This window comes from Leopardus geoffroyi, chromosome A2 (genome assembly GCF_018350155.1).
Source record: "Leopardus geoffroyi isolate Oge1 chromosome A2, O.geoffroyi_Oge1_pat1.0, whole genome shotgun sequence".
NCBI lineage: Eukaryota > Metazoa > Chordata > Mammalia > Carnivora > Felidae > Leopardus > Leopardus geoffroyi.
This window is the reverse complement of record NC_059331.1, coordinates 4,842,177-4,983,384: the sequence shown is the minus strand read 5'-3', so window position 1 is coordinate 4,983,384 and position 141,208 is coordinate 4,842,177. Positions and strand designations below refer to the sequence as shown.

The 141,208-nt window shown below is 47.9% G+C and overlaps 4 protein-coding genes and 2 long non-coding RNA genes across 8 annotated transcripts in view; 4 read left to right on the top strand and 2 right to left on the bottom strand.

The window, feature by feature from the left end:
• Positions 1-29,378, top strand: part of LOC123605204 (complement C3-like) — a 59,193-nt gene extending 29,815 nt beyond the window's left edge. Inside the window, exons 5-27 of the mRNA XM_045491754.1 lie at positions 5,615-5,700; positions 10,963-11,105; positions 11,210-11,422; positions 13,762-13,828; positions 13,939-14,025; positions 14,782-14,985; positions 15,421-15,496; positions 15,783-15,942; positions 16,855-16,953; positions 19,660-19,816; positions 21,479-21,651; positions 23,426-23,584; positions 23,728-23,787; positions 23,903-23,993; positions 24,111-24,162; positions 25,468-25,555; positions 25,636-25,713; positions 27,632-27,737; positions 27,935-28,018; positions 28,148-28,231; positions 28,789-28,872; positions 28,964-29,099; positions 29,196-29,378. Of these exons, the coding sequence (XP_045347710.1) occupies positions 5,615-5,700; positions 10,963-11,105; positions 11,210-11,422; positions 13,762-13,828; positions 13,939-14,025; positions 14,782-14,985; positions 15,421-15,496; positions 15,783-15,942; positions 16,855-16,953; positions 19,660-19,816; positions 21,479-21,651; positions 23,426-23,584; positions 23,728-23,787; positions 23,903-23,993; positions 24,111-24,162; positions 25,468-25,555; positions 25,636-25,713; positions 27,632-27,737; positions 27,935-28,018; positions 28,148-28,231; positions 28,789-28,872; positions 28,964-29,099; positions 29,196-29,337 (2,629 nt within the window). The 3' untranslated portion in view covers positions 29,338-29,378. The remainder of the gene's footprint in view (positions 1-5,614; positions 5,701-10,962; positions 11,106-11,209; positions 11,423-13,761; positions 13,829-13,938; positions 14,026-14,781; positions 14,986-15,420; positions 15,497-15,782; positions 15,943-16,854; positions 16,954-19,659; positions 19,817-21,478; positions 21,652-23,425; positions 23,585-23,727; positions 23,788-23,902; positions 23,994-24,110; positions 24,163-25,467; positions 25,556-25,635; positions 25,714-27,631; positions 27,738-27,934; positions 28,019-28,147; positions 28,232-28,788; positions 28,873-28,963; positions 29,100-29,195) is intronic.
• Positions 29,379-30,061: 683 nt separating this feature from the next.
• On the bottom strand, positions 30,062-42,977 carry LOC123605208. The gene is made up of 3 exons (XR_006715648.1): positions 42,521-42,977; positions 32,829-32,948; positions 30,062-30,168 (listed from the first exon to the last, which is right to left on the bottom strand). It is a non-coding gene; the product is annotated as an uncharacterized LOC123605208 (long non-coding RNA).
• Positions 42,978-59,351: 16,374 nt separating this feature from the next.
• LOC123605203 (complement C3-like) lies at positions 59,352-99,504 on the top strand. Of its 2 annotated transcripts, XM_045491751.1 has the most exons (41): positions 59,352-59,505; positions 59,906-60,098; positions 60,494-60,656; positions 60,753-60,823; positions 62,577-62,671; positions 62,752-62,834; positions 62,917-63,007; positions 63,289-63,391; positions 63,483-63,609; positions 64,922-65,037; positions 65,143-65,289; positions 65,670-65,879; positions 65,996-66,202; positions 66,532-66,690; positions 66,973-67,102; positions 67,379-67,450; positions 67,613-67,810; positions 76,059-76,167; positions 76,449-76,534; positions 81,195-81,337; positions 81,444-81,656; positions 83,758-83,824; positions 83,934-84,020; positions 84,777-84,980; positions 85,416-85,491; positions 85,779-85,938; positions 86,855-86,953; positions 89,116-89,272; positions 91,166-91,329; positions 92,413-92,571; positions 92,716-92,775; positions 92,891-92,981; positions 93,099-93,150; positions 94,698-94,785; positions 94,867-94,956; positions 97,708-97,813; positions 98,011-98,100; positions 98,276-98,359; positions 98,917-99,000; positions 99,091-99,226; positions 99,322-99,504. In XM_045491751.1, exons 1-41 carry the CDS (start codon positions 59,426-59,428, stop codon positions 99,461-99,463), a joined length of 4,992 nt encoding a protein of 1,663 aa, XP_045347707.1. In that variant the 5' UTR covers positions 59,352-59,425; the 3' UTR covers positions 99,464-99,504. The 2 variants fall into 2 exon arrangements, with proteins under 2 accessions (XP_045347707.1, XP_045347708.1); XM_045491752.1 differs by lacking the exons at positions 59,352-59,505; positions 59,906-60,098; positions 60,494-60,656; ... (2 more) ...; positions 62,752-62,834; positions 62,917-63,007 and adding an exon at positions 63,125-63,149 and having other exon boundaries at positions 63,207-63,391.
• Positions 99,505-106,488: 6,984 nt separating this feature from the next.
• Positions 106,489-110,763, top strand: TNFSF14 (TNF superfamily member 14). Its single transcript, XM_045491756.1, has 4 exons — positions 106,489-106,862; positions 108,153-108,189; positions 108,454-108,495; positions 109,083-110,763. The coding sequence occupies exons 1-4, from the start codon at positions 106,641-106,643 to the stop codon at positions 109,508-109,510; spliced, it is 729 nt and encodes a 242-aa protein (XP_045347712.1). The 5' UTR covers positions 106,489-106,640; the 3' UTR covers positions 109,511-110,763.
• LOC123605207 lies at positions 108,741-115,156 on the bottom strand. The gene is made up of 4 exons (XR_006715647.1): positions 114,921-115,156; positions 109,958-110,239; positions 109,412-109,497; positions 108,741-108,897 (listed from the first exon to the last, which is right to left on the bottom strand). It is a non-coding gene; the product is annotated as an uncharacterized LOC123605207 (long non-coding RNA).
• Positions 115,157-134,323: 19,167 nt separating this feature from the next.
• On the top strand, positions 134,324-138,424 carry CD70 (CD70 molecule). Of its 2 annotated transcripts, none has more exons than XM_045491747.1 (3): positions 134,324-135,709; positions 136,572-136,605; positions 137,470-138,424. In XM_045491747.1, the coding sequence occupies exons 1-3, from the start codon at positions 135,542-135,544 to the stop codon at positions 137,859-137,861; spliced, it is 594 nt and encodes a 197-aa protein (XP_045347703.1). In that variant the 5' UTR covers positions 134,324-135,541; the 3' UTR covers positions 137,862-138,424. The 2 variants fall into 2 exon arrangements, with proteins under 2 accessions (XP_045347703.1, XP_045347704.1); XM_045491748.1 differs by lacking the exon at positions 134,324-135,709 and adding an exon at positions 135,784-136,002.
• The last annotated feature ends 2,784 nt before the right edge of the window (positions 138,425-141,208 follow it).

Here is a 141,208-nt window from a genome sequence, read left to right as displayed (position 1 = left end):
TCAAATTTTCTATTTCTTCCCTCTTGAATTTTGGTAGTGTGTGGGTGTCTAGGAATTTGTCCAATTCTTCCAGGTTGTCCAGTTTGTTTGCACATAATTTTTCATCATATTCTCAAAAAATTATATGTATTTCTGTGGTGTTTGTTTTGATCTCTCCTCTTTCATTTGTGATTTTATCTATTTTGGTCCTCTCTCTATTTTCTTTTTGAGAAGTCTGGTTAGGGGTTATCAACATTATTTATTCTTTCCAAAAACCATCTCTTAGATTCTTCTGGGTTTTTAAAATTCTTTATTGTTTATTTCTGCTCTAATCTTTATTATTTCTATTCTGCTGCTGACCTTGGGCTTTCTTTGCTGCTGCCCTTCTAGTTCCTTTAGATGTGAGGTTAGGTTATGTATTGGGGACCTTTCTTGCTTCTTGAGACAGGCCTGAATTGCAATGTATTGTCCTTTTAGAACTGCCTTTGCTGAATCCCAAAGGCTTTGGACTGCTGTGTGTTCATTTTCATTTGCTTCCATACATGTTTTGATTTCTTCTTTAATTTCATGGTTGACCCATTCATGCTTTAGTAGGATGTTCTTTAATATGCATGTATTAAGGGGATTTCCAAATTTTTTCTTGTGGTTGACACCAAGTTTCATAGTGTTGTGATCTGAAAATAGGCATGGTATGATCTCAATCCTTTTATACTTGCTGAGGGCTGTTTTGTGACCCAGTATGTGATCTATTTTCAAGAATGTTCCATATGCCCTCGAGAAGAATGTGTATTCTGCTGTCTTGGATGAAAACTTCTGGATATACGTTAAGTCCATCTGGTCCAATGTGTCATTCAGAGCCATTGTGTCCTTATTGATTTTCTGACTAGATGGTCTGTCCATTGCAGCAAGTGGAGTATTAAAGTCCCCTACAATCACGGTATTATTATCTATACATTTATTTATATTTGTGATTAATTGATTTACATATTTGGGTGCTCTCATGTTGGGGGCATAAATATTTACAATTGTTAGCTCTTCTTGATGATGGACCCCTCAGTTATGATATAATGGCCTTCTTCATCTCTTGTTACAGTCTTTGTGTTAAAATCTAGTTCGTCTGGTATAAATATGGCTACTCCAGCTATCTTTTGATGTCCAATAGCATGATAGATGGTTCTCCATCCCCTCACTCTCAATCTGCAGGTGTTCTCAGATCTAAAATGAGTTTCTTGTAGGCAACATATAGATGCATCTTATTTTTTTTTTATCCATTCTGATACCCTGTGTCTTTTGATTGGGGCATTTAGTCCATTTATATTGAGAGTGATTATTGAAAGGTATGGATTTACTGCCATTGTGTTATCTGCAGGTTTTGTGCTTATGGTGATGTCTCTGGTCCCTTGTAGTCATTGCTGCTTTCCACTCACAGAGTCCCCCTTACGCTCTCCTGCAGGGCTGATTTAGTGGTCACAAACTCCTTCAGTTTTTGTTTGTCTGGGAAAGCCTTTATCTCTCCTTCTATTCTGAATGGCAGCCTTCCTGGATGAAGGATTCTTGGCTGCCTAGTTTTGCTATTCAGCACATTGAATGTTTCCTGCCACTCACTTCTGGCCTGCCAAGTTTCAGTGGACAGGTCTGCTACTACCCTTATGTGTCTACCCTTGTAGGTTAAGGCCCGTTTTTCCCTAGCTGCTTTCTTTTTTTTTTTTTTTTATTAATTTTTTTTTTCAACGTTTATTTATTTTGGGGACAGAGAGAGACAGAGCATGAACGGGGGAGGGGCAGAGAGAGAGGGAGACACAGAATCGGAAACAGGCTCCAGGCTCTGAGCCATCAGCCCAGAGCCTGACGCGGGGCTCGAACTCCCGGACCGCGAGATCGTGACCTGGCTGAAGTCGGACGCTTAACCGACTGCGCCACCCAGGCGCCCCCCTAGCTGCTTTCATAATTCTCTCTTTATCTTTGTATTTTGCAGTTTCACTATGATTATGTCATTTTTTGTTGATTTTGAAGGGAGTTCTCTGTGCCTCTAGCACTTGGATGCTTGTTTCCTTCCCCAGATGAGGGAAGTTCTCAGCTATAATTTGTTCACATAAACCTTCTGCCCCTTTCCTTCTCTCTTCTTCTTCCAGAACTCCTATGATACGGTTATTATTTCATTTCACAGAATCACTTAGGTCTCTAAATCTCCCCTCATGGTCTAGTAGTTTCCTTGCCCTCCTTTTTTTCAGCTTCATCATTTTCTATAATTTTGTCTTCTATTTCACTTATTCTCTCTTTGACTTCTTCCATCCTTGCTGTCACTGCAGCTGGGTTATTTTGTATCTCATTTACAACATTTCTTTTTTTTTTTTCAACGTTTTATTTATTTTTTTGGGGACAGAGAGAGACAGAGCATGAACGGGGGAGGGGCAGAGAGAGAGGGAGACACAGAATCGGAAACAGGCTCCAGGCTCTGAGCCATCAGCCCAGAGCCTGAAGCGGGGCTCGAACTCACGGACCGCGAGATCGTGACCTGGCTGAAGTCGGACGCTTAACCGACTGTGCCACCCAGGCGCCCCATCATTTACAGCATTTCTTAATTCTTCTTGATTATTTCATAGGTCTTTGATCTCTGCAACAATAGATTCCCTGGTGTCTCCTATGCTTTTTCTCAAGCCCAGCTCTCAGTCTCATGACTGTTATTCTAAATTCTTGTTCAGATATATTGTTTATATCTTTTTTGAGCAGTTATCTGCCTGTCATTTATTCCTGGAATTTCTCATGAGGAGAGGTCTTCCATTTCATCATTTTGTCTAGGTTTCTGGTTTTTACACGTTTTAATAGCTTGTTATGTGTCCTGCACCTGCAAGTCCTACCATATTAAGAATAGGTCCTGGGACTTCAGGAAGTGTTTGTGGAGTGTGATCATGTTACATATTTGGCTGTTCTGTCACACTGCTCATAGTGGTGATGGTTTGGACCTTCCACCAGGTGTGTTTTCATTTGTTCACTGAAGGAGCCCTGGAAAAAGGAAAGGTGAGGGAAGCCTGATTCCCATACAAATAAAAAATGAAAGGGTCAGAAAAAAAAAAAAAAAAGACCAGGCAGAGAATCAAAGAAACTATAAGGCTTAACCCAGAGAGAGAGGGGGGAAATTAATAAGGAGATACAGAAAAGGTGTAAAAACAATAGAGAAAAATGCCTGACTAAACAAGCAAACAAACAAACAGAATGGAGAATGAAACCAGGTGGGGTGTATATATATATATATATATATATATAGAGAGAGAGAGAGAGAGAGAGAGAGACTTGACCAAAAGTCAAATCAGAAACTGTGATCGTGATTCCAAAGGAAATAAAAAGAAGGTAAAAAGAAGGGAAAAGAGAAAAAATGAAAGAAAAGAAAAGAGAAAAAGAAAAACAAAACAAAACAAAATGGACTAACATAGAAAACTGCAGGACAGCTGCCTGTTGGTGCTCAGGACCGCTGGCTGTGCTGGTCTGGAGGAGAGGCTGTCTGGCCTGGTCAGGGTCAGTCCTGCTCCAGTATTTAAGCTGTTACCAGGCATGGAGGGGCGGGGTTTGTTGTAAACCGGTCCTGCCTCCACTGGGGGCTGCTGTCCTGTTCCCTGAAGCCCCACCATGTTGGTGATGGGAAGAAAAGTGTCTCAAACCATGCTGTTCAGACTGTCCTCATAGAGGAGTGCAGGGAGGGTGGGGCCAGCTTGTCCTGTTCCACAGTCTCCTGCACCTCCTAGATGCTCAGATGGGATTCAAAACAAGATGCCTTAAAGAATCCCACACCTCACAGATTTGGTTCTGGGGTAGCACCATTCTGCCCAGCCTACACGGCTGATGCCTGCAGGGTCTTTTTTCCTTGGGATGGCACTAAACCCTCTTCCCACAGTACTCCAGGGTGGGGACTGCTCTCTCCCAGTCACCCCTGAGATCGCTACTGGGCCCCGGGGCTGGCTCCCTCTCCACGAGGCATGTGCACACTGCAAGCTGCAAGAGAAAGTCTTGCACCCCTGAAAACTCTAATCTTCAACTCCTGAGACTTTGCAAAGTACAAACTGGCACTCTCCGTATTTCTCGTTCCCCCTCCATGGTCCAGAGATGTTTTTCTCTCATCTGAACACAATGCCATACTCCTACAGCCTCTTTCTCTCCCTTTTGTGTCTCCACAGAAGGGGTCCCCTCCCCTCCATGCCTATGCTGACCGTTTTATCTCTCCCAATCCACATACGTGCACCTCAGTCCCGCCAAGCTGTCTCCTTCCACCTGTGGAGATGTTTCTATCACTCCCCAGACCTATTTCCTGGGTGTTCCAAGTGTTCTGATCTCAATACAGCTGTGTTTGAGGGACCAGGAAAATCCTTGTCCCACTACTTCTCTGCTATCTTGACTCCAGTCTTTTCTGTTTTAATGTGTATTTTCGAGAGAGAGAGAGAGAGTGTGTGTGCACGCAAGCAGGGAAGGGGCAGAGAGAGGGGGACAAAGGATCCCAAGCATGCTCATAGTGACAGCAGCAAGCCTGGTGAAAGTCTCAAACTCACCAACCATGAGATCATGACCAGAGCAGAAGTCGGACACTCAAGTGACTGAGGCACCCAGGTGCCCCAAATTGTGTAATTTCTTTAGCCAATTGGGGGTGAGACAGAGAGTTGCTTGCATGTTTGTATCTGACAAGCACTTTGTTGGATTATTCCAGAATATGGGTGGATTTAGGCATCAGTCGATTTCACCTACTTTGTTATTAGGCAGACCCAAAGCCACGTTACAACCTGCCCCTCATGTTTTGAGCAAAGCCCAAACAGGGTTGAACCACATTCTGGCCCCATTTGGTCTACTTGCTGATGGGGTCAGGCTTGCTCAAAAGGCCACCCCATGGCCCGGGGTCACCAACAGGTCTGGGGAGTCTCTCGAGCCACCTGTTTGCCTGGGAGCCACTATGCTTAGATGCTCACACAAATGCTTCGTTTCTATGAAAATCAGAGCAGGGGGAAATAGTCCTAGCCTGGACTATTTCTGTCCCTATACCGACACAGTTGTAAAATGTCATTTTTAATGGTATTTTTGGGGAGAAAGGAGCAATAAAGACAAACATGACTACCCCCCCTCCCCAGGCCATCATGGAACTATGGGTGTGTTTTCTGGTAGGAACCTCTTCAGCCATTTAGAGATAAGTATCTCTGGGGACAGTGAAGAAATGGGTCTGTTCTCAACCCAGATTTGTCTCCTCCTCACCCGTGCCTCCCAGGTGACTTGGATGAAGATATAATCCCGGAAGAGGAAATCATTTCCCGAAGCCAGTTCCCTGAGAGCTGGCTATGGCGCATAGACGAACTCAGTGAACCTGAGAAAGATGGGTAAGGCTGAGACACCCCCCCCACCTTAGCCCACCCCCCAGGCCAGCTCCTATAGCGGCCCCATCTGGACCACTTTGTTTGCATGCACCCCATGCCTCTCTTTTCTGGAATCACTGGGCAACCCCACAACCCAGCCTAGAAAAAAAATCAAGAGTCAGGCTCCCTCCGTGTGCCCAGCCCCCACTCCTCCCTCCAACCTGCCCCTTGGGGCCCCTCCACACCAGCTCTCCCCCCAGACCCCTGACACTGCCTCTTTTTAATACCCCCACTTCTCTTCCATCCAGAATCTCCACAAAGACCATGAATATATTTTTGAAAGACTCCATCACCACCTGGGAGATTCTGGTGGTGAGCTTGTCGAACAAGAAAGGTGAGAGAAGGTGGTGGCCCCATGCTCACGAGTCAGGGATCCCAAGGCCATTGGGCATTTTCTCATCCCATCCAGAGAGATCCCCTGTTTCTTGGTGGCTGACACACTGCTCCCAGGTGACAAGTGGGGGTGTCAGATCCTGCTCTGTGGGTGACGAGTCAGCGCCTTTTGTAAATAGATTTTCTTTCGAGAGCAGTTTTAGGTTGACAGCAAAATTGAGGGGAAGGTACAGAGAGTTCCCACATACATCCAGTCTACCCACCCCCGATGCACACAGTCTGCCCCGCGCAGACATGCACTATCAGCATCCCTCACCAGCCTAGTGTATTCGTGACACTGACACGCCTATCGTCACCCCAAGTTCATCATTGACATGAGTGTTCACTCTCAGTGTTGTACGATCTACAGGTTTGGACACAGATATAAGGACATATGTCTACCATTGTACTATCATACAGAATAATTTGCAACAACAAACACCCTTAAGGGGTGGTGTTGACAGGGTGATGGGTAAATCCATTAAGAAAATATGAAGGAGGTAGCAGGATGAAATGTATGATTGGCACATTGGCGGCCAGATTGTGAAACTTGGCAAAAAAAAAAAAAAAAAGGTAACCAGGGGGTAGGGGGCCCACCACAGGGAGCTGGGGAGCCCTGGTCTAATGGGGGTGGTCTCAGGCAGGCCTCAGAGCAGGGTGAGGAGAGGGAGGCACTAATTTTAAGGCAGATGTGTGATACTTTCATGTGATCATTTTGAAAAAATCAACGTGAATGCAAAAAAAAAAAAAAAAAAAAACCATGATAAACAAAATATCTCCATTGTAAATAGAAGCCAGCACTGAGCTGAGCCATCACAGAGTTTGAGGCAAGAGTGAAAATGAGTGCGCCCCACCGCCCCCCCCCATGCCTGATTTAGGTACATTTTAAAGGTTAATTTTTTCGCCGAGCATTAAAGTAGGTGAAAAAATATTGAAACATTAAAAGGGAGGTATGTTAGGGGGCTGGGGTTGCTCTGTCTGTTAAGCGTCTGAACTAGGCTCCAATCACGATCTCACGGTTCATGAGTTTGAGCCTCATGTTGGACGCTGTGTTTTACCAGGTACAATTTTTTTAAAGTTTATTTATTTATTTTGAGAGAGAGAAAGAGAGAGATACAGCATGAATAGGGAAGGGGCAGAGAGACGGGGAGAGAGAGAGAATCCCAAGTAGGCTCTGAGCTACCGGCCAATGCAGGGCTCGAACTCACGAGACCCCGAGATCATGACCTGAGCCGAAACTAAGAGTCAGATGCTTATTGACTGAGCCACCCAGACGCCCTTTACCTGGTACCATTTTTAACTCCCAACACATTATCTCATTCAGTGCTCACAAGAACCCTCTGAGGTTGGTACATTTATTCTCCGACAAATGAGGATACTGAAGCTAGGGAAGGCAGGTCACTTGCCCAAGATCACCAGGGGATGAACCTTTCAGGAACGCCATCTTAGAGGTTCAGAATTTATATTTTAGGATGGTTACCAGTGGAACTTGGAAATTTTAGACTCCTGAGATACCATGAATGCAAAGAGTCAGCCGAGTTACAAGCAGGGAGCTTCTCAAGCTTAAATGCCTGGATTCAAATCCCAGGTCGTCCACTAGGCAGCTGTGTGGCCTGAGTCAAGTTACTCACCCTCTCTGTGTGCATCCATAAAACAGGTATAATGCAAATAGTAGCCACTCAAAGTGTTGTGCGGAGAGTTTTTTGAGTTAATACGTGTGGAGCCCTTAAAATGGTGCCTGGCACATTACAGATGTTCGATGAGTGTGAGTCATTATTGAAGCCAAACATATTTTATTTTTGTAAATTTTTTTTTTGAGAGAGAGAGATCTCGAGCAGGTGAGGGGCAGAGAGAGGGAAACACAGAACTTGAAGCAGGCTCCAGGCTCTGAGCTGTCAGCACAGAGCCAGATGTGGGGCTCGAACTCACAAAACATAAGATCAGACATGAGCTGAAGTTGGATGCTTAACCGACTGAACCACCCAGGTGCCCTGGTTGATTTTTTTTTTTAATTAATGGGTTTTCTTAAAAAAAATTTTAATGTTTATTTATTTTTGAGGGAGACAGAGACAGAGCATGAGCGGGGAGAGGCAGGGAGAGGGAGACACAGAATCTGAAGCAGGCTCCAGGCTCCAAGCTGTCAGCACAGAGCTTGACGCGGGACTCAAACTCATGAACTGTGAGATCATGACCTGAGCCAAAGTTGGACGCCCAACCGACTGAGCCACCCAGCGGCCCCTAATTAATGGGTTTTCTTAAACAATTTAGGTTTACAGAAACAACTGAGAATTACCACTCACTCCTCAATTCCCCCCAATTCCCATCTCTAACCCTTTTTTGCATTAGGTGGTACCTTTGCCAAAATCTCTGGGACAACACTGATACATTATCATCAACTTCAGTCAAAAGCTAGGGTTCCCTTTCAGTGATGTACCTTCCATGGGTTTGGACCAACATGCGGTGACATGTAGCTGTCCTTCCAGGGTCACGGAGGGTAGGCGTTTCTCTGCCTCAAACATAACACGGATGGTGTGTCAGAGGTCACTCTGTGTGTGGTTCTCTCTCGCTCCTTCCAGCTTGTTCAAGGGAAAAGCTAAGTCTGGTGCAAGGATGTCCTCCTCTCCTCTGTAGGTCTTGACTGAGTTGGATTAGCAAGGAGAGAGCAGGTCTGCTTTCTGCAGGCACAACGTGAGCTGGCCAGTATTTAACAAAACAAAACTGTTTTGTTTCCCTGGAGGTAGTCTCCTGTTTGTGGTGCAAAAGCTGATTTTTCACCCACCAGAGTAAATTAAATCTGGCTTTAAGAATGTGAAAATAGGGGCGCCTGGGTGGCGCAGTCGGTTAAGCGTCCGACTTCAGCCAGGTCACGATCTCGCGGTCCGTGAGTTCGAGCCCCATGTCGGGCTCTGTGCTGACAGCTCGGACCCTGGATTCACTTCAGATTCTGTGTCTCCCTCTCTCTCTGCCCCTCCCCCATTCATGCTCTGTTTCTCTCTGTCTCAAAAATAAATAAACATTAAATATATATATAGGATGTGAAAACAGGGAGCGGAGGGCGTCTGGGTGGCTCAGTTGGTTAAGTGTCTGACTTTGGCTGAGGTCATGATCTCATGGTCCATGGATTCGAGCCCTGCGTCGGGCTCTGTGCTGACAGCTTAGACCCTGGAGCCTGCTTCAGATTCTGTGTCTCCCTCTCTCTGCCCCTCCCCCATTCCAGCTCCGCCTCTCAAAAATAAATAAACATTTGGGGCGCCTGGGTGGCGCAGTCGGTTAAGCGTCCGACTTCAGCCAGGTCACGATCTCGCGGTCCGTGAGTTCGAGCCCCGCGTCGGGCTCTGGGCTGATGGCTCAGAGCCTGGAGCCTGTTTCCGATTCTGTGTCTCCCTCTCTCTCTGCCCCTCCCCCGTTCATGCTCTGTCTCTCTCTGTCCCCAAAATAAATAAACGTTGAAAAAAAAAGGAAAAAAAATAAATAAATAAACATTAAAAAAATGTAAAAATGAATAGTAGATAAGAAATGATAACTACCTCCCGTGACTATAACAGACCCCCCGAGAATGATGAATAATGACTGTAGGTTAGCAAATAAGGATTTTGTTCAAGTCTCTATTTTTTTCAACACTGAAGAATACAGACACACAAAAATTATTAAATTATAATATATTTCTTTTTCAACTGCATTTTAAAAATATTTACTTATTTTTGAGAGACTGAGAGAGAGTGGTGGGGAGGGGGCAGAGAGAGAGGGAGAAAGAGAATCCAAAGCAGTCTCCATACCATCAGCTCAGAGCCTGAGGCCAGGCTCCAACTCAGGAACCTGGAGATCATGACCTGAGCTGAAATCAGGAGTCAGACGCTTAACCACCTGAGCCAACCAGGTGCTCCAAATTTTAATACACTTCTTGGTGCAACACTATTTTTATTTATTTTTTTAGTGTAGCATTTTTTTTAACGTTTATTTATGTTTGAGACAGAGAGAGACAGAGCATGAACGGGGGAGGGGCAGAGAGAGAGGGAGACGCAGAATCTGAAATGGGCTCCAGGCTCTGAGCTGTCAGCACAGAGCCCGACGCGGGGCTCGAACTCACGGACCGCGAGATCGTGACCTGAGCTGAAGTCGGACGCTTAACCGACTGAGCCACCCAGGTGCCCCAAATTTTAATACACCTTTGGTGCAACATTATTTTTATTTATTTTTTTAGTGTAACATTTCAATATGATAAAGCTTTTGCACATTTTGCTTATATCAACCCAGTGCTTGAATATAGCCTAGTAGCTGTTGAATCACAAATTAACCATCGCTTTTGCAGTCATTTTCACTCCTGTAGATCAGCACTGTCCACCAGAAATATGATGCATGTCATTTTAAATCTTCTGGTAGCCCCATAAAAAAAGAGGAGGTGACATCAATTTTATTGTACATTTTTTTAACCAGATGTCTCCAAAACATTATTCTTTCAACATGTGGTAAATATGTTAAAAAATATGTTGAAAAATATGTTGAAAAAAGCATCATCAGACTCATAATAATGTTATAACCATCTGTTCATATTTGAGAATAACCTATTAATACCTCAAAATTATGAAAGATACATTTACTTGATCATACTAAGCCTTTGATGTACCATATATTTATACTTGCAGAACGTTTCAATGAGGGTGCTACCATTTTTCTTTTTTAAGATTTTAATTTTATTTGTAAGTCATCTCCACACCCCACGTGAGCTTGAACTCATGGCCCCAGATCAAGAATCACACCACCACTGACTGAGCCAGTCAGTGGAAAGGCGCCCCTAGCCTTTCACTGGAAATACTTTGATCTGTATTGTAGGATTTGCAAAATGTACAGCTGAAAAGGTAGGTTGGCATATGCAAATTGTTCCAAACATGTGTTAAAAAGTTTTCTGAGCTAGCCACATTCCAGGTGCCCAGGGACCAGAGAGAGCTCAGGCTACCATTTTGGAGAGCCCAGGTATGGACCCTTCGGGTGTGCTCGAGCCCTTCCCCCTGCACACCTACCTGTGAGTAAAACTACAAGAAGAAAATGGAAACCGTACATGACAGTGACTCTCAGCTGCCACCACTATCGGTAATGTGTCACCTGTACAATTGTTTAGCCCCTGGCCTTGCACAAACACAGGCTGAGCTTGACACAGCTCCCACAGTCAGGGGTAAGCACTGAGAGCCTGTCCACCTCCTTCCCTTGACACTCCACTCCTGGGCAGGGATCTGCGTGGCTGACCCCTATGAGGTCACGGTGATGCAAGACTTCTTCATCGACCTGCGGCTACCCTACTCTGTCGTGCGCAATGAGCAAGTGGAGATCCAGGCCGTTCTCTACAATTACCAGGATGTTGGGGAGCTCAGGGTGGGTTCCCGCGGGGGCAGAGGTATGGTGGAGAGCTTGGAAGATGGCAGGTGTGGGGGGGAACCATGGCACATGCCCCTTGACTGATACTCTTTCCCTGGCAGGCGAGGGTGACCCTGATCTACAACCCAGCCTTCTGCAGCCTGGCCACCGCCAAGAAACCCTATCAGCAGATTCTGGAAATCCCAGCCAAGTCCTCAATAGCCGTGCCTTTTCTCCTCGTGCCTCTGAAGGTCGGTCTACATGAGGTGGAGGTCAAGGCTGCTGTCGACAATCGTTTACTCATGGATGGTGTCAAGAAACTCTTGAAGGTCGTGGTGAGTCCTTGGGGCACCTGCAGTCCCTTGTCCTTTGGGAGAGGCTCCTGTCTCCCCATGCTGTCAACCCAGGTTGGAGACACTGACTCTGAGACACCAAGAGTGTCCAGTGTCCAGCTTAGGATGCTTGGGAGTCCTGCAAGATTGGAAGCAAGGCCAGGATTAGGGTGAGTAAGTGAGGAACAGTTACATTTCTACACTTTCTTAGTGATGAACATTCTCAAAAATAATACTAGATCAAGTCATAAATAAAAATAAAGCCTGCGGGTGACTGGGGTGCCTGGGTGGCTCAGTCAGTTAAGCATCTGACTTTAGGTGATGGTCTCACAGCTCATGAGTTTGAGCCCTGTGTTGGGCTCTGCACTGAGTGGGGAGCGCAGAGCCTGCTTTGGGTTCTGTGTCTCCCTCCCTCTGTGCCCCTCCCCTGCCCCCACTCACACTCTGTCTCTTTCTCTCTCAAAAATAAACATCAAAGGGGCGCCTGGGTGGCGCAGTCGGTTAAGCGTCCGACTTCAGCCAGGTCACGATCTCTCGGTCCGTGAGTTCGAGCCCCGCGTCGGGCTCTGGGCTGATGGCTCAGAGCCTGGAGCTTGTTTCCGATTCTGTGTCTCCCTCTCTCTCTGCCCCTCCCCCGTTCATGCTCTGTCTCTCTCTGTCCCAAAAATGAATAAACGTTGAAAAAAAAATTAAAAAAATATATTAAAAAAATAAATAAATAAATAAAAAATAAACATCAAAAAAAATTTTTTTAAATAAAAAATAAAAGGCTCCTATCATCTTTATTAATATTTTCAAGCAAAGGTGAGGTCATGAGGGCAACAATCTTTTAACGCAATATTGTAAGGAATCAAAATTAATGCTAAAAAACCTGTGATGAACAAAAGATCAAATTTTAAATAGAGACAGTGCCAAGTCAAACCATAACTGGAGCCTGAAGCTAATGGAAAAATGAAGGCTCCCATCCACGTGTCTGTTTTTAATAGTTGAAATTGTTTGGTGGTTAATTTTCCCCCAAAAAGTTAAAGTAATTGAAAAAATATTGAAACGTTGAAAAGCAAATGCTTTAAAACTCACAGTGTTATGTTACAGTGAGATGTCTTATTTATACTCAAACCAGAATTTACCATAATATTTCTTTCCTGACTTTACTAGAACCAAACTCGAATTTTTTAAAAAGGTTTTATTTATTTTTTATTTTTTTAACGATTATTCATCTTTGAGAGACAGAGAGAGACACAGAGCATGAGTGGGGAAGGGGCAGAGAGAGAGGGAGACACAGAATCCAAAGCAGGCTCTAGGCTTTGAGCTGTCAGCACAGAACCTGATGCGGGGCTTGAACCCACGAACTGCAAGATCATGACCTGAACCAAAGTCGGATGCTCAACCGACTGAGCCACACAGGCACCCCTATTTTTTTCTGTTTTAAAAAAATATTTATATATTTTGAAAGAGACAACAGAGTGCAAGCAGGGAAGGGGCTAAGAGAGAAGGAGACAGAGAATCTGAAGCAGGCTCCAGGCTCTAAGCTCTGAGCTGTCATCACAGAGCCCGACATGAGGCTCACTCATGAACTGTGAGCTCATAACCTGAGCTGAAATCAGACGCTTAACTAAGGCACCCAGGCGACCCAAGATTTTATTTTTAAGTAATCCGGTGTGGCACTTGAACTTACAACCCCAAGATCAAGAGTCCCATGCTTTTCCACCAAGCCGCACAGGCACCCCCAGGAGCACAATCTTAATTATCCCTTTAACAGGGGTCCCAGTGTGGCACCAATGGGAAGAAACCCAAGAGGGCGCTGGAGCCTGCACAAGGCTCCCCAGAGCCAGTGTGTCCACAACTCCCAATTCTGCACCCTCTGATGCTGGTAGCTTGAAATCTACCGTGGCAGGGATGTTCGCAGGATGGAAACTGCCAGTGCCACAAATCAGGATCTTTTCTTCCTGGAGAGATGGCTATCAAATGTTTACCAGCATGCCATGGAGGAGACTGGGTCTCCAAAGGAAAATGTGTGCATTAGTACCAGCTTCAAGGAGAATGTGTGATGGAAGGGCACAAACAGCAGCAGTCCAGCATGGAAGGAGAGCTTCACTTGGGACATTGATAATAAGATAGCCCCTAGTTTAACTGAGCGCTTACTAAGTGCCAGGCATTGTACTCAGCACTTTATGCACATTCTTTTATTTTAAGGACGTTTGAGAGGCAGTGGGGGTAAACTGACTCCCAGTCACAGAACTAGGATGGGTGATGCCATCGTGCCTATGCCCTGCTGATCAGCTGTGTCTGTTCTTTTATTCACCTGACTTCCCCCTCCCCCATCCCATCCCAACACTGTTCAGCCTGAAGGGATCAGAGTCGACAAAACTGTGGCCGTTCACACACTGGATCCAGAAAACCGGGGCAGAAGTGAGTCAGCCACAGCAGAAGGGTTGAAAGCTGGAGGGTCGGGGGTAGGGGGAGAGGCAGGGCCTTGTGGGAGAGGGTGACGCCACGGGTCCCTCCCATTCCACTGGCAGACGGAGTGCAGCGAGCAGAGATCCACGCCACAAACCTCCGTGACCAGGTACCAGACACAGATTCAGAGACCAGGATCCTCCTGCAAGGTGAGCTGCCACTGACCCTCGCCCAGGAAGGCACAGCTCTGGAGAAGGGGACCTAATTTCTCCGAATTCTGGGTGTATATACTACCGTGCGTCCCCTGCCTCCACTACAGCTAGAACAGCAGGCCACCTCCCTGATCTGTTTTATAGAGGGTTCCAGGCAGTATTTAGTTCAGCAAATAGCCTTTGCTGACAGAGAAGCTTAAATGAGCAACAGTATAGTTCAAGAGCAGGAAATTCTGGAACTAATTGCCTGAGTTGGACGACTGGAGCCAGAAGGGAAAAGAAGTTCCTGGAAAACCACCTTGTAACCTGTAAGCTGTAAGGTTTTGGGGAGAGACCCTTGGTTTTCTCATCTGTGATGGGGTGAATAATAGTACCTATATCAAAGGCTTGTTGAGAGGATTAAATGAGATACTGTATGATGTTTCTCTAGAACAGCGCCTGGCAACAGCATGAAGCATGATCTAAGTATTGGTGACGATTGTTCTGGAATTAATTTGCCACTTGTGACAAGAGGCTCAGGGAGCAGATTTCTGTGAAGCATAAGACCCCCTTCCCTACAAATGTTGACACCCTCCCCACTCCCCTACCCCGCCTCGTACCTCCTACCATCACGTCCCCTCAGCCCCCAACTACCCATGACCTCTTTGGCACTGGCTGCCTGGAGCCTGGGATCGCTGGGGACAGCCCTGCCCCTTCTCACGCCACCCCATGGTGGGTGAGTTGCTTGAGCCCTGTCCTCCTGCTGGGTTGCAGGGACCCCGGTGGCTCAGTTGACTGAGGATGCCATTGACTCGGAGCGACTGAAAAACCTCATCGTGACCCCCTCGGGCTCCGGGGAGCAGAACATGAAAAGCATGTCGCGCACGGTCATTGCCGTCCATTACCTGGACCAAACGGACCAGTGGGACAAGTTGGGACCCACAAAGCGAAAGGAAGCCTTGCAGCTCATCAAAAAGGGTGGGTCTGCCTGGGAGACCCTCTCTGCTCCAGCTACCTCCAGAGCAGGGTCCTCCCTGAGACCCAGGCCCCTTTCCAGGCCACGCCCTTCCTCTAAGCTCCTCCCCTTTCAGGATCCCTTCTTTTCAAAGACCTCCCTTGACCTTTGCCCTCTCTGAGACCCTGAGCCCCTCTGAGCCCTCTAGAACTCCCTCTCTCACTGAGGCCCCCTTGCCCTGAACCCCCTTGAGGTCTTTCGCCTCTCTGAACCCCTCTCCTCTGAGAACTCCTTCCCTTTTTAGAAGCCCCTTCCGCTCTTCTAGCAGACTTCCCTGCTCAGCCCTGAGCCCCCTCATTCCTCCCTGAACCCCTGTCTCCCCCCTCAGAGAATCCTTGTCCCCTGAGCCCCTCCACTGAGCCCCTGCTCCTCTGGAGACACTTCTGGCTTCCCTGCAGGGTACTCCCAGCAGCTGGCCTTCAGACAAGACAACTCGGCTTTTGCGGCCTTCCAGAATCGGAAAGCCAGCACCTGGTGAGTGGTCTGGCACCCCACTGAGCAAAGCAGCCTTGGGTGGTCCGCCAGGTCTCGCCCGAAGGGCCCTATGCTATGGACCCTCAGCCCACACAGATGAACCGCCCACCTTGAGCTGCCACGTGGCCTGTGGACATCAAGCGCCCCCTGTGGCTAGGCTGGCGCCTGACTTGGGTGGGGAAGCTGGGCCAGCCTGTAGGCCCCGCCCCTCTCTGCTCATTGGTTTCCTGGAATGGCAGTCTCTGGATCCCGGAGGCGATTGGGTGACGCTTTGTGCCGCCCACAGGCTGACAGCCTACGTGGTCAAGGTCTTCTCTCTGGCAGCCAATCTCATTGTCATTCAGGCCGATGTCATCTGTGGAGCTGTCAGATGGCTGATCCTGCAGAGGCAGAAACCCGACGGGGTCTTCCAGGAAGATTCGCCCGTAATTGACCAAGAAATGACTGTAAGAGGCAAGGGTTTAGGGCAGGCTGGGGGGAAGGGTGGCTGTAGTCACAGGATAGACAGGAGAAAGGCTAGCCCTTTGGCTGAGAGTGTCACTATTCCATGTGAAAGACTAGAGGCCTTCAGAATCTAGTGCAAAACAGAAGTCCCTCCCCCTTCATTCAGAAAATATAGAACAACTCACAGCTGTGGTTCTCTAAATGTGGTCTCCAGGGCAGCAGTATCAGCATCACCTTCAAATTAGTTAGAAATGTATTTTCTCAAAGCTGGACTCGAGATTCAGAAATCAGACACTTCAGGAGGAGGGCCTAGGAATCAGTTGCTACAAGCCCCCCACCCCCCACCATATGATGCTGATGCATGCATAAGGTGGGGAATCACTGCCTTAGCCTGACTTTTCAGACTTCCAATCTCACACCATCCCCCTACCCCCATCCACATGCCATCTGTACTGAAAGGAGCCTTGCTCTATCCAGCCACAGGGCCTTTCACATGCTATTCTCCCTGTCTGGCATGCCAACCCTGGTCATCCTGCAGGGAAATCTTTCCTGATCTCCCCAACTGAGTCACACTCCCACTTTCCAACCTCACTGCCACATCCACTTCTCCTCCTGCACCGCACTCACCTATTTGTAACGATATGTCTACTGGTGAGCTAATTGGTTCATGTCTGTCTCCCCTACTAGATGGGGAGCACTGTGGGGGTGGGACTGGTGTTGGGTTCTTACCCACCATCTTTTCCACAGCATGAGCAACAATTGCTGAATGAGTGAATATTGAAGAGTGTGGCCCACCTAGGGAGACACTGAGGAGAGACTCACCTGTGCCTTGACCTGCTGACCCTACAAGAGGTTTGGTCAGCATGTGGGGACATAGTGGTGATACTATCCTTATTTCCCGCTTCCCATTCTAGGGTGGCTACCAGGAGAATAAGGAGAAGGATGTGTCCCTCACAGCCTTTGTTCTCATTGCATTGGAAGCGGCTAAAGATATTTGCAATGATCGGTTCAACGTAAGTGTCCACCCACCCTCTCCTTCTCGCCTCCCTACCCACGGCACATCACTTTGGTGGGTGAGGTGTTACATTAGGTGATTCCCAGTCCTCCCAGTGTAATAGCAGCCACCACAGCAGCCATAATGCCCATAAAACCATAATAATTCCCAGCATTTTTTGAGCAGTTAACTAAGATGCTCATCTAAGTGCTGCACATGCTAAGTCCGACAATCCTTCTAAGAGTCCGAGACGTAGGCTACTCTTCTTATCCCCAGGTTACAGAGGAGAAAACTAAGACAGAAAGAGATCAAAGAATGGGTCCTTTCTGCCTGCTTTACCCTGTCCAGAGAGTGTCAGCCAATTTCAACAAAAGCCCCCCCAGCCTGCTTTCCCCATCACTGCTACATGATCAGTGCAGCATACCTTGCTGCGTCCCTGAAGAAAAGGCACAACTCAGACCCAAGAACACATCAAGGCTACTCTCTTAGTTCAGGAGATCTTTTAGGAAATTTTCCAAGGGGCCCATGACCCAAAAAGGAAATGATTACAAATATTGGCTCACGGCTGTCTCTTTTTCCTCTGGTTTTGGTTCTGAAGCAGAGAAGCTTAGAAAGGTGGACTCCCCAGAGTCTCTGCAATTACTCCCTCTGCTTTGTCCTGGGGTTTGAGAGTGGTTTGTTTGACCTTAACTTGCCAAGGTGGAGAGCCCAGGATTTTACCTCAGGCAGCTGCCCCTCCCTTCATCGGACTCAAGATAGAGGGGACAGGGCTGTTGACTTTAGGGCCTCAGAGGGACCCAGGCCGTTCTGGGCCCAATAATTCCTCTCTCCCTGCCACCCAGCCTGCCCAGCAGAACTTGGCTGCCTTCCTTGGGGAAATAGCCAGACCAAACCTAGAGCTTTCAGATACCCATAGGGGAAATTCTGATTGGCCCACCCGGGGTCAGGTGGTCATACCTGGTCCAATCAGCTGAGGCCAGGAAGTAGGTCTTACTGAGCAAATATGGCTGCTTCCACTGTGGCCGAGTGAATGAAAGACCGAAGTTTCTGCAAAAGTCAAGAGTAGATGGAGAACAGGCAGCTGGGCAGGGAAGCTGGGCAGCTGGGAAAGGATTAGTTTCTGCTGCAAGGCACCAACATTTTCTTCTACAAAATGGCAACACTGTAGCAGGATTCTTGCAGAGAGAGTCGTGACATAGAGGCTTATTTTCCAGGAAGCAACTTTATTCGTGCCAGCAGGCTCAGTTGGGTTTATACCCTAAGAACTGAGCCCCTAACTCCAGGTGGCATAGTGTTTTACATATCTTTTACTCCTTTGTCTCCCATATATGGTAACACACAAACATGCAGTCTGATCAAGGGATCATGTTACAGGGTCATGAGGGATGTCAAGTACTCTTACAGCCAGGTTGCCTGAGGTTTTGTTTTTGTTTTGCTTTTTTTCCTTAGGGAGGGGCCCTACCACAACAGTAAAACTGAGCATAGCATAGGCTACAGAAGCAGATTGCTGGGGTGCAGATCAGGAGTGTGCTGGAACTAGGGTGCCTGGGTGGCTTGGTCGGTTGAGCCTCTGATGTCAGCTCAGGTCATGATCTCCCTGTTAGGGAGTTCCAGCCTGGTATTGGGCTCTGCGCTGACATCTTGCAGCTTGGAGCCTGGAGCCTGCTTCTATTCTGTCTCTATCTGCTGCTGTCCTCTCTCTCTCTCTCAAATACCAATAAACATTAAAAAAAAAAAAGTGTGCTGGGATCAGTCCGTGAAAGCCAACCGTTAAACTTCCAGGACTTTCACAAGCTAGTTGTTAAACACAATCATTCTTTTCAAGCAAATTATGTAAACTGACTTTAGACTAAACACTAAGCATTAAAAGCAAAGGTAAGAAACACTCAAAACTCATCACTTCCTGGTTGTTTTATTACTCTCCCTCATTATCTATGACAAATCTATCCATCTCGAGGTTATGTACCTATAAGGTGGAAATGCTATCTTCTTCTGTGCTACTGCCCCCCTCCCCCCAACTCTGCATTCACTGACTCCACATGGTTTGAAATTGGCCACGGTAATATTTACACCAAGAAAGTTCACGAACGCTGCACATCATGTCTTCCTCCTTCCATCATCTCTCTGGGTCTCAATCTTGTCATTCGTGCAGTAGAGATGATGATGAAAATAATGCCAACCCCATAGGATCCTGAAGTTCAGCGATTGCCTGTGTGACTGCCATATAGTAAGTGTTAGCTGTGAAGCTGATGATTAGAGAAGAGGTTTCCCAGTGGGGTGCTGAAGCTGGGTCATGCTAGGTCATGAGTGTCTATCTGTGACACATATTCTCCCCTTTATGTTCAGGGCCATTACGTTGGTAGCTTGAAATTGCCCACAGTGGGAGATTTACACCACAGTAATTGGCAGGCGATAAAACAGACCCCTGGCCCCCATACACACTCTGGAGAGCTGGTGCTTAACTGTTACCAAAACACTGCTGGGTATATAAACTGTCCCAGGCACATCAGAGTTACTCAGAAACAAGGCAGTTCATGCATACTAAAATGTCTGGAAACCTGCCCCCCCCCAAAAAAAAAAAAAGAAAAAAAAAACATCCTAAACAAATATGTACCAGGGACAGAAACCATCTTTGCACCCAGAAATTGACATTAGTGTGATCCTTACCAGCTCTTTGTGGCAGCAATATCCACCTTACCAGGGAAACCAATCCTGTTTCTTATAGAGCCTGGAGCGCAGCATGGATAAAGCAGGAGATTATCTTGAAGCCCACTACAGGAACCTACGGAGGCCGTATTCTGTGGCCATTGCAGGCTATGCCTTGGCCCAATTGGGAAGACTGGAGAAAGACCTCCTCAAAAAATTTCTGAGCACAGCCAAAGGTGAGTGGCAGCCTGGTGAAGAACAGAGGAATGCATGGCCATGGTTTGGTGGTGGTCATCTTGAGCTGGCATGTGTGGCTCTAAGCTATGCTACGATGGGCAGCTTCAGGTTGAGCTGGAGTGGATGGTGCTAAGCCCTGCTGGCTGAATGGCTCTGAGGTGTCAGAATCCTCACTGTAAGCTACACAAGAAGGTAGCATCATTCATTCAACAGCTATGTTTCGAGCACTTGCTATGACACAGGAACAAGGACGTGGGCTCTGACATCAGACAGACCCAAATTCAAATCCCCCTCTGCCACATTCTCACTGTGCGACTTTGTAAAAGTCACTGACCCTCCCTGGACCTCATCTGAAGAAGATACTTACATCATAGGTGGTTGACAAGATTGAAGGAGTAATGTAGGTAGAAGGTCTAGCATACAGTGAGAGCTCTATTCCGATGTGTTGTCGTCATTATCTCAAGGGTAATCAGGATTAGATAAGATAATGCCATAGGGAATTTAGCACAGTGCCCAGCACACAGTGAGCACTTAATCACTGGCTCAGGTAATATACTGCATCAGGTTTGCACTCACTGATGTAGCATATGTCAGTACATATACTGAGGTGGTTTAGCACAATGGAAGCTTGTTGTTGGTGGACAGCTCTCTTCCAGACAGTCATGTGGAGATCTGGGCCTCTATCTTTTCATGACTTTGCCACCATGGGGTGCTTGGGATCCACTGCATCTAAGCATAAGGGGAAACGGTCAGGTGGATCATTCAAGGGAGGTAGACCAGGCATGGAAGGGGCCCCTAACATTGCCAGTGTCCATTCCATCATCCAGAGTTCAGTCATGTGGCTGCACCTGCCTGCAAAGACATATGGGAGATGCATTGCAACTGTGTGCCCAGGAGGAGGGAGCAGTGTTTTTTTTTTTTTTTTTTAATGTTCATTTATTTTGAAAGAGAGGGCATGAGCAGGGGAGAGGCAGAGACAGTGGGAGACAGAGAGTGCAAAGCTGGCTCTGTGCTGACAGCAGACATCCTGATGTGGGGCTTGAACTCCTGAACCGTGAGATCATGACCTGAACCAAAGTTGGAAGCTCCACCGACTGAGCCACCCAGGTGTCCCTGAGGAGGGAATGCTTTTTAATGATGATCTCTGCCACAAGTGCTTTCGTGGGCACTTGGGACATCGCAGTGAATACAGCACAGCCCCTGCCAACATGGTTCACACTCCAGTTGAGGAAACAAATGAGTAAATAGATTGCTATAGAGCATCACAGTGCTAGGACAGGACAGCACATGATGTTTTAAGAGACAGAGGGAGGGCCTCACAAACTCTTGGGGTGCCATTGAAGCTGAATTGTGCAGGATGGGATTAACCAGGAATACACAGAGGGTACAGAATGTGAAAAGGCCCAGCAAGTAAGAATGACCATGGAAAGTTTAGGGAATCTCCTGTAGATCAGTGGGGCTGCAGTTGAGAATTGAAATGGAAGAGTGAAGGTTAATGAAAGAAGAAGTGAGGCAGGAGCCAGCAGATTGAGGGCCTTGGATGTCAGTCAAGACACCTGAACACCAAGGAGTCTATTGTGAGTCTTTTTCTGAGTTTTCTTTGAGCCATCCCAAGACTGGACAGCGCAGTGAGCATGGGGGACTGGGGGGTTTCTCTGCAGACAAGACACAGTGGGAGGAGCCTGACAAGAAGCTCTACAGCATGGAGGCCACATCCTATGCCCTCTTGGCCCTGCTGGTGCTCAAAGAATTTGACTCTGTGCTTCCCGTCGCAAACTGGCTCAAAGAGCAGAGAGAATACGGAGGTATTCTCCACAGATATGGCTCCACCCAGGCAAGTGACCTCATATCCCCCATGCACCTGAATGCCTACTTCCTCTGGCTTCCCACTGCCCTCTCAGAGAAGATGTTAAGACCAAGAGGGGCCGTCCTTCTGTCCTGCAACCATAGTGGCTGGAATGGATTTGAGAGATCAGGCTTTTTTCGTTGTGATCCCACTGGCATATTCTAGACTACACTCTAAATGCCCACACTGTGATCTGAGGCTCCTCATATCCTGACCATGTTCTCAGTTTCACCAGGCTCCCAGTGTTACCTCCTAACTTCCTGTGTGTTCTAGACTATGTTCTCAGTTCGACAAGGCTCCAAGTGTTAGCCCATATCTTCCTGTGTGTTCTAGACCAGTTTCTTAGTCCTACCAGGCTCTCAGTGTTAGTGCATATCTTCCTGTGGGTTGTAGACCATGTTCTCAGTTGCATCTGGCTACCAGTGTTAGCTCAATCTTCCTGTGAGTTATAGACCAGCTTCTCCAGTCTACCAGTCTCCCAGTGTTAGCTCATGGGTTCTAGACCATAATCTCAGTTCCAACTGGCTCCCAGTGTTAGCTCATATCTTCCTATGTGTTCAAGATCATGTTGTCAGATCCAGGATGCTCCCAGTGTTAGCCCGTACCTTCCTGTGGCTTCTAGACAAGGATCTCAGTTGTACCTGGCTCCCAGTGTTAGCTCATATCTTCCTGTGTGTTCTAGACTATGTTCTCAGTTCGACAAGGCTCCAAGTGTTAGCCCATATCTTCCTGTGTGTTCTAGACCAGTTTCTCAGACCTACCAGGCTCTCAGTGTTAGTGCACATCTTCCTGTGGGTTGTAGACCATGTTCTCAGTTGCATCTGGCTCCCAGTGTTAGCTCAATCTTCCTGTGAGTTATAGACCAGCTTCTCCAGTCTACCAGTCTCCCAGTATTAGCTCATGGGTTGTAGACCATATTCTCAGTTCCAACTGGCTCCAAGTGTTAGCTCATATCTTCCTATGTGTTCAAGATCATGTTGTCAGATCCAGGATGTTCCCAGTGTTAGCCCATATCTTCTTCTGGGTTCTAGACCAGGTTCTCAGTTCCAACAGGCTCCTAGGGTTAGCCCATATCTTCCTGTGGCTTCTAGAAAAGGATCTCAGTTGTACCTGGCTCCCAGTGTTAGCTTATATCTTCCTTGGGCTCTAGACCATTTTTTCAGTTCCACCAGGATCCTAGTGTTAATTCGTCTTACTCTGGATTCTAGCCCATGTTCTTGGCTATTCTAGGACATCATCCAATCTCTCCATCTGGAAGGCGGGTTCTAGGACATGGGCTTCCGGCTCCAGTTTGAACCCCTTTCTTTCTGGAGGGCTATCAGTCACATTCTCAGTATCCCTTTTGGATTCTAGATCATATGTTCAGTGTTCCCAGGCTCCAACTTGATTCTTCTGTCACAAACAGATTCTATATACATTCTCAGTGACTCCAAACCCTTGTCTTGAGACTCTCCTCTGGATGGGCCTGGACACACTCTCTCTCAGTTTCAACTTCAGTCTTATGCCTGCAATTTATGGTGGATTCTAGACTTGTTCTCAGTGTTTCCAGGTTCTTGTCTAAACCCCTGTCCCTTGGAGAATCAAGAACATGTCCTCAGTGTCTAACAACCCCTAATCTTATCCTCACCTTCTCTGGGGCAGGGGTCCTAAGCTATAGTCCCAGTAGCCCCCTCCCTCTGATCTGAGTCTCTTTCTTCCCCAGTGGGTTCTAACCACTTTCTCAGTCTCCTGGCTCACCCTCTTTCTTTCTCATGGGTTCTAGGCCACCTTCATGGTGTTCCAGGCGTTGGCCCAATTCCAGAAGGATGTCCCTGACCACAAGGATCTGAATCTGGATGTGTCCATCGAACTGCCCAGCCACAGCTCTGTCATCAAGTACAGAATCTTGTGGGAATCTGCTAGCCTCCTGCGGTCAGCAGAGGTACAACTGCCTAGCCAAATGCTTGCCATCCCCCTCCACAACAACCAGTGTTTGCCACAGGCAAGAAATAGGGCATATGACTGTAGCAACCAGGGGAAGGCTTGGATCCCAAATCCTCTCTCTTCTCTCCCTGCTCCCTGCAGACCAAGAAAAATGAGGATTTCGTAGTAACAGCTAAAGGGAAAGGACAAGGCACCTTGTCGGTAAGGAACAAAACACACACCAGCTTGGCCCGCCTTCTCTCAGCCCCTCTGGCCCCAAGGGACCCTCTTCTCAACTGAAGTGGGCTAACACTGCATTGACCTGTGATCTCACCAGGTGGTGACAACGTACCATGCCAAGCTCAAAAGCAACCACACCTGCAAGAAGTTTGACCTCAAGATTAATGTACGACGAGCTCCTGAAGATGGTAAAAGAGTTAAGACCCTACCTGTTACCCTTCCCCCGCCCTCATTCGAATGTCTGCCTCCTTCCTGAGTTGGGACCCAGGGACACCTCCCTCCCATTTTTCTGTCTGTGTTTCTAGTCAAGAGGCCTCAGGAAGCCCTGGACACCATGATCCTTGACATCTGTACCAGGTAAGTGATGGGTCACTGGGGGTCATCTTGGCCATTCCTCTGTCTATAGCAAGACTTCTCCTTTCCATGACCTAATCCTTTCTAAGAGCGTATTGTGCATCTGGTATTGTCTGAAGTACCTGCCAGGAGGTGGGTACCCCAGGCAGTCCTCACTTTGCATTGGCAGTCCAACACGAGCGATGGCCCCATAACCTGAAATTATTCAAGCAGTGTCAACAAATCAGTGGGGGAAGTTGCCATTGTTGCATGACCTTTAAAGCGTTTTATCACAGCTTCAGAACTCTCAAACTGCCAGTTAGGAAGGTACAGAGAAATGGAAATTACAGTAACATGAGAATTTGTTTAGCATGCTGTAAACTACAACATTAGAACATGGAGATAACAAGCAATTCTTGTTCTCCTTTGTAAAACACTTACCAAAAGTGCTGTGGGTCTTCCTTCTGTTGTGTCACTTGGGGTAGGGATTGAGCAGGCATCTTTCCTATGACATAGTGAATTGTCACGCTCCCTGCTAAGTTAGGTCAGCTTCCAACTCTAATCTTTTGAGCGGCCGATGTCACAAGACAGCCGGTCGGTCCCTCCAATGGCAGCAAGGGTGACATTCGCACAGTCCGCTGTCCCTTCTCTAACTCCGTTTCTGTGCTTTCAAATTTTCCGTCCAGTGTCTTCATTTCTCTGCTGCCTTTCATCTTGGCTGGCAGATCCCTCTGCCAGTTGACCAGTTTTGTGAAACGTCATGCGGCTTATCCCTGGGAGATAAGGAAGTACCACAACCACAGGCCTTGCTGTCTGTGCATGAACTGCTCAGTGACCCATCACAGACAGACTTTGAAAGGAATGACGTGATTGGTCACTGACCGTGATGCGTGTCTGTGATTTGCACAATGATTGGTGGACTCAAGATCCAGAGACAAGATTTGTACTCGTACTTTATGCAATTACGACTGCTGTACCCTGGTGCTGGGGGCCTGGCGTTATTGAGCTAGACCATGGTAACATTTTCTCGTCTGCATTTTCTGGACGAATTGAGGCATGGAGAGGTCAAGTGACTCATCAAGTGTCATATGGAGCTGGGATTTGAACCCGTGCAAAGGGGCTCCAGAGCCTGAGCTTTTAGTCACCTTGACCATGACACTGCCTTTCCTTTATTCCATTTGGGGAATGTTTCCCACAATCTAATATCCTTCTGTGCTGCTGTGTGGGAACCAGTAACCCCAGTCTCTGACCAGACCCCCTTGTACAGACACTGTGCGCCAGGGCTGACCCTACCCTGGGACTCAAGTGCCCTCTCCCTGCCCTATTCAGGTACCTGGGAGACCAGGATGCTACCATGTCGATCCTGGATATATCCATGATGACTGGCTTTTCTCCTGACACTGGTGATCTCCACCAGGTGTGAAGGGCTTGGGCTTGGGGGCTGGCATCAGTGGGCAGGGGTTTGAGGACGATTTCACAAATCTTACCTTTCCCCAGTTGAGCAACGTCATTGGAAGATACCTCTCTTTGTGTGACATGAACAATAAGAACACCGTCACCATCTACCTGGACAAGGTAAGGCTTCCAATGGGGATCTGACGTCTACCAGGCAGGCCTCCTTCTGGGCCACACCAGGCCCAGTCTAGGAAGTGAGGGGTCTGTGCTGCTGGGTGATGGAGGGAAGGGGCATAAAAAGAAGGTGGACAACCCAGGTCGTCTCATCTTTTCTAAGCAGCTTACCTTCTGACCAGTCTCATTCCAACCTCATTTTACACTTGCTTCCTCCAACTTCTCATCGTAGTCCTAAACAACTTTTGAAAGGAGCCACTTGGGTTTAAAAAATAAAGTGCTCAGTGCTGAAAAGCATTCCCCTTGCTCCGCTCCCCCTGGGTTTTCTCTCTCCGTGTTTACTCTCCATCGGACTTTCTGTCACTGCCTTCCTCTCTAACATTGACTTGAGCTTCCTCCTCTCCCCTACTTACATCTTTCCGTTTCCCTATCTTCACATGCCCCCTGCTAACTTCCAAAATTCCCAAAGTCCCCTCACCGCATATTAGTCAGCATAAGTAACACTAGCTGCTGTAATAAGCCTCTCAAGAGTATGAGGGTCCCAACACAAGAGTCTTGTGCCTCCCACTCAGGTAAAGTCCAGTTGTGAGGCTAAGGGAAGGGTTTTCTGCTCCACACACTAAGTCAGGGATCTGCTCACATTCCTTCTTGGGGCTCTGCAATCCCTAGGATCTTAGAGTCCTCTGCTGGACCCCTCCTCCCTGGAAGAAAAGAGGATTGTGCATGAGCTAGTGGTTGACGTTTTCTTGTACTGGAGTTTTTGTGCACTTAAATTTTTATAGGATTCCAACCTTACAGGGAAGTTGCAGAGCAGTAAAACACAGTTCCATATACTCTCTACCCAACTTCATTAAGTGCTAGCCTGTTTCTCCAAGTACACCTGTCTATGTATATCTATTTCTGTTTCTCTCTCTCTCCCTTTCTTTGTCTTTATTTTTTCAGCTTGAATGGGGTATCATTGACATATAAAATTGTGTAAGTTTAAGGTGCATAATATAATGATTTGATGTATGTGTATATTGGGAAATGATCACCACCATAAGTTTACTTAACACATTTATTACTTCACATAGTTTTAATGCATGCACATGTGTGTGTGTGTGTGTGTGTGTGTGTGTGTGTGATGAGAACTTTTAAGATCTACCCTCTCAATAAGTTTTTCTTTTCAGTTTTCTAATGTTTATTTATTTTGAGAGAGACAGAGAGAGAACACAAGCAGGGGAGGGGCAGAGAGAAGTAAAGACAGAATCCCAAGAAGGCTCTGTGCTGTCAGAGCAGAGCCCAATGTGGGGCTCAGAGTCACAAACCCATGAGATCATGACCTGATCTGAGATAAAGAGTCAGATATTTAACCGACTATGCCCTCCTGGTGCCACCTCAACAACTACTTTTAAATATCGCATTCAGTACCATTAACCGTGGGTGTTTTTATGGGCAGAGACAGCAGTCTGGTGGCCAGAACTCAATCACATGGCCACACTGGACTAGGAAAGGAAGCTGACAGGGATAATGTAGCTTCAAGCCTTGGCGAAGTGGAAAATGGCTGTGTTGAAGTGCTCATCAGTCTTTTGGTGGAGACTCCTGCTCCCTCACTTTCTCCACCACTGTCTCAACCCCCAGGACCCTATGCTGGGCTCCATTCCGTGTCGCCCCACTGACCAGCCTCCTCCTTCCCCCCAGATCTCACACGACCTGTCGCCCCACTGACCAGCCTCCTACTTCCCCCCAGATCTCACACGACCTGTCGCCCCACTGACCAGCCTCCCCCTTCTCCCCAGATCTCACACGACCTGACGCCCCATTGACCAGCCTCCTCCTTCCCCCCAGATCTCACACGACCTGTCGCCCCACTGACCAGCCTCCTCCCCCCCCCATATCTTACACGACCTGTCGCCCCACTGACCAGCCTCCTCCTTCCACCCAGATCTCACATGACCAGGAGGACTGTCTGACCTTCAAGGTGCACCAGTACTTCAACGTGGGCCTTATCCAGCCCGGGTCGGTCAAGGTGTACTCCTATTACAACCTGAGTGAGCAGCCCACCTAGGGTCTGGGGGGCCTGGGGGCCTGAGGGTCCAAGGGATCCGTGCGAGGCGGGGCCTGAGGGTCCCAGGGTTGGGGACCTGGCCTCTCCAGGTCTGAGGGACTGGAGTTGGGAATCCAAGCCCCTGGGTCTCTGGACTGGAGGCCCTAGCCCTCTGACACCTCCCTGCCACTCTGCCCACAGATGAGAATTGCATCCAGTTCTACCACCCAGACAAAGAAGACGGGTTGCGGAGCAAGCTCTGTCACACAGACGTGTGCCGATGTGGTGAGGGTGGACACAAAATTGTCAGGAAGTGTTGGCCCCACACCCATGGACATCCACATGGACCCAGGGGTGGGGGGCCCTGGACAACACATGTGATGTAACCATGTCCCCCACTCATCCACCACACAGAGAACTGCTTCATGCACCCGATGGATGAAAAGACCACCCTGGACGAGCGTCTGGACAAGGCCTGTGAACCAGGAGTAGACTACGGTGAGTGGGCACGTGCACGTGGGTGCCTGGGTGAGTGACACTGTGTGGCCATGGCTGTGTGTGAGACTGGCTGTGAGTGCCCCTGGCTGCATATGGCTATACGTCAGGCTGTGGTTGCAGGCGATGTGTGTGTGGGTGTCAATGTGTTATGAGGGGCCATGAGTTCATGGGGAGCCACGCTAATGAGTCGGCCAGGTGTGCAGCCAGTGTGAGAGCGGATATGGTCATCTGCCCGTTGTGTGTGTGACATTGTAGTCGTGCCAAGCCATGGAGATAAGAGACAGTGCTTGTGGGGGATAGTGGATGGGAGGTTATGCATAGGACTCCGCTGTGGTGAGTGTAATTGTGCACATGGCCGTGTGTGGCTGTGTGACGTGGTGGTTGTGGGAACACATGTGGCAGGTGTGTTACTGGGGGGCAGGGACTGTTGCACGTGTGGCTGTGACCCTGCATGTGTCTCCTTGGGGACGCCATACGCCCAGGTGCGCCTGCAGGTGAGGGTCCCCACAGCCCCCCTTGCCCGTGACCCCACCGTCCTTCCCCTCCTCCCCCATCAGTGTACAAGACCAGGCTTCTCAAGAAGGAGCTGTCAGAAGACTTTGATGATTACGTAATGGTCATCGAGCAGATCATCAAATCAGGTCAGCCCTGCAGTCTGTGTTCCGTCTTTCCACTTCCTTCTTGCTGGTTCCCTGCCCTCCCCCACTCAGCGTCCCTGTCCGTCCCTTCCAGGCTCTGATAAGGTGCAGGTTGGACAGGAGCGCAGGTTCATCAGCCACATCAAGTGCAGAGAAGCCCTGAAGCTGCAGGAGGGGAAACACTACCTCATGTGGGGCATGTCCGCCGACCTGTGGGGAGAGAAACACAAGTGAGTGTCAGCCCTGTGCATGCCCCACCCCCCGCAGTGGGTCGCCCCTTCCCATGCTTTCCCTGCCCTGATCCTGACCTGCCGTCCTCCCCGCAGCATCAGCTACATCATCAGGAAGGACACCTGGGTGGAGCTGTGGCCAGAATCTGATGAATGCCAGGATGAGGAGAATGAGAAGCTGTGTCAAGACCTGGCCAACTTCGCTGAGAACATGGTTGTCTTTGGCTGTCCCAACTGACCCCTGCCCACAGTCCCCACAATAAAGCTTCACTGAGAGTTCATGTGTCTCCCAAAGTCGGAAGGTCTTGGAGAGGGAGGAAGAGGCAGCTGTGATCCCCTGCTTCCTCCCCTGCAACTCCTTCCAACTCCTTCCTCCCTGTGGATCACCTGCACGTTTGCTTCCTCCCCCAGGGAGCCCGTGCCCACATGCACCTGCACTGCACCTGCACGTAGTCTGAAGTGAGCCTGCATTTGCGCCCAGTGCTCACCTACTTGCTTTCTTTCCGCCTGCATCGTGACCTGTGTGTCCTCTGCCTCCTCCTCTGGGTCCTCACCAGTATCTTCACCTACATCCTTCTCTCATCCACTGTGTGGGTACCAGTATCCTCACCTGCTTTACCCCAGCCCTCACGAGCATCTTATGCACGAGGGCTCCACAGTCCTCTGCCTCCTCACCTTCCTCCCACCTGGATCCTCCCCCTCCTCGCCTTCCTCCCACCTGGATACTCCGCCTCCTCTCCTTCCTCCCACCTGGACCCTCTGCCTCCTCACCTTCCTCCCACCTGGATCTTCCCCCTGCTCAACTTCTTCCCAATCGTCCTCCACCTCCTCACCTTCATCCCCACCTGGATCCTGTCTCCTCACCTGCCTCCCCACCTGGACCCTCCGCCTCCTCACCTTCCTCCCACCTGGATCCTCTGCCTCCTCACCTTTCTCCCCACCTGTTCTCACCTTCTCCCCACTTGCCCCTCATCTGCAGCTCGCTTACAACTCCATTCACTACTTTGTGTGCATTCCACATGGCTTTGCCCAGGAGGTGATGATACAAGGCAGAACAGGCGAGTTTCCACTGTGGATCAGTGAGCCAGGGAGGGGAAGGCATGAGTCAGCATTCAAGGGCTGAAGCAGGGGGGGGGGGGCGTTCAGGGGGTATTGTGGTCGCAGCATCACCTGAGCTGCATGGGGGGCAGCAGCCACAGGCAAATGGTTTCACTGTCTGCTGATCGGAACTGGGCCCCTGGATGCCTCTTCTGATTAATAACACCACTAGTAAGTCTTGGTCTATGGATGGTGGGATCCAGTTCCTGGCTGTAGATGAGGTCATCATGGGAAAATCCCTGAGCCTGGCAGTCACCCCTTCTCAGCCCATTTCCCCTAAGACCCCAGGTCCTGCGATCCCCACCTCCCCATTCCCTGAATATAGGGGAAATAGATTCACAGCACCCCTGCTCCTTCCAGCATGTCAGGCACCTCTGTCAATGGGAGACTCAAAAATTCTCACCACTCACTAGGTGTCCCAGCCTCACTAGGTGACCTCTGACCAGACGCCCGCCCACCCGCCTTTATGTCCTTCTTGTGATGTTTTTCATGCCAATTTCTCCCTTTCTTCTGCCCTGGGATTGATTTCCTTCCTTTTGTTTTTAATACATTGATATTTTTTTGTTTGAGCACCTGTGGTTCCAGACTGTGACAACACAGACATGATCTTTGAAACTCACATTCTAAAGATAGCGTGGAGTTGATGTGTCCCATCAATATTGGACTTGCTGAACCTGATAGTCACATGAGCCAATTCCTCAAAATAAATTGTGTGTGTGTGTGTGTGTGTGTATGCACGTGTGCACACAGATCATTGATAGATACATACATACATACATACATAGATAATACATATAAATAGTTAAATGATAGAGATAGAGATAGAGATAGATAGATGATAGATAGTAGGCAATAGATGAATGGATGTATGGTTGGTTGGTGAAGGGATGAATGAATATATAAATGGATGAATAGATGGATGGGTGGATGGATGGATGGACAAATGGATGGTTGGATGAATGGATGTAAGGATGAACAGATGGATGGATTTATGGTTGGGCAGGTAGATGGATGGATGCATGGATGATCAGACAAATGGATGGATGGATGAATGGATGGATGGATGGGTGGGTGGATTGCAAAATTGGTGGTTGGATGGATGGATGGATAAATGGACGGATGGACAGATGAATGGATGGATGGATGGGTGGATTTATGGATGGATGGTCAGATGGATGGATGGATGGATGGATGAATGGATGAATGGATGGGTGGATGGATGGATGGATGGACAGATAGAGATATTACTGGTTCTTTCTCTGGAGAGCCCTGACTAATGCAGATGGTCAGGGAATACAGGGATAGCTTCTGTCAGGAGAGAATTCTTGAGCCAACACACAGATGACAAGGAGGAGCCAGCCATGGAGAATCTGGAAAAGAACATTCCAGATGAAGGAAACAGTATATACAAAGTCCTCAAGATGCCTGAGGCCAAGTGAGCACAGGGTATGGACTTCAAGATAGTGAAGATCACTTTGTGTCTACTCTAAGCTCAGGGGAAGGCCAAGCTTTTTCTATAAAGGGCCAGATAGTAAATATCTTAAGGTTTGAGGGCCAAGATAAAATCAAGGAGATCATGAAGGTTCTTCTGAAACAAGAGAGGAAACTTGTGTCCCGCCATGCCTTCTTCACATGGGATGGGCCATCCTGGGTGGGGGGCATCCTCTATGCCCAGCAGCCAGAGCTGTTCTCTCCATGATAAGGGATTCACCCAAAGGGGAGCAGTTTGGAGATCCAGAAAGGTGGAAGCAGTAGGAGGTGACCTCAAGGTCCGTTTCTCTCTGATCCAGTGATACCCAGATCCCAGCCAACCTTTCCATCCCAAGGTCTACTTTCTCTTCTGGATGAGCTTGTCAAAGGCAAGGCAACTCGCTGAGCCACCAACCCCCAGGATGAGATTCATTCACTCAGTGCTCTGTAGTTACCAACACAGGATTCTCCAACATGTAGGTGGTGGCCAGTATGACCAGCACAGGGCGTGGACGTGGTGAGATGCTGGCTGTGAGTCAGGGAGGTGGGCACTGGGAGCAGAGTGGGGAACAGGCAGAGAGGGAAGCCCCTGGTGGGTATCTGCAGCTCACTAAAGTGAGCCACTCCCGTACACACAGAGGGGGATGGCTGGATTTGGGCCACGAGGCATAATGTGCTAGCCCCTGAGGCCTCCGTGGGAAGCCACTGCAATATTTTAAGCAGGGAAGACATGAAGGCTGACTTATGTGTTTGGAAAGCTGATGGTAGCAATTCCAATCCTAGCTATCTCCCCAAAGACCTGGAAGCTGGTACCCAGACAAATATACGTGCGAGCATGCTCATAGCAGCACTTTGCCCAGTAGCCCAAAGGTGGAAACGACTGAAGCATCCCTCAGTGCATGAATGGGCAAGCAAACTGGGATGTGTCCATACACTAGAACATTCCTCAGCCCTAACAAGCAAGGACCTGGCTGAGACTTGAAAACATTATACTCAGTGAAGGAAACCAGACACAAAAGACCACAGGTTGTGTATTTCCACTTTTTTGAAATACCTGAACTATTCAGGACAGGTAACTCCATAGAGCAGGAAAGCTGACTAGTGGTTGGCAGGGGCTGGGAGGCCTGGGGGATGGGGACTCCTTTATGGGTATGGGCTTACCTTTCGAGGCATTGAAAACGTCTGGGGACCAGACAGAGTTGTCTGACTGTGGAAATGCCCTAAATACCGCTGAACAGCTCACTTTAAAATGGTTGCTTTTACGTTATGTGAATTTCACCTCTAAAATAAAAGAAAATAGTAAATTAAATTAAACCACATAAATTAAAGGAAACAAATAAACAAGTTCACACTTGTAGAGGGCAGAGAATGAATTATGAGGTGGCAAGAGGCAAAGAAAACGTCCAGCTGGAAACGACTGCAAGAATCAGGCCAGAAATGACGGATGCCCTAGTGTGTTAGTGCAGTCTGGCGGCTGTAACAAGATGCCCTACACCGGGCGCCTCAAACGGCAGACATGCATTTTTCAGGGTTCTGGAGGCTGGAAGTCTGAGACACAGGTGCCAGCTTGGTCGGGCTCTGGTGAGGGCTCTGTTCCTGGCTTGTAGACAGTGGCCCTGTCACTGGGTCCTCAAACGTCTTCAAATGGCAGAGACAGAGAGGGAGGGAGAGAGTCTCCCGTCAGGGGCACTCATCCCAATCAGGAAGACTCCACCCTCCTGACCTAACCGCCTCCCCAGGGCCCCACCTACAGAGGCCATCAGGTAGGTGATCAGGACATCACCAAATGAACAGGGGAGGGGCACAGACACTCAGCCCACAGCACTTAGCAAAGGCAATAGCAGTGGGTCTGGAAACAGGCGGCTGGGTTCAGATCAGACGTTGAGACTGAATGGCCAGGGCTTGCGAAAAGGGGGGATGTGGGGGAGAAGAGAAAGAGGGCTACTCAGGCCAGTTCGAGGTGCCCCCGGGACGACTCCCAGGCCTTGGATTCAGCCTAGTTAATCCAGTGGCTGGTGGTTACAAGACCTGTCTGTGAGTTCCAATTTGAATTTGCATCCATGCATGCAACCACTCTTGTATTTTGCACTTCCTTAACCACCATCTCAAACACTATACAGTATTTTCTTCTTTACCAGGCTCATTGTCTCTCACCCCAAGAATGGGAGCTCCTTAACACCAGGGACTTTTGTCTCTCTTTTTCATGTTGTGCCCTCAAACTTCGAACAATGCCTGGCACACAGGAGATGCTCTATAAATATTTGGTCACGAGGGAATGAAGCAGCCACAGGGAAAAGCTGTGGCCTCTCTCCTCCATCCCTACCTGAGTCACATCTTTAGATGCCCCTGGAATGTGTGAGAGTCTGTATGACTGAGATTGAGATAGAGCCAGCCTGGGGGTGAGAGGATAGGAAGAAGAGGAGGGCCAGTGGGGAAAGGAGAGGGGCGAACCCCGGGACCCATGGGTGCCTGTCTGCAGCATGTGAAGTCCAGGACTATTGGGCAATTGTGATTTCCTCCCTGCCCTCAGGGACCCAAGTGTGCAACCCAGCCCTGAAGTGTCTCAGGACCTTGTCTGCTCAGGCCTGGAGGAGATGGTTTGCGGTCCTCTGTGTTCATGGAGGATGGACAGACATCCCATTCACGAGGCTGGGGCACAGCCACAGGTGAAGACAGCCCTGCAGTGCGTGCCAGCTGGCCTGGGCCTCCTGCTGCTGCTGCTGCTGCTGCTGGCTGCTGGGGGAGATGGCCACACCCCTGCTGGTGAGTAGGGGCTCAGGGCTTGTGGCAGGTGGGTCTCCTGTGTCACTGTGCATGTCTCTGTGCACGTGTGTGCAGGACAGGGGACAGATTAAGTGTAGCCCAGTGCAAGTCAATTCACTTCTCTGAACCTCAGTTTCCTCATCTGTAAAATGGGTGTGATAATAAGCGTCCCCACTTCACAGGGAATGAAATACGATATTGTGTGTGTACATGGGCTGGAAGAAGTGATTCTGCAGCAGGGAGGCCACAGACCACAGGGGTTCAGACAACAGACAGACAGACTGGGATGGTGAGTGCACAGGAGAAGTAGAAAATGGGGGACCCTGGATTTGAGGCCTAGTGGGACAGTCACCAAAACAAGGTAAGGAAGAGGAGGAGTAGGTGTTGGAAACAATAAACATACAGTCCATGTGCAGTGAGGCCTCACCACGTGCAGGACACCAGCCTGAGCCTTCTGCCTGCCCCAGGCCACTGGCTTGTCACCCAATGCTCAGAGGGACATTCATGGCTGTGAATGTCCAGTCTGCCCCTGCATCCTCCAGGGTGGGAGTCCCTGATGCTCAGGCCTCTCCTGAGCTTGAGTCAGGGGTGCAGGGGAGTGGGGGAAGGAGCCATGGGGCAGATCAGACCCAACAGGGCCAAGTTTTCCTTCCAGTTAATGAGTAATGAGTAGTGGGAGAAGGGGAGGCCTGGGCTGCATGGTGGGGGAGATGCCCTGGCCGTGGGTCCTGGAGGGAAAATCTCAGAAAGCAGTGTAGCAAGGACCCCATCCTGGAAGTGGGGGGCCAGGAGGGGAGGGGCAGTCCCTGCTGTTCTCAGGCCTGACACTGACTCTGAAGGGTGAGGGTGGGGGGTGCAGCAGGGAAATCACTGCAGTCAGTGTGAGAACTAAGCCCACTGAGCCAATCAAAGGAGGCACACAGAGACTCAGAGCACAGTGAGGCAAGGTTTTAACCAATATTCTTGCAAGAGCAGGTGTGCAGCAGACAATTTATCTCCCAACGTGCTGGTCCCTCCCCTGATTCCTCATTGGCTGAATACCGCAGAGGTTACAGCCTTACCCAGAAGTCACCTGTGTCCACGTAAGGCAAAAAGTAGTCTGTTGGAACAAACGTACATTTCCTGTGGTGACGCAGAAATTTCCAGTCCCCTCCTTTGTTCTTTGGCACATGCTCTTTGCAAAGACTGTGAAAATAAGCCCGCAAAACGGAGGGGAAGATCCAGGAAGTGAAGTGTTTAATGGTTTGGGACTCCACTGGGGAGGGGGAGAGGTGCGTACATATTTCTAATAGGTTGCAAACCTGTTGTTAGCACAGCTTTTATTAGTATTTCTAAACATGAATCATCTCCCTTACTTCTCACAATCCCTTCTCTTCTAAGCTGATTCCATTTTCATTTATATGTCCTTAATTTTTGAGGTCTCGCAAACATATTCAGCAAATGTTGGCCCTCATCTTCACAGTCAGATTTATCTTTCAATAATAATAGGTTATTTTTGGCCTAAGACACAGACATTTGTTTCTTAAGAGGAACCTTACACCCTAGGAGGTTTGCTGTGGTCAGACACTCCCAGCATTGTTCCAAACTACGTGTGGGATTTTTTTCCACCCAGGGAGCTCAGGTCCTAACCTTTCCCTCTCTGCCTACTGAATCCTGTCTTTTCCTATCACACTCCCCTCTTTGAACACGTGACTCCTGCCATTTGGAATTGGAATAATGACTGATCTTAACTGCTTCCTGCTGAAACGGGCCATGACGGGGTATGGCAGTCAGGGCAGTTCAGAGGTCGATCCAGAGGTCTGAAACAATGGGAGAGTATTTGGAACATCTGGGCTAGCAAATTTTTCTTGGATGTCTTATTTTTCTGGCATATGTGGCAGCTTCTACAAATGACCTATAGAAAGAATATTAGACAAACAGGCATTCACATTCCAAATGCAATGCTTCCTAGGAAGGAGGTCACACCATGGGAAGTAAAGAGGCATTGTAGCCATCCAAAATCCCTGACATGTCTACTCATTTTTTAAAATTTATAGTTTTTCCTCCTTCTTCCAAATTTATTTCGATCTTGTGTTATTGTCAGTTAGAAGAATTAAGCATTTGAACTAGCTTGTGGTTCTCAATCCTCAAATCTTCCTTTGGCCATCCAGTTTCCTTAGGAACAACTCCATGAGGTGTTCTTAATTTTACCTCAAGGAAAAACTGATCTTGGATATCCAGATTACTATAAATTTAAGTCATTGTTAATCTGTCCTGGAGCTCGTAGCACTATAATACCTAATTCAGTCATAATGTCTCCTTCTCGCAAGGGAGTGGGGCTCTCTGGCATCATCAGAAAAGAACGTGAAAATAATTTCCCCATATGCACCCCATTGGCTCAGAGAAAAATTTCATCCTAAGTTTTCTGGAGACGCCTGTAATTGTCACGCTGCATTTGGATGGTTGGCCGGGAGTGGGAAGAGGGCAGAAAAGGTGGCTCCAGTGTCAAGAAGGAACTCAACCCATTTTCCTTCTGTTTCCAGTTACCTGAGGCTCTGGGTTTCCAATTTTCAGTTGGTTCAGGGGAGACAACATGAAGAGCCAAGGTCCCATTCATGCCTTTCAGGGACACTAGTCTTTGAGGTCCCCGAGAGCATTCAGACTTTCCAGTGACTGTCTCCACACAAGGGGCATGGCTTATGGGGTTTTGACTTCTGTTGTCCCCTCTGAGGACATTCTCATCTTCTTGCCCTGAATGGCCGCATAAATGGCACTTGGTGCCAGGACATGCAGAAGTCTGTTATGACATTGAAAGGCTGTGACTAAGGCCTTAGATTTTTTTTTTTAAAGACTCCTTTCCTGTTCCCTACTTTCCTCTTGATCTCAGTCATAATATACCCAACTGGCAGCCCCTAAGAGCTCCTCCAGGGTCCCTCCAGGCTAACAGCCAATCTTTGCAGCTTCCTTTGAATATCTGGGGCCAATTGAGTGACAAGCTTGTCCTTTAGAATCGCCTTAGGTTCAGGGAGTATCTGGGGAGATAGCCGTGTATTTAACCTTAACCTTTCCAGGAAGGCCACCAGGCTCTCATCCTGTGTCTGTCAAATAGTGACTAATTTAGCATAACTTAAGGGCTTAACCTTATACCTCCTTCATTTCTCCAAAACACAAGCTTGAAAGTGACAGTGACACCATTCCCCAATGGGATTATCATAGTCCAAACTAGGATCTTGGGGCGGAACTGCCAAAATCCCAGTAGAGAACTGGGAGATCCTTATAGGACTTCCAGTCCCATGATAATTAAGGAGTTGTTCATTCCCCTATCTTTCAGCCACTGCCAGAACACCAGGCTTCTGTCTCATTAAGAGTCTGATTCAACAAAAGCATCGTATCAAAAACATACCTAAAATTCTGAAAAGCCTCTAAATTTTCTGATGATCCAGATAATTTACCTATGCTTTTACCTGTCTTAAATTTACCTAATTCTTTTACCTGTCTTAAATCTTGCAATGAAAAGGGTACTTGAAGTCTTATCATGGTGGTTCCTCCCTGCGTTTCTCTTTCCAGCACTCTAGCTTCTTGTAGGGGAAACACGCCTGCTGCATTACGGGGAGGGTCTGGATAAGGTGGGCAGCAGGGAGCAGAACTGCACGTTTTTAAGTCTGGATATTTAGATCCAGGACCCAAGGAGGAGGCTGTTGAGGTTAAAGACCCCTTCCTCCTTCTCTAGGTCTGCTTTGGGTACAGCAAGGGGCTCTTAGTTCCCTCCCTTCATCATTGTGAACACTTGGAAAGGGTTGCCAATAGGCCAGGATCAACCTTACACATATCTCGATTTTCTCTTAAGGCCCCAAAACAGTGAATACAGGGGATTTCTCCCCGTTTCCCCTCACGTTTACAAAACAAGTCAAACTGTAGGATAGCATTATAATTGGTATTTCCCTCTGGCGGTCAGGTTTCCTCCTCCAATTCCTATTGGGGCCAGGCCTTGGTGCAAAAGAAAATAAGTCGCTTTTTCTTTATGGTTTGTGGATCAGGATCATCCCAGTTTTTCAGAATGCATCCCAAAGGAATATTAGCCTTGCGTGGGGAATTGCCCATCTATAGGAAAAAGGAGGGAAAGGCATCCTTCTTCTCAATTTCCTATAGCTGGCCAGGAGAAACCTTACCTCTGGACGCTGATTGTTGGCCAGCAGAAGCCACATCTCTTGGCCCCGTGTTTTGGCTGGCTATGAGACCAGCAGCCAAAAGCCCTGTCAGTCTTGCGAGGTGCTGGGTGTAGTTGCTCTCACCCAGGCTGAGAGCTGAGCCGTCTTCCCCGGTTTCTCCTACCCCTCCGTTTCCTGCCTGCTGGACTTTGGAGTTATTGACTGTCACCAACCAAGACTGCTTTTTTTTTTTGTTTGTTTTTTTTGTTTTTTTTTGTCAACGGATGCATTAATTTTATGTTGGCCCAACAGTAATTTATGTATTGAATATAATAAAACTGTTCCTCTTTACAAATATATTTTATCATTTTTTAAATGTTTATTTATTTTGAGAGAGGGAGAAAGGGAAAGAAAGAGGGGAAGGGGCAGAAAGGAGGGGGCGAGAGAATCCCAAGCCCAATGTGGGGCTCGAGCTCACAGACCATGAGATCGTGACCTGAACCAAAACCAAGAGCCGGAGGCTGAACGAACTGAGCCACCCAGGTGCCCCTACAAATAAACCTTAAAAGGCCAGTGAAAACCATTTCCCACCCCCACCAAGGATAAAATCAGCCTTTAAGGGGGTAAAAGGGTCAAAGCTGAGGTCTATTCCCCTGCCTTTTTTTTTTTTTTCCAGCAATGCAAACACAAATATGTTCCAGCCATGTGGGGTGTCCATTTTAAGGTCACTAGATTGGTACAAGTCAGCATCCACTGGGCTAAGTGTAGCAAAATGACTCACCAGTGTACTTTTAAAATCCATTCATTTTAACCTTAGTCTGTCCTGACCACACATAAAATTCCTTTCCAAAGATTTCCCTTCACAAACGTTCTAAAACATTCCTTTGCATTTAGACTTTGTCCCAAGCCATTCCTCTCCAAACTACCAGTCTCATTTAGGACAAATTATTTTCTTTTACCTCCAAAAAAAATGTATTTGAATTTTTTAATTTTAATTTTTATTTATTTATAAAAGTTTATTTATTATTTATTTTCAGAGAGTGAGAACACACAAAGGAGGGAGGAGGCAGAGGGGTGGGGAGAGAGAATCTCAAGAAGGCTCCACACTGTCAGTGCATTGCCCAATGTGGGGCTCGAACTCACGAACAGTGAGATCATTACCTGAGCCCAAATCAAGAGTCAAACTCTCAACCAACTGAGCCACCCAGGCACTCCCATTTCCATTTTTTTAAATACTTTTTACACATCTACTTTTACATACAGAGTTGTTTTCCTTATTTCCATCAATCTTAATGACATTCAGCAGAATTTTAACTCTTAGAAGAATTTTATCTCTTAGAAACCTTTGTCTTCAGTGAAAACTAAGTAGTTACCAGTTGTGAACTGTTACATTAGAATTCTTTAGATGGCAAATTTATGAGTTTATTAAGTACAAAGCATGTTACCAACAAACCCAAGTAGCCTTCGTTTCTCTACAATAAGAAATTAAAAACAAACCTATGTTTAGTAATCAATGCTTTAGCATTTTATCTCATTAGATATCCAATGAATTTAATCCCATTTATTGTGCAAGCAAAACTTTAAGGTTTCAGGCTATCAAAGACTTTGAATGCTGTCTTAACAATTATCTACCCACGAAACTTTTGAGACAGAATTAGCCATCATTTTAAGTGTTATTTTTGCTAACCAATTGCAACAGAGATAACACAAGCTTATTTGACCTTCAGTAAACCTACGTAATAAAACAAAAACATTAAGGCATTAAGGCAGCCATGAGTTGGAGGAACGTCATGTCCTGCATGTTTCAGGTGTCTGTCAGTGGGCTGAAAGCTGTAAGGAGATTTATTTAAGCTATATTCCTCTTGCCTTTGATTCCTCATCATTTCCATCCCAGGGGTCCTCTGTTTCCCCCTTTCCTTTCAAACATCTTCTCCACAGTAGTTACCATAATCTTTGCTTTCTGTTTTTGTCTCTCTTCATTCCTCTTTACAGATAAATATCTTTTGTGCCTCCCTGTGCAGTTCTTCTATCTACTTCTCATTCCCTCCATCCACCTTCTGTAAATTTCTGGCAATACCAGGCCAACTGCTAGTGAAAAATTAACCTTCAGGAGACCCTGCCACATTGGGTCTTCTGGATCTAGGCCTGAATATTTCCTCATTTGATCCCTAAAGTCTCTTAAGAAAGCACTTGGGGTTTTCCTCCTTCTCTTCTTGCATCCCAAAAGTCTTCCTGGCATTCTGATACCTTGGAGCTGATTCCCTGATTGCTTTGATCATTAGCTCTCTTAAATCCTGCATCTTAACCCTGTTACCAGGATCATTATTGTCCTAATCAGGGTCTACATTGGGAAAATTTTGTTCAACTGGCTGAACACCCTGGCCAGAAGAATAACTTTCATATTTAATGCTGATAAGTCTAAATACATACTTATCTTAATTAAAACAACAAACTTAAATCAGTTTAAACATTGAATGTGTTCCACCTGTGTCCACTTAAAAGTGAATCACTTGTTCCCCATTGTCAGTTTTCACCTGGGACACCAGTGGGGGAATCTGAAGTGGGCGTCCAAGTGGGTGCTCTTTGCTTCTTGACATCAAAGGTGGTGGGGAGGAGCCAATGGTGCTGGAGGCACTGAGGAGGGTATGGAATCAGTCATGCAGGCCACACCCTACGTGGTGCAGAAACAGGAGGGAGAGGAGAAGGCAGAAGAGGTAAGGTGCTCGCAGAAGGCAGAGAAAGAAGATTCATGGTTCTAAACCTTGTCAGCCCAGAGAGAGGAGCAGACGCCATGATTTTGATCTTTGTTCCCTCCCACCACCACCAAAGTGGAAATATGAAGTCTGTGTCAGTCCAGAGAACACAGGGAATTTCCCTGAAACAAAAGAAAGACATTTCGGCAGCTGCTTGGGAATATTCCTTAAAGTCTCCCTCCTGAGGTTGACTAACCACAGACAATTGGCGCCAATTATCATAGTTATTAATCCAGGAAATGAATGATGGAGAAACCCCCACATACAGCTTTTCCAGAAACCTGGGTTTATCTTGAAGAGGCCTGTTTACATATCCAATATATCAAAGGGGGGTTACTAGCCAAAATTCAGTTGGGCAAACACATTCTGCAAGGGACCTTCAGTTCTGGAGCCTGGTTTAGGCCCATGAAAGCCTGGAAAAGCCCGGACACAGGGTACCTCAGTCCATTTGCCCTGTTTCTTACAGAAGAGTTCTGTATTAAACTTTAGTGTCCCATTAATGAGCCATTTTCCTCATCTCCTAAGGAGTATTGAGACCAGTATTACAAAACAGATCAGGTTTTGTTTTGTTTTTAGATCTTGCAATCTGACTTGATTCCAGTGGTTAAAAGGCATCCCAAGGGGGAGTCCTTGGCGACTGAAGAAGATCTCATGTTTCCTCAGTCTTAAAGAGTATAATCCCTTTCCTCCAGTGCACTAGAACTTTTGTCATCCACATAAAAAATTAGGGCCTGATAGACCCAGTCTTCCTCTTAGACAGAAAACAGATGGCCTTCTAATTGAGTCTTTAATACAAACAAAACAACAGAATTTGATAATTTTATGTTTGTCCTTATTCCTTGTACAAGAAGCATCCTCCCAATACCCTAACATTTGCCCCAACGGACTATCTGGGGGAATCTGTAGAGACCCCACCTCTTTCTAGGTGTCTCTTCCCTTACCCCTAGGGCTAGAATTTTTGTTTCCCATCCTTGACCAGGCTACTTTCTGCTCCTGAGTTTCCCTGGGGCGCTCAACCTCCCTTAATGGAGGTTTCTTGCACTCTCCAGAACCCACTTCATCTGTCTCCAGCTATTTCCTTGCAGGAGAACAGGACAACGGATCAAGTCTCCCCATTCGCTTCATGTCTAGGATACGTCTTAGTCACACATACTCAGGTTCTGAGGATTTCCCAATCCCCAAGGCAGTACTTAGAGTCCAATTTTCCTACCTTGGTCCTTGCACAAAGTTATCAGGTCTCCGTGGTGCCTCTCTTTCACTCTTTCCCCAGCGTCACTTCTTCTGTCTCCAAAGGAAAAAGTCTGGAACTCCACAGATCCCGCAGGGGCCCTCCCATGGAAAGGCCACACAAACTGGAGTGGGCTGTGTCTCCCATCTCACAGGACCTGGACCCCACAGGTCAAGATCAATCCCGGACGAGCCCCCAAATGTGAACAATAAGTTCACTGATCCAATCAAAGGAGGGATGCAGAGACTTGGAGCACAGTGAAGCGAGGTTTTAATCAACGTTCTAGCAAAAGCAGGTGTCTGATAGACAGGCACACTCGGGGCAGTTACAGCAGGCAATTTATCTCCTAGAGTGCAAGTCCCTCCCCTGGTTCCTCATTGGCTAAGTACTACAGATGTTACAGTCTTATCCAGATGTCGCCTATGCCCATGTAAGGCAAAAAGTAGTCTGACTGGAACAAATAAACATTCTTTGAGGTGCCACAGAAACATCAGTTCTTTGGTGCATGCTCATTGCAACGCCCACCAAAATAAGCCCACAAAATGGAGAGGGAGAGAAGAACCAGGAAGTGAAGCGTCTAAGGGTTTGGGACTCCATTGTGTGTGTGGTGGGGGGAGGGGGGTTCGAACATATTTCCAATATGTTGTAAAGCTATTGTTAACTACACAGCACAGCTTTTATTTGGTACTTTTGAAAATGAATCATCTCTGGCACAAAAACAGACACATAGACCAATGGAATAGAATAGAAACCCCAGAACTAGACCCACAAACGTATGGCCAACTCATCTTTGACAAAGCAGGAAAGAACATCCAATGGAAAAAAGACAGCCTCTTTAACAAATGGTGCTGGGAGAACTGGACAGCAACATGCAGAAGGTTGAAACTAGACCACTTCCTCACACCATTCACAAAAATAAACTCGAAATGGATAAAGGACCTGAATGTGAGACAGGAAACCATCAAAACCTTAGAGGAGAAAGCAGGAAAAGACCTCTCTGACCTCAGCCGTAGCAATCTCTTACTCGACACATCCCCAAAGACAAGGGAATTAAAAGCAAAAGTGAATTACTGGGACCTTATGAAGATAAAAAGCTTCTGCACAGCAAAGGAAACAACCAACAAAACTAAAAGGCAACCAACGGAATGGGAAAAGATATTTGCAAATGACATATCGGACAAAGGGCTAGTATCCAGAATCTATAAAGAGCTCACCAAACTCCACACCCGAAAAACAAATAACCCAGTGAAGAAATGGGCAGAAAACATGAATAGACACTTCTCTAAAGAAGACATCCGGATGGCCAACAGGCACATGAAAAGATGTTCAGCGTCGCTCCTTATCAGGGAAATACAAATCAAAACCACACTCAGGTATCACCTCACGCCAGTCAGAGTGGCCAAAATGAACAAATCAGGAGACTATAGATGCTGGAGAGGATGTGGAGAAACGGGAACCCTCTTGCACTGTTGGTGGGAATGCAAATTGGTGCAGCCGCTCTGGAAAGCAGTGTGGAGGTTCCTCAGAAAATTAAAAATAGACCTACCCTATGACCCAGCAATAGCACTGCTAGGAATTTATCCAAGGGATACAGGAGTACTGATGCATAGGGGCACTTGTACCCCAATGTTCATAGCAGCACTCTCAACAATAGCCAAATGATGGAAAGAGCCTAAATGTCCATCAACTGATGAATGGATAAAGAAATTGTGGTTTATATACACAATGGAATACTACGTGGCAATGAGAAAAAATGAAATATGGCCTTTTGTAGCAACGTGGATGGAACTGGAGAGTGTGATGCTAAGTGAAATAAGCCGTACAGAGAAAGACAGATACCATATGGTTTCACTCTTATGTGGATCCTGAGAAACTTGGCAGGAACCCATGGGGGAGGGGGAGGAAAAAAGAAAAAAAAGAGGTTAGAGTGGGAGAGAGCCAAAGCTTAAGAGACTGTTAAAAACTGAGAACAAACTGAGGGTTGATGGGGGGTGGGAGGGAGGAGAGGGTGGGTGATGGGTATTGAGGAGGGCACCTTTTGGGATGAGCACTGGGTGTTGTATGGAAACCAATTTGACAATAAATTTCATATATAAAAAAAAAAAAAAAAAGAAAATGAATCATCTCCCTTACTTCTCACACTTGAGAGGGTGTGTGGTGGGAGAGGGGGTGCCTCGACTCCCCCCACCCAGAAATCATCCCCACTTCCTTCCCTTTCTCATCTTTCCCTCCAGCCAGGGTAACCAGACAAAACACCGGACACTCAGTTCAATTTGAAGTGCAGATAAATGGCAAATACTTTGTTAGTGTTAAGTGCGGGAGGTCTGGAGGTAGGGTGGGCAGGACCAGGGCTCTGGGGCAGGGTCAGGCAGTTCTAGGGATGTATTTGATGGGCACCAGGGGGGCCGGAGCCTAGTCCCCCTCAACTCCTGAGTCAGCTCCTTGTTATCTGCCTCTAGAATGACCAATTCTGGGTTCCCAAAAGGCCTGTCCAAAATCAACAAAACAGACAGTGGGTGGGAACTATTGTGATCATCCCAGCATCGGGGATGTCTTCCATTCCCGCCTGCTCCCACCCCCTCCACACACACATTCGTCACTCTGGCAGGCTCCCAAAGCGCCAGTAGGGGGAGGAGGAGGGTGCCTGGGGCACGTGCCACACCCAGCTCCCTGAGCCTTGAGCCCCCCACTTCCCCCCAAGTATTGGGCAATCCTGTCCCCGCCCTGGAGCCATCTGCCACTTACAGCTGCACAATAATGACCGATCTGTTTTGCTAGCCAGGTTTCTTGCCTTTCTGGGTGTTGAGATCTAACACAGAGGTTGTGCTTACAGTTGAGAAACCTGTATTCATGGGGGGTGGGGGAAGTTTCAGTATCCGTTGCCCCCCACATTCAGTAAATGTCATTCGAGCAACTGCTACGTGTCAGGCCCTGAACCCGGTGCTGAGGACAGAGCAGTGACCAAGAACTACCCAGGTTCAACCCTCAAAGGGATCAGTTGGGTGTGGAGGGCAGGCAGGGACAAGGATGAGTCACAAGACACTTCCATCACAGGGCCCGGACCCAGCCTGGGAAGCTGGGGGAAGGTGATCAGAGAAGTAGGGGAAGGACGGCAGACCCAGGGGAGGGACAGCGTGTACAGAGGCTGGAGGTGAGGAAAACTTGCTGGTTGGTAGGCCCACAAGTAGTGGGCACTGAAGTGTCTAACTGTGGCTAACGCTGAATGCCACACCCTCTTCGAAGGCTTCCATTGACCCTGACTCCTATTAAGAAGCCTGTGAGACACAGAGAGGCTAAGTAACTTGCCCAATGTTACACAGCTGATGGGAGACTCAGGACTCAAAATGCCAGGAGTCTGGCTTCAGAGCTGCACTTTACCACTGAGTTTGATGATGTTGTGGATTGGTGGTGGGGGTTTGGAACTGATGGCCAAGAAAGTATTCTTGAAGACGTCTTTGGTACAAAAGAGATGATTATATTAAAGCATGGAGTCAGAAACCATGGGCAGAAAGGGCTGCACTGAGGTTGTGAAGAGTGACTGATTATATACCTTCAGGTTGGAAAGGGGTTAGGGACAGTGTAAGTCTCTAAAGAATTTTGGATGCAAGGTTTCCAGGACCTTGAAGGGCTAGCTGCTGTTAGGAAACGTCATTTATTACCGTTTCGTCAAACCTCAGTCATGAGACCCTTCAGATGTATGTCAAGGGCCATATGTTTGGAGTATAATTTCCAGCATATACTTCAGAGTTAAAGATAAAGAAGGTTTGCAAAGGAATGTTTAGGTGTTTAAGGAGACTCACAGGATCCTGGGGTGCAGGTGGGGGGTCAAGATAAGGTTAAGCCAAGATTCTCTTTTGCCCCTAGCAAAGTATCATAACGGAGACAGCTGAGCTCTTAGAGGGAGGTCACTCTGCCTGTTTCAAGGACTTGTCAATGTAAGCAATAAGGAAATTTCATTTTTCATTTCCCTTTGTTTCTCACATCACCATGACAAACACCTAAATGCCTTTACATCTTGAAGAGGGTGATATTAGAGCTCTAGGAAAACGGAGTCTGTAGTCTTCTGGCGATGAGGCTATGGATAAGATTGCCTTTTCCTTGCAGTTTACTAAGTCATCCATAAACTGAAGGGGACTCTTGTCCTGCATGACTATGAGGTCTACCAATCAACCATTTGATTTTTTCCTTTCCTTTGTTCTTGGGCAGCCAGGAGTGTCCGAGGAATATCACACATATCCCACCTGGGGGGAGGGAGTGGAGTTAGCCTGTCCTTTGCCCTCAGCTTGCTTTATGCTCCCTCATCATATGCCCTTGGACAATTTTTTTAATGTTTTTATTTTTATTTTTGAGAGAGAGAAAGAGACAGTGTGAGCAGGGAAGGGGCAGAGAGAGAGGGAGACACAGAATCCGAAGCAGGCTCCAGGCTCTGAGCTGTCAGCACAGAACCCGACGTGGGGCTCGAAGTCACGAACCACAAGATCATGACCTGAGCAGAAGTCAGAGGCCCAACCGACTGAGCCAACCAGCCGCCGCCCCCCCCCCCCCCCCGCCGAACAATTTTGACCCTTAAACCTTTAAGGTTGTTGAAAGTGGATGGTCTCATCTTCTATAGCTTCTTCCTGCTGAGTAGGGCGTAGAGACTTCCCTACCTATAGGTCAATATTGGTTAGTTAGGGAACATATAAGAGAGTTAAAGTGGAGGCAGCTGAATCTAAGGTGGACAACGTATATGAACCTTCTTGAGTAGAAAGGATCATCTGTTGGCATGAAGTAATTGTAGTAATGGAGTCTTGGCACCAGGCAGAGACAGGGGAGAAAATGGCAAAACATAATTAGAATAATAAGAAAGCAAAGTCCAAATGAATGTCTTTGGTAACTGACAAAAATCCTCCAGTCTAGATATTCAACCAACCATTAAGGAAAGACAGAGATTATTTAAGGCACCAATTAGAGTATTCATGTCAGCTAGAAACCCAGAAATGTTTTGGGGGTAATCTGGAATCTATACTCCGGATTTTATTTTTATGAGAGTCATTTAAGGCCGTAACTGGGTAACACGTGGTGTTTAGCCATCATATAGACTCTTTTATTTAGTAAACAGATAATTAATAAGAGATACTTTTTAAAACTTAAAAAAAATTTTTTATATTTATTTATTTTTGAGAGAGACAGGGTGCGAGCACGGGAGGGGCAGAGAGAGAGACACACAGAATCTGAAGCAGGCTCCAGGCTCTGAGCTGTCAGCACAGAGCCTGATATGGGGCTCGAACTCACAAACAGTGAGATCACTTCCTGAGCTAAAGTCCGACGCTTAACCGACTGAGCCACCCAGGTGACCCTTAAAAAGGTTTTTAATGTTTATTTTTTGAGAGAGAGACAGAGACAGAGTGTGAGTGGGGGAGGGGCAAAAAGAGAGACACACACTGAATCCAAAGCAGGCTCCAGGCTCTGAGCTGTCAGCACAGAGCCCAACGCAGGGATGGAACCCATCAAACACGAGATCATGACCTGAACCAAAGTCAAACACCTAACTGGCTGAGCCACTCCAGTGCCCCAAGAGGTACTCTTATAGAAACAAGAAAAATATAGGTTAATGGTTACAGCAAATTATAAACCCAGTGTCTACCGTTGAGAAGATTATTAGATGTCAGTCTTGAGCCATCCTCCAATAGAGTAGGAACAGGCAGGAATCACACGGATTTTTCTGGTTTATAATTCAAATGTCTGTGGTTATCTTTTTGAATGCCCCATTATAAGAAGAAATTGTTAGTATAAATTGGAAAAAGGAGAATGAAAAAGAAAGACACCACTATTATTTTCATTTGAAGAGAAGTTTGAGGTCTTCTACAGGTTTATAGGAATAAGAAGGTACATTAGTTTGCTCATTGGTTTCCTGTGAACAATGAAAGGGATTGACTCTAGATATAAGCCCATGAAGAGTGCCCCTCTAATTTTACTGCAGGGTAGTATGTCATACGACACGATATGGACCCCTTCCATTTTAGAGTTAAATCCCCTGTTGTTTTGGACTTTTCATCCTTTAAATAAACCAGGTCACCTGGATTTATATGGGGTGGGTTTCTAGTAACTGTCAGATCAGGTTTAGGAAGGATATGGTTTGCATATTTAGAGATTTATGAATTAACCTGGACTCAAGGGAATAATTTAATAAAGTACTATAGTCTTTATCTATTGATAGGTCTAGAGTGAGAAAAGGCTTTTTTATATACCATTGTTGGGGGAATCTATCCCATTTTCCAACTGTTTAAATAATCATATGCCATGGGGTCTTATTATTATTCCCAACAGAATAAGAAGCAAAAAGATTGTTCATACCTGTGCTATTGTGACAATTTTTCTGACGTTTACCTCAAGTTGTCTACTTTAGCTAAACAACATTTAACAACAATCAGAACTAGAATTTAACATCCATAAAGGTGCATTATTGAAACATAGTTTTTCTCTCTAAAAACCCTTATTTTCAGAGATAGCCAAATGAAGACTAGCTCCCTTGTGAAACAAGTCTAATTTTAATAAACCTGGACTATTTACATAAGTTCAGCAAGAACAGCGATTGGTTATATATATCTTTTAAATTTGCTTTGCTGGAACTTTTTATGAGGAATCTCTAGATTGAACTTTTAGTAGCTTCTCCAGGCCAGAAGTCAAGCCAAATACTTGCCATCAGACATACCTGCAATGCCTGTAGAATTGGGTGAATTCCTATTCACAAGGTCCCCAAGATATCCAGAGGTTCCTGTACCTGCCAAGAAGTGACAGTCTTTACTTGCCTGGTAAGGCTGCTGGGAACTTAGTAAGCAAGGTATCGGGCCAACATTTCTAGGGGGCTTTATGACTCCAAGTTTCATAAGGTCAATTTAATTCCTTAAAGCTGTATATAGTCATATCAGAGTCTATGTATGTCAGTCTCAAATATGACATTCTAGTCAAAGCCTTGGTAAAATGACCAGTATTTCCAATGGTGTCCTGTCACAGAGAGAGCAGATTCTTATTGAGCTTATGCAAATAACTGAAATTGCCATGAAAGAAAGAATACTCACTGAGAGTTTTTAATTTCAGAGGGTATCAGTAAATAGAAAAGTTAAATGCCCCAGTTTGTTTACAAATGAATACTTTATCACATTTCTGTATGTCATAGATATCTTAAAAGAAAGTTCCCTCACAGCCACTCTGGAAAACAGTGTGGAGGTTCCTCAGAAAGTTAAAAATAGAACTACCCCACGACCCAGCAATAGCACTGCTAGGAATTTACCCAAGGGATACTGGAGTGTAATGCATAGGGGCACATGTACCCCAATGTTTATAGCAGCGCTTTCAACAATAGCCAAATGATGGAAAGAGCCTAATGTCCATTGACTGATGAATGGATAAAGATGTGGTTTATATATACAATGAAATATTACTTGGCAATAAAAAAGAATGAAATAATGCCATTTGCAGCAATGTGGACGGAACTGGAAGGTATTATGCTGAGTGAAATAAGTCAGTCAGAGAAGGACAGATATCATGTTTTCACTCATATGTGGATCTTGAGAAACTTAACAGAAGTCCATGAGGGAGGGGGAGGGGAAAAATAGTTACAAACAGAGAGGAAGGGAGGGAAACCATGATAGATTCTTAAATACAGAGAACAAATTGAGGGTTGGGGGGGCGGGGGAGAGGGGAAAATGGGTGATAGGCATTGAGTAGGGCACTTGGGATGAGCACTGGGTGTTGTATGGAAACCAATTTGACAATAAATAATATTTTTTAAAAAAGAAAGTTCCCTTAATCTGGAAAAGCCAACATTACAAAACCAGCAATACTTCAAAACAACAGTTACAAACCTATAACCATCTTCTTCAGTTCATTTAATCCCATATTACTAATTCTTGGTCAGTTTGAATTAGCTTTTTAGTTCTGGAAATTCTTACCTATTTTAGTATTAACCTTAAAGATGTCAAATACCTGTATTTTCCCTAAAACTCCTTTTTATAGCTCTCATTGAAGAAGAAAGACATTTTATAAAAGCATCAGAACAATAACTATAAATGACAAAATCTCAGAAATGGACATTGTTAAAGATTTGTTGAGAGTTCATTACGATGCACTTGACAAAGAAATTGTGTTATTTCTGTCACACATAACACTTCAACAATCAGAATATTAAGTCATGACCGTATTACCAAAACATATTAAAACTTTAGGAATTATATATGTATTTGACCAGTTGTAGGATTTACCCAATACAACCTAAGGTTTACCATTATTTGACAGTTCTTTCCAAGTAACTTAGTATACCAAATGAAAAGGCCTAAATGGTCAAAAAGACTTCATTTACAATTTAAATCTTGGAAAGTTTGTAAAAACCTTAGAAAGTTGTAAAGCACGTCCTAAATAGGATTACAGGTCATTATAAATCTTAAAACTTTAAATTATTTATTTAACCAAGGTGGCAATAAGAGATTCCAAAGGCACTTATGTAGCGTTCTCTAGTTGTTAGCAAAACTTAGCTCCTTTAACATGGAGAAGGTTTAACTTTATGTCATCAAAGATTTGATATGGACAAATCGTAACCTTTGGTTTTCCTGGTAGACGAAAGAGAAAATAACCTTTGTTTACATTTTCTTATCAAGAGCAGACCAACAATCCAAGAAAACTTTGCCTTTTGAACAGAGAGAAAAGCAGAATTTTAATCTTATACTAGTATACTTTTAAAATCCATTCATTTCAACCCTAGTCCACCCTGAACACACATAAAATTCTTTTCCAAAGGTTTCCCTTCACAAACCTTCTACATCTTTCCTTTTCATTCAGATTGTGTCCCAAGCCATCTCTCTCCAAACAACCAGTCTCATTTAGGACAAAATTACTTTCTTTTACCTCCAACAAAAATGTATTTCCATTCCCTATATCTTTCTCACATATCTCCTACTTTTCTGCTTACAAAACTGCTTTCCTTATTTCCAACAGTTTTAACTACACTTACAGATTTTTAACTCTTAGAAACCAGTGAAAACTAAGTAGTAACCAACTGTGAACTGTCTGTTACATCAGAATTCCTTAGATGGCAAACTTACGAATCAGTTAAGCACAAAACATGTTTTCTAACAGACCCAAATATCCTTAGTTTTTCTGCAGTAAATCAAAAGCACGAACCTATGTTTAGAAACTAATGCTTCAACATTGCAACCTATTTGGAAAAGGCCTAAATGTCCCATAAATTTAATCCAGCTTATCATCCAAGCAAAACCTTAAAGCTGTATGTTACCCTTAAAGCTACCTTAACAAATACCCATGAAAACTTTGAGCCAGACAAAATGAACTATCGCTTCAACTCACCTTTTTGCTGAAAAATTGCAACAGAGCTAACATGAGCTTATTTGACCTTTAGTAAACCTAAGTAGAAAAAATTTTATATTTAATGCTAACTCTAAAGACATGTCTATCTTAATTAAACCAAAAAACTTAAATTAGTTTAAGCAAATATGTTCCACTTGGGTCCACTTAAAAGACAATCTGTTCCCCATTTTCAGTTTTTACCTGGGACACCAGTGGGGAAATCTGAAGTGGGGGGGGGGGGCGCAAGTGGGTGCTCTTCACTCCTTATTGTTCAGGGTGACAGGAGGAGCCAACAGTGCCCGGGAGCACCCAAGACGGGGTAGACACCAGTTAGGTAGGTCTCACTCAAGGTGGTGCAGAAACAGGGGGGGAAAAGGGGAAGGCAGAAGAGGTGAGGTGCCAGAAGGCAGAGAAGGAACCTGAACCTTGTCAGTTTGGACAGAGGATGAGACGCCATGTGTATTTGTTTGTTTGTTTTCCACCAAAGTGGAAATATGGAGTCTATGTCAGGCCAGAGAAGACATGGAATTTCCATGAAACAAAGGGAGTATCAGCTGCTGCTTGGGAATACTCCTTAAAGTCTCTGTCCTGAGGTAGACTAACCACAGTTGGTTTCAACTATCATAGCCAATAACCTGAAAAATAAATGAGGGAGAAGCCTTCACATCTATTAGGAGGAGGAACAGAGAGAAAGAGTCGTCGTCCCCTTTGTCAGGGATGGCTTGGGTTTCCTCCAGTGTCCTGGATTTATTTAGAGGAGGCCTATTTAGGCATCTAGTATGTAAGGAGGGAGTTTATTGGGGAAAACACATTTGGGCAAACACGTTCTGAAAGAGGTCTTTTGGTCCAGGTCCTGATTTAGAGCCATGAAGGCCTGGACCTAGGATACCGCTGTCCAATTGTCCTGTTTACCAAGGCCATGCAGTGTCACAGCAGATCAGTCCTTTTCTAAATTTTGCAATCCAAATTGTTTCCAGTGGGTTAAAAAGGCATCCCAAGGGAGGGTCCTTGGAGACTGAAGAGAAGCTCCCAGGTTCCTCCTAGAGAGAGATACAAGGTCCATTACCACGAAAATCCCCACCAATTCCAGCTTGGCATCCCACGCCCAAGATATGTCAGAGGTTCCAGAGGTGTCAAAGTGACCTGAGGTGTCCCTCCAATGAAATTGTTATGGGCAAGCTGCTAAGAGCCCCTGTAGGAGGGATGCTAGAGTCCCCCCAATTCCCCATTATATCCTAGTCTACAAATGGGTGCTGGCATATGGACCAAGTTTGCCTTGCTGAGAAGGCTGCAAAGAAACCACCATTTTTAGCCCATGGAAAATACTGGAAAATTTTTACAAGGGGGCATTACCCAATTTTGTAATTTAGTTTGTAGAGGACATTGACTGAAAACAGTAAATTCTTCATGACCTAAGGGACATTCCAACATTTATAGTCTTTACAGCCAATTTCCTAGGACCCATCCCCAACTGGCTTTTAATTCCATCGTAGTGGTTTCAGCCAGCTCCCAGTGGAGGTCTCATGGCTAGAAGGGGCTAGACCAGATATGTGGAGTGGATCACATTAGACCAATGAGGAGGAAACCTCACATGTGAGTCTTAAGTTTGGCACCCATCCTGGGGACTTAGGTGGCTGTCCTGTGCCCAGATAGACAACTTTGTATAAGGACAGGAATAAAGAGAGGACATCAAGTTTCTGCGTCTTATTAGCCAGAAGGAGGTTTCTCCTCTCCGTAGAGTAGCCACAGGCTAGAGGATTGCAACCTGATCAATCGACTTCAAATTGTTCCAGTAAGACCATACTTCTCGAAAAGCCCCTGAAATGAGAGAAAAGAAGAAGAGAGAAAGTACTCACCAGCTCAAAGTCCAGATGAAAAGACTCGAAGCCCCACAATGGGCACCAAATGATGGTACGTTGGAGTTGTGGTGGGGATTTGGAGCCAATAGCCAAGAAAGAATTCTTAAAGATGTCTTTGGTGCAAAAAGAAAATGTGATTTTACTAAAACACAGGGACAGGAACCGTAGACAGAAAGAGCTGCACTGGGATTGTGAAGAGTGACAGAATTATATACCTTCAGATTGGGAGGGGGTTAGGGACAGCATAAGTCTCTAAGGAATTTTGGAAGCCAAAATTGAGGGGCTAGCTGCTGTTAGGAAAATTCATTTATTACCATTTAGTGAAACATCAGTCAAGAGACCCTTCAGATGTACATTGAGGGCCAAATGCTTGGAGTAAAATTACCTATATATATACTTGGGGGTTCAAGAGAAAGGAGGTTTGCAAATTAATTTTTATGTGTTTAAGAAGACTTACAGGATACTGGGGGTTCAGGATAAGGTTAAGCCAAGATACCCTTTTGCCCTTAGCAAAGTGTCACCATCAAGGCAGCTGAGCTCCTAGAGGGAGGTCACTCTGCCGGTTTCAAGGACTTACCAATGGACTGTAGGCAGTAAGGGAATTTAATTTTTCATTTCTCTTTGTTTCCCACATCACCATGGCAAGCACTTAAATGCCCTTACATCTTGATGAGGGTGATTTTCGGGCTCCAGGAAATGGAGTCTATAGGTTTCTAGAGATTAGGCTATGGATAAGATTGCCTTTTTCTTGCAGCTTACTAAATTATCTGTAAACTGAAGAAGACTCCTTTACTGCATGACTGTGATCTCTATCAGTCAACCTTTAGTTTTCATTCCTTTGTTCTTGGGCAGCCAGGAGTGTCCGAGGAATGTCACACATATCCCACCTGGGATGGTTGTAGGTGTTCTAGCTTGTACTTTGCCCTCCACTAGCCTTATGCTCCCTCATCATGTCCACTACCCCTCTGCACCTGGGCTCCCTGTGACCAACTTCCAACTTCCCCCCACTCCAGATGTTGGGTATGCAGTTTCACCTCTGTATCCTAACATGTCAAATGAGGTTCCCATGAGGCCACTGAGTATCACACATGTGATAATGGTGTGAGTGGCTCAGCACAGCCTAACCTTTCGTGGGCTGCCCTGAACCTTGAAGAGGGCACTGCACCTGTACACCCACGTGGGCAGCTCCAGAGATGTCATTGTCTCCCCTGTCCCAAACCCCCTTTCAGCCAGAGTGCCCACAGCCCCTTTTGGAGCTTAGCAGACAGTTCTCAGTGGGGGCCACACCCCACCCCACAGGCATGGGATGACAGGTAGAGAATCGGGCAGGGGTCAAGGCTTCCTGCAAACAGAAACAAGTATAACGGGGCCCAGACGAATAAATGGCCCAGCCAGACAAGGAAGTGAGGAGGCATTGGAGACTGAGCAAGTTATGTGAGCAAGGGGAGAAGCCCAGAATAGCCTGCCAGTCCCCCTGCAGGGCTGGCTGAGGCCGAGAGGGGGGCAGGGAGGGTGGGGGAGCAGCTGGCAGAAGCCTCAAGACAACAGTTGGACTTCGTGCTAATGCCTGTGGGAGCCAAGAAGGTTACAGCAGGGAAGGACGCAACCATCGAAGTCGGTGCTTTACTCCATGTGCGTGCAGGGGTGCGCAGAATCCAGGCTCACAAAGAAGTCCCCGTCCTGATCCCCAGAACCTGCGAGGATGTCACATGACGCGGCAAAGGGCACTTTGCAGATGTGATTGAGCTAAAGGCCCTGAGATGGGAGGTGATCCTGGATGACCCAATGTCATCACCAGGGTCCTTATGAGAGGGAGGCATCAGGGTCCCAGTCAGACAAGGAGAGCCACAAGGAAACACGTATAAGGGATGTGCTGTGAGGTGTCGCTGGCCCCCTGAGCCAAGGGGTGCAATGGGCTCTAGAAGCCCAAAAGGGCAGGAAGTGGATTCCCAGTTCCCCCCGTTGGAGCCTCCCTAAGGAACACAGCCCTGCCCACACCTTGATTTCAGACTTCAGCCCTCCAGCCCTGTAAGATAATACATAGGTATTATTTTAAGCCACCAAGTGTGTGGTCATTTGTTACAACAGCAGTCAGAGACCCCTACAGCTTAGGAGCCTGAGGTCTGGACCCCGGCTGCCTGGGTTCACATCCCAGCTCCTCCCGCCTAGAGGATCTTGGGCAAGTGTTCAAAGCCCTCAGTCTCTTGGTCTGCAAACCAGGGATGCAGAAGAAACAAGTTTCATGAAATAAAGTGCTGCGTCTGAGTCTCATGGAGACCAACTCACTAGCGTGCATTCACGTATTCTACACCATAATTTTGCAGGGTCACAAAGCTGTGTTTTTACACAAAGTCCCCAGTTGCTGGAGAGTAGATGAGTTGAAAGGAGTGATTCTGCAGCAGGGAGGCCACAGACCACAGGGGTGCAGGCAACAGACAGATGGACTGGGGCAGTGAGTGCAGGGGAGAGGGAGGACGGTGGGGGACGGCTTGGAGGACAGGCAGGGCTGTCAGCGAAACAAGGTGAGGAAGAGAAGCAGGTGTTGGAAACACTAAACACACAGTCCATGTGCGGTGGGGCCTCACCACGTGCAGGGCACCAGGATGAGCCTCTGCCTGCCCCATGCCACTGGCTTGTCACCCAATGCTCAGAGGGACATTCATGGCTGTGAATGTCCAGCCTGCCCCTGCACCCTCCAGGGTGGGGGTCCCTGATGCTCAGGCCTCTCCTGAGCTTAAGTCAGGGGTGCAGGGGAGCGGGGGAAGCAGCCATGGGGCAGATCAGATCCAGCCGGGCCAAGTTTACCTTCCAGTTAATGAGTAATGAGTAGGGGGAGAAGGGGAGGCCTGGGCTGCATGGTGGGGGAGGTGCCCAGGCCATGGGTCCTGGAGGGAAAATCTCAGAAAGCAGTGTCGCAAGGACCCCATCCTGGAAGTGAGGGGCCAGGGGGGAGGGGCAGTCCCTGCTGTTCCCAGGCCTGGCACCGACTCAAGGGTGAGGGTGGGGGTGCAGCAGGGAAATCACTGCACTCAAGGGGGTGGGGGGGAGAGGGGTGCCTGGGCTCCCCCACCCAGAAAGCCTCCCCCTTCCTTCCCCTTCTTCTCCTTCCTCCAGCTGGGGTGCCAGACGAAACTCAGGACACCAGTTCAACTGGAATCGGGGACACATAGCCAATACTGTGTTAGGGTCAAGTGCCTTCCAGAGACCCCACTTCGCCTCAACTCAGGCAGCCTGGCCCTCCGGCTGTCCATAGCTGGAATGTTGGGCAGGGCACGCCAGCTAACGGGAATCCCATCCTCCAGGCCTCCTCCTCTCTCTCCCCTGCTGGCTTATCTTGCCTGCCATCCCTCTCCCACACTTCCAGGCACAAATGCACATTCCCCAGGAGGAAGCTTCCAAGAATCCCTTCCTTCTCCCAGGCCCACCTCTGCTTCTGCCTTCACCCCTCTGGTCGCTTCCTGGAGGTCGGGGCCAGGACCCTCCGCAGACCTCCCCCACCATAGGCGTGAACCTTCCCTCCAAGCCCAGCGCTCTGAAGCATCTCGGCACCTTTGTCAAAACAGCAGGAACTATCATCAATCCCATTGTTCGGATGGATTAACTGAGGCTCTGAGAAAGCCAGAACCAAGCCTTGCTGGGAGGCACAGGCCAGCAGGAATACCTTCCCAAGACAGTCAAAGCAGAAACCCTGAACGTTTAGGGCTATAATGCAACCAGGAAATGGGGTGGGGGAGGAAAATGGGAGTAATTGAGGTTTGGGGGATCCTAGGAGGTACCCCAACCCCTGTTTCAGAAGTTGAATCTCCGTTCTGGATAGTAAGCAGGTGCTTGCACCCTCCCTCTCGCAAAGAAGGGGTGATGCAATCAAAGCAGACAGGGTCCAGGTTTGTTCTGTGTCTGCACACCTCCCCCAACTCCAGGCATGCAGCCTAGGCCAGGAAAGGCCCATGGATTACAGGAAATCAGAGCTGGGTTCCCCATTAACCCCTTCCTTGGGACTTTGGAAAGCAAGCCTTCGGAGATCAGGACCCCCCACCCACATACCCGTTGCCTCCTGTGCCCTGGACTTCACACACCCCTTCCCCCAGATGCACAACCTGCTGGGAACCCAACAGGCACACATCAAATGACACCGAGGCAAAAACGCAAAGCTTTGCCAACATGCTGTCGTGGTGAGACAGTGGGGAAATCCAGCAATTTCCTGCAAGGCCAGCAAGTATGTAAATCAATACAATCATGGAGGGAAATACAGCCATATCTTGCAGGATTATTAATGCAAGTAGCTCTTGGTCCAGGGTCATGTCCTTTCATGGCAATGACAACTGTGACGTGAGTGCTATTACAACCTCATCTGACGGGGGAAACTGAGGCTCAGCGTGGCTATTAATCAAGCGCCAAAGGATACCTCTAAGTGTCAGAGCTGGAAAGTGATGCAGGTCAAGACCACTCACTGTATCCAGGGAAGTCTGTCCACGCGGAAGAGGCTGGTCGCTTTCACACAATGTAAAAGGAGGCAGTTGCCTCTAACAACAAGGCAGCTCTCTGGGCACTGATATTACACGATCTCTGAGGGATACTCTTTACGAAAAAGGCAAGGCGTAACCCAGGGAGACCAGGAAGAATAGCAAGCAGAGAAGACTGGTAATTTGTTTTTAAAACTTGCGAGCATTCAAAATGCATATCTCTGGAAGGAAACAAGGGATTTGGTTTCACTGTGGCATCTGAGACCTGAATGGTTGGGAACGGGAACAGGAGGCAAACTGCCTTTTCCCTGTACATCTACGTGGACCCTTTAGGTGTTGAACCATATGAAGATATTAGCTATTCATAAAAAATTAAATACAGATGGAATAATAGTAGTTAAGAATATTAATGATACTATTGTAACGTTAAGACAGAATAAAAAAAGCTAGCAATGGGAAATTGCCTCACTGATGAGGAAAGTTTTTCTTTTTAACCATTATAGTCTCTCAGGCATCCTGACAAGGGTACATGAAGGGAGCTCCAGGTTCCACTTATATTAAAATACATGCTCACTGAGAGAGTGAACTTCTACACATACAGCAAAGCCCAGCTGAAATGTCCCCTCCTCTGAGAATTTTTACCTGACCCTCTACAAAGCAGGGTTCTTCTCCACTGGGAAGACACACCGTGGGGCCGGGAGTGTCTGTGCTGGACCTCATCCCTCAGTCTGACCCCAGCATAGAAGAGGGACTCCAGCCACCAGCATAGAGATAGACCCATAGGAAGGCATTGGTTAACAAACGCATGGCCGAAAGAAGACTGGGCGCCAGGCCCAAATATCTGGGGTGGGGAGCTCTCTGGCCCTCAGCGTTCCTCCACCGCTAAGTAGGTGCAACAGGGAAAGGTCCCTGTTTACCAACTGACCTTGACCCTGAGGGAGACCTTGGCAGGGGGAAGGTGTGTCCATGTTGCTGGAGGACATGCCCTTGGGTTAGTTACCCCAGGACACACTGGCCCCAGGGATTGAAAAACTTAGGAAATGGTATTGAGAAATCTGGGGCAGCTCCAGGAAGGGAGAAGCCACGGGAGCTGGGAGCTGCGGGCTGGGCTGAGGTTGCAGGGGGGAGGCGGGAGGCAGATAAAAGGCAGCCTCCAGCAGCCTCTGCTCATTCCCTCCCAGTCCGCTTCCTCCGTCCCTCTGTCCCTCCACCGTCCCTGCACCATGGGGCCTGCCTCAGGCCCCAGCCTGCTGCTGCTGATGCTGCTGCTTACCATCCTGCCCCTGGCACCGGGGGACCCCATGTGAGTGGTCATGACCCTTCTCCAAACCGGGCTACTTGTGAGGTGGGAGTGGGCACTCACGGGTTCAGGTCCTAGTAGAATCCAGGGCGCACGTGGGTGTCTGTGGAGGCAGGGGTCAGCGGGTTGGGATGTGAATGGACTTGGGCTGCCTGTGAGCTCATGATTTCATGAGCTGGGGGTTCATGGCACTCGGGTTACAATGGGAGGCGGATGTTTCTAGAACAGGGGTCTGCAATTTGGGTGCCTGTGGTATATGTTCAGTGATTCCGTGGCTGCGGAATCACTTGGAGGCCTCGAGATCTGACTTCACAGGATTTGGGGGCTTCGTGATATGCGGGTGAGGACTGGAACCCTGGTCCCTAGAACGGCAGCTCCATCCCGATTTCCACCCGACCTGCAGGTTCTCCATGATCACCCCCAACATCCTGCGGCTGGGAAACGAGGAGAAGGTGCTGCTTGAGGCCCATGACTATGGAGAGAACCTTGCAGTCACAGTCAACGTCTACGATTTCCCTGCCAAGAAGCAAAGGATGTTCAGCGAGACCATTGCTCTGATCAGGGAGACCGGCCACATGGGCACAGTCAACATCAATGTGTGTCCACCTGCTGGAGCCCCTACCACCTGAGTCTCCTCCCTGTTTTGAGCAGTTTCCACTTTGGAGCCCCTCCCCTCTCTGAGACTCCTCCTTCAATTAGCTTCTTGTATCCTGAGCCCCTAGCTTTGAGCCCCTCTCCTAAGTGACGTCCTCTGAGCCCCTTATCTAATTCTCCCTATTCATCCCCCTTTCTGATCCCTACCCATCTTAGACCCTTGCTCCCTCCCCGACTACCCCTCCGCTCCCAACCTGGGCACACCAGGGAGACCCGGAGTGGTAGACAGGGGCTATTGGCAGGAAGGGCAGACAGGTGTGGACCCCACTGAAAGCCTGGGGCTGAATGCGGGCAAGGGGCCAGAGCAACATCTCAATGATTCTCTGGCTATGCCTAGATCCCAGCCAACCAGGAATTAACATCAAGGAAGGGGAAAAAATTCGTGACTATCCAGGCGGACTTCGGGGGCACTGTGGTGGAGAACATAGTGCTGGTCAGCTTTCAGAGAGGGTACATCTTCATCCAGACGGACAAGCCCATCTACACCCCAGGCTCCACGGGTAAGGGGCTGGGCAGCAGCTGAGGACCCAGGGGCCAGATTGTGGGGAGGGGCGTGGCCTCACTCACCACCTCCTTTCTTTCCCACCATCTTCCAGTCCTCTATCGGATCTTCACGGTCAACAATGACCTACTGCCTGTGGGCCGGGCTGTTGTCATCAGCATCCAGGTACCAGCCAGCTGGGGACCCAGACACACCCCAGGCAAGACTCAGGGAGAGACAAAGAGATTCAGACAGAGAAAGAGACGCAGGAAAGGGCAAGACTGCAGAGGCCGAAAGGCAAAGAGACCTGTAGAGCCTAGAACACAGAAAGAGCCCTGGACACAGGGCCGAGATCCAGGGATACCGGGCACAGTGATGCTTCTGCCCGTGGATTCCGGCTCCAGACAAACCTCTGGGGACCGTGTCACTCTGGACAGGTCACTTCACCCTCCTGGGCCTTGGTTTTCTCAGCTGAAGATTGAGATGACAGATAAAAACTCTCTGTAGCCCAATCCGCCTCCTGCTGCCAGGGGGCAGCCTCGAGCACCCAACTCCTGTCCCACCCTCCTCCACCCAGAGCCCTCCAGGAGCTCCCACCTCCTTGGGGTAAAAGCCTAAGTCCTCCCTGCACTCCCCAAGGCCCTGCAAGACTTGCCCAGTCCCCTACCTGTCCTCCTCTCCTCCTCTCCTCCCCCTCTTCCCCTCACTCACTCTGCTCCAGCCACATGGGCCTTATTGCTGTCCCTCCAACTGCCATAAAGAGCCAGCCCTAGGACCTTTGCACAGGCTGTTCCCCCACTACTCACAAAACGCTCTTCCTCCAAATACCCACATAGCTTGCCCCATCACGTCATTCAAGTCTCTGCTCAAATGTCACCGATGGCACAATTTTACAGAGAAGCCTCTCTGAGGACCTGTAAAATTGCAGACACCCTCTCCCAACTCACACACACACACACACACACACACACACACACACTCCACTGGTCTCCCTTCCTGTCATCTCCTTTAGACATCCTATAAATTGAATGTATTCATTGCTAATTGCCCGCTCCCTAGACCTCCACAGAACCTAAATTCCAGACAGGATGGGTGCTTGGCATACAGTAATTTCATTACCATTTACGGGGCTAGGGCAGGAAAGGGGTGGGGGGGGAGGGGGAATGGAAGGAGGAAGTGAAGGACAGAGGGAAGAGGTAGGTGGTTCTCAGAGGATCGTCATGAGTATTTCTTGCAATCACGCAAAGGTAACAGGGACCAGGTCCTGACAGCCACAAGCTGACTGTGGGGATCGGTGGGATTTGTGGGGAACGGAGAACACACACCTCTAACGGTAGAGCCTCTGCCCAGTTCCAGTCAAATGTCGCTATGTGCCAACAGGAACCCGTATGCACGGTTATCCCAATTTCCAAGAGGAGCCAGAAAGCCAGATTTTTACATGATGTCTCCTGGTGTTTAGTTATTTGCAACGAATGACATACTGTGTGTTAGGTTGAACCACAGGACTTTGTATTCTTGTAGGTCAGAGAGTCGAAGGTAGGCAATGCTGTGTGACTTAGCGCCCATAGGATGCTTACCACAGGGTCCCGCACAAAGTAGGTGATAAATGCTAGTTACTATCGGTATTCAGACAGCCGCCGACGAGAGTGAGCTCCAGCTTACATGAATCATGTGCCAAGCCAGTGAGGGAGGGGCTATGTTCCTCTCCTTCTTCTAGCTGGGCACATTGAGCACAGAGACATCAAGCAATTTGCCCAAGGTGACACAGCGCGTAAATGGGAGAGTGGGCATTTGAACCCAGGCTGACTGACTCAAGTCCATGTTCATAACCACTGCCCCAGTAGTCATGACACAGAGAGTGTCCAGACACAGAGAGGAGGAAGAGAGCCTAGGGGCTAAGACAGGTCTCTGAAGAGACACGCCCTCCCTGTCTCTACAGACCCCTGACAATATTCTCATCAAGAAGGACTCCCTATCTTCTCAGAACCAGGTTGGCATCTTGTCCCTGTCTTGGAACATCCCGGAGCTGGTCAAGTATGTCAGGCCCTCCTAGAGGGGGTTCCCTATGCCAAGGGAGGGCGTCTGGCTGGCTCACTCACCTGCCTTCCCCACAGTACAGGGCAGTGGAAGATAGAAGCCCACTATGAAGATGCCCCACAGCAGGTATTCTCTGCTGAGTTCGAGGTGAAGGAGTACGGTAAGAGGAGGAAGGAGTCAGGGTGGGGGCCCCAAGTGCCAGGCCCAGTGCTGACAGCCTACTGGTGCCGTCTCGCCCCCAGTGCTGCCCAGTTTTGAGGTCCAAGTGGAGCCTACAGAGAAATTCTACTACATTGATGACCCACAGGGCCTGGAGGTCACCATCACGGCCAGGTGAGGGGCTAGGAATGGGACCAGGTGGGAGGGGAGGGGAGGGGAGGGGGGCCAGGTGAGAGCTAGATGACGGGCCAGGTTGGCAGGTAGGGGTGGAGCCAGGTAGGGGCTGGGTAAAGGAACCCGGGTGCGGTGTGGCCAGGTGTGGGACCAGGTGGGCGCTGAGTGAAGAACCAGATACTGGCCAGGTAAGCACCAGGCGAGGGACCAGGGGTCCGTGGAAGTTTGCAGCCAGCCTCGCCCTTCAGGAGAGGAGCATCTGAGACCCTCTTGCCTCTCAGGTTCTTGTATGGGAAGAATGTGGATGGAATAGCCTTCGTCATCTTTGGGGTCCAGGATGGTGACCAGAGGATTTCGCTGCCCCAGTCCCTCACCCGTGTTCAGGTGCTCTGCCCCTCTGAGCCTCCTCCACTTTGGACTTCCCCCTCCCTCACCTGCGCCCCTCCCCCTCTCTGAGCCTTCCTTCCTCCCCCAGATCAATGATGGCAGTGGGGAGGCCAGGCTGGAACGAAAGGTCCTGCTGAGCGGGGTGGAACCCTCCAGAGCAGATGCCCTGGTGGGGAAGTCGTTGTACGTGTCTGTCACCGTTATCCTGCACTCAGGTGAGGCCTGGTCTGAGGAAAGGGACCCAAATGAGGGGGGAGGCCCAGTGTGAGGGCAGAGGCCCAGAATGGATGTGGAATGCAGTGTGACAGGGGAGAACCAGTCTGAGGGTAGAGGCCAAGTGTAAGAGATGATATCCAGAGGAAAGTGATACCCAGTGAGACAAAGGAGGCCCATTCTGAGGGTGGGGGGAGCCCCAGAATGAAAGTGGGATCCAGTCTGATAGAGGAGGGCTAATCTGAGGGGGGAGGGAGCCCCAGAATGAATGTAGGATCCAGTCTGATAGAGGTGGCCCATTCTGAGTGGGGGAGGTCCAGAATGAAAGTGAGATCCAGTCTGTAGAGGAGGCCCAGTCTGAGGGGGGAGGCCCAGTATGAATGTGGGATCCAGTCTGATAGCGGAGCCCCAATCTGATGGGGGGAAGCCAGAATGAAGGTGGGATCCAGTATGATAGAGAAGCCCAGTCTGATGGGGTAGGCCAGTATTAAGGTGGGATCCAGTTTGACAGAGGAGGCCCAGTGAGGGGGGAGCCCAGAATGAAAGTGGATTCCAGTCTGATACAGGAGGCCCAGTCTGAGGGGGGAGGCCCAGTATGAAGGTGGGATCCAGTCTGATAGAGGAGGCCCAATCTCATGGGGGGATGCCAGAATGAAGGTGGGATCCAGTCTGACATAAGAGAGAATATCCAGAGTAAAGTGATACCCAGTTAGACAAAGGAGGCCCATTCTGAGGGTGGAGGGAGACCCAGATGAAAGTGGGATCCAGTCTGATAGAGGAGGCCCAGTCTGAGAGGGGAGGCCCAGTATGAAGGTGGGAGCCAGTCTGATACAGGAGGCCCAGTGAGGGGGCAGGCCAGAATGAAGGTGGGATCCAGTCTGACAGGGGAGCCCCAGTCTTAGGTGGGAGGCCCAATATGAATGTGGGATCCAGTCTGATAGAGGATGCCCAGTCTGAGGGGGGAGGGGGCCCCAGAATGAAAGTGGGATCCAGTCTGTAGACAAGGCCCAGTCTGAGGGGGGAGGCCCACTATGAAGGTGGGATCCAGTCTGTAGACAAGGCCCAGTCTGATGGGGGAGGCCCAGTATGAAAGTGGGATCCAATCTGATAGAGGAGGCCCAGTCTGACAGGGGAGGCCCAGTATGCAGGTGGGAAGCTGTCTGACAGAGGAGACCCAGTCTGATGGGGGAGTAACAGAATGAAGGTTCCAGCCAGTCTGATGGAGGAGGCCCAGTCTGAGGGAGGCCCAATGTAAGGTGTGGTCCAACCTGGAGGGGTGGCCCAGGAACCTGCCCTCATGGCTGGCCCCCTCAGGCAGCGACATGGTGGAGGCGGAGCGCAGCGGGATCCCCATCGTGACCTCCCCCTACCAGATCCACTTCACCAAGACGTCCAAGTTCTTCAAACCAGGCATGCCCTTTGACCTCATGGTGAGACCAGGGGTGGGGCTGCCTCCCCCACCCTTCCCCTGAGCATCAGCCACGCCTCTGGGTCGACCTGAACACCCTCCACCTTCCCCTGCACTGCACCCGCAGGTGTTTGTGACGAACCCTGATGGCTCCCCAGCACGCAACGTCCCCGTGGTGACCCAGTACTCCAAATCACGCTTCTTCACCCAGGAAGACGGCGTGGCCAAGCTGATCATCAACACACACAAAACCTTTAGGTCCCTGCCCATCACCGTGAGTTCTCGCCCACCTCTAGCCCCACTTCAGGGAGATAGGGGACTGTATTTGCATGGAGGGAATCTGTCCTCTGCCACAGTCATCCTGCCACGTGAGGAGTGGCGTCCTTTTATTGTATCAGGGCATCCTGCCATTCACATAGAGGGTTTTCATCTGCATAGACGGGTCCAGCCATCTGCGTAGCTACTGTCTAAGGGTCCTGTGATTACATTTGACCCACCTGGATAATCCAAAACAGACTCCCCATCCTCAGACCCTTAACTTAATCCCATTTGCACAGTCCCACTGGCCAGGGAAGGTACCATATTCCCAGGTCCCAGGGATTAGGATGTGGACATCTTTGGGGGGCCAGAATTCATCCCCCTTTCCTCACCCAGGTAAGCACTAAGAAGGATGGTATCCCAGAGTCACGACAGACCAACAGGACTATGAACGCCCAACCCTACAGCACCATGAGTAATAACTACCTGCACATCTCTGTGCCTCGCGTGGAGCTCAAGCCAGGGGAAGATCTCAACGTCAACTTCCACCTGCGAATTGACCCCACCACCACCCGGGAGAACAATATCCGCTACTTCACCTACCTGGTCCGTGCCCTCCTAGGATCCCCAGACCCCTCCTCCTTACTTCTGCAGCACCCCCAGTCCAGGGCCACCCCCCTCCACCTTGCTGATTCTTCCTTACGCCAACCTGTCTCCCCCAGATCATGAACAAAGGGAAGCTGTTGAAGGTGGAGCGTCAGACGCGGGAGCCCGGCCAGGACATGTACGCGCTGCCCCTGACCATCACTGAAGACTTCATTCCTTCCTTCCGCCTGGTGGCTTATTACACCTTCATTAACAACAATGGCCAGAGGGAGGTGGTGGCCGATTCCGTGTGGGTGGATGTCAAGGACTCCTGTGTGGGCAAGGTAAGCTTCCGGAGCCTTCCTCCGCACCCATCTTGGCACCCCCGCCTGGCCAGTGCTCGCTCCGTCTCTGCCTCTCTCCAGCCTTCTGGGTGGGCTCCCCAGCCGAGGCCCATCTTCTCCTTTTCCAGCTCCTTCTCTCCCCACCTCTGTTTCAGCCTCAGTATCTCCCTCCCTGCTGGCCTTTCTGCCTTCAGTCTGTCTGTCTCCACCGTTGCCCCTTCCTGACCAGCACAGCACGGACACTGCCCTGGGCTGACTGCTGATGGAGACCCAGCCTGGCAGGGCTGACCCCTCATTCCCACCTCTGTGCACACCCCCTCCCCCAACAGCTGGTGGTGAAAGGTGGCAGGAAGGAAGAGAGGGTGTACATACCTGGCCAGCAGATGACCCTCAAGATCGAGGGTGACAGAGGAGCCCGAGTAGGGCTTGTGGCGGTGGACAAGGGCGTGTTCGTGCTGAACAAGAAGAATAAGTTAACTCAAAGCAAGGTGCGCCCCGTACCGCTGGGGTGTGGCGGAAGCAAAGGGGTGGCACTCAGAAGGGAACCGGAAGTGGGGTTAGGCGTGGGCTGGATGGAGGCTGGGAGGGACACAGACGTGGCGGGGAAGTGAAGGCTGCGGGTGGGAGCGTAGATGGAGGAGTCTGCGCTGGGGGTGCTTGGCGGGGGCTGTGCACACAGCTCTGAGAGGAGTCTGGGACCAGAACGCAGGGGTGGTCGGACATGTCAGCCTGGTGGTGGAGGCCTGCCCGCGACCCCTGCCCTCCCGCAGATCTGGAACGTGGTGGAGAAGGCTGACATCGGCTGTACTCCAGGCAGCGGGAAGGACTATGCCGGCGTCTTCACGGACGCCGGGCTGGCCTTCCTGACCAACACAAACCTGCAGACCCCTGATAGGACAGGTGAGGGCCCGGGAGGTGTGGGGCCTGCACCCCAGATGTTGAGAGCAGGTGGAGGGCACTGTTCTGAGGTCCTCAGATGCTGAGAGCAGGTGGGGGCCCTGGGTTCAAGTCCTGCCCCAGCCCCCACCTAGTGAATCACTGCCTACTGAGCCTCAGTTTCCTCATCTGTCAAATGGGAACAACAACTCATGGCTCCCTCACGGCTACTGAGAGGAGTACATCGGGGACCCTCAGTTGACGCTTAACCCATCTCGTTCGCGTGTGCCCTCCCCTCAGATCCCGAGTGCCCCAAACCAGCTACCCGGCGCCGCCGCTCGGTGATGCTCACAGAGAAGAGGATGGACAAAGGTGGGGCCCCCCACCCTCCCCCCAAACCCTGCCCATCCGGGATCCAGCCCAGGAGGGAGGAGGGCAGGGCCGGGCCCTGGGGACGACCTACCCGTGGTCCGCCCGAGCTCCTCCTGCTTTCAGGTCCCGGCTGAGGCCCTGACCGGTGTCGTGTCCACACAGCGGGTCAGTACCCGAAGGAGCTGCGCAAGTGCTGTGAACATGGCATGCGGGAGAACCCCATGAAGTTCTCGTGCGAGCGCAGGGCCCGGTTCATCCAGCACGAGGCCTCGTGCGTGAAGGCCTTCCTGGACTGTTGCAACTACATCACCCAGCTGAGGCTCAACCACACCCGTAGTGCCCACCTGGGATTGGCCCGGAGTGAGTCCACTTGCCTGTGGCTGGCCAGAGCGGGAGGGCCTGGACTGAAGGGAGTAGGCTCGGTCAGAGGGGGGCAGGCTTGGTTTGGAAGGAAGAGGCCAGCCAGAGTGGGGAAGCTCTGTGAGAGTGGGGATGGCCTGGTCTGAGGGAAGAGGCCCAGGCCAGAGTGGGAAAGCTTGATCAGAGGGGGTAGGGCCTGATCTGAGGGAGGAGGGCAGCCAGAGTGGGGAGACTGGGTGAGAGCAGCCAGGACCTGTCTGAGGGAGAAGAACCTATCTGAATGGGGGAAGGTGCCTGTTTGGGTGGAAGGATGCCTGTGTCTGAGGGGGGAGAAGGGCCTGTCTGAAGGGGGAGGATGCTTCTGTCTGAGATGCGTTTTTAGCCTGCCTTTACCAAAGAAAACTCATTTATGTTGCTTTCCAAAGAGGTGCCTAACTCAATGCCTAACAACCTCTGTTGATTTGTTTTCATTCATTCATTCCCTCCCTCCCTCATTCATTCATTCACTCATTCATTCATTCACTCATTCATTCATTCATTCAGTTCTGGATAAGACAAAGCATGTGCACACTTGAAACTTTACATCTCAGGCCAAATAAATGTCAAGCCAAGAGAAATTTCTCTTCCAAGAAGCCCATTGAAAGCAGAACCAGAGTGGTCCCCACCACAAGGCGGCCCTGACAGAACTGGTGGGAATCCTACCTGCCATTTGCTCAGAGCCTTTGAGCCCAGTGAGGCCTGATGTCTGCTTTTTAAAAATGCTTTTTGATGTGTCTTATGTAGAGAAAGGCCTTTCTGCTAGGATGGGTACAGAGGAAACCAAGCCCACAGAGAGCCCCCCCGCACCATAGGCAGCATGGCCCCTGTCGTGAGGGTCCCCCTGGCAGATTCCCTCTCGGCCCGCCCTGTCCAGAGTGCTCTTCTTAACCCCTGTGGGCAGAGTGGTGCTTGCTGCACTGACCCTTCTCACTGGCCCTTTGAACACTTCTTTTGCACATGCCATCGTTTTCATGGGGGACCAGAAACTGTGTCGTCCAAATTGGGCTCTGAGAACAAGGGCCAGTGTGAGCGGCTCTTGAAACCGAGGGAAGGGGCGCCTGGGTGGCGCAGTCGGTTAAGCGTCCGACTTCAGCCAGGTCACGATCTCGCGGTCCGTGAGTTCGAGCCCCGCATCAGGCTCTGGGCTGATGGCTCAGAGCCTGGAGCCTGTTTCTGATTCTGTGTCTCCCTCTCTCTCTGCCCTCCCCCGTTCATGCTCTGTTTCTCTCTGTCCCAAAAATAAATAAAAACGTTGAAAAAAAAGAAGAAAAAAAAAAAAAAAAGAAACCGAGGGAAGTTACCTTATCGACCACAGGATGAAAAGTCACGAAACAGAACCCCTTTGCTTAAAAACTAAGGAAGATGGGGAAACGCCATAAGCGGCAGGCTGCCCGATCCAAGCAAACATAATCATTTTTTTTTTAAATCTTTAGACTCTCAAGCAGAAAAAGGAAAATGCGCATAAAAACCTTTTATCTCTCTGAATCATTTGAGGCCGCACCATTGAGGCCCCTAATTGGCTCCGTGTGGAATTTCTAGAAGCAAAGATATTCTGCCACAAAACCACAGCACAGGCATCAGAATTAGGACGTTAATGTTGACTTGTTACCACCACCAAAACCTCCAACCCCGTTCAGGCTGGCCAGTGGTTTCCCTTTGGCTTGGTCTGGATCCTTTATAGGAAAAGGATCTGTGCAGGAACAGACGTCGTATTTCCTGGTGGGGTCTCCTTAGTGTCCTTGGATCTGCTCAACCCCTGGCAGCACAGCCGTCTTGAGTGACTTTCACGTCCGGCTACTTGGGGGGCTGTCCCACGGTTTGGGTTGGCTCCATGCTTCCTCGTAATGACATCCAGGTTTTGCATTTGGGGGCAGCACTGTCACAGGAGAGACACTATGGATTCTCAGTGCATCATGTCGGGAGCCCAAAGACATTGATTTGTCCCATTGTTGGTGCTGTGAGTCTTGATCACGTGATTAAGGCGCTGTCTGCTGGGTCTCTCCACTGTAAAGTTCCTCCTTATTCCTGGATAGTCCATTTCTAAACCTCTTTCTGCTATCAGATCAGGGCAAAATTTAAGCCAAGGGAAAATTTCCTCCAAATCAATTTTTATGTAGCCTGTATGACAGCAGGTATGGATCCTTATATGGTAACACATACCTTTCGTGCACACCTATATTTTTATTTTTTAGTTTTTTACCTTTTGGCTTAGAAATATGCAGTCACCTCTTAAAGGCAGACATTGCCAAAGGGGACACATATTTTTGTATTATTTTAGCTGGAAGGCTAGCACTCCCTCCACCACCAGCCCCCCCAAAAAAACAAAAAGATTCCCTACACACATGAGCAAAGAGCTGTATCTTCAGTCTGTGCAAATTATTCTAATCTAGGCTTGCTGCCTTCTGCTCCAGTGATCTACAGACTTTCTTTCTCAAAGAGGAAAACTAGACAAAAGTATCCAATGGGATATGGCTTACACATGCTCAGATGTTTTCTCCCCCAGCCTTATGTAATTTCTTTTTTTTTTTTTTCTATTGTCAAGTTAGCTAATATACAGTGTAATCTTGGCTTCAGGAATAGATTCCCATGATTCATCACTTACATACAACCCCTCGTTGTCATCCCCAAAGTGCCTTCCTCAATGCCCATCACCCATTTCTTCACCCCTCCTAGTCCTGCCCCCATAAATCCCCAGTCTGTTTTCTGTATTTAAGAGTCTATTATGGTTTGCCTCCCTCTCTGTTTCTATCTTAATTTCCTTCCTTTCCCCTTTGGTCTTGTGTTAAGTTTCTCAAATTCCACATATGAATGAAGTCATATGATATATGTCTTTCTCTGACTGACTTATTTCGCTTAGCATAATACCTTCCAGTTCCATCCACATTGTTGCAAATGGCAAGATTTCATTCTTTTTCATTGATGAGTAGTATTCGATTGTATGTATGTGTGTGTGTGTTTGGGCTCTTTCCATAATTTGGCTATTGTTGAAAGCGCTGCTATAAACATTGGGGTACAAGTGCCCCTATGAATCAGCACTCTTTATCCTTTAGATAAATTCCTAGTAGTGCTATTACTGGGTCGTAGTGTAATTCTATTTCTAATTTTTTGAGGAATCTCCACACTGTTTTCCAGAGTTTTCATCCCCACCAACACTGCAAGAGGGTTCCCCTTTCTTCACATCCTCTACAACATCCGTTGTTTCCTAAGTTGTTAATGTTAACCACTCTGACCCATGTGAGGTGGTATCTCAATGTGGTTTTGATTTGTATTTCCCTGATGATGAGCGATGTTGAGCACCTTTCCATGTGTCTGTTTGCCATCTGTATGTCTTCTTTGGAAAAGTGTCTATTTATGTCTTCTGCCCATTTCTTCACTGGATTACTTGTTTTTTGGGTGCTGAGTTTGGTAAGTTCTTTATAGATTTCAGATACTAACCCATTATCTGATATGTCATTTGCAAATATCTTCTCCCAGTCCATCAGTTGCCTTTTAGTTTTGTCGATTGTTTCCTATGCTATGCAGGAGCTTTTTATCCTGATGAGGTCCCAAACAGTTCATTTTTCCTTTATTTCCCTTGCCTTCAGAGACATGTTAAGTAAGAAGTTCCTGCAGGTGAAGACAAAGAGGTTGTTGCCTGTTTTCTCCTGTAGGATCTTTATGGTTTCCTGTCTCATATTTAGGTCTTTCATCCATTTTCAATTTATTTTTGTGTATGGTGTAAGAAAGTGGTCCAGGTTCTTCTGCATGTTGCAGTCCAGTTCTCCCAGCACCATTTGCTAAAGAGACTGTCTTTTTTTCCATTGGATACTCTTTCCTGCTTTGTTGAAGATTAGTTGGTCATACATTTGTGGGTCCATTTCTGGGTTCTCTGTTCTACTCCACTGGTCTATGTGTCTGCGTTTGTGCCAATACCATACTGTCTTGATGATTACAGCTTTGTAATATAGGCTAAAATCCGGGATGGTGATGCCTCTGCCGTTGGTTTTCTTTTTTTTTTTTTTTTAATTTTTTTTAACGTTTATTTATTTTTGAGACAGAGAGAGACAGAGCATGAATGGGGGAGGGTCAGAGAGAGAAGGAGACACAGAATCTGAAACAGGCTCCAGGCTCTGAGGTGTCAGCACAGAGACCGACGTGGGACTCAAACTCACAGACCGTGAGATCGTGACCTGAGCCAAAGTCAAAAGCTTAACCGAACTGAGCCACCCAGGTGCCCCTGGTTTTCTTCTTCAACATTGCTTTGACTATTCAGAATCTTTAGTGGTTTCATAAAAAATTTAGGATTGTTTGTTCTAGCTCTGTGAAGAATGCTGGTGCTATTTTCATTGGAATTGCATTGAATGTGTACATTGCTTTGGGTAGTATCGACCTTTTAACAATATTTGTTCTTCAAATCCTTGAGCATGGGATGTTTTTCCATTTCTTTGTGTCTTCAATTTCATTCATAAGCTTTGTATAGGTTTCAGCGTACAGATCTTTCACCTATTTGGTTGGGTTTATTTCTAGGTATTTTATGGTTCTTGGTGCAATTGTAAATGGTATTTATTCCTTGATATCTCTTTCTGTTGCTCCCTTATTGGTGTAGAGAAATGTAATCTATTTCGGTACATTTATTTTGTATCCTGTGACCTTACTGAATTCATGGATCAGTGCCAGCAGTTTTTGGTGGAGTCTTTTGGGTTTTCCAGGTAGAGTATCATGTCATCTGTGAAGAGTGAAAGTCTGACTTCTTTGCCAATTTGGATGAGTTTTATTTCATTTTGTTGTCTGATTGCTGAGTCTACGACACCCAACACCACATTTAACAACAGTGGTGAGAGTGCACACCCCTGTCATGTTCATGATCTCAGGAGGAAAGCTCTGTTTTTCCCCATTGAGGATGATATTAGCTGTGGGCCTTTCATATGGCTTTGATGATAAGGTATGTTCCTTCTACCCCAATGATCTTGAGAGTTTTTATTAAGAATGGATGCTGTACTTTGTTAAATGCTTTTTTCTACATTTATTGACAGGATCATATGGTTCTTATATTTTCTTCTATTAATGTGGTGTATCACATTGATTGATTTGCCAATATTGACCCAGCACTGTAGCCCAGGAATGAATCCCAATTGATCATGGTGAAGGATTCCTTTAATATACTGTTGAATTCAATTTGCTAGTATCTCAATTTGTTGAGAATATTTGCATCCATGTTCATCAGGGATATTGCCCTGTAATTCTCCTTTATAGTGGGGTCTTTGTTTGGTTTGGCAATCAAGGTAATGTTGGCTTCATAGAATGAGTCTGGAAGCTTTCCTTCCATTTCCATTTTTGGAACAGCCTCAGAAGAATAGGTATGAACTCTTGCTTTAAATGTCTTGTAGAATTACCCTGGAAAACTATCTGGCCCAGGACTCTTATTTGTTGGTAGATTTTTTAAAACCAATTCAATTCCTTCACTGGTTATGGGTCCATTCAAAATTTCTATTTATTCCATTTTCAGTTTGGGTAGTGTGTGGGTGTCTAGGAATTTGTCCATTTCTACAAAATTTTCCAGTTTGTTGGCATATCATTTTTCATTGTATTCTTGAATAATTGTTTGTATTTCTGTGGCGCTGGTTGTGATCTCTCCTCTTTCATTCATGATTTTATCTGTTGGGTCCTCTCGCTTTTATTTTTAAGAACCCTGGCTAAGAGGTTATCAATTTTATTTATTCTTTCACAAAACCAACTCTTAGATTCATTGATCTGTTCTGTTTTGGTTTTGGTTTTTTTTGGATTCTATATTGTTTACTTCTGCTCTTATCTTTATTATTTCTCTCCTGTTGCTGGCCTTGGGCTTTCTTTGCTGCTGCCTTTCTAGTTCCTTTAGATGTGAGGTTAGGTTATGTATGTGGGACCTTTCTTGCTTCTTGAGATTTGTGTGAATTGCAATGTGTTGTCCTCTTAGAACTGCCTTTGCTGCATCCCAAAGGGTTTGGACTGTCATGTTTTCATTTTCATCTGCTTCCATACATTTTTAAATTTCTTCTTTAATATCCCAGTTTACCCCTTTATGTTTTAGTAGGATGTTCTTTAATGTCAATGCATTTGGGGGCTTTCCAAATTTTTTATTGTGGTTGATTTCAAGTTTCACAGTGTTGTGATCTGAAAATGTGCATGGTATGATTACAATCCTTTTGTACTTGTTGAGAACTGTTTTGTGACCTAGTATGTAATCTATTTTCAAGAATGTTCCATGTGCCTTCAAGAAGAATGTGTATTCTTCTGCTTTTGAATGAAAAGTTCTGAATATAAATGTTAAGTCCATCTGGTCCAATGTGTCATTCAGAGCCATTGTTTCCTTATTGATTTTCTGCCTAGATGATCTTTCCATTGCTGCAGGTGGAGTATTAAAGTCCCCTCCAGAACAACAGTATTATCTACATGTTTATTTATGTTTGTGATTAATTGATTTATAAGTCTGGGTGTTTCATGTTGGGGGCATAAATATTTACAATGGTTAGCTCTTCTTGATGATGGACCCCTCGTTTATGATATAATGGCCTACTTCATCTCTTGTTACAGTCTTTGTTTTAAAATATAGTTTGTCTGATATAAGTATGGCTACTCCAGCTTTCTTTTGATGTCCCATAGCATGACAGATGGTTCTCCGTCACCTCACTTTCAATCTACAGGTGTCCTTAGGTCTAAAATGAGTCTCTTGTAAGCAACATATAGATGGATCGTGTTTCTTTATCCATTCTGATACCCTATGTCTTTTGATTGAGGCATTTAGTCCATTTACATTCACAGTGATTATTGAAGGAGATGGATTTATTGTCATTGGGCTATCTACAGGTTTCGCACTTATGGTGATGTCTGAGTCCCTTGTAGTCTCTGCTGCTTTCCACTCACAGAGTCCCGCTTAGGCTCTCCTGCAGGGCTGGCTTAGTGGTCACAAACTCCTTCAGTTTTTGTTTGGGAAAGCCTTTATCTCTCTTTTTATTCTTAATGACAGCCTTGCCAGATAAAGGATTCTTGGCTGCATATTTTTCCTATTCAGCACATTGAATATTTCCTGCCACTCCCTTCTGGCCTGCCAAGTTTCAGTGGACAGGTCTGCTACTACCTTTCTGTGTCTACCCTTGTAGGTTAAGACCTATTTTTTCCCTAGCTGCTTTCAGAATTCTCTTTATCTTTGTAATTTTCCACTTTCACTATGATATGTCATGGTATTGGCCTGTTTATGTTGATTTTGAAGGGAGTTCTCTGTACCTCTTGCACTTGAATGCCTGTTTCCTTCCCCAGATGAGGGAAGTTCTCAGCTATAATTTGTTCAAATAAACCTTCTGACCCTTTCTCTCTCTTCTTCTTCTGGAGCACCTATGATACAGATTTATTTCATTTCAAGGAATCACTTAGGTCTCTAATTCTTCCCTCATGGTCTAAAATTTCCTTGCCCTCCTGTTTTTAATTTCATCATTTTCCATAATTTTATCTTCTATTTCACTTATTCTCTCCTCTACTTCTTCCATCCTTGCTGTCACTGCAGCTGGGTTATTTTGCATCTCATTTACAACATTTCTTAATCCACCTTGATTATTTCATAGTCTTTGATCTCTTCAGCAATAGATTCTTTGCTGTCTTCTATACTTTTTTCAAGCCCAGCTATCAGTCTTATGATGGTTTTTCTAAATTATTGTTCAGATATATTGTTTAGATCTGTTTTGAGAAGTTCTCTGGCTGTCATTTCATCCTGGAATTTCTTTTGAGGAGAATTCTTCCACTTCATCATTTTGGCTAGGTTTCTGATTTTTACACATTTTAATAGCTTGTTATGTATCCTGCACCTGTGAGTACCACTATATTAAGAATAGGTCATACACTGCCCGGGTCCTGGGACTTCCAGAAGTGTTTGTGGAGTGTGATCATGCACTCTGTTGCATATTTGCCTATTCTATCCCACTGCTCATGGTGGTGATGGTTTGGACCTTCCACCAGGTGTGTTTTCCTTTGTTCATTGAAGGAACCCTGGAAAAAGGAAAGGTGAGAGGAGCCTGATTCCCATACAAAGAGAAAAATGAAAGGGGCATAAAAAAAGGTTGGGAAGAAAATCAAATAAACTATAAAGTTTATTAACTATAAAGTTAATTCAGAGATGTGTAGAGATAAATATCTCTGGGGACAGTGGAGAAATGGGTGTGTTCTAAACCCATAATGCCCTCTCCTCACCCGTGCCTCCCAGGTGACTTGGATGAGGATATAATCCCAGAAGAAGTTATCATTTCCCGAAGCCAGTTCCCTGAGAGCTGGCTATGGCGCATGGAGGATCTCAATGAACCTGCGAAAGATGGGTAAGGCTGAGACACCCCCCACCTTAACCCAACCCCCAGGCCAGCTCCTATGGCAGCCCAGACTGGACCACTTCATTTGTATGTACCCTATGCACCTCTTTTCTGGAATCACTGTGCTACTCCACAACCCAGCCTAGAAAGAAAATCAAGAGTCAGGCTCCCTCCATGTGCCCAGCCCCCACCCAACCCTCCAACATGCCCCTTGGGACCCTTCCACACCAGCTTCCCCCGTACCTCTGACACCTGCCTCTTTTTAATATCCCCACTTCTCCTCCATCCAGAATCTCCACAAAGACCATGAATATATTTTTGAAAGACTCCATCACCACCTGGGAGATTCTGGCCGTGAGCTTGTCAGACAAGAAAGGTGAGTGAAGTTGGTGCCCCCATGCTCAGCAGGCAGAGATCCCAGGGACACTGGGCATTTTCTCATCCCATCCAAAGAGATCCCCTGTTTCTTGGTGTCTGACACTCTGCTCCCAGGTGACTAGAGGAGTGTCAGATCATATTCTGTGGGAACATAGTGCTTTTTGTAAATAAATTTTCTTTTGAGAAAAGTTTTAGGTTCACAGCAAAATTGAGGGGAAGATACAAAGAGTTCCCACATACCTCCATTCCACCTACCCCTTACATACAATCTCCCCCATGTTGACATGCACAGTCTCTAGAATAATTTGCAACAAAAAACACCCTTAAGGGGTGATATTGACATGTTGACAAGGATAATAGGTAAAGTGATTAAGAAAATATAAAAGAGGAAGCAGGATGAAATGCATGATTGGAACACAGACAGTCAGATTGTGAATCTTGGGTAAAAGGTATCCCAGAGAGTGGGGGATCCACCACAGGGAGCTGGCAAGCCCTGGTCTAATGTGATGATCTCAGGCAGGCCTGAGAGCAGGATGAGGAGAGAGAGGCAATAACTTTAAGACCAGATGAGTAATATTTTCATGTGATGATTTTGAAAAAAATCAATGTGAATCCAAAAAAAAAAAAAAAATCAATGATGAACAAAATATCCCCATTGTAAATAGAAGCCAGCACCACTCCGGACCATATTGGAGTTTGAGGCAAGAGGGAAAATGTGTGCCCCCTGGCCCCTGTACTTGATTTAGGTACATTTCGTGGGGGGTTTTAATATTTATTTATTTATTTTTGAGAGACAGAGAGAGCACGAGTGGGGGAGGGGCAGAGAGAGGGAGACACAGAATCCAAAGCAGGCTCCAGGCGCTAAGCTGTCAGCACAGAGCCCAATGCAGGGCTCGAACCCACAAACCTGTGAGTTCATGACCTGAGCCAAAGTCAGAGGCTTAAGTGACTGGGCCAATGAGGCGCCCCATGATTTAGTCACATTGTAAAGGTTAATTTTTTCCCTGAGCATTAAAGTAGTTGAAAAAAATATTGAAACATTAAAAAGGACATGTGAAGACTCAGGACGGGAGGCATGAATATCTCTTTCATGCGAAACCAATGTGTTTAATAATTTTGTTTTGTTACCATTTATAATACATTACACATTATTATCACTTCCCTTTCCTGGCTTCAAGATGTTCAAAACCTGCGTCTTTGCTTGTCTTTTTTAACTGAGGGAACTGAAACTGGCAGTTTCTCCTGACCGAGGGAGGGTGGTGCATGCATTCATGGGGCACATACTTTTCCCTTCGCCTGGAGCTCCAGTAACAGCTCAGCACACTTCTGGTCGGTGGCCCCCGCCCGCGTTTCAGATCAGAGCATCTTCCTATCTCCTCGTTGTCCCTGTTCGCATATGGAGGGCCTGCGTGAGGTTTCCTTGAAATAAGAAAGGTTCTTGCAGCTCGAAAAGAGAAAGTTGAAAGGCACAGTTTAGATCCCTGCTTCTGAAAGCCTGCTCCCTGAACCACTAGCAATCTGGCAAAGGTGCTTTCCCTGGGGGTTTGTAGAAATTCAGGATCTTGGACCCCACTCCTGACCTGCTGAATCAGAACCTGCATTTAACATGACCCACGGGGCGGGGAGTGGGGGGTTGTGTGTGTCTCGAGGTTGGGGAAGGCCTGTCCTGCACCAGGGTCTCTGCACCTCATCACTGATGTTGTTCTCTGTGCAATATCGGGTGTTGAGCAGCATTTGTGGCCTCTACCTAAAGACCCCAGGTTCTCTGTGCAATATCGGGTGTTGAGCAGCATTTGTGGCCTCTACCTAAAGACCCCAGGAGCACCCCACCCCCGGTTGTAACATGTCCCCCAAATATCCCCAGAAGTTGCCCGATGCCCCCGGGAGTGATGGGGTCAGCATCTTAAAGGGCCCTATGGTTTTTCTATTCTGCTCTCTGTACCTGTGTGACATCTTCTCAATACTGTTGTCTTACCAGGTACGATTATATTTTTAAGCTTATTTATTTATTTTGAGAGAGAGAGAGGCAGTATGTTTGAGGGAGGGGAAGATAGAGGCAGAGAGAGAGAAGCCCAAGCAGGCTCTGCACTGTCGGCTGTACAGGGCCCAATGCAGGGCTCGAACTCATGAACCATGAGATCATGACCTTGAGCTGAGAACAAGAGTCAGATGTGTAACCGACTGAACCACTCAGGTGCCCTGGTTGATGTTTTTTTAATTAATGGGTTTTCTTAATTTTTTAAGATATTTATTTGTTTTTGAGACAGAGACAGAGTGCGAGCGGGGGTGGCGAGGGGCAGAGAGAAGGAGACACAGAACCTGAAGCAGGCTCCAGGCTCTCAGCTGTCAGCACAGAGCCCGACGTGGGGCTCAAACCCACAAACTGTGAGATCATGACCTGAGCCGAAGTCAGACACCCAACCGACTGGGTGGGTCGGGCTCCCCCCCCCCCCGCCAGCCCTTAGGGGCTCCTAATTAATGAGTTTTCTTAAACAATTTAGGTTTACAGAAACAACCGAGAATTACCACTCACTCCTCAATTCCCCCCAATTCCCATCTCTAACCCTTTTTTGCATTAGGTGGTACCTTTGCCACAATCCCTGGGACAACACTGATACATTATCATCAGGTGCAGTCAAAAGCTCGGGTCCCCTTTCAGTGATGTACCTTCCGTGGGTTTGGACAAACATGTAGCTGTCCTTCCAGGGTCACGGAGAGTAGGCGTTTCTCTGCCTCAAACATAACACGGATGGTGTGTCAGAGGTCACTCTGTGTGTGGTTCTCTCTCGCTCCTTCCAGCTTGTTCAAGGGAAAAGCTAAGTCTGGTGCAAGGATGTCCTCATCTCCTCTGTAGGTCTTGACTGAGTTGGATTAGCAAGGAGAGAGTAGGTCTGCTGTCTGCAGACACAACGTGAGCTGGCCAGTATTTAACAAAACAAAACCGTTTTGTTTCCCTGGAGGTAGCCTCCTGTTTGTGGTGCAAAAGCTGGTTTTTCACCCACCAGAGTAAATTGAATCTGGCTTTAAGAATGTGAAAACAGGGGCTGCTGGCTGGCTCAGTTGGAAAAGCCTGTGACTCCTGATCTTGGGATTGTGAGTTCGAGACCCACATTGGGTGTAGAGATGGCCAAAGATAAACTTTTTTAAAAATGTAAAAATGAATGGTAGATAAGAAATGGTAACTACCTCCCATGACTATAACAGACCCCTGCGAGAATGAGAAATAATGACCGTAGGTTAGGAAATAAGGATTTTCAAGGCTCAAGGTTCAAGCCTCTATTTTTTTCCATTGCTGAAAAATAAGGTATATATATATATATATATATATATATATATACTAAATTTTTATGTATTTCTTTTCCTTAACTGTCTTTTTTAAATGTTTATTTTGAGAGAGAGGGGGAGAGGAAGAGCACGCGGGCAGAGAGAGAGAAAGAGAATCCTTAGCAGTCTCCACACCATCAGCTCAGAACCTGACACCAGACTCTAACTCAGGCACCCGGAAATCATGACCCGAGTGAAAATCAAGAGTCAGATGCTTAACCGACTGAGCCGCCCAGGTGCCCCAAATTTTAATACACCTTTGGTGCAACATTATTTTTATTTATTTTTTTAGTGTAACATTTCAATATGATAATGCTTTTGCAAATTTTGCTTCATCAACCGAGTGCTTCAATATAGCCTAGTAGCTGTTGGATCACAAATTAACCATCGCTTTTGCAGTCATTTTCACTGCCTGTAGATCAGCACTGTCCACCAGAAATACGATGCAGGCTGCATGTCATTTTAAATTTTCTGGGAGCCCCATAAAAAAAGAGGAGGTGACATCAATTTTATCATACATTTTCTGTAACCAAATATCTCCACAATGTTATTCTTGCAACTTGTGGTAAATACGTTGAAAAAATATGCTGAAAAATATGTTGAAAAAACCCACCATCATGCTAATGATAATGTTACAATAATCATCTATTGATATTTAAGACTAACCTTTTAATATCTCAAAATTGTGAAAGATGCATTTTGCTTTTGTTTGTACTGAGCCTTTGAAATCTAGTACATATTTATGTCTGCAGAGCATCTCAAGGAAGGTGCTCACCTTTTTATTTTTAAGATTTTATTTTTATTTATAAGTCATCTCTACACTCCACATGAGCTTGAACTCATGGCCCGAGATCAAGAATCACACCCACCATTGACTGAGCCAGTCAGTGGAAAGGCGCCCCTAGCCTTTCATTGGAAATACTTTGATCTGTATTGTAGGATTTGCAAAATGGACAGCTGAAAAGGTAGGTTGGCATATGCAAATTGTTCCAAACATGTGTTTAAAAGTTTTCTGAGCTAGCCACATTCCAAGTGCCCAGGGACCAGAGAGAGCTCAGGCTACCATTTTGGAAAGCCCAGGTATGGACCCTTCAGGTGTGCTTGAGCCCTTGCCCCCTGCACACCTACCTATGAGTAAAACTACAAGAAGAAAATGGAAACCGTACATGACAGTGACTCCCAGCTGCCACCACTATCGGTAATGTGTCACCTGTGCAATTGTTTAGCCCCTGGGCTTGCACAAACACAGGCTGAGCTTGACACAGCTCCCGCAGTGAGGGGTAAGCACTGAGAGCCTGTCCACCTTCTTCCCTTGACACTCCACTCCTGGGCAGGGATCTGCGTGGCTGACCCCTATGAGGTCACAGTGATGCAAGACTTCTTCATCGACCTGCGGCTACCCTACTCTGTCGTGCGCAATGAGCAAGTGGAGATCCGAGCCGTGCTCTACAATTACCAGGATGTTGGGGAGCTCAAGGTGGGTTCCGGGGGGGGGTGGGGGCAGAGGTATGATGGAGAGCTTGGATGGTTGGGGGAGGTGGCCGTGGCACCTGCCCTTCTGACTGATACTCTCTCCCTGGCAGGTGCGAGTGACCCTGCTCTACAACCCAGCCTTCTGCAGCCAGGCCACCGCAAGGAAACCCTATCAGCAGATTCTGGAAATTCCAGCCAAGTCCTCAATAGCCGTGCCTTTTCTCCTCGTGCCTCTGAAGGTCGGTCTACATGAGGTGGAGGTCAAGGCTGCGGTCTACAATCGTTTCCTCATCGATGGTGTCAAGAAGCCCCTGAAGGTCGTGGTGAGTCCTTGGGGCACCTGCAGTCCCTTGTCCTTTGGGAGAGGCTCCTGTCTCCCCATGCTGTCAACCCAGGTTGGAGACACTGACTCTGAGACACCAAGAGTGTCCAGTGTCCAGCTTAGGATGCTTGGGAGTCCTACAAGTTCGGAAGCAAGGCCAGGATTAGGGTAAGTGCGAAACACTTACATTTTCACTCTTTCCTAGTGATGAACATTCTCAAATATAATAGGAGATCAAGTCTTCAATAAAAATAAAAGCCTCATATCATCTTTCCTTAATATTTTCAAGCAAAATGGGAGATCATAAGAGCAACAGTGTTTTAATGCAATATTGTAAGGAATCAAAATTAATGCCAAAAAATCCATGATACACAAAAGATCAAAATTTTAAATAGAGACAGTGCCAAGTCAAACCACAATAGGAGCCCGAAGCTAAAGGACAAATGAAGGCCCCCATCTACGTGTCTTTTTTAATGGTTGAAATTGTTTAGTGGTTAATTTTCCCCCGTAATGTTAAAGTCATTGAAATAACAATGAAACATTAAAAAGCAAATGATTTAGTGTGGAGGTTCCTGAGAAAATTAAAAATAGACCTACCCTATGACCCAGCAATAGCACTGCTAGGAATTTACCCAAGGGATACAGGAGTGCTGATGCATAGGGGCACTTGTACCCCAATGTTTATAGCAGCACTCTCAACAATAGCCAAATTATGGAAAGAGCCTAAATGTCCATCAACTGATGAATGGATAAAGAAATTGTGGTTTATATACACAATGGAGTACTACGTGGCAATGAGAAAGAATGAAATATGGCCCTTTGTAGCAACGTGGATGGAACTGGAGAGTGTGATGCTAAGTGAAATAAGCCATACAGAGAAAGACAGATACCATACGTTTTCACTCTTATGTGAATCCTGAGAAACTTAACAGAAACCCATGGAGGAGGGGTAGGAAAAAAAAAAAAAAAAAAGAGGTTAGAGTGGGAGAGAGCCAAAGCATAAGAAACTCTTAAAAACTGAGAACAAACTGAGGGTTGATGGGGGGTGGGAGGGAGGGGAGGGTAGGTGATGGGTATTGAGGAGGGCACCTTTTGGGATGAGCACTGGGTGTTGTATGGAAACCAATTTGACAATAAATTTCATATATTAAAACAAAAAAAAAACAAAAATAAAGGATAACAGAACCTAACTCAAAAAAAAGAAAGAAAATGATTTAAAATTGAGAGTGTTATTTTACAGTGAAATATCTTATTTATACCCAAACTAGAATTTATTATAATGTATTATATATTATATATATATATATTATTATTATTATATAATTATATATAGTTATTATTATATATTTCTTTCCTTAATGGAACAAACTCTTTTTTTTTCTTTTAGATTTTATTTTTAAGTAATCCCCATGCCCTATGTGGGACTCAAACTTACAACCCCAAGGTCAAGAATCCCATGCTCTTCCATCCAGGCAGACAGGAGCCCCCAGGAGCACAATCTTAATTATCCCTTTAACAGGGGTCCCAGTGTGGCACCAATGGGAAGAAACCCAAGAGGGCGCTGGAGCCTGCACAAGGCTCCCCAGAGCCAGTGTGTCCACAACTCCCAATTCTGCACCCTCTGATGCTGGTAGCTTGAAATCTACCGTGGCAGGGATGTTCGCAGGATGGAAACTGCCAGGGCCACAAATCAGGATCTTTTCTTCCTGGAGAGATGGCTATCAAATGTTTACCAGCATGCCATGGAGGAGACTGGGTCTCCAAAGGAAAATGTGTGCATTAGTACCAGCTTCAAGGAGAATGTGTGATGGAAGGGCACAAACAGCAGCAGTCCAGCATGGAAGGAGAGCTTCACTTGGGACATTGATAATAAGATAGCCCCTAGTTTAACTGAGCGCTTACTAAGTGCCAGGCATTGTACTCAGTACTTTATGCACATTCTTTTATTTTAAGGACATTTGAGAGGCAGTGGGGGTAAACTGACTCCTAGTCACAGAACTAGGATGGGTGATGCCATCGTGCCTATGCCCTGCTGATCAGCTGTGTCTGTTCTTTCATTCACCTGACTTCCCCCTCCCCCATCCCATCCCAACACTGTTCAGCCTGAAGGGATCAGAGTCAACAAAACTGTGGCCGTTCACACACTGGATCCAGAAAACCGGGGCCAAAGTGAGTCAGCCACAGCAGAAGGGTCGAGACCTGTGGGTGCGGGGTAGGGGGAGAGGCAGGGCCTTGTGGGAGAGGGTGACGCCATGGGTCCTTCCCATTCCACTGGCAGACGGAGTGCAGCGAGAGGAGGTCCACGCCGCAGACCTCAGTGACCAGGTACCAGACACAGATTCAGAGACCAGGATCCTCCTGCAAGGTGAGCTGCCACTGACCCTCGCCCAGGAAGGCACAGCTCTGGAGAAGGGGACCTAATTTCTCCGAATTCTGGGCATGTATACTACCGTGCGTCCCCTGCCTCCACTACAGCTAGAACAGCAGGCCACCTCCCTGATCTGTTTTATAGAGGGTTCCAGGCAGTATTTAGTTCAGCAAATAGCCTTTGCTGATAGAGAAGCTTAAATGAGCAACAGTATAGTTCAAGAGCAGGAAATTCTGGAACTAATTGCCTGAGTTGGACGACTGGAGCCAGAAGGGAAAAGAAGTTCCTGGAAAAGCACCTTGTAACCTGTAAGCTGTAAGGTTTTGGGGAGAGACCCTTGGTTTTCTCATCTGTGATGGGGTGAATAATAGTACCTATATCAAAGGCTTGTTGAGAGGATTAAATGAGATACTGTATGATGTTTCTCTAGAACAGCGCCTGGCAACAGCATGAAGCATGATCTAAGTATTGGTGACGATTGTTCTGGAATTAATTTGCCACTTGTGACAAGAGGCTCAGGGAGCAGATTTCTGTGAAGCATAAGACTCCCTTCCCTACAAATGTTGACACCCTCCCCACTCCCCTACCCCGCCTCGTACCTCCTACCATCACGTCCCCTCAGCCCCCAACTGCCCCTGACCTCTTTGGCACTGGCTGCCTGGAGCCTGGGATCGCTGGGGACAGCCCTGCCCCTTCTCACGCCACCCCATGGTGGGTGAGTTGCTTGAGCCCTGTCTTCCTGCTGGGTTGCAGGGACCCCGGTGGCTCAGTTGACTGAGGATGCCATTGATGCGGAGCGACTGAAAAACCTCATCGTGATCCCCTCGGGCTGTGGGGAGCAGAACATGAAAAGCATGACGCCCACCGTCATTGCCATCCATTACCTGGACCAAACGGAGCAGTGGGAGAAGTTGGAACCCACAAAGCGAAAGGAAGCCTTGCAGCTCATCGAAAAGGGTGGGTCTGCCTGGGAGACCCTCTCTGCTCCAGCCACCTCCAGAGCAGGGTCCTCCCTGAGACCCAGGCCCCTTTCCAGGCCACGCCCTTCCTCTAAGCTCCTCCCCTTTCAGGATCCCTTCTTTTCAAAGACCTCCCCTGACCATTGCCCTCTCTGAGACCCTGGGCCCCTCTGAGCTCTCTAGAACTCCCTCTCTCACTGAGGCCCCCTTGCCCTGAACCCCCTTGAGATCCTTCGCCTCTCTGAACCCCTCTCCTCTGAGAACTCCTTCCCCTTTTAGAAGCCCCTTCTGCTCTCCCAAAAGACTTCCTTGCTCAGTCCTGAGCCCCCTCATTCCTCCCTGAACCCCTGTCTCCCGCCTCAGAGAATCCTTGTCCCCTCAGCCCCTCCACTCGGCCCCTGCTCCTCTGGAGACACTTCTGGCTTCCCTGCAGGGTACTCCCAGCAGCTGGCCTACAGACAGGACAATTCGGCCTATGCGGCCTACCTGGACAGGAAGCCCAGCACCTGGTGAGCGGTTCTGGCACCCCACTGAGCAGGCCCGCCTGGGGTGTTCCAGCCAGGTGTCGCCCGAACACCCTGTGGTATGGACCCTCAGCCCACAGAGATGAGCCACCCACCTTGAGCTGCCACGTGGCCTGTGGACATCAAGCGCCCCCTGTGGCTAGGCTGGCGCCTGACTTGGGTGGGGAAGCTGGGCCAGCCTGTAGGCCCCGCCCCTCTCTGCTCATTGGTTTCCTGGAATGGCAGTCTCTGGATCCCGGAGGCGATTGGCTGACGCTTTGTGCCGCCCACAGGCTGACAGCCTACGTGGTCAAGGTCTTCTCTCTGGCAGCCAACCTCATTGCCATTCAGGCCGATGTCATCTGCGGGGCGGTCAAATGGCTGATCCTTCACAGGCAGAATCCTGACGGGGTCTTCCGGGAAGATGCGCCCGTAATGTCCCAAGCAATGACTGTAAGAAGCATGGGTTTCGGGCAAGCTAGGGGAGGGACGACTGGAGTCACAGGATAGACAGGAGAAAGGCTACCCCTTCAGCTGAGAGTGTCACTTTCCCAATGCAAAGACCAGAGACCTTCAGAGGCTAGTGCAACACCGAAGTCCCTCCCCCTTCACTCTGAAAATATAGAACCCTTCCCAGCTCTGGTTCTCCAAATGTGGTCCCCAGGCCAGTAGCTGCATAATCACCTTCAAAATTGTTAGAAAAGTATGATCTCAATACAGACTTGAGATGCAGGAATCAGAAACTTCAGGAGTAGGGCCTAGGAATCACAATTGCTACAACCCCCCCCCCTCCCCCTGCCATGAGGTGCTGATGCACGCATAAGGTGGAGAATCACTGCCTTAGCCTGACATTTCGGATTTCCAATCTCACACCATCCCCCTACCCCCATCACATGCCATCTGTACTGCAAGGAGCTTTGCTGTATCCAGCCACAGGGCCTTTGCACATGCTGTTCTCACTGTCTGGCATGCCAGCCCTGGTCATCCCACAGGGAAATCTTTCCTGATCTCCACATCTGAGTCACACTGCCAGGTTCCATTCTCAATGCCACATCCTCTTCTCCTCCTGCACAGCACTCACCAATTTGTAACGATATGTCTACTGGTGAGCCAATTGGTTCATGTCTGTCTCCCCTACTAGATGGGGAGCACTGTGGGGGTTGGGGCTGGTGTCTAGTTCTTGCCCACCATCTTATCCACAGCACCAGCAACAATTGCTGAATCAATGAATACTGAAAAATGTGGCCCACCTAGGGAGATACTGCTGAGAGACTCAACCCTGCCTTGACCTGCTGACCCTACAAGAGGTTTGGTCAGCATGTGGGGACACAGTGGTCATACTATCCTTGTTTCTTGGTTCCCATTCTAGGGTGGCTACCAGGAGAATAAGGAGAAGGATGTATCCCTCACAGCCTTTGTTCTCATTGCATTGGAAGAGGCTAAAGATATTTGCAAGCAAAGGGTCAATGTAAGTGTCCACCCACCCTCTCCTTCTCGCCTCCCTACCCACGGCACATCCACCTTGGAGGGTGAGGTGTTACATTAGGGTGATTCCCGGTCCTCCCAGTGCAATAGCAGCCACCACAGCACCCATAATAGCCATAAAACCATAATAATTCCCAGCATTTTTTGAGCAGTTAACTAAGATGCTCATCTAAGTGCTGCACATGCTAAGTCCGACAATCCTTCTAAGAGTCCGAGACGTAGGCTACTCTTCTTATCCCCAGGTTACAGAGGAGAAAACTAAGACAGAAAGAGATCAAAGAATGGGTCCTTTCTGCCTGCTTTACCCTGTCCAGAGAGTGTCAGCCAATTTCAACAAAAGCCCCCTCAGCCTGCTTTCCCCATCACTGCTACATGATCAGTGCAGCATACCTTGCTGCTTCCCTGAAGAAAAGGCACAACCCAGACCCAAGAACACATCAAGGCTACTCTCTTAGTTCAGGAGATCTTTTAGGAAATTTTCCAAGGGGCCCATGACCCCAAAAAGGAAATGATTACAAATATTGGCTCACGGCTGTCTCTTTTTCCTCTGGTTTTGGTTCTGAAGCAGAGAAGCTTAGAAAGATGGACTCCCCAGAGTCTCTGCAATTACTCCCTCTGCTTTGTCCTGGGGTTTGAGAGTGGTTTGTTTGACCTTAACTTGCCAAGTTAGAGAGCCCAGGATTTTACCTCAGGCAGCTGCCCCTCCCTTCATCAGACTCAAGATAGAGGGGACAGGGCTGTTGACTTGAGGGCCTCAGAGGGACCCAGGCCGTTCTGGGCCCAATAATTCCTCTCTCCCTGCCACCCAGCCTGCTCGGCAGAACTTGGCTGCCTTCCTTGGGGAAATAGCCAGACCAAACCTAGAGCTTTCAGATTCCCATAGGGGAAATTCTGATTGGCCCACCCGGGGTCAGGTGGTCATACCTGGACCAATCAGCTGAGGCCAGGAAGTAGGTCTTACTGAGCAAATATGGCTACTTCCACTGTGGCCGAGTGAATGAAAGACCGAAGTTTCTGCAAAAGTCAAGAGTAGATGGAGGACAGGCAGCTGGCGGGGAAAGGATTAGGTTCTGCTGCAAGGCACCAACATTTCCTCTACAAAATGGCAACACTATGCCTGAGTATAGCATAGGCTGTAGACCCAGATTACTGGGATGCAGATGAAGAGTGTGCTGGGATCAGTCTGTGAAAGCCAACTGTTAAACTTCCAGGACTTTCACAAGCTAGTTGTTAAACACAATCATTCTTTTCAAGCAAATTATGTAAACTGACTTTAGACTAAACACTAAGCATTAAAAGCAAAGGTAAGAAACACTCAAAACTCATCACTTCCTGGTTGTTTTATTACTCTCCCTCATTATCTATGACAAATCTATCCATCTCGAGGTTATGTACCTATAAGGTGGAAATGCGATCTAATTCTGTGCTACTGCCCCCCTCCCCCAACTCTGCATTCACTGACTCCACATGGTTTGAAATTGGCCACGGTAATATTTACACCAAGAAAGTTCGCGAACGCTGCACGTCATGTCTTCCTCCTTCCATCATCTCTCTGGGTCTCAATCTTGTCATTCGTGCAGTAGAGATGATGATGAAAATAATGCCAACCCCGTAGGATCCTGAAGTTCAGCGATTGCCTGTGTGACTGCCATATAGTAAGTGTTAGCTGTGAAGCTGATGATTAGAGAAGAGGTTTCCCAGTGGGGTGCTGAAGCTGGGTCATACTAGGTCATGAGTGTCTATCTGCGACACATATTCTCCCCTTTATGTTCAGGGCCATTACGTTGGTAGCTTGAAATTGCCCACAGTGGGAGCATTTACACCACAGTAATTGGCAGGCGGTAAAACAGACCTCTGGCCCCCATACACACTCCAGAGAGCTGGTGCTTAAACTGTTACCAAAACACCACTGGGTATATAAACTGTCCCAGGCACATCAGAGTTACTCAGCAACGAGGCAGTTCACGGATACTAAAATGTCTGGAAAACCCAAAAAAGAAAAAAAAAAAAAGACAGATTCTAAACAAATATGTCCCAAGGACAGAATCCTTCCTCATACCCAAGAATTGGCATTTGTGTGATGCTTACCAGCTCTCTGTGGTTGCAATGTCCAACTTACCAGAGAACCAATCCTTTTTCTCACAGAGCCTGGAAAAGAACATCAATAAGGCAGGCGATTATATTGAATTCCACTATAGGAACCTGCGGAGACCATATTCTGTGGCCATTGCAGGTTACGCCCTGGCCCGATTAGGCAGGCTGAAGGAAGATCTCCTCGAAAAATTTCTGAGCACAGCCAAAGGTGAGTGGCAGCCTGGTGAAGAACAGAGGAATGCATGGCCATGGTTTGGTGGTGGTCATCTTGAGCTGGCATGTGTGGCTCTAAGCTATGCTACGATGGGCAGCTTCAGGTTGAGCTGGAGTGGATGGTGCTAAGCCCTGCTGGCTGAATGGCTCTGAGGTGTCAGAATCCTCACTGTAAGCTACACAAGAAGGTAGCATCATTCATTCAACAGCTATGTTTTGAGCACTTGCTATGACACAGGAACAAGGACGTGGGCTCTGACATCAGACAGACCCAAATTCAAATCCCCCTCTGCCACATTCTCACTGTGCGACTTTGTAAAAGTCACTGACCCTCCCTGGACCTCACCTGAAGAAGATACTTACATCATAGGTTCTTGACAAGATTGAAGGAGTAATGTAGGCAGAAGGTCTAGCATACAGTGAGAGCTCTATTCTGATGTGTTGTCATCATTATCTCAAGGGTAATTAGGATTAGATAAGATAATGCCATAGGGAATTTAGCACAGTGCCCAGCACACAGTGAGCACTTAATCATTGGCTCAGGTAATATACTGCATCAGGTTTGCACTCACTGATGTAACATATGTCAGTACATATACTGAGGTGGTTTAGCACAATGGAAGCTTGTTGTTGGTGGACAGCTCTCTTCCAGACACTCATGTGGAGATCTGGGCCTCTATCTTTTCATGACTTTGCCACCATGGGGTGCTTGGGATCCACTCCATCTAAGCATAAGGGGAAACGGTCAGGTGGATCATTCAAGGGAGGTAGACCAGGCATGGAAGGGGCCCCTAACATTGCCAGTGTCCATTCCATCATCCAGAGTTCAGTCATGTGGCTGCACCTGCCTGCAAAGACATATGGGAGATGCATTGCAACTGTGTGCCCAGGAGGAGGGAGCAGTGTTTTGTTTTTTTAATGTTCATTTATTTTGAAAGAGAGGGCATGAGCAGGGGAGAGGTAGAGACAGTGGGAGACAGAGAGTGCAAAGCTGGCTCTGTGCTGACAGCAGACATCCTGATGTGGGGCTTGAACTCCTGAACCGTGAGATCATGACCTGAACCAAAGTTGGAAGCTCCACCGACTGAGCCACCCAGGTGTCCCTGAGGAGGGAATGCTTTTTTTTTTTTTTTTCAACGTTTATTTATTTTTGGGACAGAGAGAGACAGAGCATGAACGGGGGAGGGGCAGAGAGAGAGGGAGACACAGAATCGGAAACAGGCTCCAGGCTCTGAGCCATCAGCCCAGAGCCCGACGCGGGGCTCGAACTCACGGACCGCGAGATCGTGACCTGGTTGAAGTCGGACGCTTAACCGACTGCGCCACCCAGGCGCCCCCAGGAGGGAATGCTTTTTAATGATGATCTCTGCCACAAGTGCTTTCGTGGGCACTTGGGACATCGCAGTGAACACAGCACAGCCTCTACCAACATGGTTCACACTCCAGTTGAGGAAACAAAGAGTAAATAGATTGCTATAGAGCATCACAGTGCTAGGACAGGACAGCACATGATGTTTTAAGAGACAGAGGGAGGGCCTCACAAACTCTTGGGGTGCCATTGAAGCTGAATTGTGCAGGATGGGATTAACCAGGAATACATAGAGGGTACAGAATGTGAAAAGGCCCAGCAAGTAAGAATGACCATGGAAAGTTTAGCTCCACTGTAGATCAGTGGAGCTGCAGCTGAGAATTGAAATGGAAGAGTGAAGGTTAATGAAAGAAGAGAGTGAGGGAGGAGCCAGCAGATTGAGGGCCTTGGATGTCAGTCAGGACACCTGAACACCAAGAAGTCTATTGTGAGTCTTTTTCTGAGTTTTCTTGAGCCATCTCAGGCTGGACTGTGCAGTGAGCATGGGGAACGGGATGCGGGGGGTGCATCTCTTTGCAGAGAAGACAAGTTGGGAGGAGCCTGGCAAGCACCTCTACAACGTGGAGGCCACATCCTATGCCCTCTTGGCCCTGCTGGTGCTCAAAGACTTTGACTCTGTACGGCCCATCGCCAGCTGGCTCAATGAGCAGAGATACTACGAAGGTGGCTATGGCTCCACCCAGGCAAGTGACCCCATATCCCCCAGGCACCTGCATGCCAACCTCCTCTGGCTTCCCACTGGTCTCCTAGAGAACATGTTAACCAAGAGGGGCAGTCCTTCTGTCCCACAAGCCACAGTGGCTGTAATGGAATTGAGAGGTCAGGATTTTTTAGTTGTGAACCCACTGGTGGATTCCAGACTACATTCTGGATGCCCAAGCTGTGTTCTGAGCCTCCTGATATCTAGACCAGGATCTCAGTTCCACCAGCTCCCACTGTTAGTTCATCTTACTGTGGGTTCTAGATCATGTTCTTGGACATCATCTAGGACATCATATAAGCCTCTCTGACCCAGGAGAGTGGGTTCTAGGACACGGTTTCAATAGCCTCAGTCTCCAGTTGACCCCTTTCTTCCTGGAAAGCTGCCAGTCTCTGTCCATTTGAAATCTAGAACATATGATCAGTATCCCCAAGATCCAAATTCATTCCTTTTTTTTTTTTTTAATTTTTTTATTTTAACGTTTATTTACTTTTGAGACAGAGAGAGACAGAGCATGAGCAGGGGAGGGGCAGAGAGAGAGGGAGACACAGAATCTGAAACAGGCTCCAGGCTCTGAGCTGCCAGCACAGAGCCCGACACGGGGCTCAAACCCACGGACCACAAGATCATGACCTGAGCCAGAGTCGGACGCTTAACCGACTAAGCGACCCAGGAGCCCCTCCAACTTCATTCCTTTTACACAAATGGGTTCTAAACACATTCTCAGTGGCTCCAAATCTTTGTCCTAGACTCTGCCCTGGATGGATTGTGCCATATTTTCAACGGTGCTAGAGTTTCAGTCCTATACCTACAATTTCTGGTGGATTCTAGACCTCTTCTCAGTGTGTCCAAGCTCTTGTCTAAGCCACTGTCCCTTGGATAATCAAGAACAAGTCCTCAGTGTCTAACAACCCCTAATCTTATCCTCACCTTCTCTGGGGCAGGGGGTCCTAAGCTATAGTCCCAGTACCCCCTTCCCTCTGATCTGAGTCTCTTCCTTCCCCAGTGGGTTCTAACGACTTTCTCAGTCTCCTGGCTCACCTTCATTCTTTCTTATGGGCTCTAGGCCACCTTCATGGTGTTCCAGGCCTTGGCCCAATTCCAGAAGGATGTCCCTGACCACAAGGACCTGAACCTGGAAGTATCCATTGAACTGCCCAGCCGCAGCTCTGCCATCAGGCACACCATCCTCTGGGAATCTGCTAGCCTCCAGCGGTCAGCAGAGGTACAACTGCCTAGCCAAACGCTTACCGTCCCCCTCCACAACAACCAGTGTTTGCCACAGGCAAGAAATAGGGCATATGACTATAGCAACCAGGGGAAGGCTTGGTTCCCAACACCCTCTCTCTTCTCTCCCTGCTCCCTGCAGACCAAGAAAAATGAGGATTTTGTAGTAACAGCTAAAGGGAAAGGACAAGGCACCTTGTCGGTAAGGAACAGGAACACACACCAGCTTGGCCCGCCTTCTCTCAGCCCCTCTGGCCCGAGGGACACTCTTCTCAACTCAAGTGGGCTGACACTGCATTGCCCTGTGATCTCACCAGGTGGTGACAATGTACCATGCCAAGCTCAAAAGCAACCACACCTGCAAGAAGTTTGACCTCAAGATTAATGTACGACGAGCTCCTGAAGATGGTAAAAGAGTTAAGACCCTACCTGTTACCCTTCCCCCGCCTTCATTCGAATGTCTGCCTCCTTCCTGAGTTGGGACCCAGGGACACCTCCCTCCCATTTTTCTGTCTGTGTTTCTAGTCAAGAGGCCTCAGGAAGCCCTGGACACCATGATCCTTGACATCTGTACCAGGTAAGTGATGGGTCACTGGGGGTCATCTTGGCCATTCCTCTGTCTATAGCAAGACTTCTCCTTTCCATGACCTAATCCTTTCTAAGAGCATATTGTGCATCTGGTATTGTCTGAAGTACCTGCCAGGAGGTGGGTACCCCAGGCAGTCCTCACTTTGCATTGGCAGTCCAACACGAGCGATGGCCCCATAACCTGAAATTATTCAAGCAGTGTCAACAAATCAGTGGGGGAAGTTGCCATTGTTGCATGACCTTTAAAGCGTTTTATCAAGGGGCGCCTGGGTGGCGCAGTCGGTTGGGCGTCCGACTTCAGCCAGGTCACGATCTCGCGGTCCGTGAGTTCGAGCCCCGCGTCGGGCTCTGGGCTGATGGCTCAGAGCCTGGAGCCTGTTTCCGATTCTGTGTCTCCCTCTCTCTCTGCCCCTCCCCCGTTCATGCTGTCTCTCTCTGTCCCAAAAATAAATAAACGTTGAAAAAAAAAAATTAAAAAAAAAAAATAAATAAAGCGTTTTATCACAGCTTCAGAACTCTCAAACTGCCAGTGAGGAAGGTACAGAGAAATGGAAATTACAGTAACATGAGAATTTGTTTAGCATGCTGTAAACTACAACATTAGAACATGGAGATAACAAGCAATTCTTGTTCTCCTTTGTAAAACACTTACCAAAAGTGCTGTGGGTCTTCCTTCTGTTGTGTCACTTGGGGTAGGGATTGAGCAGGCATCTTTCCTATGACATAGTGAATTGTCACGCTCCCTGCTAAGTTAGGTCAGCTTCCAACATCCTATCTTTTGAGCGGCCGATGACACAAGACAGCCGGTCCCTCCAATGGCAGCAAGGGTGACATTCGCACAGTCCGCTGTTCCTTCTCTAACTCCGTTTCTGTGCTTTCAAATTTTCCCTCCAGTGTCTTCATTTCTCTGCTGCCTTTCATCTTGGCTGGCAGATCCCTCTGCCAGTTGACCAGTTTTGTGAAACGTCATGCGGCTTATCCCTGGGAGATAAGGAAGTACCACAACCACAGGCCTTGCTGTCTGTGCATGAACTGCTCAGTGACCCATCACAGACAGACTTTGAAAGGAATGACGTGATTGGTCACTGACCGTGATGCGTGTCTGTGATTTGCACAATGATTGGTGGACTCAAGATCCAGAGACAAGATTTGTACTCGTACTTTATGCAATTACGACTGCTGTACCCTGGTGCTGGGGGCCTGGCGTTATTGAGCTAGACCATGGTAACATTTTCTCGTCTGCATTTTCTGGACGAATTGAGGCATGGAGAGGTCAAGTGACTCATCAAGTGTCATATGGAGCTGGGATTTGAACCCGTGCAAAGGGGCTCCAGAGCCTGAGCTTTTAGTCACCTTGACCATGACACTGCCTTTCCTTTATTCCATTTGGGGAATGTTTCCCACAATCTAATATCCTTCTGTGCTGCTGTGTGGGAACCAGTAACCCCAGTCTCTGACCAGACCCCCTTGTGCAGACACTGTGCCCCAGGGCTGATCCTGCCCTGGGACCAAGTACCCTCCCCCTGCCCCATACAGGTACTTGGGAGACCAGGATGCTACCATGTCGATCCTGGATATATCCATGATGACTGGCTTTTCTCCTGACACTGGTGACCTTGACCTGGTATGAAGGGCTTGGGCTTGGGGGCTGGCATCAGTGGACAAAGACTTGAGGGCAATTTTCACAAGTCTTACCCTTCCGCAGCTGAGCAATGGCGTTGACAGATACATCTCTATGTACGAGCTGAACAAGGCCTTCTCAAATAAGAACACCGTCACCATCTACCTGGACAAGGTAAGGCTTCCCATGGGGATCTGACGTCTACCAGGCAGGCCTCCTTCTGGGCCACACCAGGCCCAGTCTAGGAAGTGAGGGGTCTCTGCTGCTGGTTGGTGGAGGGAAGGGGCATAAAAAGAAGGTGGACAACCCGGGTCATCTCATCTTTTCTAAGCAGCTTACCTTCTGACCAGTCTCATTCCAACCTCATTTTACACTTGCTTCCTCCAACTTCTTCTCATCATAGTCCTAAACAACTTTTGAAAGGAGCCACTTGGGTTTAAAAAATAAAGTGCTCAGTGCTGAAAAGCATTCCCCTTGCTCCGCTCCCCCTGGGTTTTCTCTCTCCGTGTTTGCTCTCCATCGGACTTTCTGTCACTGCCTTCCTCTCTAACATTGACTTGAGCTTCCTCCTCTCCCCTACTTACATCTTTCCGTTTCCCTATCCTCACATGCCCCCTGCTAACTTCCAAAATTCCCAAAGTCCCCTCACCGCATATTAGTCAGCATAAGCAACACTAGCTGCTGTAACAAGCCTCTCAAGAGTATGAGGGTCCCAACACAAGAGTCTTGTGCCTCCCACTCAGGTAAAGTCCAGTTGGGAGGCTAAGGGAAGGGTTTTCTGCTCCACACACTAAGTCAGGGATCTGCTCACATTCCTTCTTGGGGCTCTGCAATCCCTAGGATCTTAGAGTCCTCTGCTGGACCCCTCCTCCCTGGAAGAAAAGAGGATTGTGCATGAGCTAGTGGTTGACGTTTTCTTGTACTGGACTTTTTGTGCACTTAAATTTTTATAGGATTCCAACCTTACAGGGAAGTTGCAGAGCAGTAAAACACAGTTCCATATACTCTCTACCCAACTTCATTAAGTGCTAGCCTGTTTCTCCAAGTACACCTGTCTATGTATATCTATTTCTGTTTCTCTCTCTCTCCCTTTCTTTGTCTTTATTTTTTCAGCTTGAATGAGAGGTCACTGACATACAACATTGTGTAAGTTTAAGGTGCATAACATAATGATTTGATGTATGTGTATATTGGGAAATGATCACCACCATAAGTTTACTTAACATATTTATTACTTCACATAGTTTTAATGCATGCGTGTGTGTGCGTGTGTGTGTATGTGTGTGTGTGTGATGAGAACTTTTAAGATCTAGCCTCTCAATAAGTGTTTCTTTTCAATTTTCTAATGTTTATTTATTTTGAGAGAGACAGAGAGAGAACACAAGCAGGGGAGGGGCAGAGAGAAGTAAAGACAGAATCCCAAGAAGGCTCTGTGCTGTCAGAGCAGAGCCCAATGTGGGGCTCAAAGTCACAAACCCATGAGATCATGACCTGACCTGAGATAAAGAGTCGGATATTTAACTGACTATGCCCTCCTGGTGCCACCCCAACAACTACTTTTAAATATAGCATTCAGTACCATTAACTGTGGATGTTTTTATGGGCAGAGACAGCAGTCCGGTGGCCAGAACTGATCAATCACATGGCCACACTGAACTAGGAAAGGAAGGGATAATGTAGCTGTGAGCCTTGGAGAAGTGGAAATGGCTGTGTTGAAGTGCTCATCAGTCTTTTGGTAGAGACTCCTGCTCCCTCACTTTCTCCACCACTGTCTCAACCCCCAGGACCCTATGCTGGGCTCCATTCCGTGTCGCCCCACTGACCAGCCTCCTCCTTCCCCCCAGATCTCACACGACCTGTCGCCCCACTGACCAGCCTCCTCCTTCCCCCCAGATCTCACACGACCTGTCGCCCCACTGACCAGCCTCCTCCTTCCCCCCAGATCTCACACGACCTGTCGCCCCACTGACCAGTCTCCTCCTTCCCTCCCAGATCTCACACGACCTGTCGCCCCACTGACCAGCCTCCTCCTTCCCCCCAGATCTCACACGACCTGTCGCCCCACTGACCAGCCTCCTCCTTCCCCCCAGATCTCACACGACCTGTCGCCCCACTGACCAGTCTCCTCCTTCCCCCCCAGATCTCACACGACCTGTCGCCCCACTGACCAGCCTCCTCCTTCCCCCCAGATCTCACACGACTTGTCGCCCCACTGACCAGCCTCCTCCTTCCCCCCAGATCTCACACGACCTGTCGCCCCACTGACCAGTCTCCTCCTTCCCCCCCAGATCTCACACGACCTGTCGCTCCATTGACCAGCCTCCTCCTTCCCCCCAGATCTCACATGACCTGTCGCCCCACTGACCAGCCTCCTCCTTCCCCCCAGATCTCACACGACCTGTCGCCCCACTGACCAGCCTCGTCCTTCCCCCCAGATCTCACACGACCTGTCGCCCCACTGACCAGCCTCCTCCTTCCCCCCAGATCTCACACGACCTGTCGCCCCACTGACCAGCCTCCTCCTTCCCCCAGATCTCACACGACCTGTCGCCCCACTGACCACCCTCCTCCTTCCCCCCAGATCTCACACGACCTGTCGCCCCACTGACCAGTCTCCTCCTTCCCCCCCAGATCTCACACGACCTGTCACCCCACTGACCAGCCTCCTCCTTCCCCCCAGATCTCACACGACCTGTCGCCCCACTGACCAGCCTCCTCCTTCCCCCCAGATCTCACACGACCTGTCGCCCCACTGACCAGCCTCGTCCTTCCCCCCAGATCTCACACGACCTGTCGCCCCACTGACCAGCCTCGTCCTTCCCCCCAGATCTCACACGACCTGTCGCCCCACTGACCAGCCTCGTCCTTCCCCCCAGATCTCACACGACCTGTCGCCCCACTGACCAGCCTCCTCCTTCCCCCCAGATCTCACATGACCAGGAGGACTGTCTGACCTTCAAAGTGCACCAGTACTTCAACGTGGGGCTTATCCAGCCCGGGTCGGTCAAGGTGTACTCCTATTACAACCTGGGTGAGCAGCCCACCTAGGGTCTGGGGGGCCTGGGGGCCTGATGGTCCAAGGGATCCGTGTGAGGCGGGGCCTGAGGGTCCCAGGGTTGGGGACCTGGCCTCTCCAGGTCTGAGGGACTGGAGTTGGGCATCCAAGCCCCTGGGCCTCTGGGCTGGAGGCCCTGGCCCTCTGACACCTCCCTGCCACTCTGCCCACAGATGAGAATTGCATCCGGTTCTACCACCCAGACAAAGAAGACGGGTTGCTGAGCAAGCTCTGTCACAAAGACATGTGCCGCTGTGCTGAGGGTGGGTGCAGAGAAGCCAGGAAGGGTGGACACACACCCCCGGATCCTCCTTCCATGGGGGTGGCCCGAGGGGCCTCTGAAAGCCCACACCCATGGACACCCACACGGACCCAGGGGCGGGGGGCCCTGGACAACGCGTGTCATACAACCATGTCCCCCACTCATCCACCACACAGAGAACTGCTTCATGCACCCGATGGATGAAAAGATCACCCTGGACGAGCGTCTGGACAAGGCCTGTGAACCAGGAGTAGACTACGGTGAGTGGGCACGTGCACGTGGGTGCCTGGGTGAGTGACACTGTGTGGCCATGGCTGTGTGTGAGACTGGCTGTGAGTGCCCCTGGCTGCATATGGCTCTACGTCAGGCTGCGGTAGCAGGCGATGTGTGTGTGGGTGTCAATGTGTTATGAGGGGCCATGAGTGCATGGGGAGCCACGCTAATGAGTCGGCCAGGTGTGCAGCCAGTGTGAGAGCGGATATGGTCGTCTGCCCGTCGTGTGTGTGACATTGTAGTCGTGCCAAGCCATGGAGATAAGAGACAGTGCTTGTGGGGGATAGTGGATGGGAGGTTATGCATAGGACTCCACTGTGGTGAGTGTAATTGTGCACATGGCCGTGTGTGGCTGTGTGACGTGGTGGTTGTGGGAACACATGTGGCAGGTGTGTTACTGGGGGGCAGGGACTGTTGCACGTGTGGCTGTGACCCTGCATGTGTCTCCTTGGGGACGCCATACGCCCAGGTGCGCCTGCAGGTGAGGGTCCCCACAGCCCCCCTTGCCCGTGACCCCACCGTCCTTCCCCTCCTCCCCCATCAGTGTACAAGACCAGGCTTCTCAAGAAGGAGCTGTCAGAAGACTTTGATGATTACGTAATGGTCATCGAGCAGATCATCAAATCAGGTCAGCCCTGCAGTCTGTGTTCCGTCTTTCCACTTCCTTCTTGCTGGTTCCCTGCCCTCCCCACTCAGCGTCCCTGTCCGTCCCTTCCAGGCTCTGATGAGGTGCAGGTTGGACAGGAGCGCAGGTTCATCAGCCACATCAAGTGCAGAGAAGCCCTGAAGCTGCAGGAGGGGAAACATTACCTCATGTGGGGCATGTCCGCCGACCTGTGGGGAGAGAAACACAAGTGAGTGTCAGCCCTGTGCATGCCCCACCCCCCGCAGTGGGTCGCCCCTTCCCATGCTTTCCCTGCCCTGATCCTGACTTGTTGCCATCCCCCAGCATCAAGTATGTCATCGGGAAGGACACCTGGCTGGAACAGTGGCCAGAGGCTGATGAATGCCAGGATGAGGAGAACGAGAAGCTGTGCCAAGACCTGGCCAACTTCACTGAGAACATGGTTGTCTTTGGCTGTCCCAACTGACCCCTGCCCACAGTCCCCACAATAAAGCTTCACTGAGAGTTCATGTGTCTCCCAAAGTCGGAAGGTCTTGGAGAGGGAGGAAGAGGCAGCTGTGATCCCCTGCTTCCTCCCCTGCAACTCCTTCCTGCCTGTGGATCACCTGCACGTTTGCTTCCTCCCCCGGGGAGCCCGTGCCCACATGCACCTGCACTGCACCTGCACGTAGTCTGAAGTGAGCCTGCGTTTGCGCCAAGCGCTCACCTACTTGCTTTCTTTCCGCCTGCATCGTGACCTGTGTGTCCTCTGCCTCCTCCTCTGGGTCCTCACCAGTATCTTCACCTACATCCTTCTCTCATCCACTGTGTGGGTACCAGTATCCTCACCTGCTTTACCCCAGCCCTCACGAGCATCTTATGCACGAGGGCTCCACAGTCCTCTGCCTCCTCACCTTCCTCCCGCCTGGATCCTCCCCCTCCTCACCTTCCTCCCACCTGGATCCTCTGCCTCCTCACCTTCCTCCCACCTGGATCCTCTGCCTACTCACCTTCCTCCCACCTGGGTCCTCCCCCTCCTCACCTTCCTCCCACCTGGATCCTCCCCCTCCTCACCATCCTCCCCACCTGGTTCCTCCCCTTACCTTCCTCCCACCTGGATCCTCTCCCCCTCCTCACCTTCCTCCCATTGGATCCTCCCCCTCCTCACCATCCTCCCCACCTGGTTCCTCCCCGTCACCTTCCTCTCACCTGGATCCCCCACCTCGTCACCTTCCTCCCACCTGGATCCTCCGTCTCCTCACCCTCCTCCCCACCTGGATCCTCCCCTTACCTTCCTCCCACCAGGACCCTCCACCTTCTCACCTTCCTCCCACCTGGATCCTCTGCCTCACCATCCTCCCCACCTTGATCCTCCCCCTTCTTACCTTCCTCCCACCTGGATCCTCCCCCTCCTCACCTTCCTCCCACCTGGATCCTCTGCCTACTCACCTTCCTCCCACCTGGATCCTCCCCCTCCTCACCTTCCTCCCACCTGAACCCTCTGCCTCCTCACCTTCCTCCCACCTGGATCCTCTGCCTCCTCACCTTCCTCCCGCCTGGATCCTCCCCCTCCTCACCTTCCTGCCACCTGGACCCTCCCCCTCCTCACCTTCCTCCCACCTGGATCCTTCCCTTCCTCACCTTCCTCCCACCTGGATTCTCCGCCTCCTCACCTTCCTCCCACCTGGATCCTCCCCCTCCTCACCTTCCTCCCACCTGGATCCTTCCCTTCCTCACCTTCCTCCCACCTGGATTCTCCGCCTCCTCACCTTCCTCCCGCCTGGATCCTCCCCCTCCTCACCTTCCTCCCACCTGGATCCTCTGCCTCCTCACCTTCCTCCCACCTGGATCCTCTGCCTACTCACCTTCCTCCCACCTGGATCCTCCCCCTCCTCACCTTCCTCCCACCTGGACCCTCTGCCTCCTCACCTTCCTCCCACCTGGATCCTCCGCCTCCTCACCATCCTCCCCACCTGGATCCTCCCCTTACCTTCCTCCCACCTGGATCCTCTCCCCCTCCTCACCTTCCTCCCATTGGATCCTCCCCCTCCTCACCTTCCTCCCACCTGGACCTCTGCCTCCTCACCTTTCTCCCACCTGGACCCTCACTCTCCTCACCGTCCTCCCCACCTGAATCCTCCCCCTTCTCACCTTCCTCCCACCTGGATCCTCCCCCTCCTCACCTTCCTCCCACCTGGACCTTCCGCCTCCTCACCGTCCTCCCCACCTGAATCCTCCCCCTCCTCACCTTCCTCCCACCTGGACCTTCCGCCTCCTCACCGTCCTCCCCACCTGAATCCTCCCCCTCCTCACCTTCCTCCCACCTGGACCTTCCGCCTCCTCACCGTCTTCCCCACCTGGTTCCTCCCCCTCACCTTCCTCTCACCTGGATCCCCCACCTCGTCACCTTCCTCCCGCCTGGATCCTCCCCCTCCTCATCTTCCTCCCACCTGGATCCTCACCCTCCTCACCTTCCTCCCACCTGGATCCTCCCCCTCCTCACCTTCCTCCCTCCTGGATCCTCCCCCTCCTCACCTTCCTCCCACCTGGACCCTCACCCTCCTCACCTTCCTCCCACCTGGATCCTCCCCCTCCTCACCTTCCTCCCTCCTGGATCCTCCCCCTCCTCACCTTCCTCCCACCTGGACCCTCACCCTCCTCACCTTCCTCCCACCTGGATCCTCCCCCTCCTCACCTTCCTCCCACGTGGATCCTCTGCCTCCTCACCTCCTCCCACCTGGATCCTCTCCCCTCCTCACCTTCCTCCCACCTGGACCCTCACCCTCCTCACCTTCCTCCAACCTGGACCCTCACCCTCCTCACCTTCCTCCCTCCTGTATCCTCCCCCTCCTCACCTTCCTCCCATGTGGATCCTCTGCCTCCTCACCTTCCTCCCACCTGGATCCTCCCCCTGCTCAACTTCATCCCCACCTGGATCCTTCCCTTCCTCGCCTTCCTCCCACCTGGATTCTCCGCCTCCTCCCCTTCCTCCCACCTGGATCCTCTGCCTACTTACCTTCCTCCCACCTGGATCCTCCCCCTCCTCACCTTCCTCCCACCTGGATCCTCTGCCTACTCACCTTCCTCCCACCTGGATCCTCCCCCTCCTCACCTTCCCCCTATCTGGATCCTCCCCCTCCTCACCGTTCTCCCACCTGGATCCTCTTGCTCCTCTCCTTCCTCCCACCTGGATCCTCCCCCTCCTCACCTTCCCCCTACCTGGATCCTCCCCCTCCTCACCCTCCTCCCACGTGGATCCTCTGCCTCCTCACCTTCCTCCCACCTGGATCCTCCCCCTGCTCAACTTCATCCCCACCTGGATCCTTCCCTTCCTCGCCTTCCTCCCACCTGGATTCTCCGCCTCCTCACCTTCCTCCCCTCCTGGATATTTCGCCTCCTCCCCTTCCTCCCACCTGGACCCTCTGCCTCCTCACCTTCCTCCCCACCTGGATATTGTGTCCTCACCTTCCTCCCACATGGATCCTCTGCCTCCTCACCTCCTCCCACCTGGATCCTCTCCCCTCCTCACCTTCCCCCTACCTGGATCCTCCCCCTCCTCACCTTCCTCCCACGTGGATCCTCTGCCTCCTCACCTTCCTCCCACCTGGATCCTCCCCCCCTCACCTTCTCCCCACTTGCCCCTCATCTGCAGCTCCCTTACAACTCCATTCACTCCTTTGCTTGCATTTCAAGCGGCTGTGCCCAGAAGGGGGCGTTAAGGGGCAGGCTGGGCTCATTTCCACAGTAGATATGCGTGAACCAGGGAGGGGAAGGAATGAGTCAGCATTCAAGGGCTGAAGGGGGGTTGTCGTGGGGGTATTGCGGTCACAGCACCACCTGCACTGCATCGGGGGCAGCAGTCACAGGTGAATAGTTTCACTCTCTGCAGACAGAACTGAGTCCCTGGATGTCTCTTGTGTTTAATAACACCACTAGTACGTCTAGGTCTGTAGATGTTGGGATCCAGTCCCTGACTCTAGATGAGGTCATCATGGGAAAAGCCCTGAGCCTGGCAGTCACCCCTTTTCAGCCCATTTCCTGTATGAAATTGGCTGTGTCCTGTGAACCCCACCGGGTCCTGTGAACCCCACCTCCCAATTCCAGGAATATGAGGGAAATATATAACCGTCCCTCCTGCTACTTCCAGTCCCTGGTTGTCAGCACCCCTGTCAAGGGGAGGCTCAAAAGTCCTCATCACTCACTAGGTGTCCCAGCAGACCTCTGGCAGGTTGCCCCTCCGGCCACCTTTATGTCCTTCTTGTCATGGTTTTTCATGCCAATTCCCCCTTTCTTCTGCCCTGGGATTCATTTTCTTCCTTTTTTTCAGAAAAAAAACAAAGACACTGGGTATTGTTCTGTTTGGGCACCTGTGGTTCCAGACTGCGAACAGCACAGACCTGATCATGAGACTCACATTCTGAAGACAGTGTAGAGTTGATTTCAGACAGTTAAGGTGTCCAAAAAGGAATGAAGAACAGGGCACCGTGAGAAAACCTGCCTACGTTGGGGCCACCACTATGGTCATTTAGATCAAATAGTGGTCATTTTATGTGTCAACCTAGCTAGGCTATGGTTTACTCAAACACTGATCTCCATGCTGCTGCATAGGTAAACCTTAGATGTGATTCACACCTACAGTCAGTTGACTTTCAGGTTATACTTGATGATGTGAGTGGGCCTCATCCAATCAGTTGAAGGGCAGAAGAGGAAAAGAATCGGTTTCCTAAGGAAGATGGAATTCAAGATATCAGCATAGAAATTCTGCCCGAGTTTCTAGCCTTTAGACTCAAAACTATAACATCAACTCTTAAATGAATCTCCAGCCTGCTGGCTTGTCTGTGGATTTTAGACTTGCTAAACCCCAGTCACATGAGCCAATTCCTTAAAATAAATTGTGTATGTGTGCATGTGTGTGTGTGTCTGTGTGTGAGTGCAGATAGATGATAGATAATAGGTGGTAGATGGATGGATGGATGGATGGATGAGTGGACAAATGGATGGATGGATGGGTGGAGATATATTACTGGTTCTCTTTCTCTGGAGAGTCATGACTAATGCAGATGGTCAGGGAACACAAAGAAACCTATCATGAGGAGGGAATTCTTAAGCCAACACACAGATGACAAAGAGGAGAAAGCCTTGGAGGATTTGAGCCACGAGGCGTAATGTGCTAGCCCCTGACCACTCCGTGGGAAGCCACTGCAAGATTTTTTTTAATTTTTTTTAATGTTTATTTATTTTTGAGACAATGCGAGAGACAGAGTGCAAGCAGCAGAGGGACAGACAGAGGGAGACCCAGAATCAAAAGTGGGCTCCAGGCTCTGAGCCGTCAGCCCAGAGCCCAACGCGGGGCTCAAACTCACGAACCATGAGATCATGACCTGAGCTGAAGTCGAATGCTTAACTGACTGAGCCACTCAGGCGCCCCAGCTGCTGCAAGATTTTAAGCAGGGAAGACATGAAGGCTGACTTATGTGTTTGGAAAGCTGATGGTAGCAATTCCAATCCTAGCTATCTCCCCAAAGACTTGGAAGCTGGTACCCAGACAAATATACGTGCGAGCATGCTCATAGCAGCACTTTGCCCAGTAGCCCAAAGGTGGAAACGACTGAAGCATCCCTCAGCGCATGAATGGGCAAGCAAACTGGGATGTGTCCATACACTAGAACATTCCTCAGCCCTAACAAGCAAGGACCTGGCTGAGACTTGAAAACATTATACTCAGTGAAGGAAGCCAGACACAAAAGACCACAGGTTGTGTATTTCCACTTTTATGAAATACCTGAACTATTCAGGACAGGTAACTCCATAGAGCAGGAAAGCTGACTAGTGGTTGGCAGGGGCTGGGAGGCCTGGGGGATGGGGACTGCTTTATGGGTATGGGCATACCTTTCGAGGCGCTGAAAACGTCTGGGGACCAGACAGAGTTGTCCGACTGTGGAAATGCCCTAAATACCACTGAACTGCTCACTTTAAAATGGTTGCTTTTACGTTATGTGAATTTCACCTCTAAAATAAAAGAAAATAGTAAATTAAATTAAACCATATAAATTAAAGGAAACAAATACACAAGTTCACACTTGTAGAGGGCAGAGAATGAATTATGAGGTGGCAAGAGGCAGAGAGAACGTCCAGCTGGAAACCACTGCAAGAGTCAAGCCAGAAATGACGGATGCCCTAGTGAGTTAGTGCAGTCTGGCGGCTGTAACAAGATGCCCTACACCGGGCGCCTCATCGGCAGACATGCATTTCTCAGGGTTCCGGAGGCTGGAGGTCTGAGACACAGGTGCCAGCTTGGTCGGGCTCTGGTGAGGGCTCTGTTCCTGGCTTGTAGACAGTGGCCCTGTCACTGGGTCCTCAAACGTCTTCAAATGGCAGAGACAGAGAGGGAGGGAGAGAGTCTCCTGTCAGGGGCACTCATCCCATTCAGGAAGACTCCACCCTCCTGACCTAACCGCCTCCCCAGGGCCCCACCTACAGAGGCCATCAGGTAGGTGATCAGGACATCACCAAATGAACGGGGGAGGGGCACAGACACTCAGCCCACAGCACTTAGCAAAGGCAATAGCAGTGGGTCTGGAAACAGGCGGCTGGGTTCAGATCAGACGTTGAGACTGAATGGCCAGGGCTTGCGAAAAGGTGAGATGTGGGGGAGAAGAGAAAGAGGGCTACTCAGGCCAGTTCGAGGTGCCCCCGGGACGACTTCCAGGCCTTGGATTTAGCCTAGTTAACCTAGCGGCTGGTGGTTACACCACCTGTCTGTGAGTTCCAATTTGAACTTGCATCCATGCATGCATGCATGCACACACACACTCACAGGCACACTCATGCACATGTACACACATCCACACATGCAGACGTATGTGTGTCTCCACCTACACACACTTGCATGCACATACACTCATGCACACCACACATGCACACGCACCTACATGCACACACATGCATGCACAATCATACACCCCACACATACACACACACCTGCATACACACACCTGCACACACCCGCATGTGTGCATAGATTCACCAACATGCATGCCTGCCCCTGCACTCATCTCCATGCACACATACACACAGCATACACACGCACACATGCACTGGACCCAATATACACACCTGGACACACCCACACACACAAAAACCACTCTCGTAGTTTGCACTTCCCTAACCACCATCTCAAACGTTCTATAGTATTTTCTTCTTTACTAGGCTCATCGTCTCTCACCCCAAGAATGGGAGCTCCGTAAGACCAGGGACTTTTGTCTCTCTTGTTCACGGCTGTGCCCTCAAGCCTAGAACAGTACCTGGCACACAGAGATGATCTATAAATATTTGGTCACGGAGTGAATGAAGTGGCCACAGGGAAAAACTGGGGCCTCCCCCCTCCATCCCTACCTGAGTCACATCTTTAGATGCCCCTGGAAAGAGTGAGAGGCTGTATGAGTGAGAGTGAGATGGGGCCAGCCTGGGGGTGGGAGGACAGGAAGAAGAGGAGGGCCAGTGGGGAAAGGGGAGGGGCTGAGCCCCTGCTCTAAAGGCTGAACCCCGGGACCCACGGGTGCCTGTCTGCAGCGTGCGAAGCCCAGAAGCATTGGGCAATCGTGGTTTCCTCCCTGCCCTCAGGGACCCAGCCGTGCGAGCCCAGCCCCGAGGTGTCTCAGGACATGGAGGAGACAGTTGTGCGGCCCTCAGTGTTTGTGGTGGACGGACAGACAGACATCCCATTCACACGGCTGGGGCCCAGCCGCCGCCAAAGACAGCCCTGCAGTGCATCCCAGCTGGGCCTGGGCCTCCTGCTGCTGCTGCTGGCGTCTGGGCTGGCCGTCCAGGGCTGGTTCCTGCTGCAGCTGCACTGGCGTCTGGGGGAGATGGTCACACCCCTGCTGGTGAGTGGGGCTTCGGGGCTCGTGGAGGCGGGTCTCCTGTGTCACTGTGCGTGTGTCTGTGCACGTGTGTGCAAGACCATAGGCTAGCAGCTGCTCAGTGCAAGTCAATTCACTTCTCTGAACCTCAGTTTCCTCATCTGTGAAATGGGTGGGATAATAAGAGTGCCCACCTCACAGGGAACGAGATACGATATTGCGTGTGTGGTGCCCGGCAGTGGCTGCCCAGGGCAAGAATTCAACCAACCAGAACCGATATTTTTTTTAAACTGAGATATAAATGACATGTTAACATTCTGTCAGTTTCAGGTGTACAACATAGGGATTTGATACATTTATATTGCAATATGATTGCTCTTGTAGCATTAGCTAACCATGCTGTGGGGTCACATAACTACCATTTCTTCTAGTAGTGGTAACAAATAAAACCTAGTCTCATAGCACATTTCATGTTTATAATACAGTCTTGTTGTCTGCAACCCGCGGAACTGATGTTCTGACATTGGGAAGTATTGTCAGCCATACCCTGATCACCATTATTCGGGACTGTCACTAATTCACGTTGTCCAAGTCTGCGAGAATCTCTCTCTGCCTCTGTTTATGGTTGGCTGTGGATGTATCTGTTTGCCGCACCTGTGAGTCTCTGCATCCCACACCATGGCCGTGTGGTCTTGGCCCTTTGCGTTGTGTGTTTCCAAGGCATTTGTCCTTGTGACTGGATCTGACGGCCGCATGGGCATGTCTCCCGTGTGAACCCGTACTGCTGTCCTGTGTGCGTGTGCCCACATGTCCACATACTGGCCTGTCTACAGCCCATGTGCTGACATTGTGCACAGACCCACCCGGATCCATAAACCACACACCCATGTATCTGTGTCCACGTGTCACATAAGTGTCCAGGTCTGTGCCCTATGTCACATGCCCATATCCACTTGTTGCCACAGATGTCCACGTGTCCTGCCATCTCGATGTCTACATGTCTATAATATTACTTATTTAATTAACTCTCATATTGTGCTTACTATGCTCCAGGCACTGGAACATGCTTTTGTCCCTGTGAATTCACTGAATCTTAAATAGGCAGCATTTGTATGTCTATTTGCAGAGGGGGAATATGAGAGCCCGGGTGGTTACAAGGCTGCTGGGTGGGGCAGGAGCGTGCACATGGCCCTGGGCACTGGGGTGAGGACAGTGTCTGTGTGCCGCATCTGTGTGTGTCTCACAGCCATGAGTCTGAGGATGCCAATGTGTGGGCCACGCGGGTCCTCACCGTGGGTTTCTCTGCATTTTCAGGATGGAGAAGCAGAATCCTGGAAGCAGCTGACCCAAGGTGAGTCAGAGTCCTGGGTCCTGGGGAGGGCGGGAGTAGGATGGTTCCCACGTTGCCCCCGCCCCCTCAGCCGGTTGCCCAATGTGATTTACACAACTGGCCTGAGCTCCACAGGTGCCCCTCCCCCGGGCCTGAGAAGCAGAAGTCTGGGGCACTCCGGAAAGGGTGGGGTTGACACCAGGAGGTGGACCTGATGACCCTGGCTGGAGGCTGGCCCTCACCCCTCATCGCTTCTGCCCCTAACTGCTCACCATCTCTCTCCAGGACGAAGGTCCCTCCAGGCCAACCCAGCAGCACACCTCACAGGTGAGAGGGGCCCCGGGTCGTGACATGGGAGAGGGGCAGGGTGTCCTGGGGAGACCAGACAGACACCCAGCATGTCTGAGTATTCATTCAGTCACCCGTTCACTATTGATGCACAGACCTGGCCCGCTGCCTATGTCCATGCATTTCTCATATCATTGAATAAACCTTTACAAGGCGCTCACCGTGTGTCACGGGCTGTAATATGCTCTATACATATTAATTCATTAAATCTCAAGGAGGCGCTATTCATATGTCCATTTTAATGGAGAAAAACTGAAGAGCATGGAGATTACAAGTCTTCTGGCCCGGGGTGCGCTCTGTCTCTGTTCCTTGGTTATGCCACTCACAAGTTTTGATGCTTTTGGCTGGTCACTTGATGGCTCCATGCCTCAGTTTCCCCACCTGCAAGGGGAGGGCGTAAGAAGTAAGTGACTTGGCCTTTCGGTGCCTCAGTTCCCTCCCCTCAAAGTGAGAATAAAGTGAATTAACACATATAAAGTCCCCAACCTAAAACGGAGGGGAGTTGTCACCCTCGCCCATCCGCAGAGGGACACATGCTGACCAGACCCCTCTGTCTCTGCCCCCAGGTGCCAACTCCAGCCTGACGGGCAGCGGGGGCCCGCTGCTCTGGGAGACAAAGCTGGGCTTGGCCTTCTTGAGGGGCCTCAGCTACCGTGACGGCTCCCTGGTGATTGCCCGGGCTGGCTACTATTACATCTACTCCAAGGTGCAGCTGGGGGGCGTGGGCTGCCCGCAGGGGCTGACCAGCGGCCTGCCCATCACGCATGGCCTCTACAAACGCACACCGCGCTACCCCGAGGAGCTCGAGCTGCTGGTCAGTCGGCGGTCACCCTGCGGGCGAGCCACCGGCCCCCGCGTCTGGTGGGACAGCAGCTTCCTGGGAGGCGTGGTGCACCTGGACGCTGGCGAGGAGGTGGTCGTGCGTGTGCCGGATGAGCGCCTGGTCCGACTCCGTGACGGGACCCGCTCCTACTTTGGGGCCTTCATGGTGTGAGAAAGGAGCGACAGTGATGCCTCCCTCAGAGGGTGTCTTGGGAAGAGCTCAGCGGGCACCTCCAGGGGCCGACAACCCAGCCACCCCTGAAGGTTGGAGACCCAGCTGGCACCCCTGGAGCCCCAAAGGAAACTGCAGAGCCACTACGGGCAATACTGAAGACAAAGACCCAGAGACTTGAGGGTCTGTAGGCCCCCCAACCGGGGGAAAGCTGATCTGCCTGATATTCAGGAAGAAGGGGTGAGGGGTGGGTATTTATGTTTTCGATTCAGAGAAGAGTGGGACGTGGGGGTCCAGAGACTTTGGCCCAGGACGGGCAACCCCAGCCTTCCCCACTCTCATGAGTGTCGGTGGTTGGAGGAAGGGAGTCATCATCAAGACTGACCCATGTGGACAGCCCAGCCAGTCCCCCCCATGGCCGTAGCCACACACTCAAGATCTGCTCACAGGTCTGTGGCTGTACCTCCTCCTGGCTGTGTAAGTTCACCCTCAGAGACACGGGTGCGGGGATGTGCCGGTGACCGTTTGACCACCAGCTCTCCCAGGAGGGAGAGGCTCTGTAGTGTTTGTGATTTCCTTGGTGTAAAGGCTCCCGTCACGGCTGGTTTCTGGCTACCAACGTATCACCAGCTGGCTGGCTGGATCCCAGCACTGCTGGGTGTTCACATCCCACCAGGACACACGGCTGTGTTTCAGCACCCAGGTCAGGGTCTGGCATGTAGCAGGCACCTGGAAAATGTTTGCAGAGAGAAGAAAGGGAGGAAGGGAGGAGGGTAGGAAGGAAGGGAGGGAGGGAGGAGGGAAAAGAAGAAGGGAGGAGGGGAAGGAAGAAAGGAAAGAGGGAAGGAAAGGAAGATGGAGAGAGAATGTGGACATGCCTACGGCATCACAGAAAATCACAAGGTGCCCTTCAGATCTGCACTCGTACACACAAAGCATCAGATACTCGCACAGTCACACACAAGTCATAGGACCACAAACACACAGTCAGATTATGTGACGTATGACACATATATCCTCCACAAGTCATCATCACAGCCACAGTGACCCAAAGGGGCCATACGGTCACACCAAGTGTCACACATGGGATGCCATGCACATCACATCAGATGCTGCATCACGGTCCCAACCCGTCACACACACACCACATCACACACAGCCTGAGGTTCCTCCCAGCTAAGACCAATACATCCTGGGATGAGGACCACTGTCTGCAGCCCATGGGTCTTGGAAATAAATGGTAAATGTTGCAACTGGGTCTGTCTCTTCTCAGGGGAATGGTGGCTTGTAGAGGCAGAGGGGCGGTAGATGGGGTCACCTGTGGAGGTCACTTTACAGATAAGTAAACTGAACCCAGCTGGCCCAACTCCATGTAGGAAGCTCGGGGGGAAGGGTGGGAGAAATCAGAAGCCTCATGCCCAGATCTGCCTCCCCCTCAAATCTCCCGTTCCTGATGATGAAGCGAAGGCTACACCCTGCCAAGCACCCTGATTGCGGACATCGGGACAGAGTGGCAGTCTACCCAGCCAGCTGGAAGCTCGAACTAAGTGGGAACACGGGAAGAGCGAGGAGAGAGAGGGGCAGACAACAATATGCATACAAATCAGGCGGTCTGTAGAGATGAGCATGTACCCTGGTGTGGCTGGAGGGAGGTGTTGGTGCCCAGGACCGAAAGCTGAGGGCTCAGACCCCAGAGGTAGACGATTATTGTTGTTAGTGTTTATTTATTATTGTTTATAGTGCTGTCATCGTCGCCCTGAACGGGGAGGGAGGGAAACAGGCTTTGCAGTCAGATGGTCCTGGGTTCCAATTCCACTCTGCCACCTGTTCCTGTGTGACCTCAAGCAAGTCCCACCACCTCTCAGTGCCTAAGTTTCCTCATCTGTAAAGTGGGAGGTAACACCAGCTTTTGCCCGTGGGGCTGTTGTAAAGATTGCTTCAGATCAGACACAGAAAAGGCCATTATAGCATTTGTCAGGCACTTTCCCTATGTCAGGCATCTTGTGTGAGTCACATCCTTAGATGCCTTATATACATACCTGGGTGGGAGCTATTGCTGTCCCCATGTTCCAGACGTAGAGGCAGGAATGCTGGACTCCCCCTCCATTCCCACCAAGGGCACACAGCTTCATGCCTCTCTGCCCTTGAGGACTGGTGGGAGGTGGGGCAGCCCCTAATGCCCAGCCCCAGCCCCAGCCCCAGCCCCCGCTGGAGTTTCCTTTACTCTTATCACCGTTTTTTTCTGTTTCCGTGGCTTTGATGAGACCAAGGTGTGGGGACAATGTATTACAAAGCCACCAGCAGCCACCAACTTCCGCCTGGGGATGGAACCTGTCACTAAGTTTAGCCTCCAAAGATCATTCCTGGGAGGGGCCTCCGGCCCTGAGGTGGTACAGCGGAAGAAAAGAGGGTGGGTAAGAGGATGGGTAGGGTAGGAGGGAGATGGAAAGAGAGGGAGGGGAGGGGAGGGAAAGATGGAGGCAGGCAGGAGGGAGGAGGAGCAGAGAGCCCTGAAGGCAGGTGTCGAGGCTGGTGCACCAGGAGACCTAGACTTTCAGATAGCGCATGGGGTAGTGAGCCCCCAGTCCAGACCATTGACCTACTTTACAACTTCTGAGAAGTTTATCTATTTGATTTCCGCTTTCACCTCCCATGCTCTGGCATCTGTTCAGATATCACCTTCCCCCACAATCAGCTTTTCCTCCAGACCTGAAGTGTGTATTCCTACCCTCCCCCAGCCCCTGGAAAGGTCTCCTTCACCTCTTGCCAAGACCCAGAGGCAGTAGAAGTAAAAATAATGATGATAAATCATTTATTAACCTCATATTATAATGCTGTGTCCCTCCTGCTAAATAGCACTATGTTCAAATACTGGGATGCATTGTCTCAGAGAAACAGAATGGGTCTTTGAGGGAAGCCAGGCCTCCACTCTGCCATTTCCCAGCTGGGTGATCTCGGTGTCCATCCTTGGCCTCTCTGGGCCTCAGTTTCCTCATCTGTAAAAGAACACAAATAGTGGCCTCTACCCTACCGTGGTTATTGTGAGATGAAATGGCTTGAGTGTTTAAGTAGTTTCCCAGAGCTTGGCCCACAGTGAGCTCTTTAATCCACAGTAGATTTTTTTTTTTTTTTTTGTATAAGCATAGCTGTAATCATGTGTACATTTAAAGTTTGAATTCTTTTCAGTGATTATATGAAAGGTGACCTCACATCCACAGGCCACATCTAGTCACAGGGTGTGTTTTTAAAATGGAAATTAGTAGCCAGTACTTAAACATGACAAAATTTTGCATGTGGACAAATCTGAATTCCTGGATTTTCTTGGAAATTTGGAAGCTGTGAACAACAACCCAGGCTGGGCAGTAGCTGTCCCTGTTGGATACAGCTGGGGTCTCACCAGTCTCCACCACTCCTCATTGTCTCCCATACAGAGGCTGAATGTCAGTTGCCTTTCAGCAATGTGTTTATGTGGTTTTTCTCTTAAAGTAATAAGGATCCTCAGTCACACTTCTAATGTCCTCGTGGATGCCAGACACTGTGCTAAGTGCATTAATTTACAGTAACTCAATCCTCGCAATGACCGTGGGGTGGGCAGTGTTGTAATACCCACCTTAGGGGGAAATCTAAGCACAGGGAGATGAAGGTGGAAAAATAAATGACAGCCTGGGATGACCACAAGTTTCAAGAGGAGCGAGGGTTCATAGTGTTATTATTCATTTCCTGCTGCTGCTTCACATGGTACGATTGATGATCTTTTAGTTCTAGAAGTCAGAAGTCAGAAATGAGTCTTACGGCACTGAAACCAATGTGCCGGCATGGCTTCATGCCTTCTGGAGGGGAAGTGTGGCTCCAAATCTTTTTATCGGGGTCCTCCCAAACTGCAACACATACATAAGTCGCAATATGTATGCATAATATAAGCAATACATAAGCATACATAAGTCGCAATTTGCAAGGAGTGCAGATAACATAACTTCCTTTTTATTCCCAATGCGACTCGATTTGTGCAGAGAGCCCTTTGCACCAGGATGCTGAAAACTATTATCAGTCAATCGGGAACCACCATTCCCACATGCTCCTTTCCCAAGACTGCAAAAATTTCAGGGAGCTTAGCCAACGCCTCAGCATTAAGAGTGATGGAGGGATCCAGATGATTCTCGCCTGTCCACGCAGGTGCCCACTGTCAGCCTGCTTTTTACCCATCAGCCCTCCATTTTCATGCTTGTGACCTATCAAGACTGGAGCACTCTCTGCTGCTCCTGAGCCTTGCTCACAAGGCAGATTTTCAGCCAGGCTGAGGCACCGGAAACTCTTTGAGGCTGTCTGTGGCTTCAACTGCCCAGAGACACCGTCAAGTCATTTCCTTTTTGGGGACCTGCGACTTCTCTGGGCTCTGCAATGAAGGACTCGAGGCTCTTCTAGTTTGAGGTGCCCCTAGAATTTCTCTGGGGAGCTTTGTCCGCCTCTTTTCTTTGTTCCGAAAAGCTGAACACAGGAGCTTCCCCCCGTTATGGGTGCTGAATTGTGTCCCCCCAAATTCATATGTTGACCTCTAACGCTCAGTACTTCAGAATGTGACTGCTTTTGGAAATCAGGCCTTTAAAGAGAAAACTAAGGTAAAATAAGGGGTATTTTTTTAAAGTATACTATACACCCAACATGGGGCTCATGGGGCTTGAAGTCCCGACCCTGAGATCAAGAGTTGCATGCTCTACTGACTGAGCCAGTCAGGCACCCCTCCTATAAAATAAGGTTATTAGAGTAGGCACTAATCCCATATGACCTGGGTCCTTATAAGAAGAGGCGATTATGGGGCGCCTCGGTGGCGCAGTCGGTTAAGCGTCCGACTTCAGCCAGGTCCCGATCTCGCGGTCCGTGAGTTCGAGCCCCGCGTCGGGCTCTGGGCTGATGGCTCAGAGCCTGGAGCCTGTTTCCGATTCTGTGTCTCCCTCTCTCTCTGCCCCTCCCCCGTTCATGCTCTGTCTCTCTCTGTCCCAAAAATAAATAAACGTTGAAAAAAAAAAAAAAAAAGAAGAGGAGATTAGGACACAGACACACACAGAGGGATGACCACGTGAGGACACAGGGAGAAGGCAGCCATCTACAAGCCAAGGAGAGAAGCTGGAACCTGGAACCTGGAAGAACAGTCCTCTCTAATAAAGGGAGTCTAGAAAAACCCTACCTGTTGTGGATGGGAAGAAAAGTCACCCACAAGAAATCAAGACCTCAGACCTGCTCAACAGGTGAGTGAGTACGGAGTTTCTACTTAACAGAAAGTCTGTGGGGACAGAAACTTTTGTCTCTTGTGTTTTGTGTTTTCTTCTCCCTCTTATGGCCGGGACCCAGAACAGTGCCTAATACACAGTAAATTCTCAAACAATAATGGCTAAATAAATTAACTGTGACTTACCTTGATGAATAAATGTGACAGAAGTGAATTACCTGAGTTCTAGAATGTAGGCCTTAGAAGACTGCAGCTTCCACTTTTGCCTTCTCAGAGTCCTAAGTGCAAAGAAATATGGCTATCCAGTGAGTGAGGACGGGTGGACAGAGACGTCCTGGAGGGTGACAGACATGGGTGTGAAGCCGTAATAGTTTTACCAGCCCCAGATGAGCTGCCCCAGCTTTTGGAGCTGAAGCTAACTATCCCCCCACAAGCCCTGCAGGGCCATCTCATTGAATTGTAAGCAAATACAACAGTTGTTGGTTTAAACCACTAAGTTTTAGACTGGTTTGTTATGCATCAGTAGGTAACTGACAGAATTTGCAAGCTTTTTTTTTTTTTTTTTTGAGAGAGAGTGCACAAGTGAGCAAGGGGCAAGAGAGAGAGAGAGAGAGAGAGAGAGAGAAAGAATCCCACTAGGGGTAGAGAAAGAGAGAAGGAGAAGCAGGACTCACCAAAGCGGGGTACAAGCTCAGCGGGGCCCAAAGTCACCCGTTGTGGGACTTGAACTCACAAATCATGGTATCATGATTAACCGAAGTCAGATGCTTAATGACTGAGCCACCCAGGCACCCTGCAAGCTTGTTTCTATTATTGTACACATAGGCAGGCAGACAGACAGAGAGTTGGATAGATGGGTAGGGGAGGGATGAATGAATGGGTAGACGGGTTAAAGTATGGATGGGTGGGTGAGAAGATGTATGGGTCAATGGTTGGATAAATATGTGGATGGGCAGTTGATCAGTGGATGATCAATTGGATAGATGGATGGGTGTACAGATAAAACAGTAAATGGATGAATGATGAGTGGATGGATATACACACATATTCTAAATCAAACTTAAGCAGAGTAACAACCTATTTATTTTGGCACAAAGTAAAGAAATACTAAGTCATATAATGTAGGCGTGTATGTTAGGATGTACCCAAATTTTAAGTTACAATCTGTGAAACTAAGAAGAAGAAAAAAAAAAAAAAACAGGGCTAGTCTGTATTCCAAACTTCTATCCAACTTAGAAGAAGCAATAGGTTGTCATATAGTCATCATCCTGGTGACAAGAAAGTCATCTGGGAGCATTCTTCATTTTCCAAGAGGAAGCCAGGCAGATAAACCCTATCCAACCAAACGTATACCAGTATCACACTGCTTTCATGAATATAATGAATATAATGAACATAGGAAGTCCTGCTATTTGGGAGGTCTTTGCCTCCTTGGGAGGGCAAGGACCTTTTTATTCTTCATCTTCAGGATTATCTCGGTTATGTAGGCCTTTTATTCAGCTTGTCAAGTTCCATGAAAAACCCTGTTGAGATTTTTATTGGGACTGAATTGAATCTGTAGATCAAACTGCAAAGAATGGATATCTTCATAACACTGAGTCTTTCAATCCATGAACATGGTATAACTCTTTTTCCAAAATGGTCTTTTTAGTGTTTCTCAAGAATGTTTCATAATTTTCTCCATAAAGAATTTACATCATTTTTAGATTTCTTTCTAAGCGTGTTACATTTCTTGGTGCTATTGTAAGTGGCATGCCATTTGGAAATTATATTTTCCAACATCTGTTGCTGGTATATACAGTGAGATAGGTGTCAGTAGCTGTCACAACAACATTGAAAAACTGGACATCCTTGTCTTATTTCTGATCTTTAAGTGAATGTTTTTCATGTTTCGCCTTTAAGGATGAATCTGCTCTTAGGTTTTTCAGGTAGCCCCTATCAAATTAAGTAAATCCCCTTCTATTCTTAATTTTCTAAGAGGTTTTTCAAAAATCATACATAAATGTTGAATTTTATTAAATGTTTTCTCTGTATCACATAATTCTTCTCCTTTAAACTGACAGTGTGGTGAATTACATTCATCAGTATTCTAAACTTAATCTAACTTTTTTTCTTAAGTAAGCTCCGTGCCCAGTACGAAGCCCAAAATGGGGCTTGAACTCATGACCCTGAGAACGAGACTTGAGTCAGATTCTTAACCGACTGAGCCTCCCAGGTGCCCCATTAATCCAACTTTTTGTTCATGGAATAAATCCAACTTGATCAGGATATATTTTTTAATACATTACTAGATTTAATATATTTTAGATAGGATTTTTGCATCTGTGCTTAGGAGGACCATGGTGTGTGATTTTTCTGACTCATACTATTCTTCTCAGGTTTTGGTATTAAGGCAATGCTGACCTCATTTTAAAAAAAAAAAAAAAACGGGTGTGCTTTTGTTCTATATGCTGGAATTGAATTGCACATGGTTAGCATTGTGAGTCACACAGATATTCAGTAAAACTCGTAAAAATATCTGGATCTGGCATCTTATTTGTGGAAAGGTTTTGTGTGTGTGCGTGTGTGTGTGTGTGTGTGTGGAGGGAGGTTTTTAGTTTGTTATCCAGTTTCTCTAATGACTTTTAACTGTTTTAGATTTTGTATTTCTTCTTGACTTGGTTTTCTAAGCCACATTTTTCTAGAAATTTGTATATTTTATTTACATTTTCACAATTATGGGTGAATAGGTGTCATATTGGTGAATAGAATCATTGCCTTTTCAACCTCTGTAGCCTCTGTCATTATGTTCCCTTTTCTATCATAAATAATTCTGATTTGCACCTTTTCTTTTCTTGGTTTTTGCTTGACCAGTGTCACCAGAAGTTCATCTCTTCTTGTTTTCAAAAAACTAAATCTTGGTCTTTTTATTATGTTTGTTTTTTAAAGTTTCTACCCTTATTTTGGCTATTTCCTTCCTTATGCTTTCTATGGGTTTATTCTGTTCTTTTCTGACTCTCAATTCAATATCAAGCTCACTGGTTTTCATTTAAGGCTGCAGATTTTCACCTAAAATTTTCTTTTGGTTACATGTCGTAAGTTTGATACTTAACTATTTTCACCTAGATATGAAAACATTGCATTCCGTGTGTTCTGTTTTGTTAACGAACATTTTCTGCCTTTTGCCTCCTGCATAATTTTGGGGCCTCTCACGCCTGTTTATCACCTGTTGGTAACAATGAACAAAATGCCCACACTCATCCTTGAAAACTACAAGGCTTCTTAATGATTGGTTAAAAAAAAAAAAAAAGGAGGTGGAAAGAAGGGAGGGAAGGAGAAAGAGAGAGAGATTCTCTAAGTGTTTTAAAATTAGTTTTATTGTTAATTGTGGTAAAACATACACAACATAAAACTTACTATTTAAACCATTTTTAAGTGTATAGTTCACCAGCATTAGGACATTCATGTTGTCATGCAATCATCCCCCTCCAGAACTTTCTCACCCTCCCAAACTTGAGAATCTGTCCCTGTGAAACAGTAACTCCCCACCCAACCCCACCCTGGCAACTCCATTCTGTTTTCTGTCTCTATGAATCTGGCCACTCTAAATATTTCATTTGAGTGGGACCATAGAGTATTTGACCTTTCTGTGACTGGCTTATGTCACCGAGCATAACGTCCTAAAGGTCCATCCACGTTGTAGCAGGTGTTAGAATGTCCTTCCTTTTTAACGCTTAAAAATATTCCATTGTGTGACTGCACCATTTTACATTCCTACCAGCTCCCTAAGCATTTTTTACCGTGTATTTTGCAGTGGCTGGGTACATGTTCCATATATGTGACCATGAGATCAAGTTTGTTCATTGCATTATCCAAATCTATATTCTTATTTTTTGCCCGCTTGAGCTATCAATGGACAAGTGGGGTGTTTTTAAAATCTCCCGCTTCAGTGGTGTAATTATCTAACACAAGCTATTTTATTCTTCCTTTTTTTTTTTTTTTTTTTTCATTCCGGGTCTTCAATGTTTGCAGAGCACTTTACACTAACAGCACATCTCAATTCATACCGTCCACGTTTGAGTAGTTCTGTCAGTTTTTGCTTCATTTACTTCAAGACTGTTTTAAAGTGCATGCACATTAAAACTGTTATATTTCCATGGCAGAGATTTAGTTATATCTAGTAATGCTTTTTACATTAAACTCTGTGCTGTTACTAATAGGGCTAAACCAATTTTCTCTCTAGCTATTTACATCCTTTAACTAGAAACTTGTTATATCTTTTATGTTTAAATATAAACAACATGTTGCTGGATTTTAAGTTTTCTTATCCAGCCTGACAGTATTTGTCTTTTAATTTGAGTACTTAGATCAGTGCTGTCCAATGCAAACATAATGTGAGCCAGCTCTATAATTTTTCTCTAGCAGCCACAATTAAGAGTTTAAGAATGGTGAATTTTAATAATATATTTCACTTACCCACGCATCCAGGATGTTAATCATGTCAAAGTGTAATCAGCATAAAGTGATTCATAAGATACTTTACACTCTTATTTGATTCCAGGTCTCCAAATGCTGCTGCAGTGAATTTCCCACTGGCACCAGATGGATCTCAGCCCACACCTCCCACCTTTCAGGTGTTCCACAGCACTGGCCGGCTTGCGCCCACTGTCTCAGGTGGCAGAGATATAGAGTATCTGTGTTCATTCCAATTACTGATGGGTTTGGATTTATTTTGTGATTTCTGACCATCCCTCCTTTTCTATATTTCTTTTACTCTTCCTCCTTGAGTTATTTTGGATTTTTTTTTTCTCACTACAGCTTTTTCTTCTACTTAGTTCAGAAACAATGTATTCTGTTCTTATTCTTTTGGTCATTTCCTTAGACATCTTTACGTACAGATTTAATGTGTCAGACTCTAAGGCTTTTCGGGGTTTCATCTCCGGAGGCCTCCTACGGGCTGCCTGTATCCACTCTCGCCTCCTACAGGCCATTCTCTGCATGGCAGTCAAGTGAGATTTTTGGGTAAACTTTTTTTTTTTTTATGTGTAATGTTTACTTAAAATCACAGATGATCTCATGTAAAGACATCTATGTGACCACAAACATTTTTAGGATAAAAATATCTTTTTTCTATTCTTTCAGAAATGGAATTACTCACCAAAAGAAGAAAAACCAACCCAAGTATCATAAGAAGCAAAAAAAAAAAAAAAAAAAAAAAAACAACAACACAAAAGATTGCAAGTTCACTTTCTTTTTTAGTGGCTTAAAAAAAAACCCTACGTTTATTTTTTTCGCTGAGGTATGGTTTTCATACATATGCAAAATGCTATGTATATTTAGTATGTACATATTGATGAGTTTAAAGATAAGTAAACACCCATGAAACTATCACCACAAAGCTATAAGCTTAACCATCACTTCTAAAAGTTTCCTCTTTCCTTCTTTGTGTGTGTGTGTGTGTGATAAGAACATTTACTATAAGATCTGTCATCTTTCAAAAATTTTTAAGTAGACATTACAGTATTGTTAACTATATGCATTATGCTGTATAGTAAGTTCCTAGGACTTACTCATCCTCTATAACTAGAACTTCATACCCATTAAACACCAACTCCCCATTCCTCTCTCCAGCGCCTGGTGACATCATTCTACTTTCTATCTCTACACATTTGGCTACCAGATCCCTCATATAAGTGGAATTATCTTTGTTCTTTTGTGTCTGCCTAATTTCATGCAGTAAGTGAAAGAACTAACTTCTTTCTTAGGCCTGAAAAATATTGTCTTTTATCCATTCCATGGCTTGGGTTGTTTCCACAGCTTTTCTTCTGTAAATAATGCTTCAATGAACATGGAAGTGTAGGATCTCTTGGAGATCCCAATTTCAATTATTGAGGGTTTATACCCAGAAGTAGGATTACTGGGGGGTAAGGTAGTTCTATGTTCAATGTTTGAGAAACCTCCACACCAGTTTCCATGGCAGCAGCACCATTTTGCATTCCCACCACCAACAGTGCACAAGGGTCTCAACTTCTCCACATCCTCAACAGTGCCTGTTCCCATTTGTCTGGGATTTTGTGTTGGATGGATTGTAGCCATCCTGACACTAGGGGATGATATCTCACTGTGGCTTTGATCTGCATTTCGCTGATGATTAGTGACACTGAACACCTTTTCCTTGTGTCCCTTGGTTTTTTCTTTTTGATCCCTACTGGATGCTTACTAGTATTTTTATTAGAACTTTTGCATATAAGTTAATAAATGAAATTAGTGCATTCTTGCGCATTTTAGTGGCCATATGTGTACATTTATGCTGAGTGGGTATCTAGGAGTGGGTTTTCCTATGCTCCACTTTATTAAATAATGCCAGTTTTGCAAAGAAGGTGTCACTACATCATCTCCACCCACCAAGTGTGAGAGTTCCCATTGCTTTATAACACACCAACGCAGCGTTGCTGGCCTTCAGTTTTCACTGTTCTGTAATGGGATACACCTTTTGTTCTTTTGTTTTGTTTTGTTTTTTAGAGAGAGATTTTATTTTTAGGGAATCTCTACACCCAGCATGGGGCTTGAACTCACAACCTCAAGATCAAGAGTCACATGTTCCACTGTTGGAGCCAGCTAGGTGCCCCCAACCCCTTGTAGTTTTAAATTGCATTTTCCTGATGGTTAATATGGTTCAGCACTGCTTCCTCGTCATTGTCCATTTACATATTGTTTTATGTGAAGTATTGGGTCACATCTTTTGGCCCTTTTTTAATTGGGCTGCCTTTTTCTTTTTGATTTATAGGAATTCTTTATGTAATCTGGAAGCAAGCCCTTTGTCAATTATATTTTTGCAAATATTCTCTCTCTTGCTCTGTGGATCAACTTTTCATTCTCTGAACCGGTATCTTTTGAAAAACAGAAGATCTTACTTTTAATATACTCTAAGAATAATTTAATTTAATTAATTTACTTTAATATACTCTAAGAATAACTTAATTTAATAATAAATTTAATATCTTCCTTTACATTTATAGTGTTTTTGTGCTCTGTTTTTAAAAATCTTTGCTTACCTTAACATAAATATTGTCCTACAAGAATATAAATATTCTCTTTCTATAAGTGTTATTGTTTTACCTTCACTTTTATATTTATAATCTACCTGGATTATAGTTCATCCTAGCACTAATACCTAAATTGTCTAAATTACTGTAGCCTTATGATAGGTCTTACTATCTGGAAGGGTAACTCTCCATTTTGTTTCTTTTCTTGAAGATCATCAAGCCTATTTTTTTTTAATGTGTATTTATTTTTGAGAGACAAAAAGAGACAGAGCGTGAGCAGGGGAGGGGCAGACAGAGAGGGAGACACAGAATCCAAAGCAGGCTCAGAGCTGTCAGCACAGAGCCCAAACTCAGGAACCCGTGAGATCATGACCTGAGCCCAAGTCACACGCTGCTTAACCAGCTAAGCCACCTAGGAACCCCATCCAGGCTATCTTGGGTCATTTGCATGTCTTTGTATTGTTTGAATCGGTATCACCCACCCACCCACGCACTCACACATACACTCACACATTCATTCCCTGATGAGATTGCACTGAATGTATAGATCAATAGATATTGGTGTAGAATTAATGTTTTCACAATATTAAATTTTCCAATCCATGATCATAGTATATCCTTCTTTTTATTTAGATTTTACTTAATTTCCTCAATGACGTCTTACAGTTTTGTGTGTAGAATTCCTTCACTACTTTCCTTAGATTTAGTCACAAGTATTTGATGTTTTTTGATGTTCTTGTAAATGGCATAATTTTCAAATGTCTGTTTTTAGAGATGTCGGTACACGGAAATGCCACTGATTTTGTATTTTTATTTTATATCCAGTGATCTTGTTAAATTCCTTTATTAAGTCTATATATAGGCTCTTTTAGTTTTCTACCTGCACAATAATGTAATCTAAGTAATGACTTTTATTTCTTCTTTTCCAATCCTTTTGTTTCTTTCTTTTATTTTATTGTACTGTCTAGGACCTCAGTGCAATATTAGTAAGAAGTGGTGATGGCAATTCCGATTTCATTTGCCCACCTTCAAGTATCTTGTTTTAGATATTTTATTGATATTCTTTAGCATATTAAGAATACTCTATTTCTAGGGGTGCCTGGGTGGCTCAGTTGGTTAAGCATCTGACTTCACCTCAGGGCATGATCTCACAGTTCGTGACTTTGAACCCCACATCAGATCCAAGCCTGCTTGGGGTTCTCTCTCTTCCACTCTTTCTCTGCCCCTCCCCCACTCGTGCTTTCTCTCTCAAAATAAATAAATAAACTTTAGAAAAAGAATACTCTATTTCTAGATCACTTCAAGTTTTTATCATTAAAAAATGTTGAATTTATTAAATGCTTCCTCTGTATCTTTTGAGATTTTTTCCCTTTATTATGTTCATGTAATGAATTATAATAATTTATTTTTAATGTTAAACCAAATTCTCATTTAAAAGGCAAATGCGGGGCGCCTGGGTGGCGCAGTCAGTTAAGCGGCCGACTTCAGCCAGGTCACGATCTCGCGGTCCGTGAGTTCGAGCCCCGCGTCAGGCTCTGGGCTGATGGCTCAGAGCCTGGAGCCTGTTTCCGATTCTGTGTCTCCCTCTCTCTCTGCCCCTCCCCCGTTCATACTCTGTCTCTCTCTGTCCCAAAAATAAATAAACGTTGAAAAAAAAATTAAAATAAAAAAAATAATAAAAGGCAAATGCACAAAACAATAATCATATGTTAAAGAGAACACAACAAATAAAAATGCAATCTGTGACAATAACAATATAAAGAGGGAGAGACAGAGATGTGTAGTATAGTTATTTGTATACTATTGAAAATAAGTCGGTATTATTAAAACTAGGTTACTATGAGGTTAAAATGTTCATTGTAATCCCCAAGATAATCACTAAGAGAATAAAATTTTTGAGACAAGAAACAAAAAGAAAGAAAGAAAGATAGGAAAAATAAGGGAAATCGAATTGGTACACTACAAAAAATTAACTAAAACTCAAAAAAGCCAGTAATGGAGGAAATGAGGAAAAATATATATAAGACATACAGAAAATAGACAAACTGCAGAAGGAAATCCTTCCTTATCAGTAAATGCTTTAAATGTAAATGGGTTACACTTTCCTATTAAAAGGCAGGGATTGGCACCTTCGCAAAAAGAAGAAAACAACAACAACCGCAGTCCATCTGTCAACAAGAGACTCACTTTAGATGCAAAGACACACAAAGGTTTAAAGTAAAAGGATGGGAAAAGATATTTCATCCAAATTGTTCTGAAGGAGAGCTGGGGAAGCTTATATTATTGTCAAACAAAATAGACTTTAAATCAAAGAGATCACAACACACAAAGGACATTTTATATTGGTGAAGGTTCAAAACAGCAAAACAATATAAAAATAATTTAAAAAGGAGATCCAAAATATATGAAGCAAATTTTGAAAGAATTGAAGCAAGACTAGACAGTATGACAATGATAGTTGGAGACTTCAACACACCACTCTCAATATTACTACAACACATAGATAGAAAATCAATAAGGAAATAGAAGACTTAATGCTATAAACCAGTTAGACCTCACACATATACAGAGCACTAGGCCTAATACACCAACAGAATACACATCCTTCTCAAGTGCACATGGAACATTATTCAGGATAGACCATAAGTTATACCACAAAACAAGTCTTTTTTTTTTTTTTAATTTTTTTTTCAACGTTTATTTATTTTTGGGACAGAGAGAGACAGAGCATGAACGGGAGAGGGGCAGAGAGAGAGGGAGACACAGAATCAGAAACAGGCTCCAGGCTCTGAGCCATCAGCCCAGAGCCCGACGCGGGGCTCGAACCCACGGACCGCGAGATCGTGACCTGGCTGAAGTCGGACGCTTAACCGACTGCGCCACCCAGGCGCCCCCACAAAACAAGTCTTAATAAAATTTAGAGGGCTGAAACCATGTAGAATATTTTTTTGCATCACAATAGAATGAAACTAGAATTGAATAGCAGAAGAAAAAATGGAAATTTCATAAATATGTAGAAATTAAGGAACACAATTTTAAACAGCCAACGTGTCAAGGAATAAATAATAAGAGAAGTTAGAAAATATCTTAAAATAAATGAAAATTAAAATACAACATACCAAAATATATAGGATTTAGCAAAAACAGTATTAAGAAGAAAATTTATAGATGTAAATGTGTGCATTAAAAGAAAAGATCTCAAGTCAATAACTTCAATGCACACCTTAAGAAATTAGAAAAAGAAAGGCAAATTTCAACCAGAGCTAGAAGAAAGGAAGAAATAAAAGTTAAGGAAGAAAGGAAAAAATAAAGGTTAGAGCAGACATAAGTAAAATAGAGAATAGAAAAACAACAGAGAGAATCAATAAAATCAAAACTTGATTCTTTTAAAAGGTCAGCAAAATTGACAAACATTTAGCTAGATTCATGGGGGAGAGAGAGGAGAAAGACTCAAATTACCAAAATCAGAAATGAATGTGGGGTCATTACTACTGATTTCACAAAAATAAAAGGAATTCTACCAAACATTTAATGAAGAATAAACACCAATGTCTCTCAAATTCTTCCAAAATAAAAATTGAAAAGGAGAGAACACTTCCCAATTCTGAGAACAGCTTTACCTTGCATCCAAAACCAAACAATGACATCACAAGAAGGAAAAACTATAAACCAGTAACCCTTATGAATATAGATATAAAAACCCACCACAAAACACTAGCAAACCAAAGCCAGCAGCATATTAAAGGGATTATACACCCACGAACATGTGGGATTTATTTCCAGAATGCAAGAACGGTTCAACACAGAAACATCAATCTGTGTAAGATACCAAATTGATAAAATGAAGAGGGAAAAACATATTGTCATCTCAAGTCATGCCAAAAAAAAAAAAAAAAAAAAGCTTTTGACAAAATCCAGCACCCTTTTATGACCAAAACACTCAATAAACAAGGAATACAAGGGAACTTCCTTAACATAATAAAGGTTATCTATGAAAAACCCACAGCAAATACCATCCTCAATAATGAAAGATCAAGAATAAGACAAGGATGTCTACTTTTGCCAATTCTACTCAACATGGTACTGGAAGTTCTAGCCAGAGCAATTAGGCAAGAAAAAAGACCACAGACTCCAAACTCTGAAACTGGAATGTGTCATCTGTAAGAGCCACAGTGCATTGCAGGAAGAAAAGAGAAGGCTACCCTCCCACCAGGAATCCGAGAACCTCACACATGAGTTTTTTAACCAAAAGTAGAGGCTGTTTATTCCCAGGGACTCAATATTCCCCCTCAACATTTTTTTTCGGATTTACTTTGGGACCCACAGGGATAGGTGAGCCTTATACTCACAAGTCAACCTCCAAGCCTAATACATTTGACAAAGATGGAAGCATACATGTTTTGGGAGAGGGAGAGTTTCAGCATTCATTCAGAAAAACAAAGGGGTTTGTAATACCAAAGACCCAAAAACAGGTCGTGAAGTTTATCAAAGGAGAAAAATATTAATGATCCCTTCGTTACCTGAAATCTTTAAGTTTGAGACATGTAACATGAAATTTTGCTGGTTATGGAGAAACTAATTATGTCATTGAATCCTGCCCCCTGGAGATGGAAATTCACATGTTTTTGTTTTGTTTTGTTTTGTTTTGTTTTTTGTTTTTTTTGTTTTTTTAGGAAATTCACATGTTTATAGCTGCTACCAGTTGTGCTATAAATATGCCTTTTCCACCGTTGTTCATTGTACTGTTTCCTAGGACCACCATAACAAGGGACCACAAACTCATTGGCTTAAAACAACAGAGATATATTCTCTCACAGTTGTAGAGTCCAGAAATCCAATACCTAAGTCTCAGCAGGGCCATGATCCCTGTGAAGACTGTAGGGGAAGATCTTTCCTAGTTTCTTCCAGCTTCTTGTGGCCATCCTTGGTTTTCTTTGACTTATAGATGCCTCACTTCAATCTCTGGCTTTCTTCATATGTGTGTATGTCTATGTTTTGGGAAAACTCAGTTTTCCTCCTATGTTTCTCCTTAATTCTCACTCTGCTACCCCACTCATGGCACTTCTGAAGCAATTCTCAGATACCAGCTGGGTGTCCTGCAATTCCAGTAAATTCTGACACTATCTACCTGAAGATAGCATCTTGCAAGATTCTCCCCAACTTCAGATGCCAATCTGACCTACTGGCTACAGATCAGAGGTTCCAGTGACCACCCCCCCACCCTGCACTTTGAGTTCCATTAAAATTTGCTAGAGCAGCTCACACATAACTCAGAGAAATATTTTACTTATTAGGCTACTGCTTTATTATAAAAGAATTAACTCAGGAACAGCCACAGACGGAAGACATGCCCGGGACAAAGTGGGAGGAAGGGGGGTGGGGCTTCTATGACCTATCTTAGGGCACCACACTCCCTAGTCCTTAGACAATCCATTGGAAAACGAGCAAAAGACCGGAAAAGACATTTCACTGAAAATGATATCTAAATGGCCTGTAAACACCTGAAAAAGGGGCGTCCAGCTTCACTGAGCATCAGGAAAATACAATTTAAAACCAAAATTAGGGGTGCCTGGGTGGCCCAGGGCAGGTCATGATCTCTCAGTCCGTGAGTTCAAGCCCCGCATCAGGCTCTGTGCTGACAGCTCAGAGCCTGGAGCCTGCTTCGAATTCTGTGTCTCCCTCTCTCTCTGCTCCTCCCCTGCTCATGCTCTGTCTCTTGCTCTCCCTCAAAAATAAATAAAAAACATTTTTTAAAATTCTTCTTTAAATTTTAAAAAACACACAAGAAGATGGCACTATTCATCTTATTACTGGAAATGTGTGCCCTTTAACAATGTCTTACCATATCCGCCACCCCACCTCTGGCAACCCCCATTCTAATCTCTGTTTCTATAAGTTTGACTATTTTAGGTACCACATATAGGTGGAATCGTGAAGTATTTCTGTTTCTCTGTCTGACTTGTTTCACTTATCATAATGACTTCGTGGATTATCCATGTGGTCACAAATGGCAGAATGACTTCTTTTTAATGACTGAATAATAATTCCATAATATTTATATAATACACCTTCTTTATCCACTCATCTGCAGATGAAACTTGGGTTGTTTCCATGTCTTGGCTATCATGAATATTGCTGCCATAAAAACTTTTTAATGGCAAAATTTTCCATCTCTATCCTTAGCAGGAGCACACTGGCACATTCAAGCTATGCTAAGATTTGACCCTAGTGTTGACTCAGTGGCCAGGAGAGAAGGTGGGTTTTTGCAGGGGGTGGGGGGGGTGGGGGGATGGGGGGGCATATTAAAGAGGGTGTCCTGCAAGACACCAGCCTCTTTAAGACTTTTGCATAATCTTCCAACAACAAGGATGGGGCCACTCTTGTGGGTCCAGAGGCTCAGGGGAATGTGGAGTTTGATTTGCAACTGCACCTGCCCAGGGACTTGAGAGTCTCAGTGTCCTACTCATTCCCCATCAGGACCCTGACTTTGTTTGATACCGGAAACGTGCTTCAATACCAACAACAACCTTCGCTGAAATTCTGCAACCCTTACCATTATGTTGTGAGTTTCCTGCCCAACTCTGCCTGCCCTTGGCTGCAGGTGATGACCTTTCCAAATGCTGCCAAGGAGGCCCCCAGACTCTCGCCCTGCACCATGAATTGGTCACGAATATATCTGAGTCTCCTCTTGTCTCTCTTCAAAGCATTAGTGTTACTTAGCAGTAGCCATCCAATTCCAGTCTTTTTAGTTAGTTTTCCCCCTAACTCTCAAACACCAGAGATGTGGCACGAACATCTCCTTCCTCCTGTATTACATCTCAGTTTGTCACTAGTGAAAGTGTCAACACACTGCCTGAGGCTGGGAGTCGGGAGGAGGTCAACAGTCCCCCTATCGCCAGTGATGGAGTTGGGTACCCTGTTCCAAAATCGCTTTTAGAGTCCTCCTTCAAGATAACTTTTGGCATCCAATGTTTTTGTTTGGGCTCCCTAAAACCATATCCTGAGATGAGAATTTCTGTGCATATGGTTTACCGAGGGAGGTCTCTCAGGAAAAACCTGTAGTAGAGTGAAGGAACCAGAACAGGACAGGAGGAGAAGCTGGCCATAGAGATGTGATTGCAAGAGAAGAGAATCTGCCTCAGCCCGACCTCATAGGGAGCTCTGAAGCATGGCAAGCACCACAAAGACTTTCCCACCCAGAGACACAGGAGGTGTGGGCTCTTATATCCCTAAATCATTCGGTCTTTGGCCAAGGTCTACCTGCAGGGTGGGGTGAAAACAACTTTCATAGCATCCTTAAGCAAAGCAACATCTGTCAGAAGATCAGTCTGTTGGAGAAAAAAAACAACAACAACGGTGTCATTAGCAGCCAACACGCATAGCAGCTGGAGATGGGGTGCCATGGCCTAGCAAAGGGCATGTGGGTAGGGCACCCACAGCACTTGATGCTTTTTGTCTAAAACCCACTGGAACATAAATTCTATACAGCAGAAACTTTGTTTTCTTCACCATTGTATCCCCTGTGCCTGTAACAGTGCCTGGCACAGAGTAGGTACTTATTAAATAGCTATTGACTGAATGTTTCCTAAGACAAGATCCACGAGGCATGCCCTGACTCAGAGGGACTCTTCCTTGCTTTCTATTACTTGGCCCCAAGAAGAGGTAAACAAATTAACGATTAAATAAAAAATGCTTAGTGACACTAAAAACATGAACCATGAAAGAGACCCAGTGGAACTTACAAAAATTAAAAATATTTGCCCTTTAAGTACACAATTAAGAAAATGGGGGATGGGGGGAACCACCACAGAGAGGAAGAAAATATTTACATGTTTTGTGCCATGCATCTGGAAAGGAATGTGTACCCACCATATATCAAGAATTGTTACAACTCAATAATTAGAAGACAAAACCTCAGCACCCCCCAAAAAAAAATTGTCAAAAATTTGGACAGCTGGGGGCACCTGGGTGGCTCAGTTGGTTGAGCGTCTGACTTCAGCTGAGGTCATGATTTCATAGCTTGTGGGTTCGAGCCCCACATCATGCTCTGTGCTGATGGCTCAGAGCCTGGAGCCTGCTTCCGATTCTGTGTCTCCCTCTCTCTCTGCCCTTCCCCCACTCACGCTCTGTCTCTCTCTGTCTCAAAAATAAATAAATATTAAAAAAGTTTTTTTTTAATTTGGACAGCTGTGTCTTAAAGAAGATATACTACAGATGGCAAGTGGACATATGCAAAGATGCTCAATATCACCAGACATCAAGGAAGTGCAAACTTAAATGATACAAATTGCCATTAGAATGGCTAAAACATGACCAACCAGACCAAGTATTGTTGAGAATATGGTACAACTGGAACTCAACATGAGATGGTCACTTAGGAAAACACTTGGCAATTCCATACAAAGTTGAACATACTCCTACCATATCACCTGCAGTCCCACTCCTAGGAATTTACCCAAGAGAAATGATTTCATGCCCACATAAAGACCCACACACAATGCTCACAGCATCGTTATCCATAATAGCCCCACCCCAAACTGAAAACAACACAAATGCCCATCAGCTGATGAACGCACAAGTAAATGCAATACCGCTCAGCCATAAAAAGGCACAGAATATTGATACACATAACATTGTGGATGAATCAAAAACACTATGCTAAGAGAAATACATCAGGCACAAAAGAGTACAGACTGCAGGATTCCATTTATATGAAACTTTAGAAAAGGCAAAGTCAGAGTGGCAGGAAGTAGATGGGTGGTTGTCTAGGGATGGATTGGGAAAAGCAAATACAGAAGGGTCATGGGGTAACTTTCTAGGGCAGCAGAAGTGTCCTAGATCTTGATCGTGGTATTGTTCTATGACTTTATGTATTTGATAAAACTCGTCACACTATACGCTTAGAATGGGTGAATTCAATTGTATATAAATTATGCCTCCGGGGCGCCTGGGTGGCGCAGTCGGTTAAGCGGCCGACTTCAGCCAGGTCACGATCTCGCGGTCCGGGAGTTCGAGCCCCGCGTCGGGCTCTGGGCTGATGGCTCAGAGCCTGGAGCCTGTTTCCGATTCTGTGTCTCCCTCTCTCTCTGCCCCTCCCCCGTTCATGCTCTGTCTCTCTCTGTCCCAAAAATAAATAAACGTTGAAAAAAAAAATTAAAAAAAAAAAAATCACATCGTACAATCTAAACACATACAATACATAGTTGTCAATCATATCTCAATAAATCTGGGGGGGGGAAATGTTTAAAAACCACATTCGTTTGTTGTTGAGGTTTGAGCTTTGGCTTTCTGGTAGAACTGCCTGCAGAAATGTGCCCCAGCCATTCCGCCCCCGCCCCCCATCTCTGTATCTCTGTATATATGTGTCACTTCTCCCATCAAGTCATACAGTCTACTTCCCATTTCCTTGAGTCTGCGTTGATCTGATTTACTTTCACCAAAAGAATACAGTGGAAGGGACACAGTGCCACTTCCTGGTTGAGGTCCTGTACAGCAGCTTCTAGAATCCAGCCACGGTGGAAAGGAGCTTGGGATGAATTTGGAGGATCGCTTGACCCTTAGCATTCGAGTCCACAAGCACACTCCTTAGTATTTCCCCTGAGGAGTTGAAGAACTTACATCCACCCAGAAACCTGCACACAGTTTTATTCATAATTGCCAAAACTTGGAAGCAGGTGTATAGGAGGTGAATGGAGAAAGAAACGGTGGGACATCCAATGTCACATTATTCAGCGCTGAAATCAAAGGAGCTCTCAACCACGAAAAGACACGGAGGAAATGTAAATGCGTGTTACTGAGCGAAAGAAGCCGGTCTGAAAAGGCTACACACTGTATGATTCCAATTCTGTGACATTCCGGAAAAGGCAAGGCTCAGGAGGAAAGTGATCTTAAGTCCCAGCATCCAAATTGTTCCCCCGCCCCCTTCCCAGGGGCCTCTGGCCCTTTCCCTCCCCAGCTTAGTCAGAAGAGAAGTAGTGAGGGGAGGTGGAGAGCTAACTGGCAAGGGGAGGGAGCCAGCCACTTGCTTGAAGGGAGAGAAGCTCTGGTTTCAGAACTTCCTCAAACATCCCACACCACTCAGCAGAACTACACCGTCCGGAGAGCATTCGATCGATGGAGCCTCCCTAATGTCCCAGCCAGTAATTCAGAGCAGCAGGGGGGAAAAACCCCGGGGCTTGTAAATGCAAATGTGTGATCGAACTCGGGCACACCCTCCCCCAACCTCTTTGCTTGGCGAACGGCTGCCCGCGTCCCTCTCTATCCCTGCGGCTGGAAGATGGAAGTCAAGTCTAGACACGCGTGAATGTTCAGAAAGGCGACCCCTGCTTCTCACAGGCATAAGCCCTCGATAACGAATGCATCGTAGGGTTGCTGGTGTTTTCCTTTTTGTTACTACAAACCGCACCACCATCGAATTTATGCGTGATCATCTGAGTCTGTGATGTGTGAGAGTGTGCTTATGAAAGAAAATCCTTGAGGGGCACCTGGGTGGCTCAGTGGGTTAAGTGTCTGACTTCGGCTCAGGTCATGATCTCACGGTCTGTGAGTTCGAGCCCCGCGTCAGGCTCTGTGCTGACAGCTCAGAGCCTGGAGCCTGCTTCGGATTTTGTGTCTCCCTCTCTCTCTCTCTGCCCTCCCCTGCTCACTTTCTGTCTCTCTGTCTCTCTTTCAAAAAAAAAAAAAAAAAAAAAATTAAAATAATAATAATAATATTAAGGGAAGAAAATCCTTGAAGTAAAACCAATGGCAGAATGGGAAGGTGCATTCTGGTGTCTTGACTGATTTTGCTAAACCCCGTCCTTGCAAAAGGTTGGATCCATTTCGGATCCCAGGGGTGAGGATGCCTCCCAGCCACGCAGTCTGGCAAAGCGGCAAATCATCCAGTGCTTTGATCTTTTACCAAATCACAGATGAAAACGAAAAAGTGTGCCCCACGGGCTTTTAACTTCCAAATTCTTTTGTTATGAAAAGCGAGCGTATCATTCGATGTTGTTTCATGTGTACAGGCATTTCTTTTACGAGCTGGCTGCTTCTTCTGTTTCATGTTTCTAGAGAATATTAGTCATTTCTTGAAGACATCGCTTGTAAGATATTTATACCTTAAAGGAAATCGATCGCCATCAATGTCTTACCAACCTTTCCTTGTGTTTTCTCTTGCTCCTTGATTTACGTGTGTGTATGCCTTTCAACTTGGAATTTTTAATGGAGGAATTTATTCACTTATACGTGAAACAGAGCATCATTCTCTTTTATTCCTTCTTAGTTGCTTTTTTAACATGCTTAACAAACCACTGCCCCGGGATGAATTTTTACGAATTTACCACATTCGGCATTTTCATGTTTCTTTTTTGCCTTTTTACGCTTAAATCTTTGATCCAGCTGGAACTTACTTCAGGTTACCCATCTTTTAAGCGTTTCTGTCAATCAGCGATGGTTGTAATTTGCACTTCATTGTTGAGAGAAGTTAATGCCCTTTCTCTGGGTTTTTGCGTCACTTGAATTCCTTTCTTTGCGAATCATTCGTTTGCGTCCTCAACTGTTCTTCTGAGGCGTGTTTCGAGGGAGAAAATAACCGAGTCGGAGTGGGCCTTTACTGAGCGCTTGCCATGTGCTTATACGACGCTACGGCCTTGCACACATCTTTCTTCTGAACCTCATCATGGTCCACTTATGGTCGGGGACGTTGGCCCTTAAAAGACGATGAGGGCACGAGTTTCCCAAACTTCAAAGCTAAAATGTGACATTCTGAAGACTGGAATCCAGGTGTGTTGGGGGACTGCAGACTCCTCGTACTTGACTACACCCTCCGCGGCATTTTTGCCGTGGCTAGATGGAGGCGGGGAAGGGACACTAGTGGGACCGCAGGAAACCATCAAAAGTCCGTTGTGGGGAACATGATGTAATGGGAACTGGAAGGTTCTGGAGATGGGGTTAGTGGGTAAAGCTAGACTTTAGAACCCAGCAGGGGTGTCATAGACTAAGAAAGAAGGTTGGAAAAAATTCTTAGGATCATGCCCCTATCCTCAGGAAAGCTTGAGTTGGGGGCCCCCATGGGGAGGCTGCCAGCTGAATCCCCAGACATAATCCTAGAGAAGGACATTGTTTTAGTAGTTGGGGTCCCCAGTCACCTGCATCCCGGGGATTCTGGACATGTTTGACTCCTTTCTCTCTCTCTCTCTCTCACCTGCCTCCCCGCACCCCCTGCCCCCATCAGCCGATGTGGTTGCCTCAAGCTCTGACTTCTGTCCTGTATCCATCGTCCAGACCGGGCCTCCATGACTCCTCACTCTGGGATGAAATTTTCCAATTCTGGGGTCTACAGGTAAAGCTTCTGAGAACACAGCCCCAGGCGCTTGTCAACTGCCGCTGCAGCAGCTTTCCTGCCCCGGGGGCCGGCGAGGGGTTACACTCACTGCTACTGACTGCTGTTGGCACAACCCTATGAGCCCAGGTGATCTCTCAACATCTTGCACTTGTGCCGCTATCATTGGATTCTTTCTTTTTAATGCTTTTATTTTGTCGTTGTTGTTGTTTGTTTTTGAGAGAGAGCGCGCAAGCAGGGGAAGGAGCAGAGGATTCGAAGTGGGCTCAGCGCTGACAGCAGCGAGCCCCAAGCGGAGCTCCCACTCCCCAACCGTGAGCTCACCACCTGAGCTGAAGTCGGATGCTCAACCGGCTGAGCCACCCAGGGGCCCCCACGGTTACTGGATTCTTGTGGCTGCCACAACAAAGTGCCACAAACGGGGCAGCTTAAAACGAAAGGTATTTATCCTGTCACAGTTTGAGAGGCCAGGCGTCCGCAGACCTCACTCCCTCTGAAGGCTTCAGGAAGAATCCTTCCTTGACTCTTCCCGGTGTCTGGTGTTTCGGGGCAATCCTTGGGGTTCCCTGGCTTGTAGATGAACCGGTCCCTCTGACGTCCACCTCCACCGTCACATGGCCATCATCCTTCTGTGTCCCTGTGCGTGCCCTCTCCTTTCTTTACAAGCTTGCCGTTCTTTGGATTTAGGGCCCGCTCTAATCCACTATGACCTCATCTAATCATAACCGCGAGGATCCTGTTCCCAAGTGAGGTCACATACCACCTGAGGTTCTAGGTGGACATGAATTTCGTGGGGGGGGGCACTATTCAGCCCACTGCAGACCAAGCAGAGGCCATCTCTGAGAGGACGAGAGGGCTGAAAGGTGATGTGGGGTGTTTAGCTGAGCAGGCCACCCAAGCTGTCCTAAATTCATCTGCGTCTACTCTCTTCCTGGTGGGTAGGTCAGTCACGTGGCCCCATCGCGTGCAGGGAGACTGGGAAAATGGAAAGAAGCCCCTGGATATGTGGGGAGCCTCCCTGACCTCTCTGGCTGCTGGCTGTACCCCTGGTTTCCCCCTACACGCGCGCACACGCGCACACACACACACATACACCCGCTCCCGCACAGCATCTGGTCCACAGGGGATGCTCAATGAAGGTTTGTTGAATGAATGAATGAATGAATGAATGACTGTGAGGAAGGTGAGGACAAGGGGCCACATCAGAAGACTGAGGGGCTCCGTGGGGCGGTCGGATTCCTGGCATACCCCTCTGCGAGCTGGGGGTGGGCAAACGCTGGAGGGGATTTCCCTGCTCGCCGAACAGCTCAAATCCCTCCCCTTTGCCGGACATCCCCAGAGTGGGGTGGGGCGGGTCTCTGGCAGGTTCGGGCAGGCCGAGGCCCCCGAGCCGTGAGAGCGCTGAGGTTTCCGTGCTCCCGGCTCCCTGGCTCGCCCCGCGCCCCGCCAGCACGGGCCCCATGCAGCGCTGTCTGAGAATCATGGTGCCGGAGGAGGGGAGCTCCGGCTGCCCGGTGCCCCGCCTGTCCTGGATGTCGGTGCTGCGCTCTGCCGCGATCCTGTCTCTTACCGGCATAATGGCATACTGCTTCCTGCGCGTCCAGCAAGGGCAGCTCGAGCCGCCTAAGGTGCGTAGAGAAGGGGGGAGGAGGAAGATGCAAACCTCCCACCTGCTCGGCGGAGCCTGGGGACCTCTGGGTGGGGCCGGCTCTGCGGGGGCGCAGAGGAGGGAGGCGAACCACCAGGAAGAGAATGGGACCGAGGCAGAGGGACCGTGCGTTTGGGCGCAGACGGGCGAACGACCAAGAATACATAAAATTAAAAAAAAAAAAATCCAAATGAGATGATAAAAATCGTCCCGGAAGGTCTGGGCGCGAAGAGATGGAGACCGAGCCGGCTGTTGGGGCACAGCTGCCTGGAGGTCCGGGCTGGGGTGGGGGGGGGGGGAGCGGGGGGGGGGCGTGGGGATGTCAGTCGCGCCCTGGAGGTAAGTCCCGGGTGGGGATCCCGGAGTGGGGAGGTCGCAGCTAGGAAAGGAGCATCCGATGCGGGCATGGAAAGTGACTCGTCTTCGGTGTTCCCCAGCGAGCTGACTCAGAGGCTGCTGGGGGCTTCACGAAGCCGGAGGGGGGTGGGTTTGGGGCCTGCAAGGACAGGGCGACCCGCGCCGCTCACCTGGGAGCCCCGACACCCACCACGGGGACCCCTTTTGGAGGCGACGCAGGCCGGGGCGGGGCGGGGGGAGGGGGGGCTCTGCAGCCGAGAGAGCAGGTGTAGGCTGTTAGTTCAAAGCTACTTCCTCTTTAAAAGATCTTTTTTAAAAAGTCACAACTCAGTCCAGCTGCTTGAGAAGCGGGTAGGAAGATGAGCAGAGAAAAGAGACGTCTTGATCTCGGTCGGGGACGGTGCGGGGTGGTGGGGGGCGGGTGCGGGGACTTAAAACCTCCGTGCTTCTGTGCTCACCACACGTGTTCTCTTCTGTTCTATCAGCGGGACATGGCTGAGCTGCAGCTAAATCACACAGGTAACCGCGAGTGCATGTGTAGAAGGGAGAAAGAGAGAGGGAGAGAGAAGGAGAAATTGAGATAGAGAGACGGAAAGAGAGAACAGAGAAAGGGAGAGAGAAAGGGGGGGGAGAGAGAGGGAGGGAGGGGGGAAGAGAGGGGAAGAGAGAAAGGGGGAGGGGAGAGGGAGAGAGGCAGGAGAGAGAGGGAGGGAGGGGGGAAAGAGGGAGAGAGAAGGAGAAATTGAGATGGAGAGAGAAAGAGAAATTGAGATAGAGAGACGGAAAGAGAGAACAGAGAAAGGGAGAGAGAAAGGGGGAGGGGAGAGGGAGGGAGGGGAAAGAGGGAGAGAGAAAGGGGGAGAGGGAGGGAGAGAGGCAGGAGAGAGAGGGAGGGAGGGGGGAAAGACGGAGAGAAAAGGAGAAATTGAGATAGAGAGACGGAAAGAGAGAACAGAGAAAGGGAGAGAGAAAGGGGAAAGGGGAGGAGGAAAGAGAGGGGGAGAGAGAAAGGAGGAGGGGAGAGGGAGGAAGGGGGGAAAGGGAGGGGGAGAGAGAAAGGGGGAGGGGAGAGGGAGGGAGGGGGAAAAGAGGTAGAAAGGGGGAGGGGGAGAGAGAGGGAGGGAGGGGGAAAGAGAGGGGAAGAGAGAAAGGGGGAGGGGAGAGGGAGGGAGGGGGAAAAGAGGTAGAGAGAAAGGGGGAGGGGGGAGAGGGGGGAGAGAGAGGGAGGGAGGGGGAAAGAGAGGGGGAGAGAGAAAGGGGGAGGGGGAGGGAGGAGGGGGAGAGGGGGGGTTAGGTGTCGACAGAGCAAGCTTAGACATTTGGTCTCCAAGCGCCGTTTCCCTAAACGTCTGTCCTCCCACGTCCCTGACGCTGTGCCGCCAGGACAGCGGCTGGACCACAGGCTGCGCTGGCAGGGAAGTCCGGCCTTGGGCCGCTCCTTCGTGGATGGACTGGAGCTGGACGACGGCGGGCAACTGCGTGTCCGGCGCGGCGGGGTCTACAGGCTGCACATCCAAGTGACGCTGGCCAACTGCTCCTCCTCCACGCGGGCCGCCAGGCCTCCCAGGGCCACGCTGACGGTGGGCATCTGCTCCCCGGCCGCCCACAGCATCAGCCTGCTGAGGCTCAGCTTCCACGGAGGCTGCGTGGCCGCCTCCCAGCGCCTGACGCCGTTGGCTCGCGGGGACACGCTCTGCACCAACCTCACGCTGCCTCTGCTGCCCTCCGCAAATGCTGATGAGACCTTTTTTGGGGTTCAGCTGGTGCACCCCTGACTGTTGCGCCCCCTGGCCCAGATTTGTCGGGAGAGTGTGTTTTCTCTCTCTCTCTCTCTTTTTTTTTTTTTTTTTTTTTCCTGTCTCTTGTAGAAGCTTTTTTCTTGATGTGTCTCTGTAATATAGTGATGTATAACATCTGATCGGTCTTCATCCTTGCTGCTAGCTTAAGCTTTTGGAATTTCCTGTGTGGCCAGCGGTCTGGGTGCCTTTTGTTGTGTTAATGAGGTGACTTTGGGGAAAGCCCTGAGGTCACCTGGAGAGGTGGGAGTTGGAACTGTCCCTTCCCACTGGCCTGACCTCCAGGGAGGGGAGAGAGGCTGCAGACAGCTCAGCCAGCAACGGCAAGTGATGATTTAACCAATGGCATCCGTGTCATGCTCAAAAATACAGAAGGATGGGGTTACAAGCTTCTGGACTGGTGAGCGAGTGAAAGTCCTGAGACGGTGCTCACCCGTGGAGAAAACACCGAGTGAGGTTGATGGAACATCACTCACCGCCACTTCTGGTTAGGCGCTGCCTGACTCATACTGGTTTTTGTTCAAATAAAGTCTCAAAATGTTGATATGCCTCAGTTTATCTTTTAACAGATCTCTATAGTACTTGTCACCTTTGAACATATTAGTAGAATCCACTTACTTATTTTGCTTGTTGGCTGTCTTCCCCCCACATCCCACTGGAATGAAGACGCCATGAGGCCAGGGACTGCATTCTGTGCCAGTCACAGCCAGAGCCCCACGCCGAGGGAGTGCTTGGCACATAATTTTGAACGGAGGAATGGATGCTGTCAACTAGAAAACCACCATCACAAGCCCACATAGCAATGTGCACACTTAGGACCCACATCATGATTTCTAATACCATTCCATGAAAAAGGAATTGGAAGGAGGAGGGGAGTGGCGGGGGGGGGGGGAGGGTGCCTGGGTGGCTCAGTGGATTAAGTATCTAACTCAATTTTGGCTTAGGTCTGGGTCTCATGGTAGTGAGGTAGAGCCCCTGGTCAAGCTTTGGGCTGGGCATAGAGCCTGCTTAGCATTCTCTCTCCCTCTGCCCCTCCCCTGCTTGCAATTTCTCTCTCTCTCTCTCTCTCTCTCTCTCTCGCGCGCGCGCGCGCGCGCGCGCGCGCTCTCTCAAAAAAAAAAAAAAAAAGGAATCAGGGCTTCTTAGAGAAATGGCTGATTATAGGAATAGGACAAAAAAAATATGTATGATGAGAATGGTGCATTGGGTAAGTGGCAGAAATAAGGATGAGAAAGAAAGAGAAAGAGAGAGACCTGGGTGGCCAGACCAGTTAGGAGTTGGTTAAGCGTCCAGCTTAAAAAATTTATTTAAAAAATTAATTTAAAAAATTAATTTAAAAAATTATATAAAAAAGAAAGAAAAGCCATATTGATCTGTGTATGTCGAAGGAGTACAGAAGCCAACTGACAAAGCCCCCAGTGTCTAAAATTAGAACAATTTGAGCAATAAAATAAATAGAATAGTATCAGATTATAATTCAAAGTATAAAATAAATATCCAGGAGTCTATTGATATAAATAGGTGATTGAATAGATTTGTAAGTGGGGAAGGGCCAAAACCTTTGTGCAGAATTTCAAATAATTTATGTTGTTTACCTTTAAAATAAAACTGCCAGGGGCACCTGGGTGGTTCAGTCGGTTGAGCGTTGGACTCGATTTCAGCTCAAGTCATGATGCCAGGGTCATGGGAGCGAGCCCCACATCCGGGTCCTAGCTGAACACAGAGCCTGCTTGGGATTCTCTCTCTCTCTCTCTCTCTCTCTTTCTCCCTCTGCCCCTCTTCCCTGCTCTCACGTGCTTGTTCTCTCATTCTCTCTCTCTCTGTCTCTCTCTCTCTCAAAAATAAAAAAAAAAAAAAATAGGGGTGCCTGGGTGGCTCAGTCGGTTAAACATCTGCCTTCAGCTCAGGTCGTGATCTCATGGTTTGTGGGTTCCAGCCCTACAGTGGGCTCTGTGCTGTCAGCACAGAGCCTGGAGCCTGCTTCAGATTCTGTATCTCCCTCTCTCTCTCTCTCCCCCTCCCCTGCTCATGCTCTCTCTTTGGTTCTCAAAAATAAATAAATATTAAAAATTTTTTTAAATAAATAAATTATAAATAAATAATAAATAAATAAGTCAGTTATTTTACCAGCAAAAATGGGTTTATTCAGGAATAACAGAAAACTACAATCCAGAACAAGCACGCTAATGGCAAAACCACAGGCAAGTCTGCCAAACCAAGGAGAGGACTGCTCTTTAACAAGGTAAAGCAGGAAATTGGGAAGACTGTCATAAACAAAAAGTCTACTAGAGTTACCTGGAAGGTTTTTTTTTTTTTTAAGTTTATTTATTTATTCTGAGAGAGAGGGGATGTGAGCATGGGAGGGGCAGAGAGAGGGAGAGAGAATCCCAAGCGGGCTCCACTGACAGAGCAGAGCCTCATGCCAAGCTGCATCCCACCAATCGCAAGACCATGACCTACGCAGAAATCAAGAATCCCAGGCTTGGGGCGCCTGGGTGGCGCAGTCGGTTAAGCGTCCGACTTCAGCCAGGTCACGATCTTGCGGTCCATGAGTTCGAGCCCCGCGTCGGGCTCTGGGCTGATGGCTCAGAGCCTGGAGCCTGTTTCTGATTCTGTGTCTCCCTCTCTCTCTGCCCCTCCCCTGTTCATGCTCTGTCTCTCTCTGTCCCAAAAATAAATAAATGTTGAAAAAAAAATTAAAAAAAAAAAAAAAAAAAAAAGAATCCCAGGCTTAACAGACTGAACCACTGGAGCGCCCCAACCTGGGAGTTTGAAGGAAGTTGCTTCTCATTGGCTGAGCTAGTTTGTCTCTTACTGGCTGTGTTGTTGCCAGGGGAGGAGGAAAGTTTTCTTCTTCCTGCTGGGGTAATAAAGTTGTACCCATGCACAAGGTGCCTCTCTTCCTGTTGGATTTGCAATTAGTGAGGAGTGGTAGGGCATGAGAGCCCTTGTGCCACACATTCCCAACTCCGTTTTAGTGAGGTTCCCTTTATCAATTTTCACAATGTAACTACTCCATCCTAAAGGAGGGGACCACAACTCCCCCTCCACGGGTGTGGGCTGCACATAATGACTTCCTTCCAAAGAAGACAATATGGAAAGTGCAGGGATGAGCAGTAGCTTTAAAGTGGAAAAATCTGACCACCACCTCAGCCAGGTGACCAAGGCCAACATCAGGAGTGATAAGCCATGGGGACAGCACAGGCTCCCAGTATGAGTACCATAGGATGAAAAGAACATTTCACCTCAAGGGTCTTCCTCCCCAAATCCATCACCCCAGTCTAACCGTGAGAAAAACATCAGATAAATTCCAAGAGGGAGGCATC

What these genes read in the sequence shown, in the direction of transcription:
- LOC123605203 (XM_045491751.1), top strand. Translation starts at nt 59,426, where the DNA reads ATGGGGCCTGCCTCAGGCCCCAGCCTGCTGCTGCTGATGCTGCTGCTT. An exon ending in CTGTTGTCATCAGCATCCAG is followed by an intron (nt 60,824 to 62,576) that starts GTACCAGCCAGC and finishes CTGTCTCTACAG; the next exon opens with ACCCCTGACAATATTCTCAT. An exon ending in GAGGTCACCATCACGGCCAG is followed by an intron (nt 63,008 to 63,288) that starts GTGAGGGGCTAG and finishes CTTGCCTCTCAG; the next exon opens with GTTCTTGTATGGGAAGAATG.
- TNFSF14 (XM_045491756.1), top strand. Translation starts at nt 106,641, where the DNA reads ATGGAGGAGACAGTTGTGCGGCCCTCAGTGTTTGTGGTGGACGGACAG. An exon ending in AGATGGTCACACCCCTGCTG is followed by an intron (nt 106,863 to 108,152) that starts GTGAGTGGGGCT and finishes CTGCATTTTCAG; the next exon opens with GATGGAGAAGCAGAATCCTG. An exon ending in CTGGAAGCAGCTGACCCAAG is followed by an intron (nt 108,190 to 108,453) that starts GTGAGTCAGAGT and finishes ATCTCTCTCCAG; the next exon opens with GACGAAGGTCCCTCCAGGCC.
- CD70 (XM_045491747.1), top strand. Translation starts at nt 135,542, where the DNA reads ATGCAGCGCTGTCTGAGAATCATGGTGCCGGAGGAGGGGAGCTCCGGC. An exon ending in GGCAGCTCGAGCCGCCTAAG is followed by an intron (nt 135,710 to 136,571) that starts GTGCGTAGAGAA and finishes CTGTTCTATCAG; the next exon opens with CGGGACATGGCTGAGCTGCA. An exon ending in GCTGCAGCTAAATCACACAG is followed by an intron (nt 136,606 to 137,469) that starts GTAACCGCGAGT and finishes CTGTGCCGCCAG; the next exon opens with GACAGCGGCTGGACCACAGG.